A 125,128-nucleotide genomic window follows, 5' to 3' on the forward strand; every position below is an offset into this window, starting at 1 on the left:
ACACAGTCGCCAAATTGTCCATGAGAATCTGGATATTTTTTGTTGCGGATTGGGGGGAGAAAGTGTTGGCAGGTGTTTTGAACTGCTCCGAGCTCCAGTAAATTTATGTGGAGATTTGACTCCTCTAGGGACCATCGGCCCTGGATGGTGTTTGTGGGCCAAGTATGCCCCCCATCCTACCAGACAGGCATCTGTGGTGATAGTGACTGATGGGGTTTCTCTTTGTAAGGGAATGCCTGAGCAGACATTTGTTTGTTTTGTCCACCATGTGAGCAAGTCTTTCACTCTGCTGGGCATTATAAGCTGTCTGTTGATCGAGTGTCTGTGAGGAATGTATACAATGCGTAGCCAGGTTTGTAGACATCTTATATGCAGCCTGGCATGTTTCACAACAAACATGGTAGCTGACATGTCCCCTAGAAGTTGTAGGCATGTTCTGGCGGACGTTTGTGGGCTGTGTCTTACTGTTGTGACTAGGTTTGTAAAGGCAAGAAACCATTTTTGGGGTAGCTGTGCTGATGCTGTGACACAGTCGAGGTGTGCCCATATAAAGTCCAGTTGTTTGGTTGGGGTCAGGGTGGATTTCTGTAGGTTGGTTTGTAACCTTAGGTTTGTAAATAGGGTTAGAGTGGCGTGAACTGCCTCGACGTATGTCGGTGCTTTTAGCAGGCAGTCGTCTAGATAGGGGAATGTGGTCACACTCTGCTTGCGAAGATGTGCTGCTGCAACAGCCAGTACTTTGGAAAAAACCCTTGGAGCCACAGAGAGGCCAAAGGGAAGTACCTTGTATTGGTAGAGTAGGTTGCCCAGAGTAATCGTAGGAATCTCCTGTGCGCCAAGTGGATAGTGATGTGAAAGTAAGCATCCTGTAGGTCGAGGGCCGAGAGCCAGTCTCCTTTCTCCAATGCAGGAATTATGGTTACTTGAAGCGCTGTGTTCTCACGAACTTGTTCAGTTTGCATAAGTCCAGAATGGGCCTCCATCCACCTGTTTTCTTCGGAGTGAGAAAGTAATGCAAGTAGAACCCCCAACCCCTGTGCTAAACTAGTACTGGTTCCACAGCACCTAATTGTATTTCCTGCTGTAACAGGTACTCATAAGATGGGTCCTGGAAGAGAGATGGGGAATGGGGGTGAGTAGGTGGAAGGAAAAGAAAGGGTATGGAATAGCCCTTCTGTATAATTTCCAGAACCCCCTTGTCTGTGGTGATGGTTCTCAAGACTGGGTAAAAGGGTGTAAGGCCGTCCCCAAATGGGCTGGAAATTAGAGGTGACTCTGGAATTGGAGAATGTGGGGCTCTCGTGTCCTCGACCAACACTTCAAAACGTTGCTTTGAAGCGGATGGCTGAGACAGACTCCTGCTCCTGCGTCTGACGGCGTCTCATCTGGCGCTGCTTGAGGCGTTGATCATAATGTCATTGAGGCTGAGTGTAAGGGGAAGGACGAAATCATTGGTTGTAGAATCTGCCCTGTTTCTTTTTGTTCACAGGGATATAGATTCCAAGTGTCTTTACTGTCACCTGGGAGTCCTTCAAGGTGGTCCGTGCTCTCTGCAAACAATTGTTGCCCCTCAAAAGGTAAGTCCTGTACTGTCACCTGAACTTCCCTGGGGAAGCCAGAGAGATGGAGCCATGAAGCCCTGCGCGTGACAACGGACATGGTGATGGAGCAGCCCACCATGTCGGGGAATCCAGAGAAGCCTGCAGAGCAGTTCTGGCAATAAGGAAACCTTCCACTATATCAGCTTTATATTGTTCTTTTTTTGTCAGCTGGGATGTACTCAATAAAAGAGGACATCTGAGGAAAAAATGGTGTGTGTGTACTTGGCCAGTAACGCAGAATAGTTTGCTATGTGAAACTGAAGGGTTGCCGATGAATAGGCTTTCCTGCCGAAGAGGGTCTTGGTGTTTCCAATCTTTATCACAGGGGGGTGGTTTTGGTTTGATGTTGCTTCCCTCCTTTGATTATCTGCCTCCATCACCAAAGAGTTTGGAGTAGGGTGGGTAAACAAAAAACTCAGCTCCTTTAGCTGGCACATAGTACTTCTTGTCAGATCACTTACAAGAAGGTGGGGCCATGGCTGGAGTCTGGAGTCTGATTTTTGCTGGGTCCACGAAGGCAGCATTGAGTAGTGCTATCTTGGCTGACGGAGAAGTTTGCAATATATCTGTCAGCTTATGTTGAGTCTCTGGTAACTCAGCCAGTGAGTTGTCTAATGAATCAGCTACTCTTTTAAACAAATCCTGAAAGGATTTGAAGTCATCTCCCAATGGGAGGGAGGCGGCATTATTGTTTCATCCAGAGACGAAGTCGGGATGTGGGAAGGTGGGAGGGTGTCACCCTCCAGCCTGCCCGCAGATTCTTCAGCTTCCTCCTCCAGCAGTTCTGGGGAAGCTGGAGCAGATGGAGGAGGCGATCGCTGTGTCCTGGACCTAGGTGGACTGGATGGCTGGGTGTTTGGGATTCTGTATAATGCCTAAGGGTCCCAGTATGCCCACGATGGTGGTAAGGCCATGGGAGGGGGCACCCATTGTGGGGGTTGCCAACCCATGCCCTGTGGCCGAGAGGGTCCAGGTTTAGGAGAGGTGTGGTGAGGTGTGTCCACTCCTGTCTCCACTTCCTCCTCCTCATCACTGGAGAGAGGAGGGGCCAACCCAACGAGTGTAGTGATAAAGCTTGGCCCTGACCTGGCCAGGGTGCCATCGGTGCCGAAGAGCGGAGTTACCGGGGTGGAAGCAATGAGGAGGTCTGCATGGCTGACAAACTGTTGCGGTACTGGGAGACCCGGTGCCGGCAGCGCAGGTAAGCTCAGGCTGGGAACCAGAGGGAGCGTTGTGGGTGCTGCAGACTTGTCATATTGTATTAGTGCAGCAGGTGGAGCCATAGCGCTGCTCTGTGACTAAGGTTTCTGTTCCCTCAGTGCCAAGCTATGAGGCTTAGTTTTGCTGCTACGAGAGCAAGACCGCACAGACCTCCGGACATCTCAGTACCAGACAGTCCTGGTGCCTCGCAGTCCAGCACTCTGGGTGCTGTCAGTACCGGGGCAGTTTTGCAGTTGGGGATTGCTTTTTTTGGAGGCAACTCCTGGTGTGGCGAGGAGTGAGACCACTTTTTTGTGGCTTTGGTAGGACCAGGGTCCTTAGCAGCCATTTTTGCAGAGGACCTCATCTCTGCAGGTGAGGACAGGCAAGGTGGTGTCCTGGACTTGGGTTCGGAGGCATCTCTCCATCATTAAAAGTTTTAACTGGAGGTCCCTGGCCTTTCTTGGCTGTGCTGTGAGTTTCTTGCAGTGAGGACACTTTTGGGCAATGTGTGTCTCCCCCAGAGAATGGACACACTGCGAATGGCTGTCTGTCACTGGTATTGAGAGTCTGCAGATCAAACAGTGCTTGAAACCTGGAGAGCCAGCTATGTCCGAGAGGCTAGCTGAATAAAGAATGGGAACAGTCCCCGTCTAATGCCTCTTCAGTGACTGCCCACCTGACGTGGGAGTGGAAAAAGGGAAAAGGTTTTCTTTGCTTTTGTTTTTTTAAATGTGAAAACGAAAAAAATAAACGTAGAGATAAACAATGAGGAAAATTAACTGAGAAAAGGGCAGAGAGTAAAGGAATATGAGAGTAGATAAGTGCGCTGCTGTTGTAGGTAGATAAGGAACTGGGTGGTGGTTGACGAGGTCGCTGCTCGGCATGGCGTGAGATGGCTGCCGTGTGTGCGCGGCCAACTGGGACACTGCTACCACAAAACTCCGACTAGAAGTGCAGGGTGCCAAGACATCTAAAGTGTAGCACCCACAGGGACGCTCCTCAAAGAAGAAAGTTACTTGCAAAGAGAGAGTCTTAGGTCACATGTCCACATCACATGTCCTTACATGTTTTGCTGAATCATGGGGTAGCCATTGGCTCCACGCTGTCTGAGGCATCCTCAAGGAGGCTCCCTGGAGAATTGATTCCTCTTAATGGCCCATCCACACCTGAATGGTCCATCAACACTGGGCTGGCTAGACTGGATGTAAATATATCTTGTGGGTGTCAAAACAAGAACAAAACATACGTCTGAGATACAAATACATAGCAAATATTCATAACTTCAGATACAGTAATGATACATAGACCACAACTTTTCCATTTACAACTTTACATAATACACTTTGTACAAGATTTGTTGCTGTTGTATAACAGTGGTAATATCAAATGATATGGTCATCCTCAGTCATACTGCTCCACATTGGCTACATTCCATTGTCATCAAGACTGGACTACTGCAAGGTTCTCTACATCAGGTTAGATCTTGAGACCGCCTAAAAACTTACATTAGTACAGAATGCTAAGCTGCTTAAGAGTGTTTTGTGCTGCGAGCACATTAACACCAATGCGCTATTAATTTTCCTGGCTGCCAACTACTTTCTCTATAGAGTTTAGTTTTAACTTAATTAAGCCCTGAATGTTTTAGATTGTTACTGAAGAAACAGCTTCTCTCCCCATGCAAGATGTGAAGGAGTAGGGAGTGGGCAGTATTGACCTGGGAATGTTGCGCGAGAGTTTTACTGGTACTGTCTGCATTGGTGCTAGATGGTGGTGGGATATCAGGGTGTGACTTCACTTGAGGGATGATACGTGAGCATGTAACCTGAGCCCAGGAGGGGGTTGGGGCCAGGTGACACCTTCTCCCCAGGAAACTGGACAAAGGCTGGAGGAGGAGCTGGGGTGTGTGGCTGGGTGAGACTGCTGGAGGGGATTTCAGTTTGGAGCTGGCTGGTGAAACGGAGGGAGGCCCAGCACTGGGGTCTGGGCTCCCTACCCCCGAGGATGGACCTGACTGAGGAGTCCTGTTTCCTGTACCTACAAGCTCTGTTTTGGACTGTGTTCCTGTAGTCTAATAAACCTTCTGTTTTACTGGCTGGCTGAGAGTCACGGTGAATAGCAAGAAGTGGGGGGGGGGGTGCAGGGCCCTGACTCCCCCACACTCTGTGACACAATATCACTGCAGTTTCAATCAAATGAAGCACAGTAGCTGAAGTTCCCCTGCTTCAAATAAAAAACAGGGTTCTTGGTAGAGTTTTTTCCATGTTTGACTGAAACTTGCTCCCCATTTTGGTCTGACAGAACCCTGATCTGTTCACTTTCTAGGAATGCATAAAGCCCATCATTTCTCTCCAACATTTGGGAAGAGACTTGGTTGAGCACTATAAGGTGATCTAACACCAACAACTCACAGGGCTATTAGGGTTCTTTGTATTATAGCAGCCAAGTGTTATGTTACTCTAAGGGCAGTCCACTATATGTGATAGGCTGTGAGTTTTATTTTTGTATCTCAACTTTGTAAAAAAGTGCCTAAGAGCTAGGGATAGATACTTAAATATGAATAGGACACATTTTATAATTTTACTTTGATCCCAAAGATAACAAAAAGGTACCGTGTATTAACTTCATAAAGCAGGACCAATAAAGTTTTGATTAATTCAGGACTCAAATCCTTTAGACAGGTTCCTTGCATGCAGCAACTAGAGCTAGTTGAAATTTTTCAAATGAAAAGCTGCTCCCCTCATTCAATGCACAGAAAAGAATGAATGTTTTGGGGAAAAAAGAAAGAAAAACTTCACCAAAAAAAATGCTGATATGTTCACAAATGTAACATTTTCAGTAACCAAGGACTTATTACTGACCAGGGACTTTAAAAAAAAAAAAAAAACAACCCATGGGCCATTCAAAGTCTGTAAAATGGAAAAACACTTCGAATTTTGTTTTCGTTTTTTTGACCAGCTCTAGCTGCAACCCTGATCAGTCTGATTCTGTGATGGGTTCCGTCCTCACAAACTTCAGAAATACAAGTAAACAGAAAAATCATAGTTAAGCTGAATCTTTCTTAAATTTGTTGGGGGCACGATGTTATAGCAAGTGGTCTCTTTCATATGAGCTGTGAAACTAAGATCCTGACCATGTACCATCATTATATTCTAACACACTTTTCACAAGATTAGGAACATTTTTAAAATAATCCCCTCAAAAACTCCCCCCACAATCATCTCCATGCCTTGTTCCTTATGTATGGAATACCTTCTATGAATGAATTCATAAGGCCATTACCCTTTCCTCCTAATCTCCCTCAAAACCCTCCTTTACTGCAATGATTACAAGAAATCGAATCAATGATGCCCAGTTTATGTGACAGTCCAAGGATAGCTGGTTTTTGTTCATATTTTAAATTTACACTTGCAACCATTAGCAGCCTTGAAGTTGTGCAAGTGTTACCTATGTAACCATGCTATTTTATTGCCCTGTCCATGCTCCCTCCCTTTTTATCTGTCTCAGACATTTGTTATGACTTGTCTAAATTTAGATTGTCACTTATTAGGCATATGTTCAGGTCCGATCAAAGTGCACACCAATCCTTATTGAGGTTTCTAGTCTCCATAATAATAGACAAAATGGTAATAATGATAGACTACTAGGAAAAGCAGTGGACTCAACATTTGTACAGCTCCCATTAATGGAATCAGGGGAAGGTCTCTGCAACTGCAAGAAGCAGACCTTCACTTTTAGTTGTTTGTTTAAATGGAAACAGATTCTCATGTAATCACTTGAATCCAGGAGCCAGGGATTTAAGAAAAGCACCAAATCCCCTGAGACCGATAGAAATTGCAAGAGTTGGTAATGATGGGCTGGGGATGAGCTGGGTGGGAGGAGCTTGCACTTTTCCAGCCTGCAGCTGATGCTGAATATCCCTCCTTTATTTAAGCACAAACCCACTGTGTCCCATCCCCACCCCCACCATGCATCGATACCTGTAAGGAAAGGCAACACCTCTTGTTCATGTTCAGTGAACTGGGACCCATTCTGGAATTTCTTCTAGGTAGGTTGGCTTAGCGCACAAATGCACAGCCTGTGAGTCCCAGAAGACCATGCCCATATAATTTATACAATTAAATATCATCCAGCACCTTTTGGAGAAATTCAGAAAAGGAAAGAGTTACAGAAGACTTACTTTTATATTTTCATGTCCTTGTTTTGCTAACTTTTGTCACAATTTAAATACTACAGTAGTGTTTTGTAGGATTTTCTTCTTTGTATTTAAGCCCTCTTTAAAAAAAATTCATGAATAGCTACAAACTACATTAGCCTGAGTAAATATAGACTTAGCCAGTATTATACATAATTAGGATAAGCTAGATCTATAAATCAGTCATTTTAAGGAGTATCTTTAGTGATATTGTTGATTTTGCACATTAATTAAAAATTACAGAATAAACATTGTAGTCTGATATAAAAAAATTCAAATCAATACTTTAAAGGCAGTGTTTCCCAAACTTGGGACGCCGCTTGTTCAGGGAAAGCCCCGGCGGACCGGGCCGGTTTGTTTACCTGCCGCGTCCGCGGGTTCGGCTGATTGCGGCTCCCACTGGCCGCGGTTCGCCGCTGCAGGCCAATGGGGACTGTGGGAAGGGGCGCAGGCCGAGGGATGTACTGGCCGCTGCTTCCCGCAGCCCCCATTGGCCTGGAGCAGCGAACCACGGCCCATGGGAGCCACTCTCAGCCGAACCCGCGGATGCGGCAGGTAAACAAAGCAGCCCGGCCCGCCAGGGGCTTTCCCTGAACAAGCGGAGGAACAAGTTTGGGAAACACTGCTTTAGGGGCCAAAGAAAAAACATATAAGCTGTCTCTCTATCATAACTCAGATACTGTCAGGCACTGCCTCCTGGTAATCATGTCTAGTGGTTGGAGTGGAGGTTGACGCCACACATCAGGTTGGGACTGGGCCAAGGGTGGCTCTGGAATAGAGATCTGAGGACAGGCTGGGGTCAGAACCAAGAACAGAATCTGTAGTCAGGACAGAATTGGTACCATAGCTGGGGTCAAAGCAGGGCAGTCAGAGTCCAGAAAGAAGCCAGTCAGTAGCATAGCCTGGGTCCACATATAGGCCAGAGGTTGAAGCTGGGTCATCAGAGTCCAAGGGTCCAGGGAGAGTCGGGAAATGGAGGCAAGACTGGAGCAGGTCAGTAACAGGGCTGGAGCAAGGACAAGGTCATGACTGGAACAAAGCTTGGGCAAGGCTGGGGCAGGAACAGGAACAAGGTCAAGAGCAGTCTGATACACTGCAAGGCAGCAGGAGGGTTCCAGCCAGGTACTGCTGTTGCAGACTGATCTGCAGCTCTGGTGGTGTCAAGGTTCCTCCCCCACTCTGAACTCTAGGGTACAGATGTGGGGACCTGCATGAAAAACCTCCTAAGCTTATCTTTACCAGCTTAGGTCAAAACTTCCCCAAGGTACAAAATATTATACCCGTTATCCTTGGAATGGCCGCTACCACCACCAAACTAATACTGGTTACTGGGGAAGAGCTGTTTGGACGCGTCTTTCCCCCCAAAATACTTCCCAAAACCTTGCACCCCACTTCCTGGACAAGTTTTGGTAAAAGCCTCACCAATTTGCCTAGGTGACTACAGACCCAGACCCTTGGATCTGAAGAACAATGAACAATCCTCCCAACACTTGCACCCCCCCTTTCCTGGGAAATGTTGGATAAAAAGCCTCACCAATTTGCATAGGTGACCACAGACCCAAACCCTTGGATCTGAGAACAATGAAAAAGCATTCCGTTTTTTACAAGAAGACTTTTAATAAAAAATAGAAGTAAATAGAAATAAAGAAATCCCCCCTGTAAAATCAGGATGGTAGATATCTTACAGGGTAATTAGATTCCAAAACATAGAGAACCCCTCTAGGCAAAACCTTAAGTTACAAAAAAGATACACAGACAGAAATAGTTATTCTATTCAGCACAATTCTTTTCTCAGCCATTTAAAGAAATCATAATCTAACACATACCTAGCTAGATTACTTACTAAAAGTTCTAAGACTCCATTCCTGTTCTGTCTCTGGCAAGAGCAGCACACAGACCCTTTGTCCCTCTCCCTCCTCCCAGCTTTTGAAAGTATCTTGTCTCCTCATTGGTCATTTTGGTCAGGTGCCAGCGAGGTTACCTTTAGCTTCTTAACCCTTTACAGGTGAGAGGAGCTTTCCCCTGGCCAGGAGGGATTTCAAAGGGGTTTACCCTTCCCTTTATATTTATGACACGCCCCCCAAATCTCAGCTAGGGTGAAACACTGGCTGGGATTTCTTCCTGGAGCTCTAGGAAAACAGAGTTAATAAGACACATGCATCTCTAAATATACTACCAAGTACATAAAGACTAACAATATTTTCCACATCTCAAGGACGATTTTAACCAGTTGATTCTGGGAAACTTTCACGGGAGAGTGCATCAGCCACTTTGTTAGAAGCTCCTGAGATGTGTTGGATGTCGAAATCAAAATCTTGGAGAGCTAAACTCCACCGAAGAAGTTTTTTGTTAGTTTCTTTGACGGTGTGAAGCCACTTTAGTGCAGCATGGTCGGTTTGCAGGTGGAAACACCGTCCCCAAACATATGGGCGTAGCTTTTCCAGAGCGTAGACAATGGCATAACATTCTTTTTCAGTGACTGACCAGTTGCTTTCCCTCTCAGACAGTTTTTTGCTGAGAAACACTACAGGGTGGAATTCTTGATCAGGTCCTTTCTGCATTAAAACTGCTCCCACACCACGCTCGGATGCATCTGTGGTTACTAGGAACGGTTTGTCAAAGTCTGGGGCCCTTAGTACAGGGTCAGACATGAGTGTCGCTTTAAGCTTGTTAAAGGCCTTCTGACACTTTCCGGTCCACTGAACAGCATTTGGCTGTTTCTTTTTGGTTAGGTCTGTCAGTGGGGCAGCGATTTGGCTGTAGTGCGGTACAAATCGTCTGTAATAACCGGCCAAGCCTAAGAAGGATTGAACCTGTTTCTTTGACTTTGGGACAGGCCACTTTTGGATAGCATCCACTTTGGCCTGTAGGGGGCTGATAGTTCCTTGACCCACCTGGTGTCCAAGGTAAGTCACTCTGTTTAGGCCTATTTGACACTTCTTAGCCTTAACAGTTAGTCCTGCCTCCCTTATGCGCTCAAGGACTTTTTGTAGATGTTCCAGGTGGTCTGCCCAGGAATCGGAAAATATGGCCACATCGTCAAGGTAGGCGACTGCATATTCTCCTAATCCCGCTAGGAGACCATCTACAAGTCTTTGGAAAGTGGCGGGTGCATTTCGCAGCCCGAAAGGGAGTACATTAAATTCATACAGCCCGAGATGTGTGATGAAGGCTGACCTTTCCTTGGCAGATTCGTCTAGCGGTACCTGCCAGTACCCCTTGGTTAAGTCCAAGGTAGAGATGAACTGGGCCCGTCCCAGTTTCTCTAATAGTTCATCTGTGCGTGGCATGGGATAGTTGTCTGGGCGAGTTACAGCATTTAGCTTACGGTAGTCCACGCAAAAACGTATTTCCCCATCTGGTTTGGGAACTAGAACCACTGGAGATGCCCATGCACTTTCAGAGGGGCGGATTACCCCCATCTGTAACATATCCTGGATCTCCCGTTCTATAGCAGTTTTAGCTTGAGGAGACACCCGGTAAGGTTGGACCCTAATTGGGTGAGCATTACCTGTGTCAATGGAGTGGTATGCCCGTTCAGTCAGTCCTGGGGTGGCTGAGAACGTTGGCACGTAGCTAGTGCACAGCTCCTGGATCTGCTGTCGCTGCATACGCCCAAGGGTCATGGAGAGGTTCACCTCTTCCATACCACCAGCACATTTCCCTTCGTAGTAAACACCTTCAGGCCACTCAGCGTCGTCTCCTCCCTGGGCTGTAAACTGACAAACCTTTAATTCTCTGGAATAAAAGGGCTTTAGAGAATTAATATGGTACACCTTAGGCTTTCGGTTGGAGGTGGGGAATGCTATGAGATAATTAACAGCTCCCAGGCGCTCCTGGACCGTGAATGGCCCTTCCCACGATGCTTCCATTTTATGGGCCTGGAGCGCCCTTAAGACCATGACCTGGTCTCCTACTTTGAAGGAATGCTCTCTGGCATGTTTATCATACCAGGCTTTTTGTTCTTTTTGAGCATCCTGTAAGTTTTCTTTAGCAAGGGCTAAAGAGGTTCGGAGGGTGTTTTGTAGGTTGGTTACAAAGTCCAGAATGTTAGTTCCTGGAGAAGGTGTAAATCCCTCCCATTGCTGCTTCACCAACTGCAATGGCCCCTTAACCTCACGGCCATATACAAGTTCAAATGGGGAAAACCCTAAACTGGGATGTGGTACAGCTCTGTAGGCAAAGAGCAACTGCTGCAACACTAGGTCCCAATCATTGGAGTGCTCATTTACGAATTTACGTATCATGGCCCCCAAAGTTCCATTAAACTTCTCCACCATGCCATTTGTTTGATGATGGTAAGGAGTGGCAACCAAGTGATTTACCCCATGAGCTTCCCAAAGGTTTTTCATAGTTCCTGCCAGGAAATTAGTCCCTGCATCGGTGAGGATGTCGGAGGGCCAACCTACCCTGGCAAAAATGTCTGCTAGTGCCTGGCACACACTTTTAGCCCTGGTGTTGCTTAGAGCTACTGCTTCCGGCCATCGGGTGGCAAAATCCATGAAAGTCAGTATGTACTGCTTTCCTCTGGGTGTCTTTTTCGGAAAAGGACCCAGAATATCCACAGCTACTCGCTGAAATGGAACTTCAATGATGGGGAGTGGCTGGAGAGGGGCTTTGACCTGGTCTTGGGGTTTTCCCACTCTTTGGCACACCTCACAAGACTGGACATAGGTAGAAACATCCTTGCCCATTCCCTCCCAGTGGAATGACCCCCCCAAACGGTCTTTGGTCCTGTTCACCCCAGCATGGCCACTAGGGTGATCGTGGGCTAAGCTCAAGAGCTTGGCCCGGTATTTAGTTGGAACTACCAACTGTCTCTGAGGATGCCAGTCTTCCTGGTGTCCACCAGAAAGAGTTTCCTTGTATAAAAGTCCTCTTTCTACAACAAACCTGGATCGATTAGAAGAGCTGAGAGGCGGTGGGTTGCTCCGTGCCGCCGTCCAAGCTCTCTGGAGGCTTTCATCTGCTTCCTGTTCGGTCTGGAACTGTTCCCTTGATGCTGGAGACATCAGTTCCTCATGGGATTGTGGACCTAGGCTTGGTCCCTCTGGAAGCGATATAGGGGATGGAGCTGTTTCTGTTGACTGTGAACCGCTCTCCGCTGGTGCACTATGTTGGGATTCAGGCTCCGGCTGAGCCTCTTGGGTCGGGTTATCGGCTGCTGCCAGTTCAGGTTCGGTGGGGCCCTCTGTTGTTGAGGTTGCAAGTACTGGATTCAGTGCTGACACGGGGTCTGGTGTTGGTTGTTCGGCTGGTTCCGGTTCTGGGACTGGTTCCGTCTGGGTCTCTGGGACTGGATCCACTACTGCTGTTGCAGACATTGGCCTGGGGTCCAGGTCCATCACCTCTGACTGGGTCCTGATAGAAGTTTCCGGAACAGAGCTAGGCCTCACGGCTTGTTTAGCCTGGCTGCGGGTGACCATTCCCACCCTCTTGGCCTGCTTCACATGATTGGCCAAGTCTTCCCCCAACAGCATGGGGATGGGATAATCATCATAGACTGCAAAAGTCCACATTCCTGACCAGCCCTTGTACTGGACAGGCAACTTGGCTGTAGGCAAATTGAAAGAGTTGGACTTGAAGGGTTGAATCGTCACTTGGATCTCTGGGTTGATTAAATTGGGGTCCACTAAGGAAGCATGGATAGCTGACACTTGTGCTCCGGTGTCCCTCCACGCGGTGACCTTCTTCCCGCCCACACTCACAGTTTCCCTCCGCTCCAAGGGTATCTGGGAGGTATCTGGGCCTGTGGACCTCTGGTGTGATTCCGGTGCAATGAACTGTAATCTGTTGGGGTTCTTGGGGCAGTTGGCCTTTACATGCCCCAGCTCGTTACACTTAAAACATCGTCCAGCTGACGGGTCACTGGGGCGAGGAGGGTTGCTGGAGAACGGGGTGGTGGGACGATAAGGGGTCTGGAGGGTTCTTTGGGAGGTAGGTGGGGCTTTGGGCGGCCCCCGGTAATAAGGTGTGGTCTGGGGTGGTCCCTTCTGGTCTCCGCTCCAACTGCAACCAGTTTTCTTCTTCTCTGCCACCTCCACCCATCTGGCTCCAATCTCTCCTGCCTCAATTACAGTTTTGGGTTTCCCATCTAGGATGTATCTTTCTATTTCCTCAGGAACACCCTCTAAGAATTGTTCCATTTGCATTAGGAAGGGCAAATTTACTGGAGATTCAACACTTGCTCCTGATATCCAGGCATCCCAATGTTTCACAATGTGGTAGGCATGTCGGGTAAATGACATGTCTGGTTTCCACCTTAGGGCTCTGAACCTCCGACGAGACTGCTCGGGTGTTATCCCCATTCTGACTCTCGCCTTGGATTTAAACAGTTCATACTTGTTCATGTGTTCTTTAGGCATTTCAGCTGCCACCTCAGCTAAGGGTCCACTGAGCTGCGGCCTCAGCTCTACCATGTATTGGTCAGCAGAGATGTTGTACCCAAGGCAGGCCCTTTCGAAGTTTTCTAAGAAGGCCTCAGTATCATCACCTGCCTTGTAGGTGGGGAACTTTCTGGGATGGGAAGTGGTACCTGGAGAAGGATTGCTAGGGTTTGTTGGTATATTCTGCTGGGCCTTTATCCTCTCCATCTCCTCCACATGCTTCCTCTCTTTTTCCCTCTCCTCCTCCACATGCTTCCTTGCCTCCATTTCTTGTTCCTTCTTCAGCTGCATGAGTTCTATCTGTCTTTCATGTTCCCTTTGTCTTTCCTCAGCCTGAAATTTGGCTAATTAGAGCTGTAGTCGAGCCGCGGATTTTGCCATTCTAACCTCTCTGTTTTTACTAACTTTACACCCGAGGTTTAGAAATAAACAAACAAAACTTGGCTGTAAAATTTTGCTGTGCTGGAATAGAATACCTATTCTCTGATAGTGATTGTCAGCCTACAGAAAAAGACAATTCCCTTGTCTCTGCTCTGGGCCCAAATTAAAGCAAAAAACCTCCAACTGCTTGGAAACCTGCTTACCCAGCCCAAAGAAAAAGCAAATGGGTAGAACACACACCCCCTATTTACTTTTAGGAAGAAAAGAAAAAAAAAACCTCTGGGTTGGAAGACTTCCCTGCAGGAGTTAAGTACCCTGCCTCCAGGCAAAGAAAACCTGCAATTCACAAGATAATCCCCTTTTGTCTCTGCTTGGCCACAAAGCAGAGAGAAACCAAGCTGCTTTCAGTTTCAAAGCTGCTTTCTGGACTTTCTTTCCAAAGAAAAAAAAATTTCCTTTTTAAAATCTGTATTTCTAGTTCAAAAAATCTCAACTGGATCTCAAATGATTTCAGGTTAATCCCACCACTGTGCCACCATGTCAAGGTTCCTCCCCCACTCTGAACTCTAGGGTACAGATGTGGGGACCTGCATGAAAAACCTCCTAAGCTTATCTTTACCAGCTTAGGTCAAAACTTCCCCAAGGTACAAAATATTATACCCGTTATCCTTGGAATGGCCGCTACCACCACCAAACTAATACTGGTTACTGGGGAAGAGCTGTTTGGACGCGTCTTTCCCCCCAAAATACTTCCCAAAACCTTGCACCCCACTTCCTGGACAAGTTTTGGTAAAAGCCTCACCAATTTGCCTAGGTGACTACAGACCCAGACCCTTGGATCTGAAGAACAATGAACAATCCTCCCAACACTTGCACCCCCCCTTTCCTGGGAAATGTTGGATAAAAAGCCTCACCAATTTGCATAGGTGACCACAGACCCAAACCCTTGGATCTGAGAACAATGAAAAAGCATTCCGTTTTTTACAAGAAGACTTTTAATAAAAAATAGAAGTAAATAGAAATAAAGAAATCCCCCCTGTAAAATCAGGATGGTAGATATCTTACAGGGTAATTAGATTCCAAAACATAGAGAACCCCTCTAGGCAAAACCTTAAGTTACAAAAAAGATACACAGACAGAAATAGTTATTCTATTCAGCACAATTCTTTTCTCAGCCATTTAAAGAAATCATAATCTAACACATACCTAGCTAGATTACTTACTAAAAGTTCTAAGACTCCATTCCTGTTCTGTCTCTGGCAAGAGCAGCACACAGACCCTTTGTCCCTCTCCCTCCTCCCAGCTTTTGAAAGTATCTTGTCTCCTCATTGGTCATTTTGGTCAGGTGCCAGCGAGGTTACCTTTAGCTTCTTAACCCTTTACAGGTGAGAGGAGCTTTCCCCTGGCCAGGAGGGATTTCAAAGGGGTTTACCCTTCCCTTTATATTTATGACAGGTGGGGTTGGGAAATACCTGACCTAGGGTCTGTCAAGGATAGGCTGCTGTAGAAAAGGTAAGATAGTGCAGCTGAGTTGTTGCCACATGCTTGAGTGATGACTCACTGTTGGAAGAGCACCTGTTGAGTTCCTTGGGGCAGGAAGGTGCCAGCCTGCTCACATCTAAAGGCCCCTCCCCCAGCCTATGGCGAGGAGCTACCAAACCCAGAACTCAAGTAAATTTGGGGAACAACAAATAAGAAAAAACAGGGTGGGAGTGAGGGTCACAGGGTCAAAAGCAGGGAGCCAGAGGAGGACATCAAGCAAAGAACCCCAGACAGCGTCCACTGCTCCTTGAAGGTGTTCAGGGAAGCCGTGGACACAGCCCAGAGGAACTCTGCCTGGATACATGACCAAAGGGAGGAATGTAAATAAGCCCCCACAGTTGCACAGCAGCTCCCCATCTAATATCCTCCTCCTGGTATGGTGGATGGCCACCGTGGCCAGCACCAGGAGGAGGGCAACAAGGAGGTTTCATGACTCCAGAGGGGGTGGGCGAATATCAGGAGGTGCGGGGAGAAGTGCAGCCAAAATGTGAGAGGGTTCTGCAGGAGCCAGAAAAGGGGCTAGAACCTGGCACACTCAAGGCAGATGTATGCCAGGGTCTCCCTCACATCGCAGAAGGGGGATGTGTCAGGGAAGGGGGGGTCAACAATGCCAGGTACACGCGCATGCTCACAACTTCATGAAGGAGCCACCAACCAATATCCCTGGCAGACTGGGGGACCAGGGTGGAATAGACTGGTCCCCCCAGGGTTCCTCACCCTCTACTTTGTATCAGGGTGGGATGCAAGGGTGAGCAAATAAAGAATACAGAGCACAAGCTCATATGTTTCCTAGGCTGCAAGTCATGCAGCCATCTCAGGGTGTTGCAGATGGGACGGCCAGGAGGCTTGCAGGGCAGGGGCCCGATGGTGAGGTCTGGGAGGGCCAGGGGTGGGCAAGGAGCACCCTCCCTCAAGGAAGACCCAAGAGGCAGGTGGTAAGGATGCCCTCTCCTCCTGGAGTATATCCTGAGGAACAAGGGGCAGAGAGTCCCATGTGCTGGTTGAATGCCAGGGGATCCACCCAGTCCCTCCTGTCGTAGTCCAGGAGGTCTCCGATCCTGGTGATATCTGCCAGGACTAACCTCCGGCACACCGAGGGGGACTCCACCACCTGCGCACCAAGCTAGGAAATGTGTAGTACAGTGGCTCTCAACCTTTCCAGACTACTGTACCCCCTTCAGGAATCTTATTTGTCCTGCATACCACCTAGTTTCACCTCACTTAAAAACTGCTTGCTTACAAAAAAAAAATCAGACATAAAAATCCAAAATGGCACAGCATGCTATTACTGAAAAATTGCTTGCTTTTTCATTTTGTTTGTATGAAATTAGTTTGTACTGACTTTCCTAGTGCTTTTTATGTAGCCTGTTGTAAAACTAGGCAAATATCTAGATGAGTTGATGTACCCCTGCAAGACCTCTCTGTACCCCCAGGGGTACATGTACATTTGGATGAGAGCCATTGGTGTAGCAGGAGCTCCTTGAGGAGTTCATCCCCCTTGGCAGCCGGCAAGGGCCTGGTCACTGAGATCAGCTTCCAGGTTCTTAGGAGGTCCTGGTAAAAGACCGGCAGCTCAGAGAGGTCTCATAGAAGACCCCTTGGATGGAGATAAAAGAGCTGCCGGTTGTATTGGAGCCCTCGGAGGAAGATATGTGCCAGTGCGCTCCACACTGGACTACCTGCACCATAAAGGAATCTTTACAGGGCTTGGAGGTGGAAGACATGAACCTGATTGCAAAGGCAGAGCAGGCCTGTCCCCCCCCTATTCCAGGGGGAGACTCAGGATCCCCACAAACACCCAGTACAGCCCTGACCAAAAGAACTCCAGAATTTTCTTCTAGATGCAGACTCGGGTACCCGGGGGTGGGCTCAAGGTGTTGAGCCACTGCCAGACCATGAACAGGACCAACTGGTTAAGCACCAGAGACCTCCCCTCTGGCAGTCCCATCCACCTCAGCAGCTCCTTAGACACCCTGTCCTCTAAATCATGCCAATTCTCTGGAAAGGAGGGATGGGTGGAAAGGTAGACACTCGGATGGCCTGGAGCACAGGTGGGAGGGAGCTTGCCTGCCAACCACCCCGACCATCAGGCCAGAGCTCTTGACCCTGTTGGACCTGGGCAAAGGAGGCCACAGAGTAGATGGCTTGGCAGGCCACCACCCCCGCCAGGTCGCCCGGGTCCTGGACCATAGGGAGCATGTTCTCAGCATACGCGGACAGGACCACCCACAACCTCGGGTTGCCAGGTATCCAGTTATTGACTGGAATGTCCAGTCGAAAGGGGACCTTGGCTGCTCTGGTCATCACCACCGACCGGACCGTTAAAAGTCCAGTCAACAGTGCAGCAGGGGCCTGCGGCTAAAGCAGGCTCCCTGCCTGCCCTAGCTCTACACGGCTCCTGGAAGCAGCCACCAGATCCCTGCAGCCCCTAGGTACTGGGGTGGACAGGGACTGGGAGGCTCTGGGTACTCCCCCTGCCTCAAGTGCTGTTTCCACAGCTCCCAATGACCGGGAACCACAACCAATGGGAGCTGCGGGGAGGGGGGTTCCTGCGGGCACAAACGCAGCTTGCACCACGCAGAGCCGCCTCGCTGTCCATGCGCCTAGAGGCTGCAGGTACCTGCTGGGCAATTCCTTGGAGCTGGGTAAGCGCCGCCAGGACCCTGCACCCCAACCCCCTCCCTGGAGCTCCCTCCTGCACCCCAAACCCCTCATCTCTGGTCCCACATCCAGAGCCCACCCCCCTGCACTCTAAATCCCTTGGCCCCAGCCCAGAGCTCCCTCCTGCACCTCAAAACCCTCATCCCCGTCCCACCCCTGAGCCTGCATCCCCAGCCCAGAGCCCATACCACCTCCCACACCACAACCCCGACAGATGGGTGACATGGAGCAAGCGGGGGACAGGGCCTTGGAGAAGGGGCAGGGCAGGGGTGTTCAGTTTTGTGAGATTAGAAATTTGGCAACCCTACGGCGCAACCCTGGCTCGCAGAGCACTTATTGGAAGGGCAGCTAAGCTAGCAGCTCTGGTTTGGCTGTGGGTTTGCCTCACAGATACTCATCTCCATGTTATAAAACTGAAATTGCAAATGTGATACCAGCTCTCACATCATGCGTATAAATAGCTTAGATTCTGAATGTGTGTAACTATACCCAAAATGTGAAAAATTACATATATCATTCAGTTACAAACAAACAGCCAGCCGCAGTGCAAGATTCATAGATTCCAAGGTCAAAAAGGCACAAGTGTATAAAGTGGAGTTGCATCTGTAAATGTTGTTCTGCTTTTGGAATGGATGGATACCACATAAACCTTTTTGATTTAACAGGCAGAAAAATCCAAGAAATACCACTGAATTCTGGTATTCTTGAGCTCAGGATGTCCCTTGCTACAGCCTTTAGCTCCAAATGAAGTTACTTCGTCACAAGTAATAAATCAGGTTTGAAATGGAACAAAGACTTTGTCCCTAGAACTATGAAACAAACTAAATTTACCTTAAAGTCTCCCCAATGAACAAGCAAGAGGAAAGCAGTTATTTCTATCCCAATAGAAGTTTTATTAATCCAAAGAGAATAAGTTTTTATTAGACAATCAGTATGAGTGATCCCTCAAATTGCTGAGAGATGCAGGGACAACATTTAAATGTAAAAAAAAAAAAAAAAAAAAATTTCAAGATCTCTTCAACTTTACAACTATCATTACTGAATCTGTAAAGCAATTCCTTCAAAGAGAAATGACAAGGAAGCACATGATGCATCCAGCACATTCAGACAATTGAGTTACCATAGAGCTCATCCACAAGTGTAGAAACAATTGTTCCTGGAAAATGTGGCAGGCTGACCCAAGTATTATTTGTACGGTGATTGCACCCATAACCAAGGTTTGAAGGTCCATCCAGCTCAGCACTTTTTATCCATAATGAAAAGACTGTACCTGCCACAAAGAGCATACAATTTACATATATATTACACACACGCACTGTGTGAAAAGAACATTATTCAGGTTGCAAAGTCAAGCACTGAAAAATTAGAAAATGCCAGAATTAATGTTACCTGTGCAACCTTATTTCACCCACCTTGTTTGCCCGTATTATGATACAGTCTTTAATTACAAGATCACATTTTTCCCCCCCATAGGCTTGTTAGCACTGCAGAGCCAATACAGCCTAGGGAGAATGAGCTGGACTATATTTGAGTTTACAAATTAAGATTAAATTTAATGGACAAATTTTAGCCTCTGAACAGGCTTAGAAAACACCATGGTAGATACGTCTGCACCTAGTCTACACTAGTGCTTCTACCATTGCTAGCACAGGCAGAGCTTGACCAGCACAAGAGTAAATAGTGTAAAAGTCCTACCGAACACAAGGCTAAAACATCTGTGCAACTCCACTGAAGCAGTTGCATGGAGGACTGAATTTGGTCCTCTATTACCATTGATGAAGAACTGTGGAAACATTTTGTCCATATGCTATCAAGTTAGTCAGAGAGGCCTGTCCTTCTGGAATGAAATAGGGTTCCTGTAACCCTACTGGATAACTCTCTAATAGAGATTTCCCCCATAACAAAAAACCTGAAAGTTGGAGACCTAAAACCTAGCCTGAGAAGGAAGCCTGGTGACTGTAAGAATTCAGAACCAGGAAAAGACAAACATCAGCAAAAACTTGGTCTATCAGACCCATAATCGTGACGCTGTCAGTATTCTATTCAGTTTCAATTCTGAGGAGATTTGTACATTAAAAGCCCATGAGAAAAAAAAAAACACTGGGTGAAAGTCATAGAAGTCATCCAGTTAGAGTCATCTTCGCCTAGCGTCTACTGCAGAACAACAAAAGTTGTTCACATCAGTAAGGAATTTCAAGCCATCCCATTTCTCCATAAAAGCCCAAACGCTTCAGATTAGAGGGCCCCATTATGCCAGGTGAATTGACAGATGGCTTAATCTGTCTGCTAAGGAGATTCATTTTCCAAGGCAGATGATAGAGCTAGAGTTAGGCAATTCATCTCCTTCCTCCAACTCCTATTTTCCCCCTTTTGCTTGTTACTGTAGACAGTTTACTGCACTACTGTTAGTTCACCCTTGATCCACCTTCCTTATTACCTGGTTCCAAGGGGCTCACTCATTCTCCCTGAAATCCTAGGAGATTTGTATATACTGTTCTCTCTAATCTATCACTTTTTAGTCCAGTTCTGTGAAGAGCTTCTGTCAAGGTTCCTTCCCCACTCTGAACTCTAGGGTACAGATGTGGAGACCTGCATGAAAACCTCCTAAGCTTACTTTTACCAGCTTAGGTTAAAACTTCCCCAAGATACAAACTATTTTACCCTTTGCCCTTGGACTTCCACTGCCACCACCAAACGTTTACCTGGATTTATTTTATTAGGAAAACGTTGTTCGGAAATGTCTTTCCCCCCAAAATACTCCCAACCCTTGCACCCCACTTCCTAGGGAAGGTTTGGTAAAAATCCTCACCAGTTTGCATAGGTGACCACAGACCCAAACCCTTGGATCTTAAGAACAATGAAAAAAACATTCAGGTCTTACAAGAAGAATTTTAATAGAAGAACCAGTAAAAAAGAAGTAACAATAAAAAGAATCACCTCTGTAAAATCAGGATGGTAAATATCTTACAGGGTAATTAGACTCAAAACATAGAGAATCCCTCTAAGCAAAACCTTAACTTACAAAAAGACACACAGACAGGAATATCCATTCTATTCAGCACAGTTTAATTTCTCAGCCATTTAAAGAAATCATAATCTAACACATATCTAGCTAGATTACTTACTAAATTCTAAGACTCCATTCCTTTTCTGTCCCCGGCAAAAGCATCACACAGACCGACCCTTTGTTTTTCCCTCCCCACAGCTTTTGAAAGTATCTGGTCTCTTCATTGGTCATTTTGGTCAGGTGCCAGCGAGGTTATCCTAGCTTCTTAACCCTTTACAGGTGAGAGGAGTTTTCCTCTGGCCAGGAGGGATTTTAAAGGGGTTTACCCTTCCCTTTATATTTATGACAGCTTCCCTTTGTCTTGTGACCACATAAGAGACATCCTGGTACAAAGAAAAGTGGAAGACAAAGATCCAGCAACCCTAAATTGTAAGCACCTTTTTGGAAGAGGCCAACATAGCACTGAGCTGTACTCAAAGTGAGCTCTGCTCCTACTCTCCACTTAACTTTTCAATTCTCTACCCAGTCTCTAAGACAGACTGTGGTACTGCCAAATAAGCCATGGAAACCTCTCTCCAGTTTAAAAAAAAAGGGGGGGGGGTTGGGATAGCTATCTTCTTCACAAATACTGGTAGGCAAATCCTCACCCCACATATACTGATCAGAAATGAAAAGGAGCCGGCAAAGCCAACAACCCCACTGCTACAGACTCTAACGTGGACACTCTGGCTGTTTACTGACAGTTTTGACAGTTAGCTGTTCGCCTGGAGCGGACACAATCATCCCTTGGAAATTTGCACCCTGTGAACTGCTGGTGAAGATAATGTTTTTGGGAGTAGATACTATGGGGATAAAAGGATTTAACTCAGCTCTGAAGTTAACAAAAGCCTGTGATGGAAAATGGGTACAGTGAGGAAGCAAGCAAACAAGGATACACGGAGACAGTTTCAGATGTGTAGTGGGAAAAAAAATGATTCCGAACACCCCACATAAAAACAAATCAAAAATCCCTGAATGGCTTGAAGCTAGCAGAGAAGGCTTTAAAAAAAAATAAATAAAGAAGAAGGAATTTTACCCAAAGTGGGGGTGGTGTTAAAAAACATGTATTACGTTTTACCTTTATTTGCACTATTTATGTTTTTGCTGTATCCCCTGAGCTTGAAATAACCTATTTCTAACCACCCTAGTTTCTATGTATTGTTCTTCTCTTCTTACTGGTATCTAGTATTTACTACAGCTCCTAATTTAGTTATCATCTTCAAATTTAACAGGCTGTTTACCCTTTTTTCCTGATTACAATAAATATGTTCATTAACACACAGCATCCCTACATAATATCCTGGATACATTACAATTAGTTATTTTTAATAGTTATAAATTTGAACATTCAAACCAATCCGTGGATGCAATTACATCAACAAAATCTCAGTATTACCAACTGTTTATACTCCTTCATAGTTTTCAATCCATGTAACAATCTTCATATTCAAACCAATGTGAATTATTTACACAAGTAGTATTACATGAGATGGGTATCAAATGCTGTAATGAAATCCAGACATCTACATCTGAATAAAATTTAAGCAGGCTTTCAAAAGTGGATTTTCCTTTTACCTAGCCAACTTCACCAGTTGTGCAAATCCCTTTTATATTTTGCATCAGGAATCCAATGGACCGTAACAAGTTCCCTGTACAAAGTACAGCAAAAACCATAATTCTGCATGTTCATGAGACTGGCATTGAAGTTTATCAAAAAGCCTAGCTCTAGTTTAATAATTCAAGTTTTGTTATTTAAAAAAACCACTCTTACTTGTAACACATAAAAGTCACAAGCTTTAGTTTACAGTACTCTAAAACTTGTTCTCTGCACCATTTTCTGGTATCTAAGGCTTAGAAGTTACTTCAGTTATTGGTGAAGATAGTAATTATTTAAATGGAGACCTATGTATTAAGTGATCCAATCTTTTTTTAAATATGCTGGTCTACAGAAGAGGCAAGAAACAGGAATCAATAATGGTGAAGCACTGTAAGTCAACTTCATAATCTGAAAATCATTAAACAAAACCAGTTCAATAAAATTTCATTAAAACAGTCTTTATGCTAGGCGACCTTCATAAAAATTGCTGTTAGAGAAAAATCTCCTCCAACCTATTTCAAAGATTTCTACAAGTGAATGATTCTCAACTGCATATTATCATTACGCTAATCTTTATTTAAACTTGCCACAAACATGTGAACTGCAGATTTCTTGTAGCAGGCATACAACTATCCTAGATTAGATGGATTCTATCATCTGTCATGGAGCACAGAGTGTGCCATGCCTTGTACCCCATCTTGTAAGCACACCTTCCTAGTGTTAGGTTCTGGGCCTCCACTTCACTCAAGGAGGAGTCCCCTGACTCTACCACTCTTTAACTGGGTCTCCCTAGGCTTCAGCACCCATTTCTCACAGTCACTCTTCTAGCAGAGCCACCTCGTCTTTGCTCTATGCAGGAGTTCTCTCTACAGGCAACTTTGTAACCAGAAAATATTTGCAGTGACAAGGCCAACACACCTAAAACTTACCTAAACTTTATTTTCCATCCTCTTGCAAGATTTGGGTAAGTTCCACTCAGCCTGTACACCTTTACTCCTGGCCACAGAGAAAGACAGACTCTTGCAGCATTCTGTGTGCTGCCCTCTGCCAGAGAGTCACCTCCAGCCATGGCTGCCCAGAGTGCCTGCTCACCCCCGTCCTTCCTCTCTAAGGGTACGTCTATACTATGAAATTAGGACAATTTTATAGAAATCGATTTTAAGAAACCGATTGCATATGTCCACACTAAGCACATTAAGTCAGCGAAGTGCATCCTCACTACCATGGCTAGCATCAGCTTACGGAGCGGTGAACTGTGAGTAGCTATCCCACAGTTCCCGTAGTCTCTGCTGCCCATTGGAATTCTGCGTTAAGCTCCCAATGCCTCCTGGGGCAAAAACATTGTCGCGGGTGGTTTGGGGTACATGTTGTCAGTCGCCCCTCCCTCCGTGAAAGCAACGGCAGACAATCATTTCACACCTTTTTTCCGTGCAGACGCCATACCACGGCAAGCATGGAGCCCGCTCAGCTCAGCTCACAGTCACCACTGCTGTTGTGCCATGCGTGCTGCTGTCAGCAGACGGTGCAGTACAACTGCTAACCATCATCATCCACCACTTCCGCTGCAACTCTACTCTCCTGCTCTTGTAAATGAGCTCAGTCTCAATAGCAAATTGCTCCATGTTGTCGTCATCCACTGCTTCCGCTGCAACTCTGCTCTCCTGGTGCCATAAATCCACCTCGCAGGTCCTCTCGTCGTTCTGTATAAATATCTATTCTCGTGGCATCCATCGTCATCCACCGCTTCCACTACAACTCTGCTCTCCTGCAGACGCCATAGCGTGGAGCCCGCTCAGCTCACCGCTGCTGTTGTGAGCATTGTAAACACCTTGTGCATTATCCTGGAGTATCTGCAGAACCAGACTAAGATGCCAGCACGAGGACGATTTTGATGAGGACATGGACCCAGAGGTTCCTGAAAGCATGGGCTGTGGCAATTGGGACATCATGACGGCAGTGGGGCTGGTTGGTACAATGGAATGCCGATTCTGGGCCCAGCAAACAAGCACAGACTGGTGGGATAGCATAGCGTTGCAGGTATGGGATGATTCACAGTGGCTGCAAAACTTTCGCAAGCATAAGGCCACTTTCCTGGAACTTTGTGAGCTGCTTTCCCCTGCCCTGAAGTGCAGGAATACCAAGATGAGAGCTGCCCTGACAGATGAGAAGCGAGTGGCAATAGCCCTGTGGAAGCTTGCTACGCCTGACTGCTACCAGTCAATCAGGAATCAATTTGGAGTGGTCAAATCTACTGTGGGGGCTGCTGTCATCCAAGTAGCCAATGCAATCATTGACGTTCTGTTATCAAGGGTAGTGACTCTGGCAAATGTGCAGGTCATAGTGGATGGCTTTGCTGCAATGGGTTTCCCTAACTGCGGTGGGGCGATAGACGGAACGCATATCCCTATCTTGGCACCAGACCACCTTGTCAACTAGTACGTAAACCACAAGGGGTACTTCTCAATAGTGCTGCAAGCACTGGTGGATCACAAGGGACATTTCACCAACATCAGCATGGGATGGCCGGGAAAGGTGCATGACACTAAAAGGTTTAGGAACTCCGGGCTGTTCAAGCAGCTACAAGAAGAGACTTACTTCCCAGACCAGAAAATTATCGTTGGGGATGTTGAAATGCCAATAGTTATCCTTGGGAACCCAGCCTACCCCTTGCTCCCATGGCTCATGAAGCCATACACAGGCAGCCTGGACAGTAGTAAGGAGCAGTTCAACTATAGGCTGAGCAAGTGCAGAATGGTGGTAGAATGTGCCTTGGGACGTTTAAAAGCTCGTTGGCGCTGTTTGCTGACTAGGTCAGACCTCAGCACTGTTAGGGGCTTATCCCTTCACCCACTTACCTCCCTGGTCCTTCTCACATGAACAGAGAGCAACAATACCTAAAGGCCAAAGGTGCGAACAATTCGATGTTTTTTGGGGTGAACTTCCAACAAGAATGATTCCAGTTTCCTTCCTTAGCGTCCCCCTTCCCAGCTCTGACACCACAAAGCCTTACCTGTGTCCCTGTTCCCATTCCCCCCCTTAGCAAACCATGATTCCAATTTCCCCACCCCCATTCCCTGTTCCCATTTCCCCCACACACACCTCCTGATTGACTGCAGACTATACAGTAAAACTTGAGTTCTGCTTAGCTATACCTTAACCAATCATTTTACTGAAATTTAACTAACCAATCCTAACATATTGTAACATGATTATTTAACCAATTATATCCCACCACCTTAGTTTACACCCAGCAAAATTAATTATACAGCAGACAGAAACAATCACAAAACCAGACAGAGACCATGCAAATAAACAATAGCAAAGTGGGAACTATAATGACAAAACAATACAGAAGTGAGGATTTCACATCCCAGCTATTGGTAAGTGAGTTCTTGCCAGACAGGATGCTATCACACTAAATTTTCTTTTACATTTTCTAGGCACTTCCCTTTCTCTGGAGGTGATAGGAATACAATCCTGTCCTGATAATGCCTAACAGCCCAATAGCACCTTATTTCAATGTGACTAGTTTGGAATGTGAGGATGTGACCGTTCGTTTCCCAGCTTATGGCTGCCTCTGCTGCTTAGCCAAAGGCCTTATACAGTCAGACAGTGATTTTGATTCTCTCTTTTATACCTCTAGAACTAGCTAATTGATAAGAATACACCTAAATTAGAGTATAGGCCTTTACAGACAGGCCTGAATATCTATATCCTAACAAGCGGAACCAACGTTCCCATTGTTATTGCTGCTTGCTGTGTGCTCCATAATATCTGTGAGAGTAAGGGGGAGACATTTATGGAAGGGTGGGAGTTTGAGACAAATCGCCTGGCGTCCGATTTTGAGCAACCAGACACCACGGTGATTAGAAGAGCACAGCAAGGCACGCTGCACATCAGAGAGGCTTTGAAAACCAGTTTCATGACTGGCCAGGCTTCGGTGTGACAGTTGTGTGTATTTCTCCTTGATGCAAACCCGCCCCCCTTTGTTGATTTTAATTCCCCATAAGCCAACCACCCTCCCCCCTTCAAAATAAAGTAACTATTGTTTTGAAACCATGCATTCTTTCTTTATTAAAAAAAAAGGGGGGGAGATAACTGACAAGGTAGCCCGGGTGGGGTGGGGGAGGAGGAAAGTACAAGGCCACATTACTTATTGTAGTCAAGCTACAAATCAAACTGTTTGAATGACAGCCTTCTGTTGCTTGGGCCATCCTCTGGAGTGGAGTGCTGGGTGCCCAGAGCCTCCCTCCCCGCGTTCTTGGGCATCTGGGTGAGGAGGATATGGAACTTGGGGAGGAGGTCAGGCAGTTGTACAATGGATGCAGCAGCAGTCTGCTCTTGTTGGCTTTCCTGCAGCTGTACCAAATGCTTCATCATGTCTGTTTGCTCCCCCATTAGCCTGAGCATCACCTCCTGCCTCTGCTCTTCGCGCTCACTTAATGCTTTCCCAGCCTCTAACACTGAATGCCTCCATGCATTCAACTGTGCCCTATCAGTGCAGGAGGACTGCATGAGCTCAGAAAACATGTCATCGTGAGTGTGTTTTTTTCACCTTCTAATCTGCAATAACCTCAGTGATGGAGATGATAGGGGGAGCCTAGAAACATTTGCACTTGGGGGGAGACTAAAAGGGAGAGTAAAATTTAAGATGATACATTTCTGAGAACAAAAGGGAGACTCTTTCACTGTGAATCAAACAATTCACAGCAGACAACACATGTGCTTTAGGTACAAAGTTGCATTTTGCCTTTTATATGGAGTACCTGCCGGTATGGTGACACATCACACATGGCTGGGCAACAGAATTCGATTTCTATGCAGCCATGGTAAGGTAAAGGGTACGTGGGGTTGGCTTCTTATGCATAACATGTGGGAATGGTTTCAAACTGCAGCGCCATCCTTTCCCATAGCAAGCAATGGGTTGGGTTTCACATTTAGAAGGAGGGGCTGTGGTTTTCGGGTGGATGTGCAGCACACACCTCCCCCTACATGTCTATTCTCCGGGATGATCCCTTTTAGCCAAGCGCAAACAGCCTAGCATGAACAGCGTTCTTTTACTGTTCCCTTACAAAAATTCCCCTATTTCAACCAGGTGACCATGAATGATATTACTCTCCTGAGGCTAACAACACAAAGATATAGACCAAATGTTGCTTGAATGCGACCAAAACCCAGGACCATTCGCTGCCATGCTTTGTGTTGCAATGATTCCAGAATACTCTCAGAATACCTCCAAGAGACCTTCATGGAGATGTCTTTGGAGGATTCCTGCTCCATCCCCAGATATGTGAACAGACTTTTCCAGTAGCTGTACTGGCTGTGAATGTATCCCAATTCTTCAGGGCAAATCAAACATTAAACACTATTGCTTTTAAACCCTGTACTGTAGTTACAAATGTGCACTCACCAGAGGTGCCTTCTCCAGCTTCAGGGTCAGGGATCCCGCCTTTGGAAGGTATTGGCTCCCGGATGATGAAAAGGTCCTGGCTGTCGGTGAGAACGGATTCACCGCTTGCCTGCTGCGCATTCTCCTCCTCCTCATCCACAAAATCCTCCTCCCTGTTGCGTGAGACTCCCCCCTTGCAGGTGTCCACGGACAATGGTGGGGTAGTGGTAGGGTCCCCTCCTAGAATGGCATGCAGCTGATCATGGAAGTGGCATGTATGGGGCTCTGACCCGGAGCAACCCTTTGCCTCCTTTGTCTTTTGGTAGACTTGCCTCAGCTCCTTAACTTTCACGCAGCACTGCTGTGTGTCCCCGTTGTAACCTCTCTCCAAAGTGCCCTGTGAGATTTTGGCAAATATATTTCCATTTCTTCTTTGTGATCAGAGTTCTGCCTGCACAGATGCTTCTCCCCATACAGCAATCAGATCCAGTGTCTCCCTTTCGGTCCATGCTGGAGCTCATTTGAGATTCTGTGGGGACTGCATGGTCACCTGTGCTGCCAAGTGCGCCATGCTGTCCAAACAGGAAATGAAATTCAAAAGTTCCTGGGGCTTTTCCTGTGTGCCTGGTTAGTGAATCGGAGTTCAAAGTGCTGTCCAGAGCGGTCACAATGGAGCACTATGGGATAGCTCCCAGAGGCCAATACTGTCGATTTGCATCTGCACTATCTCAAATTCGACCCAGCAAGGTCGATTTTAGCACTTCTCCTCTCGCCGGGGAGAAGTCAATTTTAAAAGCCCTTTAAGTTGACGGAACAGGGTGGTTGTGTGGACGCGTTCATTTTAAAAATCGACCTAAAGCGGCTAAATTCGACTTAACCCCGTAGTGTAGACCAGGCCTAAGTCTTCAATGGTTTTGTGTCCCTTTGATCCCAATATCTTGGGCCTAGGGAAAATAAACCTGCTACCCTAGCTGGAACCAGGTGGGTGGGCATGTCACAATTAATGGCTCTCCCAAGTGTTCCCTTAAGGAACCCTGGTATTCTCTCTGAAGGCATCTTCTCTCTGCCATTATTTAATTTCCTGTTTGTTTCCCCCCACCCCATGAGCCTCCTTTGATTTAACTCCATGCAATCAAGCAAATTAACAGTAAGTGAAATGATGCACATAATATTAATAAACACAGAAGTCTCCCACATTCTCCATACCATTACAAATAATTCAAGTGTCTGAGAAGTACAGGCCTCCTGCAAGCTCCTGACGCTGTATGATTCACTCACACCTGTTCATCATTTGTAGTTATAACAACTGGTATAATCCAGTTAGATTACTTGATTAGCTGTCCATGCATTGATTCTAGCATGAGAAACGCCTAAAGTGCAAAAGTGGAGGTATTTGAAGGTGTAGCTAAAGTCCTGTAGAAAAGCACTAGTACACTTCTGTGATGGAAAGTGTAAAATAGTTTTGTGGCAAGTTTAGAGTGCACATACTGGGGCACAGTTCATCTGGTGGCCATGGAATTGCCCATGGAATTCACTCCTTCCTTACTGAACTGCTCCAGAATCTGAGTTTTCATTTAAAATCAATACATGCTTCTTGCCCTCATACTTTTAAAGATAATAAGCATGAACCAAGTACAAAGCAATGCCACATTTTCTTCCCAATTCTGGAGACAGTGGGAAAGGTATGAACTGCCCAGTTCATTTTAACAGGTTAGCTCAAACTAAATCATGACAATCTTATTGTCATTGTTTATTATGTCACAGATTTTTCACAAAAATAACCAGCTAAAATGTTTATCCTATAATCCAATACTGCCTCCAACACCCCCAGTTGCCAAAAGGTGCCAATTCATAGATGTGCAGATTCAAAGGCCAAAAGGGATAATTGTGATAATCTAATCTGACTTCCAGTACAACTCAGGCCAGAGAACTTCATCAAAATAATGCCCAGAGCCTATCTTGATTTAAAAATTGCTAGTGTTGGAGAATCCACCACAACCCTAGGCAAACTGTTCTCTTTTCAGCTGTGAGGCTCTCCAACTTCTCCCCACACCCCCATCAAAAATGTCAACAATGTAGTTATGCATTGTCAATATAAAAGTATGTGGCATATGAGAAACTGAAAACATGGGAAGAGTATACACTGAATTTGGTATAAACTAAATGGCAGTGGGGAGTGTACTGATTATATTATTCATTTTCATATGCAATTGATTATAAACCTCATTTTTAAATTTTTAAACAAGCTGCCAAAGAATTTCTAGTCTGCTGCACCAGAATGCCATAGATGCCAAAGGCTTTGCTGCAGAATTTAGGTCCAATTTGCAACAGAATACATGAAATGTAATATAACTTACCAGTTCAGTCTTAGCTTACTGCAAACCCTAATGGAAGGGCGCCGAAGAGTAGAAGTACTCAAACTTTACTGCACCAGCCAGTCAAAGAGTAGGCCCTGGTTGTCCAGCAAGTTTATATGCTGTATAAAGGCCTTCTTGTGAACTCAATTACTCAGAACATGCATATATAAAAATCACCCTACGAATACAGAAAGATTACTACAAATATGCAGAGGTTTTATTTCTGAACCCCTTAATAAATCTGATCAAGAACATGTCACAAGAGATGCAATATACACAGCAGTATTTTAGTAGTAATTGGTATATCATTTGAAAATGCATCCTCCAACATCAAATTATGCATTATACTATGGAAATAATGGTATTCCAATCTTTCTAATGAATACAAAAGAAATCTTAGGGCCAAAAATCTCTTTTGCTGTAACTCCGTTTACTTCCATGGAGCTCTGCCAGCAAAGAACATGACCTTTAATTTGTTTAAGGTTTCTAAATAATTTTGGTGAAATGCATGCATGCAAAGGTGTTTTGAAATAATTCTGTGAAACTTTATGTGGATCACCACAAACCTACCAAGTTTTAAAAATCATGCTAGTCTACAATATAAACAGGAATCATTGTCAAGCAGTTAGAGCAGAAGACCGGGTACCAGCATCATTGGGTTCTACTCCTAGATATGCTACCTGACCATAATCCAGTCCATTAGTTTTGAGTTTGTGGAGAGATATAAATTTTTTTCCCCTGTTTCAAAGGAATCTGTTCTTCACATGACACAGCCTTGAAGATCTCAGACAGCTAGCATCCAGCCACACTCTTCTATCCAATGCAGCTTCAGTTAACACCGCAGACAGTGAATAAAAGCATTTTCATTTTTAAAAGCTGGCGTTCCTTAATGGAGGATGGTGCTCTTTATCCTTTAACTCATTTTTAAATATGGTTTCGGGGCATCACTTATAAGTAATACCTAAAACAGTTACGTTTAAGGAAATTGTAGGTCTGAGACCCTGCCTCCGCCCTATTTTTAAGTTGCTTTTGTCTTTTGTGTCCTTTGCCCCCATAAATTTGTCTGTCTGTAATCTTTCAAAACTAATAATTGTCAACATTCACATCTACTTCACTATAGCATATACCTTTGTTTTCCTCTCCCTCCTCACATTACTCAATTCTCTTACTGTCCATGCCTACTAGCATATTTTACTTGCCACTTCCTCCTGGGTTTTGCCTACTTATGGCAGCCCTTGCGCTTCTCCAAACCTGGGGCTGTATAGCACCAAATATACAGTGTCTGTTTTCCCTAACACTGCAAATTGATGCTACAAGGATCAACAGTATGAGCATCAAAATGATGCATGTCTCAACTGCCAGTTACTTCTGACAATCTCAAAGATATTAAATTTTAGATTAAAAGATAGTCTCTCCAAGACTATTTTAAAATCAAGTTGGACATTTATGTCCTTGATCCCAGTCATCTGGCAATGAAAAAGACCAAAGTGAAAGGAGATGAGTAAGAGGGGACATGCTAGAGATATAAAAATAATAAATGGTACAGAGAACGTAAATCAGATGTTTTTATTTTCTCTGCCAAAATACAATGGCAGTAAATTTAAAAACAGGCCAAAAAGATTTTTGTTTACATACTACATAATTAACTTGTCACAAGACATTGTTCTGTTGTGGCTTACTGCTTAGCAAAATTCAAAAAATAAATAGTAATTTATAGGGTTAATTAAAACATTCACATTAGTTAAGTTTTCTTTTGTAAAAAATAAAAAGGTATATAAACCCTCTTGTTTTTGATAGCATAAGCCAACCTCCAGCTAACAGGATTTACCAAGGAAGTACTTTCTCAGCTGGTTATCATACAGTTATCCACTCTGAAAGTCCTTGCACCTTCCTGAGGCATCCGATTGTAGACACTGTCAGAGACAGCATACTGATCTAGATGGACTACAGCTCTGATCTCATGCAACTAATCCAATATTCCTGGAACTATTAGTAGGAAAAAGAAAAAAAAAGTACTCTTTCCCCCAGTTTGTCAGTCTCACTTCTATGAATCTGTTTGTGTCAGTTATTATTACTTTACTTTTATTCAACCTACTTGATGGAAATATTCTGCTTTTCTTCCAATAAACAGAATAGCAAAGCAGCACTCTGCTTAGATTTTTTTTAACAGAAATAGAAGTGATAGTTAAAAGCCAGCACTGTGCTAGATGAAGACCAAATGAAAGCCATATTCAAGTGAAAACCAGATAGAATGAACAAACAAAAATGGTTTTAAATTAAACTTCTACCTTCGCAAAACATGCATGTGCGCTGCTTTTAAACTACTACTTTTCCTATACTCAACTGGAATCATTACCTTCTGCCTTACTTTAATAAGAAGTGAAAATTAAGAAGTGGTAGGGCCAAGTTGATAAACAATTGAAAGCTGAAGCCAGCCTAACGAGAGGAGGAAAAAGTCTGGGAAAGGGAGAAAATGCTTTTAAACACACACAGAGTTAGGAACTATTCTTTGAAATCAGTGGAATATTTCTCCTTTATGGCTGCAGCTGCTTATTTTGACCTACTCTGAAAGACAAAGTAGTCTAACCAGAATTAGAGAAACCAGCATTGAGGCTTAAGACCAAACAAGTTACCACTCTTGCTTTTTCTAAGCAAGCTAATCCATAAGCGGGGGGAAGGGAGAAGAGAAAAAGAGTCTCCAGTGCCACTCAATTTCCAGTATCCTAGATCCCTCCCAGTCAGGCTCCAAGCCAGGTCACAGCAGAAAGTCCAGAGCAACAGCTTGTTTCTCTGATAAATTATATTCTCCTTTCACAGGCAAAGGAAATACATCCATGCACATCCTTCTGGACCCCTCTACAGCATTTGATACCACTGATCAACTAATATCCTCCTGACCCAAAAGATGCTGTAAACAGAAGTGTCCTGAACAGAAATATCCTGACATGGCTCTCGTCCTTCCTCTCACTGTGAGCCAAGAGCATTATTATGGGAGAGCAGTCCATCTGCTTAGCAGAACAGGTCACCAGGAATATGTCATCCTAGTTCTCTGCTCTGGATCATGACTGAGTAAGGAGTTAAAGTCTGTCTTGATATTTAAAATCCTTTATGTGATTTACCCTAGCTGTTGGAAAGATCACCCCTCTCTTCATGACCATGTTCTCGCTTGACAGGTACATTCCACTGGAAATAGGAAATGGCATAACATAGGGTACAACTTTTTCTGGAGCTATACCAAAACCAAGAAACTCATGTCTGCAAGAAATATGAATAACCACAGAACTCACCCCATTCAGAACCAGATGCAAAGCTCATCTCCATCTTACCTTTCCTGCAATAAGTCCATTATCTCACACACAAACACAATTCTGAAAAAGCTTAACCAAGATAGAACTATCTGCTGGAAAGGGAGAGAGATAATTTCTTTTTAATTCTTGAGAGATGCTCAGATTCAACTGACAGGCACTATAAGAACCTATATAAATAGAAAATCTTAGAAGGATTCAGAAACTAAATATAGCCATTCCACCGCTATTTGTTTCTCCTGGTGTTAGATCGATATATTGATTTTGTTAGTGTTTTGAAGTTACAATCAGGTGATTAGAAGTAGCTCTGAAGCATGTAGCTGTACTGATTTTTATGACTCATGACCAACTATGATTAGTCAGATAGCAATAATTTCTAACATAATATAATAAGGATTTAATACTATCCAAAGCAATTTTTGGGTACTGTATTCTGAAGATTTTTTTCTGATAGCAACTGATCTCACATTTTTCACAAGTAAAACCCATCAACAAATGCTGTATAGTAATGTACCTTTTTAAATAATGTTGGAAGGATTAAGTCATCTTGGTGGAATATGTACCATCAAAAGTTAGTATTATAGAGCTACAATCCCTGAACTCAAAAGTTTGTCTACCAAAGTAATCAGGAGCATTGTCCCTATATATCTGGAGCCTGACTAGGAAAGGTCTGAGATATCTGAATGGTGGGTTACTATTGCTGACTGTCCTTACACTTGAATATGACTACACTTTAGTGACTAGAAGGATGTTCTTGGTGGAGGGCCTGCAGCTCTGGAAATCACTTCCCCCGCTGAGCCATTTCAAAAGTGATTAGCGATTTCCGGTGCCCAATCTGAGACATTTTAAGGGCCCCTGATTTTCAGAATGTTTTGCGAATTGGCCCTCTGAAAATAAGGCTCCTTAAAAAGACTTGTCAAGTTGGGCACCCCCCAAAAATCCCACACAAAGCACCCAAATGTATTTATCATTTCTGAAAATTTAGGCCATGAGCTTTGGTCTGAAGAGGATGCTTATGGCTAACTGAATTCATTTTAGGATTGAGTTCATTTAGTTTGATGTGACCAGTAAGTGTTATTGATATTTTGTATTTATCCTCCTAGCATTTTGACTGGCTTTTGTATGTAAGCTAATAAATTATTCCAAATTTTATTATAATTTCATATTAGCTAGGAGAAAATTAAGTTGTAGACTTATCAGTAAATATAGTTTTAAAGAGACCCACATGCTAAAGTGGCTTAAACTACTTCCAATTTCCCCCTGCTCCTTTGTTCTTAATGGAAATCAAAACAGAGACAAATACTTAAGTAACAAGATCATATGATTTTTTCCCCCAGTAAATACTCTCCCCACTAAAAATCCAACCACAACTACCAATAGAGGAGGAAACTTACTAATAACGCTATCTGAAATGTATTCAACACCATAATAATGCTATGATGCAACACCAGTGTGAATTCTGTGTTTGGCATCTCCCGTTTAAGGAGGTCCATAAGAAAGTGTTTTTAGAACAATTTCTACAAATATCAATTTTCTATACTTGAAAACTAAAGCTGGAGAAACATTTTTGTACAATACCACTTACAAAATTTTAGAAAGCCATAGCTGTGAATCACCTGTTTATGAAAACCAAAGATATTGTTTTGGTTACAGCTCAAAAAAATTTTTTTTAAATACACACACACAAACACAAAGTTGCTCTGCCTAGTCTAAACAATCAGAAATACAGTCAAGTCTTTTTGGTTACATCTCAAAATTACAGATTATATATATAAATAAGATGCTACTAAACAGACTAGAATATCATCTTTGGGTGTTTAGACTAGGCAAAGTGGGGGGTTGTGTGTTTTATATATATATATATATGTTTGTGCACACAAAACTCACTCTGCCTAGTCTAAACAATTACAATACAATGTTCTCGTGTCAAAACTTTTGACATTGGTTTTAATATTTTCTCAAAATGACTTGCAAGAGACTTGGAGTTATGAACCAGCCAGCTTAACAACATTAAGGTATGAGAAAATAAGAATTTTAAGAACATATTTATTAAAAAGAAAGTTATTCTAGGAGTTCCACGCGTATACAGTTAGTTGAAAGCTAGTACAGTGCAATGTTGAATGAAGACAAAAGACATAGGATAGTTCTGCCCTCTGCAGGGGGTATAAAGGTATTAATTAAACCTTCTATATAAAAAAGCGATATAGTACTTATGGAAGCATTGTACGAACACTTTAGAAACAAAAAGGTTTAGAAAAGTCTTCATGATATATTCTTTATGTAAACTATTAAACCATTACTAATGCAAAGTTTCAGTGCACAGATGTTCAAAAGCATTCATAATATTTGATAATATTTGGCAGCAGCAACTAAAAGCTTCTACTGAGTAACTACTATGTAGGGATAACTGATGGATATTAATTTTTTTAAGTTAACTGCAGTTCAAAAATCAAATACTTTATAGTGTCTACCTTCAAGGTGAGCTGGCATGGAAAATATACCTTTTATGGCCCCAGTCCTGTAACTGCCTCCACTTGACTGACCTCTGAACCAAGACAAAGGGAAGTACAGGATTGGGGGCCTAAGATAGCCTCCCTTAAGACTGATATGAAAGTCTAGACGCAGTGTTTCTCGAATGCGGCCACCATGGCCACATGCCTTTTCTTGCGGCCACAACCTCCTGGGCTGCTATTGGGGAGGAGAAAGTAGCTGCCCCTTCCCATTCCTGTTGCTCCTGGATGCACAACCTTGGTGTTGATTGCTGGGGTGCCAGCAGGGACCTGTGGAGACACCTGGGGCACAATGCTGAAGGACCAAGCAGCTGGTGAGTTCCTCACCTTCCCAGGGGCGGTAGGGCTCAGGCTTCAGCCCTGGAGTGACGGGGCAGCAGTCTCTGGCCACAGGGCTTCGGGCTCCAGCCCCCCACTGCCTCCCCCCACCCCCATTGCCCCTAGTCCCCGCTGCCTTCCGCAACCCCCACATCCACATTACTTTGGGGGGGCTCTGCCCTCTCGCTGCACTAGATACCGATTTTTCAACCACAGGGCTCTCCCGGGAACTGCAGCAGGGAAAGGAGCAGAAGGTGGGGCTGCCGGGCAGCCCCACACTGGCAGCTCCTCCGACACCACCGCTATACCGCCCCCAGACCCGCCCTCAGCCCTGTCCTCCGTGGGGCTGCCGTACAGACCCCAGTCAGGAGGACTCAGCTGCGTGGAAGGGCTAGGGGTGGTACAGCAGCCCTGCCGGAGGAGGGTTCACGTTCTGCTCCTTTCACCGCTGCCATTCCCAGGATAGCCCTGTGGTTTAGGGCTCTCCCGGGAAATGGAGTGGCGAAAGGAGCAGAACGCTGGTAGCACCTCTGGCTTGGCTGTACTGCCCACGGCCCTGCCCCTCCAACCCTGTCCTCCGGCGTGGCTGCTGTACAGACCCCAGGCAGGAGGACTCAGGAAACGCAGCTGCGTGGAAGGACTCGGGGCAGGGCTGGGGTGGCCCCATGTTCTCTCCTTTCGCTGCTGCGGTTCCAGAGAGCCCCTCCAGCCCTTCCTTCAGCTGCATCTCCTGAGTCCTCCTGCCTGGGGTCTGCACCGCAGAAGTCTCCGGCGCAGCAGGAGGAGGACAAAGCCCACTGCCTGGTAACATGGGATGGATGTGGATCATGGGGAGGGGATGGGGAGAGCACGGGGACACCAGCCTGAGGGTAGGACGGGGGGGGGCGTCACATGGGGAGGTCACATACCCCTCCCCCTTTGTGTCCCTCCCACGAGCACACTAGCAAGAAATGATTTCTACTCGCACCACTGACTGCACTAGAGCAGTTTTCAACCTTTTCCCCTTTTGTGGGCCCCTACAAAGTTCTGACTCCAGATGCAGAGGCCCCTTTGGAAATCTTAGGCAGCCTGCAGACCCCGAAGGGTCCGTGGACCACAGCTCGAAAACCACCGCACTAGAGGGCACACCAGCTCCCCCGTGGGGGAAGCGCGACTGAAAACAACAGCCACCTAGATCGACAAGCCCTGTCACGCACCTGTCAAGTATTTGCGAAGTTTCCTCCAGCAGAATTCACGACAGACCTGGCCTGCAAAATGACTGGCGGGGCCACACGGAAACATCCCAGGATTTCACGCGCCTTGCCACGGCCTCGGGGCTCTGCGCGGTGCCAGGGTGAGACAGGCTCCCCCCGCCCGGCCCCACCTACCCGCGACCTGCCCGCGGGCCCTCCCGCCGTCCTCCCTTCCGCACGGCAATCCCCGCCAGCGGAGCCTCTCTCTGCCCCGCCCGCTCCAGGGCCCGGGCTGCCGCCGCCGCCCCCCGCCAAGGGGCACGGAGCTCCCTGCCCTGCCCTGCCCGGGGCGTGTCTCCCCCGCACTCACCCTGCTCCTCCCTGGGGCCGGGGCCGGGGCCGCCCCCGCTCTGACCCTGGGGCCGGGCGGGCCTGTCCCGCGCCGCCTGCTGCCCCCGCCGCTCTCCCGGGGGCCAGAGGCGCCTCCCGCCCAGCAAAGGCGCCGAGCAGCAGCTTTGGCCTCAGGCTTGTGCCTGGGGAGGGGAGCCGCCCCCGCGAGAGAGGCTGCGCAGGTGGCAGGACGGTTCCATGTGTAAAACCCAACCCCTGAAGTGTCTCTTCATTGGGGGCCAGTCAGTGCCATGAGGCGAGGGACCCGGGGCGATCCAGCCCAACGGGGAGTAGGAAAGGAGGGGCAGGTAGGGCAAAGAAGGGGATACACGGGGGCCCAGCGCATTTAAACTAGTTATCAGGGAACTAGGGCTGCTAATGGAGTCTAATTAGGCCCTAATAATCTTCCAGGGGAAGGGGTAGAAGCTCCCCCTCCAGATATTTAAACCTAGAGGAGACCTAAGAAGGGCCGTACTGGCTCAGCCCTTCCTACTTGTATTATGTGCTTCCTTTACTTCCAAGTATTTCTTCACACAACGCACAGTCAACCTGGGGAACTCTTTGTCAGAGGATGTTGTGAAGGCCAAGACTATAACAGGGTTCAAAAAAGAAGTAGATAAATGACTGTTAGCCAGGATGGTACCCATAGCCTCTGTTTGCCAGAAGCTGGGAATGGACAACAACTGTCACAATAAAATGTGCCTCCCCCCACGGGGTCCCCTGGGTCTGCACCAGCATGTATATTGCTAACACCTTTGTATGCATTGGAAAATATCTTCGGAAGGGTTGAAGGTGTGAGTATGGAGTGGAAGATTCCTTTGCAGGTTACAAGAGGCTGAAGGGGGAGGAAGGGAGAAAGGAACGGGTTAACTCTATGATCCAGCTAGGCCCAAAAAATAAGGAACAAAACTGCAGCCCAAGGCTAGCACACACAAACAAGCTCTCTGCTGCCAAACAGCCAGAAGCCTGTATCTCAACCCCAGCCAGCCATGAGAAAGGAGAACTAAGCCAGACAGAACTGAAGGGGTTGCAAAACTAGTAAAATTGTGAAGGACAGTGAGTTAAAAAACAGTCTTGCGACCCTGAAACTGATGTGTTTTGGGGAAACTAAGGGAGCCACAGAAGGCCGGTTCAAACTGGTACCGAGAGCACATGGGACAAGGGTCCCTGGATGAAAATGCCCCCGGAAGAACCCGGGGCTTAAAACCCTTCTGAGAGCTGAAGCAAGTCGGAGATTTACAGTGGATCCAAGATGAATTGTGCAAACGGCAGAACTCTCCTCTACCCTTCCCCCCCTTTTCCTTATTTTACACCCAGGCTTGGCCAGCCTTGGGTTGTGTGTGTGTAAATATGAAAGTGGGTTAAAGGGCTCAGGCACTAACGCTTTCTTCCTCCCTCTGAGTGACATGGGGTGCGCCCAGCACTCACTGCTGTTATTTGGTTCATAAAGCTTTAAACTTAGTCACTTCGTGTGCTCCTTCATCTCCTCCCCTAAAAATCCTGCAACCTCACCCTGATCTGAAGCCCCAGGCAGATTGGTAAAATAAGTCTGTCACACAATGAACGGGTCACTTGTTGATTACCTGTTCTGTTCATTCCCTCTTGGGCACCTAACATTGGCCACTGTCAGAGGACAGGATATTGGGCTAGATGGACCTTTGGTCTGACCCAGTATGACTGTTCTTATCCGCCCAATCTCCCTGCATCCAGACCCCCTCCCATGCCCAGACCCTTCTGCCAAACCTTACCCCCCTGCACTCAGAACCCCCACAATGAGCTCACTTCCCCTGCACCTCAAGCACCCCAATAAGCCAGCCACACCCAGATCCCCACTCCACTGAGCCCCAACCATTTGCACTTGGATCCCTACCCCACTGAGCCCCACTCTCCCAGCATCTGGACCCCCCACTGAGCTGTCCCACACCCAGACCCCCGCTGAGCTCTATCCCCCACACATCCAGACCCCCTGCTGAGCCCCAAACACCTTCACCTGGACCACCCCTGCAGATTCCAATTACCACTGCACCCAGAACCCCACCCCCCAACAAGTCCCTGTGCACCCAGGTCCCCTCTGCACCCAGATCCCCCACTGAGCCACCCACACCCAGATTGCCCCACACAGAACCCTCTCAACCGATACCTGGACCTTCCCCACACTAAGTCCCTCCACATTTGGATCCTGCCTTGCTGAGCCTGCCTCCCATGCCAGGTGCAGAGGGGCAATGCCCTGGGGTGTTTCTGGGGCAAACCTGGTCCTTGCACTGTGTCAGGGTTGGGTGCAGCCTCACTGCTGAGTCCATGTCATGGGGGTGGGAGAAGAAGAGCTGCTCAGTGATCTCCCAGCTTTGTGCAGCCAGTGGCCTCTGCTCCCCAATGCTGGAGCCATGCTGGAGCCTCCACATTTGACAAATAAAATGTGCAGAATTTTAAAATATTCTCTACCAAAAAAAGTTTAATTCTGTGCACAACACCCAAAGGAGAAAATTAAGAAACACATCACTTTTAATACTTCTAGATCCAGCAGCAGCCTTTAACAGAGTCAAGCATAAACTGCTGCTAAGCTACCTACAAGTTCTGGTTGACCTTGATGCAGACACAGGATAGTTTTGCTCATAACATGTCTACTACATCCCAAAAATAGCAATAAGAAGTTGCCCCTCTTGCCAGAGTTCTCAGTTGCAGAACCCCTCCCTTCTCTCTCCTCTGTTTGACACAAATGTTAGGTTGAACTGGTCGGGAAATGATTCCACAAAGAAAATGCTGAAGAAAGTGAAACAAGTACTGTTTTCATCAAAAATGTCTGGACACTTCCCACAAAACCTTTTGTTTTCTCTAACCTCCACTCCCCCCAGGAACACACACACACACAATTTTCTGTCGAAGTTTGGATGGGAAAGTATTAACCATGCCTTAATAGCATTTCAGTAAGGGATATTGTAAGATGCAGCTAACAGCCATCTTCTCTTCTCTTTCTTAGCAGAGAAAGGCAATGGCAATAGTCTGAAAAAAGCCATGTTTGAATGAAATAAGCTTATGCTTAAACCTGGAAAGAAGGGATGCTTACTGGAAGAAGCGCTTGGAGGAATTGGAAGAATCTATTACTGAACCCTCCGTTGACAGAATTTGCCCTATGGTTATCAAAGTGGGGCAAAGTCTGTGTCCTACTAGAGAGTTATCTCCTCAGACACATACACAGCAACAGTGGAAAGAAATATCTGCTTTCACATTTGGCTAGTCTGAAGACCGTGCCCCTTCCTCTTAGCGGTGTGTCATTCCACATCTACCCAAGCCTTTGTTACCTCTAGGCAAAGCTAACACAAAGCATTCTTCTTAGCAGTGGGAGCAAAGGCCCAAAGTAACTTTTGCTCTGAACAACATGAAGCAGACAGTCTTAAAAGGAAAGGAGAAATTATTGTGATAGGCATTATAAAAATAATCAGAATATTTAAGTATAACAAATTGACAAGAGCATATTACATTGGTACTCCAGACTCTCCCTCCATCTCCAGACCAGCTTCAAAGTCATCATCTTTAATGTGGGTTAGCATGTTAATAAGTTAGCTATCTATAGAATTCTCCTCCTGCTTCATTCTGAGAATGCTATGATCAACAGGGACCCAGTGATTGACACAGCCCATCCTTAGATGCATGGTTATGCCCTAATCTCCCATCACACAAGTTTCTTGGCACTGTAGCTCATGCAGAGTGCAAGTCTTCTCATGGTCAGAGTATGATACCAGACTCTCCTTTTTGTAAAAGCCTTCTGTCAATAAAGGAAGCTGCTAAACAAACTGACACCACCTTCCTTATCAACATCCAAACATAACCCTTCAGAAAGGCAAAAATAGGCAAATAGGTAAAGCAGAGGTCATGTTACACATCTACTAATGTTACCCATTAGTTACACATCTAATTCTGATATTTGGTGCCTACAGTGATGGAATAATTAGAAATTCATAGATAAGGCAAATTTATTGGTGCAGATTTAGGGTTAGAACTGAGATTTTTGACTCCCAGTCTTGTGCAGAGACCCTTAGACATGCCTCCCTTGTCATGTACAACATTACACAAATGGCTAGATGTATATGATGGGATTTTTTTCCCCCTCACAGTATAAGCACCAGTATTGATCACTGTTGGAGGAAAGGTGCTGACCATTTGGACCAATGCTCTGACTCAGTATAGGATAAGTCTTCCTCTGAAGTATGCCAACGCAATGCTATCACTGTTCTAAAACAGTGGCATGAGCCCTAATCAAGTGAAATATTTCAGGCTACAGTAAGTACATACACAACACATGCCTACTTGTAGCTAAAAGTGTAAGAATCAACATTAACTCCCAAATGGCAAGCTTTAGCTGAACTGGCCTTTAGGTAGTGAGAATTAAAATGGGTTTTAAGAGTGGTGAGTTTGCTTGTTTGTTTTTAAAAAAATTTCACTGACAAATAATCCATCGTTAAGGAAATTACTTTTCAACTGATTCCACTCTTATGTACACCTCAGCTTTATAGTGTAGGAAAGAGAGTCTAGTAGGACACGGATAGAACAGTGCTCAACTTTTTAACATTCATACATTTGTTCTGTGAAATCAGACTCCTGCATCCCCACATAAGTTTCCTCTAAGTGCAGAGGCTCACGGCTGCAGCAGGGAAAAGCACCCCTCCAACCGCCAGCCCCGAGGGGGGGCGGAGGGGGAAAAGAGAAGTGTAGAGGTGCCCCATCATCTGCGCTGGTCCCAGCACGGACCGCTGGAGCACCTCTTCCCCGGCCCCAAGTTGCTATGGCAAGAGAGGGGGAAGGGGAGACCACAACCAACCCTCTGCCCCAGCCCTGAGCTCCCTGCCACACCCCAAACCCTTCATCCCCCGCCCCACCTCAGAGCCTTCACCCCTAGCCAGAGCCCCCACCACATGAATTGTTATGTGAACCAATATGAAGGTGATGTGTCACACATCACCTCCACTTTGGTGCACATAACAAAATTCATTCTGCACATGGATGTAAAAAATTAAAGGGAACCCTGGTCCCTGCCTACAGTCATGGTATAGCTTTCCAACCATGAAATTAAACAACCTCACAGGAAGAGTTTAGGGATAGCCACATCAATTATTTCCATGGTAAGAAATTTACTTCAGAAAAGAAGTACAAGGACCTAAAATGAACTAGAGTAAGCAGCAAAAACAACTGACAGCATGGGATGCAGCTATAAAGATTATAATGTCTCTTGTTTTGGAACATTTCCCCATTTCACTTGGGATTCTAGCACTTACGGATAATGTGGTCAACCCAAATGTGTCTCATTGAGGCATTTACAGCACCACCTCTTGTTCACATAGCTTGTTTTGTTCAGGTTTTGCCTTTTTTTTAAAAGTCTGCTTTTCCCCTTTTGAATTGCGTTAGTTACTATGAGAAAGGAGGTCATTGGTGTGGATATTAATAAACTCAGCTCATAAATGCACTATTGTGATAGGATACACTCACCTGACACAAGCACCCCCTTTCTCAGTTCATGTGCCTGCACACACACACTGTGTGTGTGTGAGTTTGCAGTGGGTCTTCACTGACTCAAGCCCCTGGGCTAGTCATACACGGTCTGTGAGGTAAAAGCAAAGCAAACTCCTTCCAGGGTACAAGTCCAACAGGGGCCTCTCTCAGTGCCCTCTGTAATGTCTCTCTCAAGTTGTCCCAGCTCTGGTATAGAGCAATACCCCAGGGCTCCTTTGATGGAGATAGTGTCTTTGTTCTCTTAGGGCCTTTCTAGCCCCAGCTCTTCAGCTGGGCCACTACAAGAATTCAGTTCCCCTTCTGGCAATATATCAAAGTCCAGGCTGCTTTCCCAATGGCTGGTGAGTGGGACCTAAGCCAGCCCTCTACTCTGGGTCCTAGCCCAGGCACCCTATAGATAGCAGCCATGCCATGTCCCTTTATCTAAGGCACACTGCTGCTCTAATTCCCTAGGCCACTTCCCTATAGTTCCAGCACATCCTTCACCTTTACTCAAGGGCCTCATCCTGGTGGAGTCCCAGCAGCCAGCCTGGAATTCCTTCATGTTCCCCTCAGCCTCTACTAGCACTTCTCTGTCTAATGTCCTATAGCTCCCTTAGCCAGCCAGGCATACCATCTACTATCCTCCAGATCAAGTAAGGAACTAATCTTACCCTACCCCTGCAGCTCTTCTTATACTAGCCTATTGGGCCCTAATTGGCTGCTTTCCACACAGCCACTCTAGGGAGCTTGGAGGACCTCTCAACTGTCCTATTCTGGGGCAGCGTGTGGCACGGCCATGAGGCCACCAGCAGTGGGCTTCCGAATCTAGTCCATCCCATCACAACTATGAAAACAATTTAGAGGATAGTTTGAAATTTACATTATGGGGCCTTATAAATATGCCCCTGGCTGCAGTGGAACCTATATGGTAGGATGAAGGGAGCCCTTGCAGTAAGGGTATGCAGGATGGGCGTTTGTAGTGCTTCAGAAATGGGACTCGGGAGTAGAGCCAACTCCCTATGGGGAACAGGACCTGCAAGTGCCTGTTGAGTGATTCCAAGGTTGCTGAGACTAGGTCTGCAGCAGTGACTCTAGAATCTGAGGGGTTGAGTTCTGTTTCCACACCCATAGGGCTCCTTTGTTTAGTCAGATTTGTCACAAACTGGGAGTTTTCCCTCCTGATGTGGGGAAATACAGGATTTAGGATTTGCAGCATCACAGATGCAGTGTGTGTAAGCACTGAGATGTTATGCAATCATGGCAGCGATGCAAAGGTAAAGTTGGAAGATGACTTCCCTTCTAAACCTGATTTTGGAACCCTCACCAACATTTTTTGGGGCAAAAAAGCCTCCTTTCTGCCTAAAATTTGTTAGGAGTAGTCTTTGTCCATAAGCCAACTGTGTTTGTTTAAAGAAAGTGTGAGGTTAATTGGAGAAGCCAATTTAGAATTATGGGATTCTGGCGAAAGTCATGACTTTTCACTTTTAGACATTCTTTTGACACACTTTTAACTCAGAGAGCAATGTAAAATGAAAACTTGGTTTTATATATTAACCCTTATGAAAAATATTACACTGGAGTATTTTTGCCAAGCTGGAATATAAAGGTTTTTAGTTATTAGAGGATGATTTTTTAACACCAGGGAGGCATGGGAAGAATTTTGCATGTGTCATAACATCCTTGAGAGGTTAGGTAGCTGTTGCAAAGTCTATTCCCCCTAATCTAAGTTTGTGGAGTTTATTTTTAAAAATCTTTAGCATTTTTTGTTGTGAAGATAGCCTTATAGACAATTATTAGGGAGCCCATCCTGCACATATTTGTTTTGGTAAGTTTGAAACCCATTTTCCAAGTTATTTATTTTAAACATTCCCATTGACATGTTTAATAATTACAAAATTTGTGCATGGTAGTAAATGGCAGATGAAATACACTTGCATTTTATTACAACATTTGATATGTCTCTGTCCATCTTATTTATTCAACGAGACCTGGTTAACAAATTATCCAAGCATTTGGACTGGTAACAAGACGTAGAACTAGAGGTAAGAAATAGAACCATCTACAACACTTTCTTCCCAGCACAGAATGGAAGCTATGCAGGTTAAGTCAGTGGAACAAATCAGATAGTTCCTGTGATAGAGATAGGAATTTCCTGAACAAAGCTTATTGAATTAAGTTAAAGTATCTAAGGAGCATATTTTATTAAAAATGTAAATGTTTGTGTTATTGTATGTAACTTGTCCAGGAGACATGACTAATATAAACCTTGGGAACGGTTATGAGCTTCAAAGGACTCTTTTAAAACAATGAGCTAAGACAAAAATGTACTGTTAGTTGAGTAGGTTTCCTAGGAAATAAGTGGGAGGAGGGGATGGCAAATACTCATCTATGGACTTGATCTTTTGTGGCACAGGGACTTTTGTCTATGAATTATCTATTCACAGGATCAAGAGGCCCAAACAGCATAAAGGAGTAACTCACAGTTGAATACATTTTCTTGTTCTGAGCACAAGTGGGTATGAACTTGTAACCACAGGAAAAAGCTCTTAGTGGGGTTTAAAGGGTTGTTCACTGGACAGGGCCCATGTTGGAGTTGGGGTGATCTGTGGTAAGTTTATAAGCAAGCTTGGAAGTTCTTTTATTGTTTCAATATGTAACACTTTTACTCTCTAATGCTTTTACCTTAAGAATGCAGGTCCTTGTTTAGGAAGAGCTGTGTGGTAACTTAACTGTGGCAATGTGCTACTATGCGCTATCCCTGAGGAGAAAGCTAAAGCAGGCCTGCTTAGACAGTCTGATTTCCTGGGAATTTGACAGTGTATGGAGGGAGCTCTGCAGCCTGGAAATACTCCAGTCAGGACCGGGAGAGACCCATGTCTCCAGCAAAGAGAGGTGACAGGGGTGCCGGGTTCTGGAAGCCTGAGAGCTGGTGCTCTGACTGTGCCATGGAGATGGAATACTGGTACAATTGCCCTGAGCTGTAACAGTTCCCCCCCCCCCACCCCCATCACCACTTTTTTCCACCTGAAATTTACCCTAAAAAAATTTACCAATACATTTTTTGCTTCCAGCAATAGCAATGGGATAGGTACATTAGGAGTCCCAGAGTTCACAAGGGCCACTAAACCTTGGACAACAGCCATAAAAGTTGCTGTCAGAAATAGCAGTGCTAGGTTGATAAATTTAGACAAAGAATTTGAAGGCTCTTTAAATGAGTCGGTACCTTAATTTTTGGGTACCTAACTTGAGTCACCCTAAAGACATCTGACTTTCGGAAAGTATGGGGCATTCACCCTCTGATGATCAAACATCTTTAAAACATTCCAAAAGTTGGATGCTCAAAAACAATCCCCACCCCAAAAGTCAAAATCACTAGTCACATTTGAAAATGTTGGCCTTAATTAGTATAGTGGTTCTTTACAGGAGACATGGTAACAAGATGTTAATAACTAGGTAGAAGGCCATGAGAAGAGTTCTTCCAGAGCTGTAAAAATATTCCAGCAACCAATGATTAATATTAATACAAAAACTTGATGAGAGAAGCTGCTAACAGAAAAAACTATCAGGTAAGAAATCTCATTCTTCTACACAGCTTCTCTCCTCTTTCATCACTAATGGAAAGTAGCAAGAAGTGAACCTCAGAAACTGGAAGGGAAAAGCCAAGTTTTAACTATTATTATAGTAAAATAATAGCAGGAAAGGAAGTCCTCCTCCAAACTATCATGTAAAGCAAGAGCTTTGTTATTTAAGAAATTATTTGGGAACCAATCCAGTAGCATCTTCCTATCATAGGATGCCTCTGCAAAATGGAAACCTACCTTCCAAGTCTTCCTCTACACTTTTCTCCACAGTCAATAGGGAGTTTTGCAACAGGAGCCTTGACTCCCCCTGTTAATACTTTCCCAGATACCTACCATGCTAACTGGTACAGGATTTTAACAGATTTCCTGGGTCTCAGGTTGTAGGCACTCTGCATTTTGGATGAGGTGAATAGGATACAATTGGCATGTGTACTCCATATGCTTGAGATTTATCTTTAGAGCTCTAGGAATGCTCATTTATGTCCCCCTCATTTATGCCCTAGACTGAAACAAAAGGATAGGAGAATTATTTCCCGGAGAGTTGTAGAAAGGTTTCTGGAGCTATAAAAATAACCTTTTCTTGTGACTAGAGGAACTAATTCCAAACCCTATCTTTTGGGGGTGTTGTCATGTCTAATCTATCATTCCAGTTAGTCTTGACAGCTGATGAGATTCAGTCAGAGAGCCCATTCTGCCTGCCTAAGTAATGCTGGTAGGGCTAGTACCTGCTTTTCTATGGTGCGTGGTCAAAGGACTCCAATCAGTGATCCTGGAGAAATTCTAATATAGCTGAGATCACCAGAACTTTGTGATTATTACTACTGGTATAATGGTAGGTGTCTAGAGGCCAGGACCTCATTGTCCTGGGCACTGTACCAACAAAGACACAGTCCCTGCCCTGAAGAAATTAGTTTCCCTCACACTATAATTTGACCAGAACCAGAATAAATGAATGAGATTTCCTGTTTGATTTCTGTCTGGACACCAAGAAGTATTGAGAGACTAACAGAGAAACTCCTTAGAATTACACTTCTCTTCTGATGCCCACACTGTTAACTGTAGGTTACCCAGGTTCAGATGAAGGAGTCTCTGCTTTTGGAGGTCAGATATTTTCTGAAGGTGTTTTGGAGCTTCCTTGGTTACATCAAGTGTGAAGTGCTTTCTGGGGCAGTGGAAGATTGGGAAAACTTCCACTCTTCCTTTTCCTCTTTTCTGTATGCTTCATGTGAACCTTCCTGAAAAGCAACAGATTCTTCTCTGCCCTGGACATTATTTCAGTAGCCCTGGAAAAGCTTTGATCTCTGGTTACTCCCTGGTTTTGGAAGGGTATATAAACACTTATCCCTCAATCATATATATATTGAAAAACACTTATCCTTCAATCATAAGCCAACCTCTAATGGGAAGTAGGAGACCTCCCCTGTGAGTACCATAACTACCCACTAGGTGGGTTCTTGCACCTTCTTCTGAAATAACTGGTACTTACCATTATCATAGATATGATACTAGATTTGATGTCCACAATGGTTCAGATCTGTGATCCATGTCTTTGTTTTTGTTCAGACACACTACTGATAGGGTTGTCAAAGTGATCTAAAAGGATGTGTACTCAGTGCTTTTGGTATGCTCCCAACCCAGCAATGCTCATTTCCACAGTGAGTATGTGAGGGTTTAGGAGTGAAAGTTGGCTTGGCTGTCAGCATGCTGTTTCTACTGTGACAGAGTTCCTTCTCTGCCTTGGTGGATCCTGTGCTTACTGGCGGATTTGCTTGCCTCAGAGATTCATAGCAGCCCTCAGTTTAGCCACTTTTGCCAGTGTCTCAAACCTGCCATTCACTCAGCTAACCTCATCATTGGCCAGCATGGGGAAAAGAAGGAGAACAATCCCCACAGTCTCTGCTGGCCCACCTAGTGGGTTGCGGGATAGGCCAGAGACCTGCCTCTCCGGTAGGACCCACAGTCCAGGTCAACTCCTCTTAAATCAAATAGGGAGTTGGGGAGGATGGGGGAACCCAGGCCCATCCTCTACTCTGGGTTCCAGCCCAGGGCCCTGTGGATTGCAGTTGCCTACAATGTCTCCTATTACAGCTGTGTAACAACTACAACTCCCTGGGCTACTTCCCCAAGGCCTCCCCCCACTGTACCTTCTTTATCCTCACATCAGGATCTTCCTCCTGAAGCCTGATCACGCTTGTATCCTCAATTCCCCAAAAGCACACCTTCTCACTCCCTGCTCCCTGCATGCCACCACCCCCAGTAACTGATGGGAGGTCCTTTTTAAACCAGGTGTCCTGATTAGTCAGCCTGCCATAATTGATTCTAGTATGTTCTTAATTGGCTCCAGGTGTCTTAATTAGCTTGCCTGTCTTATCTGGTTCTAGCAGGTTCTTGATTACTCTAGGGCAGTCCCTGCTCTGGTCACTCAGGGAACAGCAATCTGCTTCTCCAGTGGCCAGAAGCTCTACCTCTGACTACTCTCCTATAGCCCTCTGGCCTGGAGGGAGGTGAGAGGCTGTTAGGCCCTGGGCTCTTGCTGCTGCTGCCTTGGCTGGGCCAGACACCACCCTCTCCTTCTTTACTACCTGGTTGCTGGCTGGCTGCTAGACTCCCCCAACCCTCAGTTGCTGCTGCTACAGCCTCTTGCGGGGGCCTGCTAGCCTGATCCCCAGAGGAGGGGAGTGAGGGACCCCAGCCGCAGCTGTTGCTGCTATGGACATCACCACCACCACTACCTGTGAGGGGCCCTTCCTGCCTGGCCATGGGTCTGCTGCCTAGAGCTGCCGGAGTTGCTGGAGCCCTGAGGAGGAGAAGACGAGGACAATCTGCCATTGGGGGAGTGCACAGAGACTCTGCAGATCACTGTGGAGGGGGCCTCTAAGACTGAGTAACTTTTGACCTTTGCTCTTGTGGTGGGGATTTTGACTGTGTTTGTGGGGACATGGGGTGTGGCATGGAGCCTGCCTCCTGGTCCATCTGTGTGTCCCCCTTTGCCCCCACCACTATCTCTGCCCCCTCTACCACCCCCAGTGAACACTTGCCATCTGCCTCAAGCTCCTGCCTCTGAGACTCAGCTGCTCACCTGGCTTGCCATGCCCTTTCACCACCTTTTGGGCCTGAAGCAGCAGCTAGCCCAAACTGACTTTTGCAAGTGCACGTTCCCCAATCCTTGGACTGCCCCCGCCCCAGCAAACCACAGCTTTGCCCCTTGCAGCCTTTTGCCCCTCCCCTTTGCTCCAGCTCCCCCCTCACTAGCTTCAATTTGTTTGTCTGCCCCACCCGTTTCCCTCTGCTGCTCTGTTTGCCCAGCCCCAGCCTCTGAAGCTAGCCCCTGGGTCTCCTTCCTGGTTGTTCCCTCCCCGTGCTGTCCCCCTGTCCTGAATAACCCCTCGCTCTATATGCCCATGCCCCCCCTTCCATGCACTTGTGCCCCTCATGTCACTGCACCCCCCAATGCTATTGTAACTCCCCCAGTGCAGTTAAAGGAGCCAGAATCCTATCCTGAGTTGGTGACAGACTCCCCCGCCCCAATGTCCTTGATAGCCCCCCCCTTCCCCTCCAATCCAGCCCTCCCCTTCCAGCGCCCTCCTCCCCTGCCTGCTGCCTAGGGGGAGGAGTGGTTGACCTGTTCCTTTCCCCCCCCCCCCCGGCTGTTTGTTCTCCCATCTCTTATTATGGCAGGGGATGAGGTGGGTGGGACCCCTCAGGCAGCCCCCACCGCCCCTCCTCCACCTGCCCCCTCGTCACCCACCTTAGCCTCTACCTCAGCCACCGCTGCCGAACCACCTGCTATCGTCCCCGCTGGGGCACCGGCAGTGGCGGGCAACGGGGTGACCTCCGCTGTTGCCACATCCCTTGCCCTCTCCGATTCTGGGTGAGCCCCCCCCAGCTGGCAGGAAGGGCCAGGGGAAGAAGAAGGGTAAGGGCCCCACCAAAAAGACCAGGCCCTCCACGGCAGGGGCTGCCCCGACTACCACGGCCCTGCCACCAGCTGCGGCGTGCCTCACCGCTGCCCCCTCCACCTGCTCTGCGGGTGCCCCTCCCCCGGCCCCCAGGGTGTATGCCCAGGTGGCGGCAGACCCCCCTGCCAGCCGCTAAGTCATCTCCTCCGACCACTGCCTCGGCTACCATCTATAGTGGCCGGGGCCCCTTCCCCACCTTGACCAGGAAGCACAGCGTCCGTTGTCTCTTGGTGCCCACCTCACCCCACGTAGAAACCTACGTGCAGGCATTGGCGAGGGTGGTGGGGCCCACGGCCAGCGTGGCAGCTTCCAGAATATACGGAAAGGTCGTCGTCGTCTTCCTAGCAGCGGAGGCTGCCGCCCAAGAGGCAGCGGAGAAGGGCCTGGCAGTGGGGGGGGGGGGGGGGGGTGTTCCTCCCTGGAGCTGCTAGAGGACCTGGGCGTCCGAATAGTCCTGACTTCTGTCCCTCCCTCCCTTCCTTCCCAAAGCCGCCCTGTTACCTGCCCTCTCCACCCTGGGGAAACCAATCTCTGTTGTTAGCCCTCTCCCACTGGACTGCAAAGACCTTGCTCTCCGTCACGTCCTTTCGTTCCGCGGGCAGGTGCAGCTTCAACTGCCGGTGGCAGTGCGTGACGGAGAGGTGCATGAGGGGTCCTTCATGATCCCCTACCAGGGGGCCCGCTACTGGGTGTAGTATTCAACGTGGGAGGCCCGGTGCTACCTCTGCCGGGCGATGGGGTACCTCCAGAGGGACTGTCCCTTGGCCCGGCACGGAGGAGTGTCCGGGACCCACAAACCCCGGCAGGGCACCGGCCCTGTCATTGCCGGCGCCCCTCGCTGCCCAGCACCTGGAGCCACCCATCCTCCTTCTCAGTCCAGCACTGCTCCCGCTTGGGCCCAAGGGACACCTCCCCCAGTACGCCCAGATGAGCAGGAGAGCTCTGCCTCTGCAGCATGCAATCTAGGGGGGCCTGTGGAGGGGGGTGCAGGGGGGGTACTGCTGGGCATGGGAGACGGCCCGCCCCAGGGGGAATCTTCCCTCCCTTGTGCTGCCCCACCACTACCTACCCCAGTCATCACCCCTGACCTGACCCGACCCCTGCTAGCCAGCCCCCGGATGATGCCAGAGAGGGCTGGGCCCTAGCACAGGGGAAGCGGGGCAAGCAGAAGGCTCGGGCTCCGCTCCTTCTATCTGATGCAGAGGCCTCCCAGAAGACCAGGAAATGGGGCACCAATGCCAAGCCTTCTGCCTTGCCCACGGGTGTGTTCCATCCACTGGTGCCAGCTAGGGAAAACGTGGCAGCACCAGAGAGAAGCGCTGCCCCCTCCACTGGAGTCTCTTCCCACGGAGGCCCCCGAGGGAGCTTTCCTACCCCCTTAAAATCTGGAGCCCCGAGGCGAGCATCACTTCGGGCACTGGTGGGGAGAACGCCGGGGTAGTGGAAGTCGATCTCCCTTCCGTCTAAGAGGAGATCAAGACCCTGGGTCTGACCCCGGTCACCCAGGGGGGTGACAACCTTCTGCCATCGGGCCTCAATCTGTGTGACCTCACCCTGGCCCTGCATTCCCCATGCTCCCTCCCCAAACCGCTGCTTCCGCTCCCGCCTGCGAGGGTCCCCTGGATTCCTCCATCTGCCCAGCCACAGGTGGCACCCCGCTGATGGCATCTGAGCCTACTGAGGCGACAGTCAGTGCCTCACGGCCGGGGCCCAAGTCACCAGGGGCATCCCTCAGTGGTGCGGGGCAACCGACCCAGGGACCCCACCAAAGATCATCCACCTCCTGATGCCATGGCTGTCACACTCACCAGAGAGCCTGAGCCCAGCAGTGGGCCCGCTTCCTACCCCCCAGACTCCTGAGCCTGACCGAGAAGGGCTACCTCCCAGCGGCCCGGCTACTGGGGCCCAGGATCCCATCCCTGCTCCTCTCCCCAACCCTGTTTCTATGCCTGCCCTGCCCCTATCCCTGACCCTTGCCCTGCCCCTGATGCCAACCTTGTCCCTACCCCCTCCACCTCCCACAATGCTATTGCTACCCCTGGAGCTGCCTCCTTCCCTTTCTCAGAGGATGACCCCCAGGGAGCGGCCTTCGTGTTCCCCTGTCCTGACCCACTAGGGGCTGCTATCTTCCCTCCACCACCCTCCATTAAGCCAGGGTCTCAGGCAAGGCATGTGGTCCAAAGGGCACCATGTCGGCGGTCCGCCCCTTGCCTGCCCGTCTCGGTGGGCCACGGGGCTGTGCCAGGAGCCCTGCCAGAGGACGGCCCCGGGCCAGTCACCACCCCACACACACACGCTGCGAGAGGAGTTGCAGGACTTTCTAGAAGACATCCATGGCTCCTGCAACAAGATGCAGCTTGCTCTCCAGTGATGGGGGGATTTTTGTCAAATCCTCCAGGCCGCAAGGACCCTCATGGGGGAGGGTAAAAGGACCGGGAAGCAGGCCACTGTAGCCTACCAGCAAGTCCGCAGCTTCCATGACTCCTTGCTCACCTACATGGCAGGTCATGGTTTGCTGCGCGGCCCAAAGGGGGCTGTGAGCATCCCTGCTGGTGAGGAAGCCCCCCCCAACCCTCTTCAAGGCACCAATCATCTTTGCAATGTTGAACACCCGGGGCTGTAGGATGGGTCTCCACAGGTGACAAGTGCTCCCCTTCCTTCGGGAGAGGGGGTACTCTATAGTTTTCCTGCAGGAGACCCATATGGATCCAGCCGCTGAAGATAGCTGGCGGCTGGAATGGGAGGACAGGGTCTACTTTAGCCATCTCACAGTTTGTACAGCTGGAGTGGCTACCCTGTTCTCCCCCAGCCTATGGCGCAAGGTGCTGGGGGTCGCTGGGGCTGGGCCGGGCCGCCTGCTGAACCTCCAGGTCCGCAGGGAGGGGATCATGGTCAACGTCTATGCGCCGACATTGGGCCCGGAGCGGCTGCGCTTCTATCAGCAGGCATCCACCTTCCTTGGATCCTTGCGAGTGCCTGGTCCTGGGTGGGGATTTTAACACCACCCTCAAGGAGCGGGACAGCTCGGGGACCGAGCAGTGCCCGGCCACAATGGACATCTTCTGGGAGATTGTCGACCATCACTCCCTGGTGGACGTCTGGCGCGACCACCACCCAGACGATGTCTTGATGTTCACCTTTTTCCGGGTGGAGGCCCATCGGTTGCATCACTCCCGGTTGGACCACATCTACTTGTCACGCTTCCACCTTTCACGGGCCCACTCCTTCAGCATCCGTCTGACCCCATTTTCTGATCACCATCTAGCCACCGTGATGGCCAGTCTCTGTGCGGAGAGGCCGGGGCTGGCCTATTGGCATTTTAACAACAGCTTGTTGGAGGATGTGGGCTTCGTGGCGTCCCTCCGGGAGTTCTGGCTGTCCTGGCAAGGGCAGAAGGGCGCCTTTCCCTCAGCGTGGCGGTGGTGGGACATGGGGAAGGTGCACACCCGGCTCTTCTGCCATGACTACACCCGGGGCCCCAGCTGATGGAGGGATGCAGCGATAGAGCAGTTGGAATGGGAGGTCTTAGAGCTGGAGAGGGGTCTGGCCGCCAGCCCCGAGGATCCATCCCTCTGCAGAGCATGGCTGGGAGACATGGGAGGAGCTCTTGGTCCCTCAAAGACCATCGGACCCAGGGTGCCTTTGTTCGATCCCGCATCCGCCTCCTTCGGGAGATGTATTGCGGTTCCCGCTTCTTCTATGCCCTGGAGAAAAGGGGGGGGGCCAAGAAGCACGTCACCTGCCTTCTGGAAGAGGACAGTACCCCCCTCACGGATCTGGTGGAGATGTGCGGGAGAGCCAGGACCTTCGATGCAGGCCTTTTCTCCCCAGATCCGACTGATCTTAATGCTTGCAGAGTGCTCTGGGATGGACTCCCAATGGTCAGCGCAGGCGACTGAGACCGGCTAGAGCTGCCTCTTGCTCTGGCCGAGTTTTCAGAAGCCCTCCGCCGCATGCCCACCAATAAATCTCCGGGCATGGACTGGCTGACCATGGAGTTCTACCGCATGTTCTGGGATGTCCTCAGCCCGGACCTAGTCACCCTCTGGGCTGAGTCTTTGGAGAGTGGGGTCCTCTCTCTCTCATGCAGGCGAGCTGTGCTCACCTTGTTGCCGAAGAAGGGGGACATCTGCGACTTATGGAATTGGCGTCCTGTCTCACTCCTCAGCACAGACTACAAAGTCGTAGCGAAGGCCATCTTGCTGCAGCTGGGGTCTGTGCTGGTGGACTTAGTCAACCCAGACTCAGGTGGAGGGCTGAGGAGAGTAAGTGGCAGGCTGAAGAGAGGGCTGAAGCTGAAAGGTGGTGGCAACGTGATGAGAGGAGGCAGGATTCAATGCTGAGGCTGCTGGGGGATCAAACTAATATGCTCCAGCGTATGGTTGAACTGCAGGAAATGCAGCAGGAGCACAGACCGCCGCTACAGCCCCTGTGTAACCAACCGCCCTCCTCCCAAGTTCCATAGCCTCCACACCCAGATGCCCAAGAACACGGTGCGGGGGCTTCCGGCCACCCAGCCACTCCACCCCAGAGGATTGCCCAAGCAACAGAAGGCTGGCATTCAATAAGTTTTAAACTTTTAAAGTGCTGTGTGGCCTTGTCCTTCTCTCCTCAACCACCCCTCCCAGGCCACCTTGGCAGTTATCCCCCTATTTGTGTGATGAATTAATAAAGAACGCATGAATGTGAAGCAACACAAACTGCATTCTGGGGCTGACCCAATGCACCAGTAAACCAAGCTCCTGGAGATGAGAGGCTATGCATGGCCACTGCTGGGAAATGATTGATGCAGTGAAGTTTTGGATTTTTGCAAGTCTGTACCATGGTGGTAAAATTCTGGCAGAACCTTGTCCATTTTGAGTCTGGATAAGCAATTATATGCATTAGGTTCAAAAGTTCTTGATTTTGAAAAACTGGTGGGTATAAATCTTTTCCAGAAGCTGGCCAATTAAGAATGGGTCTGTGGACAGGGAACTGATTTGTATGTTGTCCGTGAATTTGTACACCTGTATAACTCACAAGAGAAAGTTACTTACCTGTAACTGGAGGTTCTTTGAGATGTGTGGTCCTTATCTGTATGCCATTGAGGGTTATGCACATGCACCATGTGTCTGGAGTGGGAACTTTTCAAAGTAGTATTGCTTATCAGTCTGTGCATGTGCCCTTGTATTGCTTCTGGTGAAACCACAAGGCAGTAAAGAGTGAGATGGACCAACTATGTTGCCAGGTCCTTCTCCACTGCAGACCTACAGAGCCACACTAAAGGGGAAGGAGGGTGGGAAGTGGAATACAGATAGGGACCACACATCTTGAAGGACCTCCAGTTACAGGTAAGTAACCTTCTCTTCTTTTTCGAGTGATGGTCTCTATTGTATTCTACTGAAGGTGATTGACAGGCAGTACCTACCTAGATAGAAGGGTGCAAGGAAGATGGCAGAACTGTAGAACAGAGAACTGTTGCACCAATGAGATATTAGTTGCAGAATCATGTACCAGAGCATAGTGAGAGGAAAAGGTGTGTACCAAACTCTACCTAGCTGCCTTACATATGTCTGCAAGGAGCATATTATAGAGAGCAACTATGGCTGATGCTTGCACTCTTGTGGAATGGGCTTGTATCCCATCTGGTGGGGAGCAGCCTGGTAAGTGATAGCAATGTGTAAAGTACCCTGAGACCCACTTAAAGATTCTCTGGGTGGAAATGGCCTGGCCTTTAATTCTCTGCGCTATGGCAACAAAGAGCCTGGAAGACTTCTGCAATGGGTTATCATTTTTATAGGTGAAATGCCAGGGCTCTGTGCACATTGAGGGAATGAAACCACCATTCCTCGTTTGAGGTGTGTAGTTTTGCAAAGAAGGTAGGCAGATATGTGGGTTGGTTGAGGTGGAAATGGTGATTGATAAATCACCTTTGGCAGAAACTTGGGATGCAGTTGCAATGACACTTTGTCCTTATGGAATGTGGTGAAAGGGGGGCGGGTTGCCATATCTCCCAGCTCACCAACCCTCCTTGTTGAGGTAATGGCAACAAGTGACCTTCATGGAGAAGAGAGAGAGGGGGTAGGAGGCAAGCAGTTCAAAGGGAGAGTTCATTAAAGAGTTAAGGACTAGGTGGAGGTTCCACTGGGGAGCAATACGCTGAATGGGTAGATATTTATGTAAAAGGCTCTTGCAGAATTGGGCAAAGGTTGGATGAAAATCAAATGCCCTTCCACTGGAGGATGGAAAGTACTAATGGTGGCTGCATGCACTCTGAGCTGAGAGTGAGTCCTGAGGCTTTCAGGTGGAGGAAGTTGTCTAAGAGCATGGAGATGACCACAATTTGGGGGGCAAGACCTTGCCATTTGGCCTAATAGAATCGCCTCATGGAGTCCTTTCAGCTACTGGAGAGGACCTGCTAATGAGCATTCTCATGCTAATGGAGGTGTCTATCCGAAGACCATGCTGTCCATGGATCTGGATGCCATTGTGTTGTGTCAGCAGTTCCAGAAATGTCTGGAGCAGGAGTGGAGGCGGTTTTGATATGTAGAGAAGAGGGAACCAGAATCGGTGAGGCCAGTGTGGAGTGATCAGAATAGCCATAACTCTCTCCTGCTGGAGTTTGTGGAGGATGAAAGGTAGGAGTGTAGGGGAGAGGGGGAAGGGATAGTTCATCCAGTCTGACCAATTGATGACCAAAGCATTGCCCTGTGAGTGGGCACCAAGTCACCCCTGGAGAATATTGGATGCATTCAGCATTGGTGTGTGATGCAAAGAGGTATCTGATTGGTGTACCCCAAGATGTCAGTGATTATCATGTTGTGCAACTCCCATTTGTGATCAATTGCAAAGTTCCAGCTCAGAGAAGCTATGATCACATTCTGTGCCAGGCAGATAGGCTGCTGAGAAAAGGATATGATGTGCGATGCATCATTCACAGAGGCAAACTGCTTCCATACACAACCCTGGGGATCTCCTGCCCCCTTATTTGTTTAGGTAGTGTACTGTGGCAATAGCGGATAGCTGGTTGGAACATGAGCCCTGGTGCCTCAGGATTCAGCTTCAGCCCCAGGTCCCATGGAGTCCAACGCTGGCCCTGGCAACCCCCTTAAAATAGAGCTGCAACCCACTTTGGGGTCCCAACCCACAGTTTGAGAACTGCTGTTTTAACACACTGAACATAAATCATATTTGGGGACCTAGATTAATAATCCTTATTGAGATCCCAATCATCTGTCCCAGGGCCCAGTTCTGATTTCACTTACTCCATTGAAGTCAATGCAGCTAGAACTGGTCAGTTTGAGGACCCAACTCTTTTTTTAAACTCTAGTGCAACAGTGATTATTTCAACTTCGATTTCAGACTGTTCACAATGTTTGGCTTACTAGCAGTGTAACTTTTTTTAGCTATAAAAACAGGTGTCATGTGAATGGTCCAGTCATTAGAGGGGCAGTCTTGCATTGTGCTAAAGGTATCTTCTCTGCAACTGTACAGCTTGCTAGTCCTACTGATCCAATGTGTATTTTTTCTAGTAAGAGAGAATTTGTGGCTCTATGTTCTGGTCAGAGTAGTCCTCTTTCATATAGTTAATACCTGGGACCAAATGCAGTCAAATACTGTAAAACTGTTCTCTTGTTTTCTAACCTGCCTTCTCAAATAGCTTAATTCCAAGTCTTGGAACCATTATCTATTTCATCATTAGTGGCTGTGATGGTCACCAAATCATGGTGATTCTACCTTTATAAGTAAAAGAAACATGCATTTTTACATAAATCCACCACTACCATTGTTTGTGGGTTCATAAGGCTGAATGTGTATTTTTACCCTACTGTTGAAATAACTTCCTACATTTGAGATTGCCCACAGCACAAGGGGCATAACACCTTTACTGAGAGATTATTATATTTGACATTATATATAGAATACATCTCAGAGAACATAAAGTCTAATTTTACATTGACAATTGTTTTAACATCTTAACGGGTTTCCTTTTTCCTAGTGTAAATTTAGGTTATCCGTAGCTGCTTAGTACTGATGTCTTTATTACAAAATATCATCTAACAGTTTTTATTCCCGAGAAGATGAAATTCTACTTCATGCTATTATTGAAACAAAAATATTTTAGAATAATGTGGTATAAACATATGACTTTTGGCCCCAAACTGAACGTTACCCCTCTTTTCCCCAAACATCCAACAAATGATCACGAACCACATGCGACAGTTCAAATATTCTGAGAAATATTAACCTTCAAATATAGGTGACAGCCTCTTGGAAAAGTAGTACTGGTTTGCATCTTAGCAGGTGTCTAAATATATTTAGTCAATGACCCTGCCTTTAAGTAAAATCTTTTAAAAAGACTCATTTCTTTGCACTGTCAAAAAATCAGCCTGACACTAATTTTAAAGATGCATATATATTCTATCCACTGCTGATTATATTATATATGTCAAATTCCAGAATCCAGGTTCCCAGATGGGAAATACTCACCCTAAAATCTGTCTTGCTATCAACCCAGAGAAAGGGAAAAAAATTAAACTGTTTATTTTTTGAAGAGGAAGTATGTATGAGTCCAGGGAATGACTGCACAGGAGGGAGGAGAGTCTAGGATCCCAGACTCACCAGTACCTGAGAAAGGTGGTAGAGAGCATGCACTCTGCCTTTCCCACAAACATTTATTTGAAAATGCTCTTCAGCAATGGCCATCAATCCTGTCATAATTGTTCCCATTTCCAAGTCCGATATATCTATTACTCCAGAATCCCATGGTACAAACAGAGCATTTCCATAACACCAATTCCTTTAGATACCTGCCAGATTCAAAAGTAGAGGGAGATATGGCAAAGCTAGACTCAAAAAGGGATTCCAAGGTGGGATTCAATGAGACTTCTGGAGCTGACATGGCCCATCCCTAGTTTGCAGTCTTCTTCCTGACTCATACACACATCTACATCATTATTCCCACACACACACAAAAATGGGGGGGTTTAACCACAAGTGCTTTGTTCTAAAAGTTAAAACAAACAATTTTATTTTAAAATACAATTCAGATCTGTGTACAAGTAAAATATGCTTTTTGCCCCCATAGGGGCTATCAGGATTGCTGGGGTGTCTCTGCTAGTCAGCAGTGACACGTTAATCCTGAAATAAGGAAACAAGCCCTAGGACAAAGGTCAAAAACCTTTTCTTCCTTTAATCACTGTTGTTGCAATGTCCTTTGTTCAGAAGCACAGAAAAGTTTATGAAGGGTTCTGATTCAAAAAGTAGAAGTCTTGGTGACATCTGCAGACAAATACTCAGGATGCTCTTCCAATTCCCTGCTATTTTATGGCCATCCTGGTGTGAACACTTTGGGAACAGTCTGGACATGTTTGGGTGCTACATCAGCTTAACAATGCAGGCTGTAGAACTGTGAAAGATTTACCACACTTTTAACCACCATCTTTTTCACAAGTTTCTGACTAGTAATTTGAATGTCAGAAATTGCTTACTCATCCTACAATCTTACAAAAGCTTTACAAAATACTATGTGATCTGTACATTATTTCCAATAAGTTTAATTTATTCTGCTTCCTTGAATTCAACTCAATATAGAAATACTTTTAAAAAACTTTTGAACATAGTAGCAATAAACTACAAACTGATATTCAAGTCCTGATCATAATGTTGAGGGTTACACCAATATTATTCTATTTTTCTTAGAAGAACAAAATAATTTAATTAGCTTGTAAAAAAAATACAGGAGCCGCTCCCTTATGCTTCTCTCTTTTAAAAAAAAAAATGTTCAAGATGGTGACAAGATTCAAATAACATTCTTGCATGTTTCAAACTTTGCACTGTATTTTAAGTAAGTGACAGACTTGTTTTGTTATGGCTTTTTTATTTATTGGAAGAATGTCATGCTGGAGATAAACGTTACATGTTGTAGCTAATGAACTCTTGTGTGCTCAGTATTTTCTTTTTTGAAATCTTCTTTGCAATTGGATCATCATGTAATGGTTGTGGGTATCTTAAGATCTTCAGATCATCATCTGCAAAAGGCACTTGTAGCAGAACCTAATCAGCCCTTGCCGAGGCAACACTTTCACTGGTGTGATTCTGGGCAAAACCCTGGCCTCAATGAAGTCAGTGGCAAAACTCCCATTGACTTCAACAGGGCCAGCATTTCACTTCAGATATTTTGCCTCACTAGGAACTGCAAGAATAGGCCTGGCAGTGTTATACTGCTGGACTAAACAGTCAGTACTGACATGACACATGCAGTCATGTTGGCTTATAGCTAAAACAAATGAATTAAATTTGGTATTCAGCATGGCCAAAAGAAAGTTACAGTAGTGGTAAATAGTACCACTGGTTAAGTGTGTTCACTCAGAACACTTCAAAGGATACAAGTTATAGTCAATGAAACTGGGTAAGTTATTCGATATGCCATTAATTATGTAAATATTCAGACTTATGTAAGTGAAAGGATTCTAGTTTACACAACTGAATTTTAACAAACTCATCCTAAAAATCTAACATTTATAAGCGGGGGTGAGAGAGGGGAAAGCGAAGGGAGAGGAAGAATCAGTGGCAGAAGAGCACACACTTCTCATAAAAACCATTAAAAAAACACAAGCAAGAGGATGATATCACATTCATTAATATTTCCAAGACTGAACCCAAGTTTTGCTCCATATAGGAAAAGTTTTGAGTTATTTATAACTGCATGTTAAATAATTACTAGTAGATCCCCTGTTTTTTCCAGCTATGCAGAAACAAAACTCTAAATGTCATACTGAAAAGAATGCGGTTTTCCACAAAAATAGTTGAAATACTGAAGCTAAAAAGACTGCTGCTGACAAAAGCGTAAAATAATGTGTCAGTCTACAGAGCTCTGACAGCAGGTATATCTCAAAAATTCTTATGGAAAATACATTTGTCCTGTTTCCTTTTAATTTATAAAAGGCACTTTGTGGACAGCTAAAGCGTCGATAAAATACGTATCCTGTTAGCTTTCCTGTTAGACAACACATGTATTTCAAGTCAGTTTGCCATAAAGATATGAACACATTCTTTACAGCAGTTATTAGTGCAGATTTGTTAAAAATTTTACAGTTCAGTATTGTCTTATAACATTTATTTTTAAAAGAAGAGGTTTTCTGAGTTCAAGAAAACAATACTGGTCTTCATACAGGATTTCAATGTTTGGTAGATGACATCTTGAAGGTTAAAGTACAAAATTCATTAAGTTCATGCCAACAAAATAAGCTCTGTGTGGACCTTTCAGAAGTGGGTCCTCAGTCTTTTGTTTTCCTCTCGTAGTCTCTCAATTTCAGCTACTAAACTTTCATTTACAGAGTATCTTTCAAGCAAGGCATGCATTTCATTCTAGAGAAAAAAAGAGAAAAACCCTCATTATCAACAGCTAAAGTTACTTTTCAAATTTTGTTCTCTGCAGTTTCCTCTTTTGAACAGATGAAAATTAATGTAAATGACAACAACCTGATAATATACTGTATCTTTTTCACAAAGAAATAAAAAAAAACAACCTTTTGATAAGTTACTAACATGACTCTTTCTTGTTGGGGTACAGTACTTCTGTCATTAATTCCTTATTCTTTAATGGATATTTTATCAAAGTACACTTTTGTCCCAGTTAAGATGGGGAATATATTTTTCAATTTCCACTAAAAGAAGAATGACCAATGCTGGATACTAAAGATTTTTTTATGTAGGCCCAATAGCAGAAAAATCTTAAAATTTATAAATAGATTAGCTTAATTTGAAAAACAGATTAGACTTTCAATTTCTTAATGTATTTCCTTACTCCATTTCAGCATGTAAGCAACCCCTTCAATTACTAGTTGATTCTTCTGCTTAAACTACCAAAAAAACCCAACGATGTTAAGTGAATTTTCTTATTTTTTTATAAAACCTAAGATTTGTAATGTTGGATGATTTCAAATTATATTTTGCATCATAGCTTTGTTTTAAAGAGTATGTTCTACAAGTTCCAGGATCTTCATCAGCACTCAGATGCTATAATTATCACAGCAACAACTAATGCAGTGATAATGCATTACAGTGTCCTATTGTAATGGTTGTTGAAAGGAAATTCTGTTGCCAAGGTAACTAACAATATTTATTTCGTGTTACCATAGTCCTTCCTCTCTTCTTCTCACCCAGTCAAGTATCTTTATTTTCATTTATTGGAGCCATGTCTGTGTTAAGGCCCCAATCTTGCAATTTATTGTGCCTGTGCCGAGACCCATGGCGCAATCACTGGAGCTTCATGCATGCCCAGATATCTGCTCACATGAATCCGTTAGCTGGATCTAGCCTAACAGAGTAAAAGCGTCAGGGCTATACTGGCATCTCAAACAACCAACTACTCCCTCGAGCATCAAAAATAAAAAAATAATCATGTGCGCCATATTCCAAGTTGCTCATTCTGTCTTCCCACCCTGTTCCACTATAAAGATGTCCCCACCTACACACTGTTTTCCTGTGTGACATCCACTCTAACATGATCACATGTGGGGAAGTGGTGAAGGCAGGGAGACATTCCCTCTCAGATTTACCTTCCTCCCTCATTAATGGAAAGATTTGTTTCCCCCTCTGCTCACAGCAAAACCAAGACATTCAGACTAGAGGTCTCAGAGTCTCATTTCAAGTTGAGCCCCTGTAAGCTCAATAAAAATATAGTTCATGTGAATTCTTTAGTGTTTGCACTACAGTAGTTCAGTCAATGGCAATCTCATGAGTCCCAGTGCAGTGCTTTCTCTCCAGATGAATATGGACAAGGTAAGAAATAAATAGTTTTAACAACATAATATGCAAGTAATTAGATCTGTTTTAGGATATTAAGTAGGAAGACCATCACCGTATGGAGCAGTGTTCTGTGTTATACTGTATAGTTAGCATTAGTTCAGAGCATAAAAATAGGTCTGCTTCTGCTAGCATTCAGCAGAGCCTAAAAAAGGGAGGGAGAGAGAAAAAAGAGAAACCAATGCTAGTCAATTTCCCTGGTTGGTATCCCATGTATCAAAACATTATTGGTTAGTTTCATTTGCCTTTTGGCAGTCTACTAGACTTCAATACTTCATTTGTTTAGCTTGAAACAGTTTAATACATCTATTAATATGTAGGTGTTTCCCCCTCCCTTCTCTGTATGTTTTCTATTTAGGTTGTAAGGCATGCATCTAGCTTTCAGTTTTATCTGTAAAGCAGCAGGCACACTTCAGCATTACTTATATACATTTTCATATTGTTCTTTGTACATACCAACTGCGTATGGAATTGTTTAATCATCTCCACTTGCAAATTCACAATGTCTCGGTGGCATGCTTCTCTGGGGGAACAAAGTATAAAAAGTCCCAAATGACACCTTTCCCATCAATTCCACAAAGACAGTAGTTCTCCTCTAGTCCCCAAACACACACACAAAACCAAAAAACCAATGGTCTTATAACGCTATAGGATATCCTGGACACAGGAATAAGGACAATGCCTATCCCTACTACTACCTGGTGCAGAAAGACAAGTAGAATTGTAATAAGTCATTCAGGATGGCCCATGTCTTTTGCTACTCCCAAGTTTCTGCAAGAACAGTTCATCCAGTGATTATATGAATCCTTGCTCATAATCCTTGAAAAAGGATTTCAAGAGCAGAGCAATACAGAACATTTGAGAGCTTGTCCTCTGTTTGCTAACAGGACCAGGAATGCCAACAAAAATACATTTTTATTTTTAATCAGTGATCCCAAGATTGGCGTTTCATCTGATGCATCATAGGTTTATCTTAGATTTGGACTGTATTTTTAGTGTTCAATTTGAATGTTAACCTTGTTGGAGGAGAAAAGCCTCCTTCAGTCACAGAGTACGATGCACAAAGATGATGCTCAATAAATGAAAGTCATTTACCTCTACTTGGAATTAAAGAAGATTATGAATACAGGTCCACTCTTGTGGAAGGTACTCTTGTGGAAGATTGCATTATGGTCTGGAACAGTGATTACGATGGGCCATGCAGACTTTTCCAAGACCACAGCACATTCTAGGTCAAATGATGTACGAAGGCATGACCTCCTTGTCCTCATTTCCTAAGACTCTACAGTAAACTCCAAGAGAGTGGAGAATATGAAACCATACTGATGAGCTATTTGAAGACCTCCTTTTACTGGCAAGTAACCTTCCCCTAACCCTTCTGAGTAGTATCAGTACAGATCTTTAACTGGATTCTTAATCTTTGGCATTGAGTTCTATCTCCCAGCACAGAGAAGTCCCTCAAATAAGAATTTTGCACTTAGCAACCTGAGAATCTCAGTATTGGGACCTTAATGAATCCACTATTCTTAGTTTACTTGGAGATAAAATGGATTCTGGGGAGCAGAGGTGTAATTCCATCTTTCCTCTCTGAATTTCTAGTCCTTGAAGAATACTCAGAAGAGAGTCAGAGGCCTTTCACACCATCCAACCCACCTCAACAGTCAGGATCTCTTGGCACCAAACTTCGAGACATCCAGAGTCTGAGATTTTGAGTAAGGGCTCACAACTTATTCTGACTTAGAATTTCTCCTAAAAAATCTTAGCTGACTCCATAAAGTATGGATCAGAGCAGAGTCTCCCAGTCGAGGCCCCAGTTGATTAACTGTAGGTTTGATGCTAGAAAATGTACTTTACAAAATGGGCACTCCTTAAACCTAGGCTCTTTAAAGGGATCTGCCATCCATAGTAAACTGATGAGCTTCATCTTAACATAAATTTCCAGAGAAACTTTTCTTTAATTAAAAAATTCATAGATAAAAACACAAAACAAGCAACTCAGAGGATGTTACATGTAATATTGCTAATGATTTGAAAATATGCAGTATCTTTTAGAGCCAGATTCAAAGCAGCGAGAACACACCGACAAATTAAACATGCTTTGCATTGTCAGAGCAGCACAAACAGCCAGCATGTACACCCCAGTTTCCCCAAACCCTCATCCTCCATAGTCCCCTGCACACATGCCACCGCCCTTCAATTTCATCTTTTGATACCCCAAAATTCCCCTGCATGCACACAAGTATTCCCCCTGATGAAGAGACACGTATCAATGGGTAGCTTTCTGAAAGGTAGTCAGGATTATTGTAATTTTTGACACTATTTTCATGAATGCACATTACAGGAGCAGAGGAAGAATGATCCTCTTGTTCGGAGAAATCATTCAAAGAACTGCCCTCTTTCAAAATGGATGCCACCTCCTATTATTCTCAAGGAGACAGAGAATGCCCTCCATTAAAATGCCCTCTTTCAAAATGGCCACCTCCTCTTGTTCACAATAGAAGTGATGCCAAGCTGCTCTCTGGCAGCACAGAACCCTCTACGCTGTAAGAAAGCAAAGATTTGCACTGTGTGAAGCAAGTAAATGGAGGCAGTGGCCATCATTATTTATGGCAGCCTGTGCCCTTAGTTCAACTGAAAACATTGGAGATGGCAGCCATTTCCAAAGAGAGCAGTTATTTGTGAGATTCTCTGTAGTAAAGTAATTCTCAACCTTTGCTGAAAGAAACCTTCAGTCAAAAAAACAAACAAACAAACCAAAACCAAACCCAGCAAAAATGGCCACCGATCCTATTAAAAAGTTGTCTAATGCTGCATATTCAAGTGATTTTAAGGAGTTTCAACTATATAGGAAGCTTGATTCTGCATTAGTTATTAAAATCATCAAAGACAAACGAGAGTGACATCAAATGCTAAATTTCTTAAAAGATCCATTTAAGTTAAAATTAACTTAAACTAATAGATTTATCTATATATTCTCAGAAAATGTGTACCCAGTAAGTGCTGTAATTTTGGAGAGGATATTATGTATTTTTCATAAATAACAAAGACATTACGTGCAAAAATTCTACAGTCTTAAGTATGCAACAAGTTTTTCCACACAAAAAAAGCTGTGTAAACTCAACAAGAGTTGAGCATCATCAAGGAAGATACATAGGGATTCTGACTAATCTCTACCTGTTTGAGGAGTGGTATCCCTAAACTCATTTCCAAAACCTAAGCCTGGAAAGTAACATCACAACGTGCTTCTGCTATTCCAACTGATGCTACTGTGGGTTTTATGTGGGGTTTTTTGTTACACAAACAACTAATTACATTTCAAAGTCTGAAAGTGCAAAGAAAGATGGCCCTTATATTCTATTCAACTACAATTATAAATACATTAGGAGGATATAGTGCTGTAGGCTGGAAGAACGATAAGAGAAATTTGTTTTAATTACTGTTCTAATGGTCAGACTCTTCTAATGATCCAAAGATTTGGATCACAAGTGAACACATGCCAATCTCAGGAACTGACCAAAGGGTTCTGTACCCTCTCTAAGAGGCCAATCAATACATCTACAATAAAAGGGTCAAAACTTCTGGGTCATAGCCCAAGACTGCTTTTCTCCCACTACAAATATCAATGATCTAAAACTAAAGTTAGTGGGAGCTGGGTCGATATACATGCAAATATTTTAGACTTGCATCACAGACAATTATAGATACTCCATTTCTCTTTGATTTCCCCATTTTTTCAATTTTTTTCCCTTGGCACTGAAATGTTCAAACCAAATTGTATTAAAAGTTAGCTGTGGGAGATTCAAGCCCTTGGCTTCCACAAACTAAGTGCCTCCCACAGATTCCTACTTTCAGAACCTTTTAAAAGATGCAGAAATAAAAATTTATCAGACCCAAGAGGTAATATATACCATTACATTGTGCGGTTGCTAAAATTCAGTGGCTGAAACAAGAGTGGCAGGTACTCCCCACCCTTCCTCTCCTCACTCAAACATATTCCTCCTGGCACACAATGAGCTTCCACCATTAGCCACCTTGCCTCAATTTCCTTCCATGCTCCCTGGTTTATTTGATAAGGAACTGAAGGTTTTGCTTTGGTTTTCTTCATTCGAGGGATGACTTCCCTAGAGTTACAGAAGAGGAAGCTGAACCTTTTTCTTAAGAATTGGGGGTGGGGAAAGAAAGGGGAAAGACAAGAAGAAGACTGCGAACAGGAGGAAAATATATACATTTTTATTGTATTTCTTGATTAAATCCTGGAGGTTATAAACATAAGCAGCTATGGTATTTTCTCTTGAAATACATAAAAAAAGGAGAGAGAGGCACTTCTGGAGTAGGTGGAATGACACTAATCAGTGTCATAGGAGAAGTAGTTTTTGATAATAGCATAGCAATAGTTCTGTCAAATCACAGCAAAGCCACTGTGAGACCCCAGAAAATGTTTTGAATAATAAAAAAAGAGAAGATTATACAATGTTGTATACATATGAGAAAGACTATCACAAGAACCAAAACAATTTAGAACATTTCTATTTAGAGTAAATTTGTGTGAAAATTATTAATTTCCATCTATATAATTGGCCTGCAATTTTTTCAACAGAAAATCCGTGTAGAAATCAGTGCCACATCTCTGTTTGTATAAACAGCCTATAGAAATAATATAAAATGACCTTTGAAAGAGACACAAAATAACCTAAGACTTTAGGGAGTGCTATGTAAAAAAAACAAACAAAGGATCTGTTTCAAAAAAATAAAAATTAACACAAGCCCAGGCTCATGTTCGGAGATGTGTGGCTTGAAAGAATCCAAAGTGACATTCTCAGTCCAAGGAGGGGGACCATGGAGGAGAGAGAACCAAAGCCAACACAAACGTAAGAGTGCTGGTGCAGGCTGAAAAGAATAAGGAAGACCTGAGGTGATACTGCACAACAAGTTAGACCCAAGTTTGTAAAAGAAAATGGGAGTAAAAGTGGGGGATACAGACACTCCCCACAACACTCCAAAAATTTTGGAATGCAAAGAGAAAAAACAAACCCATCACATCCTAGTTCGGTCCCTCAATAGTCCTCCTTTGCACACGTCTGGTTCGATTGTACCATTGATCACTCATTGCTGAGAGTTCTCAGAAGAACAAAAAACCCATTGGGGTTTTGGAGGGATTAAATTAGGTCTTGTCTACACCTGAGAATTTATGAAAAATAGCTATTTCAGAATAATTATCGAAGAGTTATTTTGGGATAAGTCCCTATGTGGATACTCTTATTCTGGAATAAGAGTGCCTTCGTCCAATTTACAAAAGGCACTTTCAGTCTGGAGTAAGTCGTCCCATGGGAGCTTATACCAAAATAACTATCTCTGAATAATTATTCCAAAATAGCTATTTTGGTAAATTCTGAGGTGTAGACAAGCTCTAAATTAATCCCTCCAGAACCCTGATGGGTTTTTTGTTGTTCTGAGAACTCCCGGCAATGAGTGATCAAACACTTCAGGTTCAAACCTGTGCAAAGAAGGACTACTGAGGGACCAATCTATAATAATTATTCAGGAATAGATATTTTGGGATATTTCCAGGGGTGGATAAATCCTTAGTTAAACTATCTATCTGTCACAGCTAGCCTGAGCCCCTCTAGGAGTCTAAAACCACCTCCTCTCCATTTCAACCCAACCAGGTGTTGTTAAAACCCTACACAACTGTGGAACTTCATAAAGTTACTGGGGCAAGTCTACACTACAAAGTTTTGCCAGCACAGGTAAGTGTGTTAGAGGTTTGAAAAACCCCACCTCTTCCTGACATAGCTATGCTGGAAAAAAACCCTGTCCCTACACAGCTTATACTGCCAAGAGCCCTTTGGCACCCAATACAGCTTCTGTCATTTGAGGAGGTGATTTCAGTATACTGACAAAAGAACTCCTTTTGCTGGAATATGTTGAGTCTACATTACGAGGCCTTGCTGGTATAGTTGCATTGGCACAGCTGTACCAGCAAAGCCTTTGTAGCGTAGACTAGCATTTCCTCTCCTTTCTTACATGCTTTGATGAGCAGTGAAATACCTAACAATGCTCACATTTGAAATATCACAACTGTTATCTGCCTTACCAACCACTAAAATGAATGGGGCAGTTTACACCTCGGAGCTGTATCAGGCTCTTTGCAAACATTGCTGCCTTAGTCACAGTCGGCCTTGTCTAGGCTAGGACTAGACTTGTCTAGGCTGGACGCATTTTGGTCTTGTCTAGGCTAGGACTTGAAGGTGCGTCGTTAGCTAACAAATTCCAACTAACTGGTTTTAAAAACTTAATAATCACAAGGCACACTGCCTTTAACATGGGCTAAACTGGTTGAGTTAAAGCCAAAAGCAAGAAAGAGTGAAGGTCAGGCTGAATGTCACACCAGAAAAATTTTCCTCAGTTTCCCAATAGAAGACCGACTCTTCGGACACAAACAATGCAGGGAAGCAACACTAAAAAATAAATTGTAGGGAACAATTTTCTACCAGCAGGGAAATCCACTAGGTCATCTAGTGTTTCTTTTCCTCTTCATTTCCAAAATCTTGAATTCCAACAAATGCAATGCACTGGACTCACGATACAATGAGTTAGGAGGTTTATGGTGAATGTTCCTATATTTTGAGCTAAGCTGTTTAAAAAGCCATTCCTTCGGCTTTTAGGGAGGCATTCTGTTTTCATAAAGTGAGAGAACTTTTAGTAACAGCTCCACACGCACAACTAAATGGATGCCAATCAACGTTCTTCATTTACAATACAGGCTTCATTTTGTGTAGAGTTGCACCCAATACTGCAGTACATAACTGATTTAATAGCTTTGCAGTTATCTAGATCCTGAGAAAAGCTCAAAGCATTGCTTTGAATAATTTATTTTCTTGTTTAAAAAAAAATTATATATATACTGTGATTGGCTCAATAAATTTCCACCAAAAAATAAAAAAGCAGAAGTGAAGGCAAAGTATAAGATACAAAAAACCCTTCAATAGGTCTCAGCAACACCTGACATATTAAAATGAATGCTCTAGTGATCTCTATTTAAGTGCATCATTTCAAAAATGTTAAGATGGTAAAAATCTTTCCCACTCTAACTTGAGCCATATCAAACCTGATTTAACTGCAACTGAAGTCCGTATCAGCCTTTCCATTGATTTCATTGTGAGTTGGATTGGGCCCCGGGGGGGGGGGGGGTGGTGGTGGGGGGGGAGAAAAATATCCCAAAATTGTTAGTACCCAAAGCAGAAACTCCTATTTCTAGAGAAGGGAGAAGCAACAGAAGATTCCATAAAATCTACTAAGGAACTCATCATGTAGACTTTAGCTTACCCAAGAAGCATGTAGCTTACCAATCCTGCAAACGTATGTAAAATTTATTCATATGAGTAGTCCCCATTGTGGCATCAACCTATTGAAATCAATAGGACTACTCACATGAATAAAGTTATGCACAGGCTTACAAGTTTGCAATATTGGGACCATTGATACTTCAGTGATAGGAGATACAGAAACTAGGACTGTCGATTAATCGCAGTTAACTCACGTGATTAACTCAAAAAATTATATCGCGATTAATTGCAGTTTTAATCACTGTTAAATGATAGAATATCAATTTAAATTTATAAAATATTTTGAATGTTTTTCTACAATTTTCATATATATTGTACTCTGGGTTGTAACTGAAATCACACTGTATATTATTCTTGATTACAAATATTTGCACTGCAAAAATGATAAACAAAAGAAATAGTATTTATACAAGTGCTGTTGTGCAATCTGTCACGAAAGTGCAACTTACAAACGTAGATTTTTTTTTACATAACTGCACTCAAAAACAAAATAGGAAAACAATGTAAAACTTCAGAGCCTAAAGTCTACATTGTCTTAGCAATTGGCTGAACAAGAATTAGGACTAAGAAGTTTGTTTATATGTACAAGAGATAATGCTGCCCTCTTCTTATTTACAATGTCCCCAGAAAATGAGAACAGGCATTTGCACGGCACTTTTGTAGCCAGCATTGCAAGGCATTTACATGCCAGATATGCTAAACATTCATATGCCCCTTCATGTTTTGGCCACCATTCCAGAGGACCTGCCTTCCATGCTGATGATGCTTGTTTTAAAAAAAAGCATTAATTAAATTTGTGATTGAACTCCTTGGGGGTAGAATTGTATGTCCCCTGCTCTGTGATACCCGCATTCTGCCACATATTTCATGTTATAGCAGTCTCAGATGAGGACCCAGCTGATGTTCATTTTAAAAACACTTTCACTGCAGATTTCACAAAACGCAAAGAAGGCACCAATGTCAGATTTCTAAACATAGCTACAGCACTGAACTCAAGGGTTAAGAATCTGTAGTGCCTTCCAAAATCTGAGAGGAACTGGGTGTGGCGCATGCTTTCAGAAGAGCAAGACTCCGATGCAGAAAACTACAGAACCCAAACCACCAAAAAAGAAAATCAGCCTTCTGTTGGTGGCATCTGACACAGATGAAAAAAACAAGTGTCAGGCCGCACTGCTTTGGATTGTTGTCGAGCAGAACCCATAATCAGCATGGATGCACGCAGGATTGCCAGGCATCTTGCCAGGTTTTGACTGGAACGCTTGGTCAAAAAGGGACCCCGGCGGCTCTGGCCCTGCCCCGAGCACTGACTCTGCGCTTCCATTGGCTAGAAACTGCAGCCAATGGGAGCTACAAGAGTGGTGCTTGCGGACGAGAGCAGCGCGCAGAGCCTCCTGGCCCCCTGACCCAGAAGTTGGACCTGCTGGCTACTTTCAGAGTGCAGTGCAGAGCCAGGACAGGCAGGGAGCCTGCCTTAGCCTCGCTGCGTCACTGACCAAGAGCCGAGATAAGCCCACTCCCCAACCCCGAGCCCCAACCCTCTGCCCCAGCCCTGAGGCCCCCCCAAACCCAGAGCGCCCTCCTGCACCCCAAACTCCTGATTCCCAGCCCCACCCCAGAGCCTGCACCCACAGCTAAGGCCCCCCTGCACCACAACCCCCTGCCCCAGCCCAGAGCCCCCTGCCACACCCTGAACCCCTCATCCATGGCCCCACCCAAAAGGCCACACCCCCAGCCAGAGCCCTCACCCCCTCTTATACCCCAACCCCCTGCCTCAACCCGCAGCCCCCTCCCGCACTCTCAATCCCTTGCCCCACCTCCCACCATGGAGCCACCTCCCACACCCCAACCCCCTGCCCCAGCCCAGTGAAAGTGAGTGAAGGTGGGGGAGACCAAGCCACCGAAAGAAGGGGAACGTAGAAAGCGTGGAACGGAGCCTCGGAGAAGGGGTAGAGCTAGGATGTTTGGTTTTGTGCCATTAGAAAGTTGGCAACCCTAGACGCACGTCCCCTGGAATGGTGGTTGAAGCATGAAGGAACATATAAATCTTTAGCGCATCTGGTATGTAAATATCTTGTGATGCTGGCTACAACAGTGCCATGAGAACACCTGTTCTCACTTTCAGGTGACACTGTAAACAAGAAGCCGGCAGAATTATCTTCCGCAAACGTAAACAAACTTGTCTGTCTGGGCGACTGGCTGAACAACAAGTAGGACTGAGTGGACTTGCAGGCTCTAAAATATTAGATACATGGTTTTATTTTTGAATGCAGTTTTTTTGTACGAAATTCTACATTTGTAAGTTCAACTTCCATGATAGAGATTGCAGTACAGTACTTGCATTAGGTGAATTGAAAAATACTATTTCTTTTTTTTTTTTTTTACAGTGCAAATACTTGTAATCAAAATATAAAGTACACTTTATATTCTCTGTTGTAATTGAAATCAATAGATTTGAAAATGTAGAAAACATCCAAAAATATTTAAATGGTATTCTATTATTGTTTAACAGTGCGATTAATCTTTTTAATTGCTTGACAGTCCTAACAGAAACCCTAATATTAGTAAGACAGCTTGATGACCAATGGAAATATCTACAGCATATTTACCATACTTTAGTTGAAAAGTTGAATTCTGATTATCCAAAATTGAATGATTTGTTTTGCCATCCAGAGTTTGTATTAAATACTTCTTATAAAATTATAAAATTCAGTTTAAAAAAATCAAGTCAATGAAATATTCCAAACACTGCATGAACAGACTTTACCTGAAATCATCCAGCGTTTCCTGTATCATATTTTGAATGAAATGAATTTGAACTGATGTCAAAGGTGCATTTGGTCTATTACTTCCAATGGTGTCAACTATTTTTTCAGATAATGAACTGGCAACTCCCGCAGTGACAGAGGAAGTTATCTTTGGACCTAAAGAAGAAAAATGAAGAGTCTTAGAGTGAATCTGGAGGAGAGTAAGAGAAAACTTCAGTTACTCCACAAAGCATCTGTCTTAAGAGATGGATCACAAACTTAATGAGTCAACAATGTAATACTGTTTCAACAAAAAGCTAACATCATTCTGGGATGTATTAGCAGGAGTGTTGTAAGCAAGACACGAGAAGTAGTTCTACTCTACTCAACACTGATAAGGCCTCAACTAGAGTACTGTGTCCAGTTCTGGGCATCACACTTCGGGAAAGATGTGGATAAACAGGAGGAAGTCCAGAGGAGGGCAACAGAAATGAGTAAAGGTCTAGAAAACATGACCTTCGAGGAAAATCCGGAAAAAAAAAACGCCCTGTGTTTGTTTAGTCTGGAGAAGACTCGGGGGGGACATGATAACAGTCTTCAAGTACATATAAGGTTGTTATAAAGAGGAGGGTGCTGAATTGTTCTCCTTATCCACTGAGGACAGGACAAGAAGCAATGCTCTTAAACTACAAGAAGAGAGATTTAAGTTAGACATTAGGAAAACTTCTTAACTGTCAAGGTAGTTAAGTACTAGAACAAATTACTTAGGGAGGTTGTGAAATCTCCATCACTGAAGGTTATTAAGAACAGCTTAGACAAAACAACCAACTGGAGTGGTCCAGATAATACTTAGTCCTGTCTCTGAGCAGGGTACTGGATTAGATAACATACGTACGGGGGTCCTTCTAGCTCTACATTTCTATGATTCTATGTTGTTGAATATTTTACTCATAAGATTAAGTGACTTGAGAGCCTAAGGGCCAGATCTACAAAGGTACTAATGATATGGCTAGGTGCTTAGTGGGATTTACAAAAGCACTTGAAATATAGGTCTTATTCAGGTGCTTTAGAAAAATCCCACTAACCACCTACCTGCATCTTTAACCACCTCAACACCTTTGTAGATCTGGCCTTTAGGCTCCCAAGTCATTTGGGAGTGTTTACACAGACAGTTTGCTGCAAGCTGAGGTGTAAGTCTGCCGCAGACTAAAAGCTCCCTAGTGCACTTTCAGCTACACGACTTTGAAATGGGAGTAGATCAGAATGCATGAGGGATTTCTTTAAGTGCATGGCAGCAAGGTCCACACAGACAGGTTGTTCGGCAGGTTATAGTTACACCCAAGCTTGCTGCAAACTAAGTGTTCATGTAGACAAGCCCTTAGATGCTTTTGATTATTTTATCACACATCTAAGCAGCTCAAGTTATACTTAGTATACTATAAACAAAAAAATTCCTCACAGTTACTTGCCCTTTTATTCAGTTTTAATGCTAAAGTAACTTCTGTGACAGTTTTCACATCAGGTATCATAACACACAATAACCACTTGTAAAACCAGACAACTTCCACACACTTACTTGCTGAGGTAGTACCATTTACTGGTGAATCAGACATCAAGAGTGCCTGAATATTCTTCCCTAGCCTCTCATTTGCTTCTGGAGTCTTGATTACAGTGGGCAAAAGTGGAGTATTTGAATTTCCAGACTCAGCATTCGATGAGCTCAATTTTGAAAGCTTGTAAGTCAAATTAAAAACAGCAATAATTGTAACACTTCAGTTGTACTTAATGACAGTTTACATTTTAAGATCTACATTGCCTCATGTATTTTTGTGCTTGGAAAGCTGGAACAAATAGTTCTGGCTAGAAAACAAGGATTCCATTTCCCCCCAAATTTTGAGATTTTGGAATTTGCTTTTGTTCTGTTTCAAAATAAAACAGACCTTTTGACATTTTTCACAGAAATGAGAGCACCAATCCCAGAATACCCATTAGCCTAGCAGCTAGGGAAACCCCTGGGATGTAGGAGACCTGCTCCAAATCAGAAGTGCCCTAAACATCAGGTTACACAGATAGGAACATTTCAGAGAGGACTAAAAGTTTCTGGGGAGAAAAATTGGTTTGCTGAGTTGGCATTTTTTAATGAAAGTGTTTAGCCAAAAAATTTCCAACAAACTCTAGTGACTAATGAAAACTAAAATTTAAATACAAATATTTACAGCATATCCTTGAAGCTGACCTCAAAAAAAAAAAAACCCCAACAACTTAGCTTTGCATTAATATTAGAATGGTAAAACCCAGTATCTACTTACTATTGCTGAAGGAAACAGACACACTATTCATGACTAATACAGTATTTTCCTCTCAGCAGAAAAAATATGGCAGATGAATTATTCTCTTAGAAAGAGAAGAGCACTATCTCCTCTAGCCAGTAGCGAAGCCATATGTTCTGGTAATGGTGCTACAGGTCCCACGTGAGCCACAATTGCAGAAAAACAGGGAGTTGGCAATACAAGAAAAGCCAAGAGAGGCTTCAGACTCAACAGTGCCCTGGCCACACAGTTCTTGGGCTTACATGTTTATTCCCTTTCTGGGATAGTGCCAAGACTTCTGGACCTGAAGACCTCTCAGGTTTTTTTACCTTTGCTCACGAGGGCATGCCTGAAACATCCTCAGATAGAGAACCTGCGTGAAACTCAGGAGACTGTGCCCAAAAGTCTTGTGCTGCAACAGACTTTTTCAAAGCTAAAGAAAACCCTGACATCAAGGGAAAACTTGCTGTGGCTTGTTCCAGTGGAAGATGATGATGTTTGGCAGGTGCTGGCTTAGTACCACATCTCTCTTATCTGGGTAGATCCAGACACTAACAGAGGACCCAGAACAACAGATTCTTGAGACACAAAAATCAGCCTCATAACCAACTGATACTCAAAGCTAGCTACAGAAAGAAAAGAACTGGAGTGACGTGGGCCTTTTGTAAATTCAGCTGTAAAGGTTCAGTGCTGCAAGCATGGCTTTCTAGAGAGTTCCTGAATCTCAACAGCAACAGAGGTGGAAGCAGATTTCATAAAGAGGAGTAAGCAGAGACCACCTCAAAAGAAATGACACTTTCCCCTTTCTAATTCCTAAGAGTTTTGTGGAAAATGCTTTCTAAGTCAAGAAGAAATAGCTCCCAACTATTCAGAAATTAGAAATATTCTGCATGGTTGTATAATTTGTCTTCATTGGTTTCAATGTATTATAATGCCAAGGACTTTTTAAAAAAGGATGTAAACTCAAATATCATGTTGCTCAAGACCACAATAGACTTCTCAAAAGTGATTCATTGTAAGTCAGACATTTAAAGAGATCAAGAATCAGAATGGTCTAAACTGGAGTAAAACAGAGATACCGTAAAGTTATTGTGACATATAAGGGTTATTTTGCAGTCCTTTTAGTACACATTAGCTGGAACAATTTTTGGCAAATTCCCCATCAGCAAAAAAAGTATTTATTGCAGGTAAAAGGTAAGAGGCATACACTTAAAAACAAAACAAAAAACTATCATTTATGAGAAGAATTAGCGTAGAGTACCTGTTTCAAGGGTTCTCTAGATTCTTGTTTTCCAATACTTATTTTTGTAGCTTCAGCATCTTGATTTGGATGCTCATCTTCTTCTTTAATAGGAGAGCCCACAAATGCATGTAATGGGCTAGAACGTGTCCCTTGCATGCAAACACCTACTGTGTTTCTTTTTATGGGAAACACAGTGTTGAATTGGGGGAGGAAATCCAAACCAGGAAAGTAGGGCTGCAAAGCCAAACCTGAAAGGGAGAGAGAAAACAAAAGGCTTTTCTGGCTTACACTGAAGTATTCATAAACACATAATCAAACAAGCAAACATGGAGAGAAAACCCACATCCTGCACTACTGATTACCTACAGGAATGCTTTTCTTAAAACAGTTATGATTTGCTGTTACACAGCACACCAAACGTTATACACATTGGGCTCTGACATTATTACATCCATTTTATACCAGTGCACTTCCACCGATGTTTGACTGCATGGATGGTTTGGTTTCAATGGAACCATATCAGCATAAAGCTGGCATAATGCCCTGGCTAACCAGGATTCTTCTGTTTTTAACTTTGACGGTAAACAGAAATGCACTGCAAAAGCGCTTACCATCTCCTTTTCCTGGAAGATCTTCATTTGTTTTGTAAATGGCAACATCTACAAAATATTGACAAAAATAAAAAGGTCAATTTAAAACTTGTATAGATTGAATCTGTGTCAGTTTTCTATGTCAACACCGTAGTTTAAAAATAAGCAATTAACTGAACTATGAAACAGGAACAGCTTCTGTATTCTGAACTCCTGCTTCTGCACTGAGACGTGCTAGTACAGACTCTTGCATAGAGCGCTGTACGGATATAAAGTTTGTATCTGCATCCGATCTACAAAAACGGTCCACAGATAAAAAACAGATTTGTGGGGCTCAAGATACAAAATTTGTTTCCGCAGATTTATAGGGCTCTACTTGTACAGATGCACGACTTCCAATAGGGTTGCCCACAGGTGCAGAGGTCCACATTAGTGCGTGTGCTTACAGGATCATAGCCCAAAGGCGAAAGCAGAGGCACTACTCTGACTTCCCCATCAACATAAGCTCCTAGAAATCAATACAAATAACGCCTCTGATCGTTTGCTTATTAATTTGTCTTCTGGGTACTTGAGCGCACATTAGTCTATTTCCTACTTTTGTTTCTAATAAGTTTTAAAAATATGTATCATAGGGAAAGAGTCTGAGGTGCGACCAGGATCCCGGGACTTTGGGAAAACTTGGATCTAGACTGTGCACCACAGGCCCATCTCGGACAATAAGTATTCAAAAGACCACAGTGGCAGCGTTTTTATTATCAGAGGGGTAGCCGTGTTAGTCTGGATCTATACAGGCGGCAAAGAGTCCTGTGGCACCTTATAGACTAACACACGTACTGGAGCATAAGCTTTTGTGGGTGAATACCCACTTTGTCGGATGCATGTAGTCACCCACGAAAGCTCATGCTCCAATACGTCTGTTAGTCTAGAAGGTGCCACAGGACTCTTTGCAGCATTTTTATTGACACTCAACACTGATATTTTCTTATAACCAATTTTTACAAATATGCTCTGATGAAAGTTTGTTATCTGCCTACTTAAAACAAAATCCTAGTTTTCCAAAGTCTGCAAAAAGATAAGATCCTGTGCAATATGTACAAGACTAAACGCATGAGCCTTGTTATAAGGAGAAGTTCTGCACAAAATGATGCCAGACAGAGCACACAGCGAGAATTCATCTGCACTGTATCTAATCTTACAAGTTTCAATATTAACAACTTACCATCTCTGACTGGAGAGAACATGTCACCCAAACTATCTCGTCCCAGATCATCAAAGTTAGTCATATCGGCACTCTTCCCATGATCTGTTTCTTTAGATATAATTACATCCATGCTGCCGCTACGAGGAAAACCTTAAGATAACAACAACATTCAATTACGGATTTACTGATTCATTTAATCAAAAAAAAATAAAAGATTCTGCTTGCTTTACAAAATCTCAAACTGAACATCAATCCAAGCAGTTTCCTGAACAAAAGGCAAAACAAAGTTTTCTATACTTTTATTGTACTATCTTATAACAATTCTAATTAGAAAACCAACTCTGATAGCTTTGCCTGTACCTCATTGATGCCTCCAGTCACACGCGTGAGAGAAAAAATATCAGCTGACTTATTCCTTTTATACAAGGAGTCTTGTTAATGGGGACAAATGCTCAAACTAAGATTTACAGGTAACGCTACAAAATGTATTGTTTATTTGATGGATGCAGTCAGGATAAATGGAAATTAGTAAAAAAAAAAAAATAAATAAAAAAATCCAACACCCCACTCCCCAAGAAGTACAGTACTTTTATAAGCTTGCAGGAGAAAAGTGACCTATCAATATTATCCAGCAATAAAAGCAGTCTCTGCTTAAATATCCAGCTGTTAAATTTTCAATTTAAAATTATATATAATATATGCATGTGTATCTTCAAGCTGCTTTCCCCTCCACCTGCTAAGCTCTAAAACTAGTGTTTAGAAAATGAGCAATTAGCGAGGTACCCCTAGGCTTTGTTTGCCAGAAGCTGGGAATGGATGACAGGGGATGGATCACTTGATTACCTGTTCTGTTCATTCCCTCTGGGGCACTTGGGATAGGCCACTGTCGGAAGACAGGATACTGAGCTAGAAAGACCTTTGGTCTGACCGAGTATGGCCAGTCTTATGTCATCTTAAAGCTGCCACATACTGCCCGCGCCCCAAGCACAGCCCCCACATTTCCCATTGGCTGGGAACCGTGGCCAATGGGAGCTGTGGATGGGGCAGCACGCAGTGTCGTCTGACCACGCCTCTGCGTAGTAGCCGGAGGGGGGAACATGGTGCTGCTTACAGGACCTGCTTGAGGTAAACACTGCCCAGAGCTTGCACCCTTCCGCCCTCCAAACCCCTTGGTCCCAACCCAGAGCACCCTCCTGCACCTCATCGCCAGCCCCACCCCAGAGCCCCCACCCCCAGCCAGAGCCTGCACCCCTTCCCGCAACCCCAACACCACAATTTTGTGAGTATTCGTGGCCTGCTATACAATTTCCATACCCAGATGTGGCCCTTGGACCAAAAAGTTTGCCCACCCCTGCCCGAGGTGCACTCCCCATCCCATAAGGGATACATCTGATGTTATACTGACAGTGGGAGGAAGCTGGATGAATGGGACTCCTGCACAGACTTTAGAGGGGTCCCTCCATCCACTGAGTGAGTCCAATTCATGGTGAGGGACTCATAGGAGCTTGTCTAGACTGTATGTTCAGAATATAGACTGTTTGAGCCATCCTTGAAAGCAGCAAAGGCATAATCTGGTGTAGTGTATTACAAAAAAACATGCTGCCATAAGAACTAACATAGGAAGACAATTTCTTGCTGAAGTCTGGGGACCTACTTGCAGCTTGGAAATGAGGTTTGTTAGAGTTACAAATCTGTCCCTCAGAAGATAAGCTATAGCTGTTATGGAATTCAAAGAAGCCCCTATGAAATCTATTTGCTAAACCAGAGTCAAGGTGGACTTCTCAATACTGAGTTGAAATCTTAATCTATGGAAGACAGACATCATTAGATGGATGGCAGACACACTGAGTTTTGTTGTACGACTGTCCCTTCAGCAACCAACCAAAGTAAGCGAAAACTATTATTCCCAGATAACGCAAATGAGCAGCTACCACTGCTAATATGTTTGAGGACACTCTTGAGGCAGAGGAAAAAAATCAAAAGGGAGTACTTCATACTGCAAGAGACTGGCTGACTAGAAAGCGAAGAAGCCTCCTATCAAAGGGGTGAACTGTGATATGGAAGTACACATCCTGATGACTGAGGGCCAAGAATCAATTCCCAGAATCTGACAATGGAATTATAGCTGAAAGAGTCACCATCCTGAATTTTTGTGATTTCATAAAGGTGTTTAGGAGTGCCAGAGCTAATATTGGTTTCCATCCTCTGTTCTTTTATGGGACCAGAAAAAAAAACAAACTTGGAATTCAAATCCTTCCCTCTGTGCTTGGCTGAAACTGCTTCTATGGCCCCTATACATAGGGGAGAGTTGACTTCCTGACTCAGCAGGTGCTTGTGAGAAGGGTCCCTGAAAAGGGATGGGGAAGGTGGGGACGGAGGTGAATTGACTGTTGTAACGCAGTGTTGTGGCTTCCAAAACCCACTTGCTGGATATGATTAGTTCCCAGGCTGGTTGGAAATGGAAGCGTCAGTTTTCAAAGAGAGGGAGGCAGATAGGATGGTGCAGCTGAAGATTCCTATTGTAGGGATATTCCGTGCCCTTGACCAAATCATCATCAACATTGATGTTTGGAGAAAGAGGACTGCTAGGTGGTGATGGTTGCAGCAATAGTCACAGTGCGTAGTCTCTTCCTTTGATAGCTGGGTTTCTTTTAGGTGGTTCAGTGGATCTATGGGAGAAATAGTATTGAATCAGATGAGCTCTCTATGCCGTGTACAATCGCCTACATTTTCTCTTACTTACTGAGCAAGGCCTTGGAATCTTTTCAAGTGCGAAGAGGTTCATCTGAGGACTTAGAAAAGAGGTTAAGCTCCTAGAAAGGAAGATTCGCTACAGTATTTTGGACCTCCCTAGAAAAGTGAAACAGTTGTAGCCAGATATTCTATGCATAGCAACTACAGTAGAGATGGAATGAGCCACTGTGCTGGCTGCATCTCGGGAAGCTTGCAGCGAGGTTCTTGCCAAGAGCTGGCCCTTGGTGATGACAGCTTTGAACGGATTACAATGTTCTGCTGGGTGGTGATCAATACAATTGTTGAATTTATCCTAATTGATGTAGTTGTATTTTACCACCAGGGCTTGGTAATTAACAGGCTGGAATTATAGAGTCACTGTTAAGTAGCTCGAGTCCAAATAGGTCAAGACGCTTTTGTTCCTTGACACAACGTATCAACTTCATCTGATGATGTGTGTTATGCTCATTGACAGCTTCCACAACCAAAGAATTCAGTGGAGGGTGGGTCAATGAATAGAAATTCTGATTTTTTTCACCAGTATGCAATTTTTTTGTCCTCCCATTTGCAAGCAGGCATGCAGTGGCTGGACTTTGCCAGATGGTTTTGCTAGGATCCAGTTTTGCTTCATTCACTGGTAGAGCCTTTCAGCCAAAAGTTGAAGTCAAAAAAACCTTACGTTGGGACTCCTGGACCTCTTCTGGCAGAATCTATAACGATTCAGAAATACATTTAACCAATTCCTAAAACTGCTTAAAATACTCAGCAAGAGAAGGTGGAAGTGGCATTATGGGCTTGTTTGAGGAGGCTGATGAAATATTAGTTTGTGATGTCACCTCCTTGTCCGCTCTGAGGCTGTTAAGGAGGGAGTGATGAGAGGGCAGAGTGTCTCCCTCAACAATCCCCATGGGAGGAACTGGGAGGCTTCAAGAACTGCTGATAGCAGATAGCCCAGAGGTTCCAGTATGGCCACTGAAGTTGACCATAAGGCAAAGGAGGGAGGATACAACGCTGGTCATGCAGGTAAAGAGGGGCATAAGGTTATCTGCCCTCAGATTTCCTGGCAGGATAGAAAGATGGAAGAAAGTCTCTTCTAGAACAGTCAGGGGATCCCCATACAGAGATTTGGGAGTCTGAGGAACCATCCTTGATTTAGTCCAAAGGTGGAGTGGACAACCGAAGCAAATGCAACTGCCTGTCTGCTGCGATCTGTACTGGAGATCTATGAGATACCGGTGAAAGATATGGTCTTGGAGACCAAGTGGATTTTGGTGTGGACAAGCACCTGGAACCCATTAACAAGAGGGATTATGGCTTGTCTGATATGACCAAGTCTCTAGAATACCTAAATTCTTGCAGTACCAAGTGTAAATGAGCCAAAAATAAATAAAGACTCTGCAGAAATCAGTGTCAGTACCAAGAGAACTACCTGCTTCTGTGATCCCAGCTTGGAAGATGGGGCAGGTACCAATGGCACTGACAGTTGACACACATTCCTGTTAGATGACTCTGGTACCAAGGATGAAGATAGCCTCTCTTCTATGGATACCAACATCTTGGATACTCATAACCAGCACCGACTTCTGTGAAGTAGAGTGTTTGGAGCCTCTGCTAGGTCTATCATGCTTTAATAGTACCTGGATTGGTTTCAGTACCAAGGTATGACTGGTACCATGGTGTTCTGAAGAACTGGAAGTCTTCAAAGAGCTTCAAGTACCAGAGTAGTTTGGAGCCTTTATGAAACTCCTTTTGTGTCCTGAGGTCTCTGGAGCACAGTCTCCGAGATGACCAGACTTTTTTCGATGAGTCTCTCTACTAGGAGAACTAGAACTTCTTTTCTTAGGAGCCTGGGAGTACCTTCTGTAGTCTTTTCTGTCAAGGATTGACCAAGAAATGAAGGTCAACAGGGCAGCAGTAAAGAATACTCAGATGTCAATGTACAGAGGGATTTCCTGGGCCTGAGGCTGGTCACAAAGCCTATTCCCATCGTTAGGAGCTGAAACTTGATTTAATCTGTTATTTCTCAATCTGTTGTTAAAAGATGTGCAGATCTTGCACTCTGCAGATTATGCGAGTATCTCCTAAACAGTGGATTCACCAACAGTGTCTGTCACTAATCAGGATGGATTCCCAGCAGAAGATGGTTTTAATCATGGGGATCCCAGAACACCCCAGCAAAAAAACCCAAAACAAAACCAAACCTCACCCTGCCCCCGAAGCTCTCCGGGTGGGGGGAGGAAATATTATACCAAAACCCCCTGTAAAATAACTAACATATGAAATAAACTGAAATATACTAAAACTAACTGGTTAAAACAAAAACAGTAATGCTAAGCTAGAGACTAAGCAAGATGCAGGCACACTAGATGCTCCATCTCAGGCCAAGGGGAATTAAGAAGGAACAGAGGGCAGCTTGCCCGGGTAAACCTCTCTATATCCTTGGACCACAGCACAAGGAGGACGAGAGCACAGTGCAGGCTGAATAGACACTCCTAACAAAAATTTCCAATCAAAGGCACATGGGTGCATGTGCATCTGAAGGAAATGCCCATAGGGACACCACATGAAGGAGGAGACATTTACAATTTTGATCCTATCTCTGTTCTGTCCTGGCTGAAGTTGCCATTGCAAATCATCTCTGGTTTTGATTTTTTTGGAAAGGGGTGGGCTGCTAACTTTAAGACTTGGATCAAAAGAAAACACATCCTCAGTGGAATGGGAAACCCATTTTTGGGAAATGGGTTTACAGGCTGAATTAGGAATGTTCTGAGTTTCTGAATTCCATACCCCTGTTCCATTAATTATGAGTGCCTAGAGCTGGTCCACCCTGTACACTGAATGAGGCAGGGTCCTGTGGAAAAAATAGTATGTGATCATGTAAATAAAGACTGCATCCTAATACATACACACAAGGGGGCAAATTAAGGTTGCATTGAAACTTTAATTCTGGCATTTCCGAACTTCTGAGTACTTGACTCTGCACTTTTTTTTTCCTGTGTGTAACTGCAGTCAGGGTGGATAAAAATCAATGATTTAAAAAATTTTTTTTTTTAAATCTGATTTTTTTATTTAAATCTGATTTTTTTTTAATTAAGATACATTATAGTTCAAAGATATCTCATCATGGAATAGGGACTATAAATTCTAATTCTATAGTATGAGACAATATATTCATGTAATGTTTTAAGAAAAGTGTTGTAAATGAGTTCCAATAGTTCATGGATTAGGGACCCAATTTTATGGGGCTCCAGGGGCTTCTGTATAGATTATTTAGGTTAATCTTTCTATCTACCCAATGGGACTCAGTGCTCAGTCTAGAAGATACCATCAGAGAGGCTTAGTTTCGCAGTTCTCAAACTATGGATTCGTGTCTCCAGAGATAACATGCTTGTTAACAGCAAAAATATTTTTAAATAAATCAATAAATAATATATAGAGGTGAGAAATAACAGACCTCAACCCTATTGTCCCTCTGCAAATTTGTGTACACAGAGTCAATCCCTTACCTCTCTCTAAAAGTGCAAAGTTTCAAAAAGTTCAAGGAACAGAAGATTGTTGGGGGGCGGAATAGATCTGGACAAGGAGAAGAAGTCTGGAGATAAATGTGAGAAGGGAGGGACAGGCAGTAGAAACAAAAGGGAAACTGTCTGAGCAGCATATTACAGAAGTCTTGAGGTCTTTCTGACTGTAGCCTTCATTGATTTGAGATCTACCATACCATTCTCTCACTAGAAGGGAAAACCTATAATGGCAACCGGCTGTAAGAGACCCAGTTTGGGAATATTTGAATGAAATTCCTCTATCTGTGGGTAAGACAGCATATGTGCAAAATGCCAACAGTGCAACAAAGAAATCCAAGGCCTGGTGCACGAATGAAACAACATCATGAGAAGTGTTCCTTCTCAGGAGGCAGCTATGTTGAAAATGATGAAAGGAACATGTCTGAACATACAGGATCTTCAGGTTGGTAACCTTTCTTATTTCATACTTCTTTCTTAAGGACTGCCTGTCTTCCTTCTGGACTATTCTTGAATTTTCATGTTTGAGCAAAAAAATATAGTTGTTACTCCATGGTACCATCATTTTAGATGCAGTTGTAATAAAAAAAAAAATCTGAAATGGACATATCTTCCTTTTACAATTTCACCTTTAAAATAGTACTGAGTGTTACTGAACGCAATGGAGTAATACTAAATGAGCAGAATGGTAATAATAATTAAATAACTGCATTGACTTGTTTTATTTAGGAGAATGCATCCTCAACATACAGGATTCTGAAGACTATCCATGTTCAAGATCACCATCGTTTTCTATAGTTTGAGAGTTATCTGCCAGTGATAGTGTTTCAGTCACATCACATACGTCACATAGCCACAGTATATCACCTGTAGCGAAAAGGGAAAAAAAAAAAAAAAAAAAATCTCCATCATCCAGAAACCAATCCCTCTCTAAAAATAAAAATTTGTGATAAGAACCAGCAGATTACAAAAAGAGGTAACTGATGAAAAAATTGCCCATTTTTTTAATGCAACAAACTGTCCTTGCTGTATGACTGAGAACCCACACTTCATTAACATGGTTCAGTCATTAAGACCAGGATACAGTCCACCCAACAGAGCAGATGTCGCAGGTAAATTGCTGGATAAAGTGTATGAAAGAGAAATTGAGCAGTGTGCAAAAGGCCTAGAGGGTGAAATTGTTAACCTGAGTCTTGATGGGTGGAGCAATGTCCACAATGATCCTGTTGTAAGTGCTTGTGTGACAAAAGAAGAAGGGAATGTTTTCCTTACAGAAGACATTCTGTTCGCTAAAACAAACTGTGAAAAAAAATTCATATGTCTAGTATGCAGCTTGGTCACAGACAATGCTGCAAATGTATCCAAGATGAGAAGAAATTTAGAAGAGAGTCCCAAGCTAATAACATACGGTTTCAGTGCTCATTTGATGCACCTCCCAGCCAAAGACTTCAGTGTTCCAGAAATAAAGGCTAATGTTGTTGAAATTAAAAAATACTTCTGTAACAACCACTTTGCAGCAGCTGCTTTGAAAAGAGTGGAAGGAACCAAGCTAACTCTCCCACAAGATGTGTGATGGAACTCAGTAGTGAACTGTTTTGAGCACTATATCAAGAACTGCCCTAATCTGTTTGCGAACGAAATGGTGAAAAAATAGATGGCTCTGTCACAGCCAAAGTTCTCAACACTGGGTTTAAGAGAAATGCTGGACACATGCTTAGTATCCTGAAGCCTATTTCTGTAGCCTTGAACAAAATACAGGGAAATAGCTGTTTTATTGCTGATACTGTTGAAATCTGGAAGGAACTGAGTGAGATTTTAAAGAGAAATATGCAATGACAGAGTTAAATTGCAAGCATTAAAAAAAAAAAAAAAAAAAGCCCAAATGTGACAAGCACTATCTCCAGCTCATTTTCTTGCAAATATTCTCAATACTCGGTACCAGGGTCAAACTTTAACTGCTGAAGAAGAGGAGATGGCTATGACATGGACATCCAGCAATCATCCCTCCACAATGCCAACTATAATAAGCTTCAGAACTAAGGGTGAACCTTCAAGAAATATATGTTTGCTGATGTTTTAAAGAAAGTCACACCAGTGAACTTTGGAAGTCACCTAAACACTTGGATTCAGAGACTGTTGAAGTGATAATCTCACTTTTAACAACAATAGCTTCTTCTCCCGGTGTAGAAAGAATATTTTCTTCCTTCAGACTAATTCATTCCAAATTGAGAAATCATTTGGGACCTGAAAAAGCAGGAAAGCTTGTTTTTCTTTTCCAGATTATGAACAAACAGGAAAATGAAGATGAAGAGACGACTGAGTTAGCTGCAGAAGCCAATATTTTAAGTTTCTCATGTTGACCTGACTGACACAGTCAATTAATTTTTTTTTAAATATTTAATTTAACTATTTTAGTTAAAAACAATTTTAACAAAAACAAACCTGATTTTAAAAAACTTGAATGTTTAACTAAATTCAAACATTCATATGCTTGTTTTGTTAAAATATTATATGTTTGCTGTTGAAGAAAAAAAAATCCAGAATACATAACGTTGTAGTTTTAGTTAAATGAAACAATTTAAATGTCTGTCTGGTGATGTCCTCCTCCTAATACAGCATGGCAAGAAAATCCTCCATATATTAATGATTAAACTGTTGAATTGGAGATAATTCACCTCCCAGGGACTTCATAAACATCTGCTTCAATTACCTTTGGTAAATGAAATAACCAATCATTCATGTTCTGATATAGCTGTAAAATTAATCTGAAAAGTTTTCAAAATAAATCACTTAAAAAATGTAAAGGGTGTACCGTCTAAAAATGAAACCTACCTCTATCTCTGAGTTGTGAAGAATATGTATTAAGGTTATAACAACCAACAAGAATGCACTTTTATGTAGAAATCTGTGATTAAATTGAGTCTTCCTGACTAGTAATTTAAATAAAATCCACCCCGTAGGTCGTCATACCTCATGACTGGAGAATTGCTAAATATATTACATCTATTTTTAAGAAAAGAAAAAAAAAGGCCTGTTAGTTTGACATCAACTGTATGTAAAGTCTTAGAACAAATTCTGAAAGAGAGTAACTAAAGACAGAGGTAAACGATAATTGGGATAAAATACAACATGGTTTTATAAAAAGTAGATCGTGCCAGGCCAACCTGATCTCTCTCTCTCTGAGAGGATAAGATTTTCTAGACAAAGGAAATACAGTAAATCTAATCTACCTGAATTTCAGTAAAGCACTTGATGCAGTTCCACATGGGAAATTATTAATTAAATTAGAAAAGATGGAGATTAATATGACAACTGAAAGGTGAACATAAGAATGGCCATACTGGGTCAGCCCAGTATCCTGTCTACCGACAGTGGCCAATGGCAGGTGCCACAGAGGGAGTGAGCCTAACAGGTAATGATCAGTGATCTCTCTCCTGCCATCCAACTCCACCCTCTGACAAACAGAGGCTAGGGACACCATTCCTTACCCATCCTGGCTAATGGTCATTAATGCACTTAACCTCCATGAATTTATCCAGTTCTCTTTTAAACCCTGTTATAGTCCTAGCCTTCACAACCTCCTCAGGCAAGGAGTTCCACAGGTTGACTGTGTGAAGAAGAACTTCCTTTTGTTTTAAACCTGCTGCCCATTAATTTCATTTGGTGGCCCCTGGTTCTTATATTATGGGAACAAGTAAATAACTTTTCCTTATTCACTTTCTCCACACCACTCATGATTTTATAAACCTCTATCATAGCCCCCCCTTAGTCTCCTCTTTTCCAAGCTGAAAAGTCCTAGCCTCTTTAAGCTCTCCTCATATGGGACCCATTCCAAACCCCTAACTATTTTAGTTGTCCTTTTCTGAACCTTTTCTAATGCCAGTATATCTTTTTTGAGATGAGGGGACCACATCTGTACGTAGTATTCAAGATGTGGGCAACCATGGATTTATATAAGGGCAATAAGATATTCTCCGTCTTATTCTCTAACCCTTTTTTAATGATTCCTAACATCCAGTTTGCTTTTTTGACTGCCACTGCACACTGCGTGGATGTCTTCAGAGAACTATCCACAATGACTCCAAGATCTTTCTCCTGATTAGTTGTAGCTAAATTAGCCCCCATCATATTGTCTGTATAGTTGGGATTATTTTTTCCAATGTGCATTACTTTACATTAATCCACATTAAATTTCATTTGCCATTTTGTTGCCCAATCACTTAGTTTTGTGAGATCTTTTTGAACTTCTTCACAGTCTGCTTTGGTCTTAACTATCTTGAGCAGTTTAGTATCCTCTGCAAACTTTGCCACCTCACCATTTACCCCATTCTCCAGATCATTTATGAATAAGTTGAATAGGATTGATCCTAGGACTGACCCTTGAGGAACACTACTAGTTACCCCTCTCCATTCGTAAAATTTACCATTTATTCCCACCCTTTGTTCGCTGTTTTTTAACCAGTTCTCAGTCCATGAAAGGATCTTCCCTCTTATCCCATGACAATTTAATTTACGTAAGAGCCTTTGGTGAGGGACCTTGTCAAAGGCTTTCTGGAAATCTAAGTACACTGTGTCCACTGGATCCCCCTTGTCTACATGTTTGTTGACCGCTTCAAAGAACTCTAATAGATTAGGAAGACATGATTTCCCTTTACAGAAACCATGTTGACTTTTGCGCAACAATTTTATTTTATTCTTTACTATGGTTTCAATTAATTTGCCCGGTACTGACATTAGACTTACCGGTCTGTAATTGCCAGGATTACCTCTAGAGCCCTTTTTAAATATTGGCATTACATTAGCTATCTTCCAGTCACTGGGTACAGAAGCTGATTTAAAAAGGACAGGTTACAAACCATAGCTAATAGTTCCGCAATTTCACATTTGAGTTCTTTCAGAACTTTTGGGTGAATGTCATCTGGTCCCAGTGACTTGTTACTGTTAAATTTCTCAATTAATTCCAAAACCTCCTCTAGTGACACTTCAATCTGTGACAATTCCTCAGATTTGTCACTTACAAAAGACAGCTCAGATTTGGGAATATCCCTAACATCCTCAGCCATGAAGACCGAAGCAAAGAATTAATTTAGTTTCTCTGCAATGACTTTATCGTCTTTAAGTGCTCCTTTTGTATGTCGATCATCCAGTGGCCCCACTGGTTGTTTAGCAGGCTTCCTGCTTCTGATGTACTTAAAAACATTTTGTTATTACCTTTTGAGTTTTTGGCTAGCTGTTCTTCAAACTCCTTTTTGGCTTTTCTTATTACATTTTTACATTTAAATTTGGCAGTGTTTATTTACCTTTACCTTTCTATTTACCTCACTAGGCTTTGACTTCCACTTTTTAAAAGATGCCTTTAAAAGGTGGATAAGGAACTGGTTAAAGAGGAGACTATAGCCGGTCATACTGAAAGATGAACTGTCAGGCTGCAGGGCAGTTACTAGTGGAGTACAAAGATCAATTTTGGGACCAGTCTTATTTAACATTTTCATTAGTGACCTCGGCACAAAACGTGGAAATGTGCTAATAAAATTTGTGGATGACACAAAGTTGGGAGGTATTGCCAATATGGAGGAGGACCGGAATATCATACAAGAAGATTTGGAGGACCTTGAAAACTGGAGTAACAGAAATGGGATGATATTTAATAGTCATGACCTTGCACTTAGAGACTAACAACAAGAATTTCTGCTATAAGCTGGGGATGTATCAGTTAGAAGCGACAGAGGAAGAGAAAGATACAGGTGTATTGACCACAGGGTGACTATGAGTCGTCAATGTGATGCAGCTATGATAAAGGCCAACGTAACCATAGGATGCATCAGGTGAGATATTTTCAGTAGACTCTGGGAAGTGTTATTACTATTATACAAAGCACTGATGAGACCTCATCTGGAATACTGAGTGCAATTCTGGTCTCCTGTGTTTAAGAAAGATGAATTCAAACTAAAACAAATGCAGAGAAGGACTACTAGGATGATCAGAGGAATGGAGAACCTACCTTATGAGAGGAGACTCAAGGAGCTTGGGTTGTTTAGCCTAACCAAATGAAGGCTGAGGAGAAATAGGATTGCTCTCTATAAATAGATCAGAGGAACAAATATGAAGGTGGCAGAGGAGTTATTTAAATTAAGCACAAGAGCAAACCGATTAGCACAAGAACAAACCGATATAAATTGGCCATCAACAAGTTTAGGCTTGAAATTAGATGACTGTTTCTAACCATCAGGGGAATGAGGTTCTGGAACAGTGTTTCAAGTGGCGCAGTGTGGGCAAAAAAAAAATCTAACTGGTTTCAAGATTGACCTTGATAAGCTTATGGAGGGGATGGTATGATGAGACTGTCTACAATGGCATGTGACCCATCTGCGACTGCTAGTAGCAAATATTTCCAATGGCCAGAGACTGGTTACTAGATGGGAAGGGCTCTAAGTTACTACAGAGAATTCTTTTCCAGGTGTCTGGCTGGTGGATCTCACCAAGATGCTCAGGGTCTAACTGATCGCCAGGATTTAGGATCACTAACTGTTTAGGATTGGGAAGGAATTTCCCCTCAGGTCAGATTGGCAGAGATGCTGTGGGGTTTTTGCGCCCCTCTGCAATATAGGGTACAGGTTACTTACTGGTTTGAACTGGACTAAATGTTGGACGCTCTGTAACTTAAGGTCTTTAAATCACGATTTGAAGACTTAGTAACTCAGCCAGAGGTTAAGTGGGTGTGTGAGGCTCTGTGACCTGCCATGTGCAGGAGCTCAGACTACATGATCATGATGGTCCCTTCTGGCCTTAAAGTCTATGAATCTATGAGACAAGGTGAATTATGTAGTATCTTTTATAAGACCAACTTCTCTTGGTTAGAGATAAGCTTTTGAACTTACATAGAGCTCTTCTTCAGGTCTGAATGTCACAGTTGAAATAGAGACACAATGTGGGTTAGCTACCTTAAATATCCTGGGACCAACATGGCTACAACAATGCATATGCCTATGAATCTATGAGTAAATTAACAACAAATCAGGGTGAAATCCATTCATAGGGCCCCGTCCTGCAAACATTTACACACAAGTAACTTCAATCATGCAAGCAGTCCAACTAAATTCAGTGTAACTATGCATGTGTATGAAAGGTAAGTTACTCATACCCATGTGTGTTTGCATAATAAGATCCATAAACTTGTAATTTGGATCACATTCTGAATTTCAGTTTGATATATTTTGGCATATAGTGTTCTCTCTGAGCTTAGATTCCTTTCCACTCTATCCTACATGTAATATTGCGATAAATGTGTACTATTTCACCTAATAGGTTTTGCTCTCACTAACACCCAAAGGAGTCTCCATAAAACTTAAGCACCTGGTTTTGGCTCATATACAAGAAAGTATGCTATTTTATAGCATTACCCAGGTGCCAATTTCAAGCATGCACTCTTTAAAACTTTTTTTTTTTTAATTGGTCTTGTTTGTGTGCTAGGACTCAGTAAAATATTTAAATAGGAATGATGAATGCTTTTAATAAGTGCATGTTGGAACTGGAAAAAAAACAAAAACAAAACCCACTCTCCAGACAGTGCAGTAATGTTGATTAGTGATACTTCTTGGGTACACAGGAAGCATTCTACTTCACCTCATACTGCACTGCATACCCAAGGGGGTTAATTAATCAGTGTCCCTAAAGACTACAGTGGCTTATTGTTTAATAAATGTTGTTAAACATACTTCTCTTTATTTAAAAAGAGGGAAAGTTTAGCTGCATAAAAAAACCATTCAACATTTTTTTCTGAGTCTTGAAACCTTTCGAAGACTTGCTCAATAGACTTGAGAATATTTTTTCAGAACTGAATTTGCTCAAGTTAAATTCCAGTAAGTTATACCTTACAGAGCAATGACATTTACTTCCTTGAAGAGTAAGGGTCAGAAATCCTGCAAAACAGCTGCTAATTAGCATCATCTTCTCCGCCAAAGCAATATACAATGTTAAAAAATAACGCAACAAGGGCACATGCATTAACTGCTTTTGTGGTGAGCTTTATTTTAAAAGAAAAAAAATGTAAAGAACTTCCTGCATCTTTAAGGGCTAACTGTAAGTACTTCTCTCACCCAAAGTACAGGTGTGATGCATAAACTCCAGAGGAATGAGAAAACCAATTTAGCCTTCCTCTTCACTACAAATACTGTGGCATGAAAAGCAAGACAGGCAGTTCCAAGTCTAACACTAGTCATGCAAAAGTAAAGTCAAATAAAAAAAATGGAGCATGCCTTTAAAACAAATATCACAAAATATGCTGCACCATAATTTTCTTCTTTTGTTTTGTTAGCATCGGGCATATATAATTTGATTCTTGAGTAAAAGGCAAAGATCTCCACAAGTCCCTGGGAGATTTAACTAACCTAACTCTCATCCTATATTCCCCAGCTATCTTTCTAGTGAGAGCTGGAAAGCAGAGTCAGGGGGATACAAAAAACTAGCTCGCAAAGCATTCCACGTTTTAAGCCTCTTGGGCAAAAACTGCACCTAGAACAAGACCCTGCTAACAATAAAAAGCTCAGAGGAATGCCTTTCTAGGGAGCCCTCTAAGTGAGACTTAGAAAAGAGATGGCTAACGGGGACGGATGGACGGACACGGGACAGATAGATATGATAAAGGTCTATAAAATCATGAATGGTGTGGAGAAAGTGAATAAGGAAATGTTATTTTACTCCTTCACATAACACAAGAACTAGGAGTCACCCAATGAAATTAATAGGCAGTGAGTTTAAAAAACATACATAAGGAAGTACTTCTTCACAAAAAACCACACAGTCAACCCATGGAACTCGTTGCCAGGGGATGTTGTGAAGGCCAAAAGCATAACTGTGTTCAAAAAAGAATTAGATAAGCTAATGGAGGATAAGTCCATCAATAGCTATTTGCCAAGATGGTCAGGGACAACTCTATGCTCTGGGTGTCCCTAAACTGCTCACTGCCAGAAGCTGGGACTGGACAACAGGGATTGGATCGTTTGATAATTTCCCTGTTCTGTTCATTCCCTCTAAAGCATCTGGCACAACCCACTGTTGGAAAACAGGACACTAGGTGAGATGGACCATTAGTCTGACCCAGTATGGCCGTTCTTACATTTTATAATTTCATGCAGAACCTAAACAGTCTACAGGTAATCTTTTTATCACTCTACCACAGTTAAACTCAACAAGATTAATTATATAAAGTGGACTGTGACAGTCTACTATTATGGTCACCACTTTTACAAGACTATGATAAATTTTGCACAAAGTATGCCTTGTGAGGCATCATTTGAAAAGTCATAATCTGCTGAATATCATTATCATGTTAAAATGTGTGTAGCGACATTATATGCAAAGTTATAAGATTCTACTGTATGCTAGTTACTGAAATAAACTGTAATTTGGGGTAACACCCACAAATCAGTTTCAGAGACTAAAGACACACTATCACCCCAGACAGGTGCTAAAGGGCAATCACCTACTTAAGCAGCCATCCTCCAGCAGGGGGAAGGTGTAAACAAGAAATTTACATTTCACCCCAGGGACAATTTCAACCTCACATCCACAGAGGATTGCATGTCACCATGACTCAGCAAGGATGTTTCTAGCTGAAGAAACTGAATTCTAAAGAGGAAGGAAAACACTTGATTCACCTCTCCTCCTCCCATCTTTCTGTCTTGACATCAACAACTCTCAAAGAACTCAGATAAGGGGGAATGGTCTCAGGCTGAAAGGAGACCCAGCCTGTGCAATGTATAGCAGCACATGGTGAAACAAATTTTTTTTTTGTATTTTAAGTTCACTTAGCTTGTGTATTACTCTTATTTTGTAACCACTCCTGACTTTCATGCATCATCACTTGCAATCACTTATACATTTTTGAAGTTAATAAAGATAGATTTTATTATGTTTTTATCTTAACCAGTGTGTTGGATTAAAGTCTGTGGGAAACTCCATTTGGGATAAAACTAGTGCATACAGCATTTTCCTTTGATGAAATGACAGACTTTTTATGAGCTTGCATTGTTTAGTAGTGTCCTGGACAATACAAGACGCATAATTCTGGGGTGACAAAGCTAGAACTAAGAATTTGTGGGTGTTGCACTGTATGTAATTCATGAGTGACTGGTCAGAGTGGTCATGTATTTAGCTGGGAGTGAATTTGCATGCTAAAAGCTGTGTGAACAGGGCAGGAGTGGATGTTCTGACAGCAAAACAGTGTAAAAGACACCTCTGGCTAGAGAATTAAAGGGACACAGCTGTTCAACTGTCCAGATTGTATCCTGGGTAATGTCACATGGACCCAGTGACCTTCTCAGTTCCTTCAGCTCATATATAGCTATTCTATGATAAGAACGTGCAGTTTTAGGGTTGACATAATGGTGATTAAATTGTGGCTGCTCCCAATTTTATGGAAAAACATAGCACCATACCTATTATACTGCAGGTTTGTCTAGACTAGCTGTTGGTGCGCAACAAGCTGTGGTGTAAATCTACCTCTCACTAATTGTCCACAGGGATCCTGCTGCTGTGCACTAAAAATTCCCTAGCTTGCTTTGATCTATTCTTGTTTCAAAGTGATGTACATCAAAGCACACTAGGGAACTTCTAGTGAGCAGCAGCAGGGTCTACATAGACAGTGAGAGGTAGATTTACAACCCAGCTTGCCATGGACTAACTGTTAGTCTAGACAAGCCCTAAGTAGGCTAGAAAACTTTTACATTCTTTTGTTTTGGGGTTTGACACTGCCTGTATCACTAACAATGTAAATGGGCAAAACGGGCACTTCCAGTACTAAGCTAAATATTATAATAAAAAACCCTACAATAAAAAGAAAATTAAGGTTGTGAAGTTAAAAAACTTATAAAATGTTAGAATTAATGTTGCCTGTGGCCTTAATTTGACTTCCTTGTGTGTATGCTATAGGATACAGCCTTCAATTACATGATCTCATACTGGTTTTTTTTTTCCCCCCCAAAGGATGCCTGCCTCATTCAGTGCACAGGACGGACCCAGTTTGGGATTGAATTAAGGTTATCTAGCAATGGGGCTGTTGTTGGTCAATACCTTCCTGATTTGTTGCAGCGGTTTGAAGGCATGTGGTGAATGAGGTAGGGAACTGCGGGAAGAGAAAGGATAGTCTCATGGTCAAGGCAGTTGAATCCAATTATAAACACAAACATATAAAAATAATATTTCACAGTGACATAATGACTTGTGAACTTTCATACTGCAAGGCGGCCAAAGCATGAGAAATATTGCTCCAAGATCTTTTTTCCACAAACTTAGATAATTTCCTATTCTAAAAAACAGATTCCTTACCTGTTTTGTCCTGAACAACATCTGCTCCTTTACTCTCAATTGTTGACATGGGCTGGGGTGACACTGTAATTGGTGGGTTAGAGGTAAGACTTTTGATGATGCCAGTATTCTGAATTCCTCCAACATTGCTATTCACTTTAACATCTGTTCTTCTGGATGGTGGTTTATTTGAAGAACATTTATTAAAGCTGGACTGAAGAGAAACAGCAAATTTGAGACGTTATTAGTGCTCCAACTTAAAGGAAAAAAAAATACACAAATTCTTTTTTCCTGTTCAAAATATGGACAAGTTTCACAAAATGTTTAAATTGCAAGAAATTGGTCTAAACAAATATAACCTCTCAGTTTCTGATTACAAGTAGGGAGTCAGAGGTCTTAAAGCAAATGTGGAGAATGTGGGAGATTTCTGTACTATTTCTATTAATATTGTGTATGCCTCATTTTACCTGCTTGCTATTACTGTGCTTGACTGCATGGAGTTAAATCAAAGGAGGCTGTTAGTGGGAAACAAACAGGAAATGGACAATAGCAGAGATAAAATACCTCCAGAAAGAATACTGACGGTCCTTAATGGACCCACGAAGAAGCCATTTAATAGGGAAATGCCCACAGCCTAGCTCCAGACAGAGTAGCGGGTTTATTTTCCCAAGGTCTAAGACTAGGCTCAACAGGGACACAAAACCATTAAAGACCCCAGCAGAGAGAGAGGGCAGGGATAAGTGGCAGGAGCAGTTCAAGATAAGTCTCGGACCGAGGTAAAAAGAGAAAAATGTTGCAGAGGCTGACTGTCTCTGCCAGGCCAGGAACAGATATATCTGGCCTGTGTGGAACTTATCCAAAACGTGCAAGGAGAGAATAAAGTTTAGATTAGATTCAAGTTTAGATTAGGCTCAACGGGTAGTGATCAATGGCTCCATGTCTAGTTGGCAGCCGGTGTCAAGTGGAGTGCCCCAGGGGTTGGTCCTGGGGCTGGTTTTGTTCACTATCTTCATAAATGATCTGGAGGATGGTGTGGATTGCACTCTCAGCAAATTTGCGGATGATACTAAACTAGGAGGAGTGGTTGATACGCTGGAGGGCAGGGATAGGATACAGAGGGACCTAGACAAATTGGAGGATTGGGCCAAAAGAAATCTGATGAGGTTCAATAAGGATAAGTGCAGGGTCCTGCACTTAGGACGGAAGAACCCAATGCACAGCTACAGACTAGGGACCGAATGGCTAGGCAGCAGTTCTGCGGAGAAGGACCTAGGGATGACAGTGGACGAGAAGCTGGATATGAGTCAGCAGTGTGCCCTTGTTGCCAAGAAGGCCAATGGCATTTTGGGATGTATAAGTAGGGGCATAGCGAGCAGATCGAGGGACGTGATCGTCCCCCTCTATTAGACATTGGTGAGGCCTCATCTGGAGTATGGTGTCCAGTTTTGGGCCCCACACTACAAGAAGGATGTGGAAAAATTGGAGAAAGTCCAGCGAAGGGCAACAAAAATGATTAGGGGTCTGGAACACATGACTTATTAGGAGAGACTGAGGGAACTGGGATTGTTTAGTCTGCAGAAGAGAAGAATGAGGGGGGATTCGATAGCTGCTTTCAACTACCTGAGAGGTGGTTCCAGAGAGGATGGTTCTAGACTATTCTCAGTGATAGGAGAGGACAGGACAAGGAGTAATGGTCTCAAGTTGCAGTGGGGGAGGTTTAGGTTGGATATTAGGAAAAACTTTTTCACTAGGAGGGTGGTGAAACACTGGAATGCGTTGCCTAGGGAGGTGGCGGAATCCCCTTCCTTAGAAGTTTTTAAGGTCAGGCTTGACAAAGCCCTGGCTGGGATGATTTAATTGGGGATTGGTCCTGCTTTGAGCAGGGGGTTGGACTAGATGACCTCCTGAGGTCCCTTCCAACCCTGATATTCTATGATTCTATGATTCATGAGTCTAGGCCTTCTCTGTTAATTTACCTTATTTCCCTAATACACTGTTCCTGTTGACTAATAAACAATACTTGGTTTGGTAAAGGTTTGCAGCAACACAAGTCAACATTTTCTGATTATAAAGCTCCCTGGAGAGAAAACGTCTGTAGGGAGCAAACTAAAAGGGCAGAGTCACAGTGAGAAACTGGAATGCTGAAGCCTGGGGACTCTGTCTAAGGGTATGTTTACGCTGGGGGAGCGATTCCCAGGTCACACAGACATACTTGCACTAGCTCTCATCATGCTAGTGCACTAAAAGCAGTCGTGTAGCCATGGTAGCATGGGCAGCAGTGATTGGTGGCGTGGGCTAGGCATGCCGTGTACTGTCACACCCCCATGACCCCCCTCAGGGGGTTCCCTGGGAAGGCCGATCAGCACTGCATGTTGCTAACGCTGCTGCAAGCATCGCAAAGCATTTTGGGGAGGGTCAAAGGTGTGAGTGTGGACTGAAAAGTTCCTTTGCAGGTTGCAAAAGGCTGGGAAGAGGGAGGAAAGAAGGAAAAATAACAACCCAAAACACCTAACTTGATGTTCCAGCTAAACCCAAAGATAAGACGCTGACTCCAGCCCCAGGCCAGCTACTACCTGCCAAGACAGAAGGGGGGGGAAGTCCAACCCCCCCAACCAGCCGTGAGAAAGGAGAGTTGTTGAACGAACTGCAGAGGCCGCGAAAAGAAGCAAGATGGCAAAGGCCAGCCAGGGACAAACAAAACAGTCTCACAGCCCTGAAACCGGTGTGTTTTGGGAAAGATGAAGAAGCCACGGAAGGCTGGTTTGGACTGGAACACAGAGTATGGGGAGCAAAGGTCTCTGAAGGAGACGCCCCCAAGAAACCCCAGGACTTAAAACCCTCCTGGAAGCTAAGGAAAATCGGAGATCACAGCAGATCCTGGATGACCCGTGCACAGGACAAGAACTCACGCCCACCCCTCCCCCTCTTCTTCTTATGTTACACCCAGGCTTGGCCAGCCTCAGGTAGTGCGGGTGTGAGTACGAAAGTGGTTTAGGGCACTAATGCTTTCTTCCTTCCTCTGAGTATTGTGGGGACCCTCCCCTCCCCCGCACTCTCAGCTGTTATTTTATTATTTTATCAATAAAGCTTTAAAACTTAGACACTTGGTGTGTTTTGTCATCCCCCCACAAACGATCCTGTGGCCTCAGCCTGATCACCTGATGCCTCAGGCAGATTGGTAACAGAAATCTGTCACAGTACGTACCCATGGGATTCAGGGGGGTTTGAACTCAAGATGGGTAGCCCGTGCAACCACTCACCATGCTACCCCAGCTACACTTCTATTTTTAGCATGCTAGCTCAGTGACAGCTAACATGAGTATGTCTATGCAAGATGGAAATCACACATCCCACTCCAAGTGTAGACATACCCTAAGAATGACATTGACGTCTCACAGGACTCCCCCTTGGGTGAAGCGGAGGCCCAGAACAGCACTATAGCCACACCCAAAAAGAGTTTAAGGGTATGTCTATACTATCTGCTGGATCAGTTGGCAGCGATCGATCGCGGGGGGGGGAATTATCGTGTCGTGTCTAGACGTGATAAAATCGACCTCCCCCGAGCGCTCTCCCGTCGACTCCTGTAATCCACCGCCGCAAGAGGCGCAGGCAGAGTCGACGGGGGAGTGGCAGCAATCGACTCACCACAGCGAAGGCACTGCAGTCAGTAGATCTAAGTACGTTGACTTCAGCTACATTATTCACGTAGCTGAAACTGCATAACTTAGATTAACCCCCCGCACCCCAGTGTAGACCAGGCCTAAGACTAAACTTCACTCATGTTACACAAGACAACTAGCAATGCTGAAACTGTACTTAAGAATGAGAAGAAAATTAAATGGACAATGTATACAATTAATGTTTGTTTTCTATACAATTTCCTTGCTCAGTTGACGTATCTGATTCTCCTTTATGTTGATACCTGTAATACATTGACAGTTCAGTATACATATTTCTTTAGAAGACTTCAAGTTAATGGTTTCCTTTTATTAACCTAAGTCTGAGTGATAAAGAAGGAAATGTTTTACCTTTGAACAAGTGCTACTGTACTGAAGGCGTATACACTTCACAGAGGTTTTGTGAGCACTGACTGTTTTTACCGGTGATGTCAGCTTTCTTAGATCATAATGGTAAATTTTTCCACGGGAAGAGCCAATAGCCAGGGTAGTGCCATCAGGCATAAAATCTACTGCTGTCAGAGGAGATTCAGCTACCAGAGTTCTCAGTAGTCTTCAGACAGGAGAAATATAGGAAGATGTTATAATTAATTATTTAAAATACTTTTCAAGTCAAGTCACTCTTTTTATTAGACTTTCAAAACAGCACTGAAGAATTACAGCAAACTATATAACACAGACTTTTGTAATTCAACTACAGATTTACAATATATCTATTCTTCTAGGAACTGATCAAATACCTACTTAAGGCAGTGGAAAGGCTCCTATTGACTTCAGTGGGCACTGGATCAAGCCTTTAGTGAAGCTTGTACACTTACATATTAGCAAGATATTATATATACCCTAAAAAGGAATTTAACAGGAGCACAACCACTATTTTCTAAAGAATTCAATCGAGAAGCTATCATTCTTAATACGGTCTGACTTTAAAACAAACATTAACAACCTCTAATCACAGATAAATGTACTTCTTGACGTTACAAGAATTGAGTCAAATTCCCATACAATCCACTGATAGATAATGTTTACCATAAGTTATATAATCCTTACTTTTTACTTGAAGTGTCATAGAGAATGATCCTTTTATCCAAACCTATGGTTACAAGTAGCAACTCATTGACAGGAGAAAAGCAGATTTCTGAGGCTGGAGCTTTGTGAGCATTTTCAAAATTATGGTATGGATTTTGACTATTTACATCCCACAACGTCACAGTTCCACTGTCAGACACACTGCCCAATAAAGACTTCTTAAAGGAAGAATATTTCAAGTGTCGAATAGGCTGTAAAATAAACCAAACATGCATAATGCACTATTAACTTAAAATTATTAAGAAGTTACATGCATACAATACATCCACATATAAAGTAGAGGTTAAACAAGTCTAAATCATTCAGACCAAAAAAAAAAAAAAAGTCATCTGAATTAGGATGGCAAAAGCTGACTTAATTTAACAAGCCATAAGTCAATAGACTGACATCATGTTTCTTAGACATGATGCTTCAAAGGAAGGTGGCTTTAAAAAACAAAAAACAAACAAACAAAAAAACTACACACCGATAATGCATTTGGTCAGTATTGCAATGCAGTATGTGTGAAGTGAAAATTCCTTCCTGACCACTGTGCTGCTCAGCTTACACCACAGTCAAAAAGTGAGGGTTAAGGAAGCAGCAGCAACAACTCTTGAGAAAAGTTTCCTGATTTTATGCCAATTACCCTTATAATTAAAGGAAACTTTTAAAAATGCTTGTATCATACAGTTAACTATAAGGCATCAGTTAGTCTATGGAGACTGTGTCTAGACAAGTGAAAAGCAATATTATAATTTTACTACTTGCTACCTTACCAAGAGTGTTGGACTTTTTAAATATACCACAGTGATGTGGACGTAATTTGGTAAAACATGATGAAGAAGAGGAAGTTACAGCTAGCATGTGACACAGCATTTGTAATCTAGGGGGAGAAGACTTGGCTGAATATTTTTACTATTGATGTCCAAGGACACAATGTGGGCACTATACATTAGTGTAAATATGATAACTGAGGAAATTAAGTTGACCAAGGCATATCCTGTTTGTCTTCTAATTTTGCATGCAAAGTTCCCCCACCACCACCCAGTGACCTCATAAGTGGATGAGTTAGTGCATGATTTTAAGTCTTTGCTCTGGAGTGGTGAATGTGATGTCCATCAGCTTTCTGAGTACTGTCTCTTTAAAATGGAGAGAACTCACTTTGCTGCTGTAAAGACAGTTGCCATTTTGTGTTCAGATGTAGAAGTCACACAGAGAGTGTCTCTTTCTTATGGAAACAAAGCTTGGGATCTGAGTGTGTAATTCACACCTACTCATGTGGTGCTCTATGCCCCTCTAGTGGTAGCAGGGTCACATAAAGAGGTAGATAGGTTTGATACAGGCTTGGGTTATCTTCTGTGTTGTCCTGCCACTAGACAGGGATGGGGTGTGAGGCAGGTTCTGTAGGGAAGGGTGTTCTAGTGGTTAGACCCTTCTGCCCCATCCCTCCTGCCCTTCTGCTCCTATCCCTCCCTCTCCAGCTCCTGCCCCCACACGCCTATGCTCCTGCCCATGTTCATCCTTCCCCCACTCCTATCCTCTACCTTTGCACAACTCATCTCCCCTCATCTTCTGTTTCATTCTGCTCCTGTCCCTCTCCTCTCCTGCTCCTATCCTTCTACCCTCCCTCTATCCCTCCCTCCCCAGTACAACTCTTCCCCCTCCTTCTCTTCCTTACCCATCTGCTATTGAGTTAGGCAGCTTCCTGCTTAGGCACTAGCAGGGAAAGCATAAACAGCCCTGTCTCCTGGCCTCACAGCAGCCAAGAGGAGCAATTACAGGGAAGTCCTGCTTAGCTCCTACAGCCCTGGGCTCAAGCATATTCAATGCAGACATAGTTAGGCAGTTAAACTGGCCAAAGATACCAACAAGTCTCTAAGCATGAACTCATTTTCAGAAGCTCTAATCTGGACAAGTTTTCCTTCAAACAGCAAGAGACACATCCCTGACACTAGTGTGACCTCCCCACCAAGTCAAAGTTCAGGTCCCTGCTCCAAAGCACAGAGGTACAAGAGCTTTTCAATGAGACAGTAGTAAGTACAGGAGCAAGGGTGTGTGCAAGAGTGGGCAAGCAGGGGCACACCCCCCCTCTACTCCCTCAATCAGCAGGAACACAGAACTCCCCCAGGTCAGGGACATCCAGCTCCTCCAGCTGCCAGAAGAGAGCGAGCTCCACCAGCCCTGGGACCACAGGGAAAGGGGGCAGAGCCAGCTCCTCTGGCCCTGGGGTGGGGGACAGAGCTAGCCCCTCCGGCCCGGGGGGCACAGAAAGTACCCCTCCAAAAGCAGGCAAATTTTTATTCCGGTGCACGCCCCTGCATGGGAGATTTTTAGTTTCAAGCATGGGCAAAGCAGTGTATTTTCCCCTAATCATTCTCTGAAACAGCTGAACAATTATATCTGAAACTTTCGAAAAGTATTCAGCCTGTGGCAGACACCCAACATGGAAAATTTCACCCTAACAATTACAGTCTGGCTAAGTTATAAGCCACTGAAGACAGGGTCTTAATCATGACGCAATCTGAATTAAGGTGTTATAGCCTGCACCACATATGATGCATCCTAGCTATCAACACTTTACTTATAATTCCTAACACGACAAAGATTAAATTCAACATCATATCTTAGAATGAGAAAGGGCCAACAAAAGTAACACTAGAAACCCCTTACATTTAAAGTTTTGGCATTCCATTATAGCTTTATTACAAGAAAAGTCTTTCAGATATTGAACAGTCTGCAGAGCTGTTGTGAGGACTCTCTGGAGCGATGACATACAATTAGAATTTAAGAATCTTATCAAAACAGGCATGGCTTCAGAAAGACTGGAGCTTGTTTTTCATTTTAAATAAATTGGAAACTATACAGGCAATTGGATTTAGTGTAACGGAAAACAGGAATTGACATACTGGATCAGAGCTGCAGATCATCTAGTCCGGTGTCCTGTCTCCAACAGTGATCAGCACCCAATTCTTCTGAGGAAGGTTCAAGACACCCCACAGCAGACAGATGTGGAATAACCTGACCCGCTTTTTAAACTCACCTCCTAATCTCCAATAACTGAAATTAGCCTAAACCAGAGGTTCTCAATCTGTTTACCATTGTGGGCCATATATGCAGTGCTCTCTGTATTACATGGGCCGCATTCACACAATATATGTACAACCTGTATGGCTCTGAGGATGGCACATGGGCTGCATCTGCGTGCTGATTGGGCTGCAAATGGCCTGTGGGTTGAGAACCACTAGCCTAAACCCTCTGAAGGATTAGATCTTCTCTCCCTAATACTCTTCATTTATCATTAATTATTATAACTTTTGATATTTTTGCTATCCATATAAAACACTCAATCCTTTTTAGAATTGTGCTAAGTTTTTATCTGCAACATTTCTGTGGCAATGAGTTTCACGTTAATTTTAGTTATATATTGTGTGAAAAAAAAATGGTTCTCTCTTTTAATGGTTTTAAATTTGTTTCATTGAACATCCCTTGTTCTTGTGTTATGAGACAAGGAAGAATCGATACTCCCAACCTACCTCTCTCTATACCAGTTGTTATTTTATATGCCTTTATCATATCCCCTCTTATTCATTTCCTTTCTAAGATACAGAATTTCAATTTTTTCAGTCTCTCTTCAAAAGAGAGTTTTTCCATACCTGTGATCATTTGTAACCCCTTGACAGAACCCTTACTAATTCTACAATCTCATTTTTAAAATAGGGTGCCCAAAACTGCACATAGTATTCCAGGTGAGGCTGCACCACTGATTTATATAACATTCTCCATCCCATCCCTTATACATTCTAGCATCTTGCTTTTTTTTTTTTTTTTTGGAGGGTGCAGAGGTACATTCAGCTGAGGTCCTTCAGTGAGCTGTCTACAGTGATATCCAGGTCCCCTTCCGCAGTTGATACAGTTAATACAGAGTCAGGTAAGTTATGTGAATAGTTTCATTTTTCTCTCCAGTGTGCATTACTTTGTATTTATCAACAATGAACTTCACTTGCCATCATCTACCTTAGGGCTTGGCAAGTTCTACTGCCAAGACTTTAAAAAACTATTGCCCCATTCAGCCCTGATAGTAAAGCTTCTTTAATATAGCAGACAAAAACATAAGATCCAATGGCTGGAGGTTGAAGATAGACAAATTCAATCTAGAAATAAGGCACAAATTTGTTAATAGTGAGGGTAATTAGAGTTCAGCTAAGGATGTAATGGATTCTCCATCACTTGAAGACTTTAAACAGCTTTCTAAATGACATACTTGAGCTCAACAAAAAGTTATGTGCTTCCATGCAGAAATAATCTGGTGAAATTCTGTGGACTTTTTTTTAATACAAGAGGTGACACTAGTCCTAATGGTTCCATCTAGCCTTGAAATCTATGAAGACACTTAATGTTAGGCACATGGTTATTATTAATAAGTCAAGTTAGGCAAATGTTGAAATAACTCGCTGAACTGGGGCCAGAGTGCCCAGTTATGCTTCTGAATAAGAGGCTAAATGATTTCTAGAGTGCTGAGCACCCAGCAGTTCCCCTTTGGAAAAAACATTTCTGCAGTTAGGATGCACAGAAGAGGGCCAAGCCCCAAGACTGAACCCCTAAAAAAAAAAAAAGTGAAGTATGAAGTAAATTGTGGTATCCAGGTGGATGCAACTCCCACTGACTTTAGGGAGCTCTGTACATGGAGGGCTTGCAGAAACGTATTACTAGTGCAAGGCACTAGATTGATAGAAATAGAAAATAAAGTCCTCTATGGAGCCACAAAAAAACCCAGTGCACTACAGGCTGTCACCGCGCAGGCTTCCCTACACCATTATGCCCCAGCTCTGATTGAAACAGAGGGTCTTTGTCGAAGAAAGGGTCATTCAAGCCCAAGCACATTTTATCTCTGGACTCTTTGGCCAAGGCAGCCAACAGGAAACGTGTGTGTTAGAAAAATGTTGGCTCATAACCCACTGCCAAAACCACAACAAAAAACACCCTAACCATAACTCAAGAGTTTAGCATACAAATTAAAAACCAAAACCTCACCTCTTAGTAATTAGCCAACCTTGGAAGAAAACTTACCAAAGGGGGGAAAAAAATACAAATAATATAGTTACAGAATTAAATAGGGGAGAAAAAATACCCCAAAGCCAAAACTATTCTAGCCTTATTTATTAGCCTTATGCAGTTACACAATATCAGTGAATAAACTAATTTCTTCCATATCCCAATGGACAGCCTCAGAAAGGGGACAAATAAGGTAGATAAAGTTAGTGGCTGTGGAGCTCATGATTATCGTTTCAGTATATGAAAAGAATAGAAGCCATCACATACCTTCAGAGATCACCAGCTGCTCAAACAGCTAAACTAACCCAGTTGCTAGGCATTCAAGATTTGAACAAATGTTTTCTTTTGAAACAGACTTCAATACATTCTCACACAGCAAACAGATAAAATCTAGTAGTGTTAATAAAATCTAAAACAGCAGTTGAAGACTCTAGGAGTAGATGGTCTACATACAGCTTAGTGCAAGAACATACAACCCAGTACAAGAACTTAATTCTATTAATGCACGTAGATGTGAATTTACAGTCACAATTAACAGGACAATTCTTAGGTGAAATGCACATTTTTCATATCACTGAAAGCATTATGACCATGGGCTACGCTACTAAATATAGAGCCTATATAATTTCAGAAATTAACTGGTCAAGAGATTACATTCCATTTTGCTGAATCAGGCAAAGACAAGTCACTTTTATAAAGTTAGTCCGGCCTCAGCTTCACAACAAAGATGCTTAACTCTCTGCAGTTCTTTCCCCTTAATAAGGGTCACCCCTCCTTAGCTAAGCCAAAGGACCTGTGCCAGAATCAAGAGGCACAATACACTGTTTACCCTGGAAAGTTCACCCTTCAAGAATTTGTAGTCCAAGTGTCTAATTATGTGAGTAGGCACTGTCTTTTTAAGCTCGGTAAGAGCACTATATGTATGTTTAAATAATAATATAACTGTATAATTCTGCAATTCTCTACAAGTTCCAATGAAAATCCAAACCAAAAATAAAACTAGTAGGTATATAGGAGCAAAAAGATTTTAAAAGATGCACTATATGCAGATAAACTGAAAATCTAAATAGCTACCATGTTACATAATTCCCAAACAATTCCATTTTGACACAAAAACACAGCAATCAAGTACCCATCACAGTACCTCATTAGAAAATATTATAGGCCCCTTACTGAGAAAGAGTACTAGCTATATGTATGCAAGTACCTTCATGTAGCACCAACAATATCTTTAGCCATCTTCCAGTCTAGTTGTCAGAGCTCTTGATTTCATCTCTATCAAGAAAATGGCTATTCACTGTATTATTGCTAATCATCCTCAAGCATTGGAAAAACAATCTGATCTCTCTTCAGTGAAAAGTTAAAATATACCTGAATAAATAGCAGCTACAATAAAGGCTTATCAATTTGGCACCTACTGAAAACACCACTTTAAACAGTGTAACCCAGCTGAAAGTTTTCCAGCTGCTTGTCACTGGTTCTCAAATCCACATTTCCTGTTGTTTTCACTGTTATGGTCTTAATGACTACACACTGTCCATAAATAACTTCCAAAAATAATCCCCAAGATGAGCTATCTATACAGCCCAAGTATGACAAATTTACTAGCTCTATAGCTGAATTGCTTTTTTAAAAAGCAAACTGAGTATTAAGGACAATTCTGCATGAATATAAATGGTAGATGATAACGATGCATTGAAGACTCCACAACACTAGAAACTGAACTTTTTTTAAAAAAATGATTTTATGTAGTTTCCTTCACCCCAATGTTTATAAAACACTACCTTTTTCCCCCGTGAAAAATCGTATTAGATCTTCATTAAGTGATGCATGTTCAGTGTTAGACATGAGGACTGCTTCCAGCTCTATGCCAGCACAAAAGGGAGGTGAAAGACCAGCTGCAACAGCTGAAAGCAGCCGAGCCACCACTTCACTGGTGCTACGGAGACACTGGGAATCAGCAAATGCCATGAGTAGGGCAGCGTGGCAGAAGTGCCAATTTTGTCCATCCCCCAGGCCAGTGGTTTTCAAACTTTTTTTCTCGCAACCCAATTGAAGAAAATTGTTAATGCTCATGATCCAACAGAGTTAGGGATGAGGGGTTTGGGAGGGACTCAGGGCCGGGGTAGAGGGTTAGGGTGCGGGGGTGAGGGCTACGGGGTGGGGCTGGGAATGAGTGCTCTAGGGTGTGAGCAGGGGCTCTGGCCTGAGGCCGGGGATTAGGGGTTTGGGGTGCAGGAAGGGTCTCCAGGTTTGGAAGGGGGCTCACGGCTGGGGCAGGAGATTGGGGCACGGGGTTACCTCAGGTGACTCCCAGTCAGCGGGTCAGCAGGGGTGCTAAGCCGGGCTTCCTGCCTGTCCTGGCACTGCAGACCACGCTGTGCCCCAGAAGTGGCCAGGAGCAGGTCCGGCTTCTAGGTGGAAGCGTGCAAGCAGCTCTGCGTGGCTCTCACCCGCAGGTACAGACACCTCCCCCCCAGCTCCCAGCCAATGGGAGTGTGGAGCTGGTGCTCGGGGCAGGGGCAGGGCGCAGAGTCCCATGGCCCCCTGCCTAGGAGCCAGACTTGCTGCTGGCCACTTCCGGGACACAGCAGAGTGTCAGAAAAGGTGGGAACTAACCTGCCTTAGATGGGCAGCACCGCCAACGGGACTTTTAACGGCCTGGTCGGTGGTGCTGACCAGAGCCAACACAACCCAGTGCCTTCCATTCCGCGACCCAGTACTGGGTCGCGACCCACAGTTTGAAAACCACTGCCGTAGTTAGTCTCTACCTTTATTCAGTGTAATCTCGCTACACCAAAGGCTACATTGCGGGTGGCGAAGAGTCATTCTGCTGATAATTTTTCACAGGAGAAACTTACATGAGGGGGATTTCCCGAAAGAAATCTCCCAGTTTTCCAATTTCTGTAAGCCTGCAGAAATGAGAGTCTACAGCTGGGTCCTTTAAGTGGTGCATAGGCCTTGCATTGGCTCTTTCCACAGGGATGAACTTCACCCTACGTGTATTCAGTCCTATCTACACACAAATAGAAACACATTTTATTTTTACTCCTTTTGAAGAGCTGTGCAGAACGAACAAAATTCTACTCGGACTGGAGTATCAGAATGTTCGCTAAATTCAAAATACAGAGTTATATTCTGCCCCATCTGGCTGATGTTTTTTCTACATTTCTTACAAATTGAGCAAATTTAATCTGGAGGTACTGAAGCCAATATGAATACCCATAACAACTTTTTACAAACAAACAAAACAAACCAAAGAAACAATCATTGAGTAGAAGTGTACTTCAAACTTGTCCAGTTTTGACTCTTCACATTCTACTGCCTTTCATTCCAAACTGGAATAGAACTGAAAGCCTCCATTCTTATCCCCATCAATATATTTATAAAATTTCCAGAAAGGAAATGGTAGGTTAGTAGTTTCATAATCTTAAAATATTACTCCTACTAAAGACTATGCTGATTAATACTAATAAGCAACAAGAGTTCTCAACACATTTTTAAATTCACATTTATGACTTAGAAACCTAAAATTTTACAGAACAAAACTTCACCATTTTACTGTAGTGTAAAATATTCAATAATCTAAGATTAAACTCCATACCCAAGGAAGTTACTACTTCACCATACATATACTGTACCTGACTGCTACCATGACCAAAGGGAGTGCTGGATAAATTGGTAGTAACATTATGCAGAATAATTTCACCACTCATAGATCCAGAAGCAATGTAGCCATCATTCCAATTAAATGTTACACAAGTTACTTCATCTTTATGATCCTGAAAGAGAAAGAAACAAACTAAAACTGAGTGCTGAAGAATATTCTAGTGGAAGACGAAACGTTTTTTCTGTGCTATTATAGAAATACTTCATCTTTGTTACAGAAGAGGCAAAACAAAAGCCTGAAGCTGACTTTTTACAGAATTATTTCAGGTTTAACTTGGGCATTCAAAAAGCATCACCCAAACAACTTGGATTTTCATGCTAGTGTAACAAAAACTGGGAACTTTGATTTACTCGACACCTGATTAGAATTTTCAGAAGGTTCTTTTATAAAACCCAACACGTTCTTCATTAAGGTATCAACAGTATGTTAATTATATAATGTAAAGACCTCTAGCACGCATAAATATCAAAGTAAAATCTTTCAGGGACAACTGCCAGTTTAACAAAGTTATATTAAGAGCAGTCTACTTTTATCAAATTTCCCCCTTCAGTAGCTTTAGTGTTATTGAACATATTTCCTCAACAGTTCTCTCTTTGGCAGTGAAGGCATCATCCTGTCTTTGTACATTAAACTAAAACATCCAGGTATCATATTCCCAGCCCAAAAAGTATAAGTTTGAAACCTGTATCCATTACCCGGAAAGAAAAACTTCTTACAATACTGCAGTTATAAAAGTCTGAAAGTCAGGAAAAATCATTTTTAGGTTTCACCTATAGCAGTACATTTTTAAAGGGCTTGGTGGATGGATGACTGGCACTGATATGGAATTAGAGTTAAGGATGCAGCAGAACCTTAACTATGATTTGAAAATCTGGCAAAACTTCCCTGATTGTCGTGGCTTTTCTTAATTAAAATCTTAATACCATGTGTCTTTAATTTTATAATTTAATTTATAATTTAATTTTATAGCTGATAATAAAAAGTTATTAATATTCCTACTCTGGGGAACTTCACCCCCACATCCAGAATTAAGATTACACCATAGATTGTAAAAAGAAAACTCACAAAAGCTTATGCTCAAATAAATTTGTTAATCTCTAAGGTGCCACAAGTATTCCTTTTCTTTTTGCAAATACAGACCAACACGGCTGCTACTCTGAAACCTATCATAGGTTGTGTCTTTTATTTCATCTTGGCTTCTCATTTGCAAGACCCAAGCCAAAGTTACTTCAAAAATTATGTTCACAGATTTAAGACATGCCTGCCCGGACAGACTTTATGATGCAAGCAGACTAGCTTGAAAGACTCAAAAGGTTTTCAAGAAAAGTGCGGACATTAGACTCTACAGATATTATAAAGCCCTTAGCAAGTGACTTCAGCAGTCAGCCATGCAGCCTTTTTCCTTGCCAACCTCTACTGCCTAGAAGCTCTAGCTGCAAACAAAAGTACAGATAAATAAAACAAATTTGGAGTTGGTAGAATGAGTTGTTTTTTGAGCAGTGGCTTATTTAATTGCACAAAATAAAAACTCATTTTCAAACAAATATTCATAATGACAAAACATCTTAGTTAATTAACCTGACTTTTTTTTTTTTTTTTTGGACAGTGGAGGGGGTAGGAAAAGGGAAACAAGTGTGGTAAAAAAACAAACAAACAAGTTACATCCTTAATTATGGAGTTCATATTACTGCAGATCCATAATAAATAAATGAGACTATCACAGGTTTTTTTGTATAATGGTTTCACTGTAGGATTGAGAATCCAAAATGGACTGGTAACGGGGGGGGAAGGAAAGCGGGGCACGAAATGACCTCTCTAACACGTACCTTTGCTCAATAAAGGTACCAATCCTGACAACACTTCTATACATGCATAAAGTTAAGCACATATCTGAAGTTATGTATGTCCTTTTGTATTTGCAGGATCAAGGCTGTAGTAGGGCAGGAATAATAATAGAAAGTGCAGTTTCTGAAATGATTTGTTTTTAGAACTTGGCTATTTGCCAGTTTCTTCCAATATGAAAATCGCACTTAAAACATTTTGAAATCACAAAGTTTGTTATTCTGACTTTGATCCTGCAGAGACTTACACGTGTGCTTAACTTTAGGCCCTATGAGTAACGTCCCTGATTTCAACAGAGCTGCTTATAGAGCATGAAATTAAGCATATGAGAGTCTACACAGGATCAGGGTGGTAAATAGTATCTTGTTTGCTAGCTCAAAACTAGAAAGTATACATTCAAGATGGTCAACAAAAGCTAGAAAATATGGGATCTACTTTTTTTTTTCCCTGTCAACTATCAGAGCCAAAAGAAAAAATAGTTACCTTAAGGCATCGATGTAGTCTTCTAGACTTTAAATCCCAGATATTAACAGTGTTATCAAGGCCTCCACTGACAATATGCATAGAACTGGAATTTAAGCTCACACATGTCTGTTTTGCCTGGTAAAGAAAATAGGCATAAGAAATGTTTATTATTGCAGTCAGTCAGTCCGTCCGTCCGCTTGCTCTCTCGCTCTACACCCCCCCACATATTATTTATAAATAAAATATCATGTAAATGCTCAAGAGCTTAATCTTCACTAACACAATCAGTCCCACTGACTTCAATGAAACTATTGGTGCACGCAACGATTACTTATATATGTGAGAATTAGTCAGACAGGACTCTAAGTATGTTACTTAAATATTAAACCCATCATATGGGCTCAAACCTCTCACTCCACTTTTTCCTCTTTCCTGTTTATGTTGCCACAACCTCAGTTTTCTTTATTTCAATAAGCATTTTCCCTATACAATATAGCTCCAGAAGTGAGGCCATACATTTCTAGTCTCACACAATAGCTACTGTGCACAAATGGGATAAGACTTTCAAAAACAAATTCCTTAAAAAGACACTGCAAAGCTGTCTAGGTCTCCAAGTTCATATTCTTTAAACATTACAGAGAATATTATAGTAGCAAGTCTTCCAATTCCACAAAGTGCTTCTTTTTTAAAATAATCACTGCAGCACTGAATTTGAAAAAAAACAAAACAAAACAAAAAAGCCACTCTCAATGACAGACCTACACTGAAGACAGAACTTTTTTTATTAATTATTTATTATTATTATTAAAGATTCACTTTGAAGTTCTTGGGTCTGGGAAAGTCCACAGGAGAGCAACAAAAAATGATTAAAGATAGAAAAATTGGATTTGTTTAGTCTGGAGAAGAGAAAACTGAGGGGGAATATGATAACAGTTTTCAAGTACGTAAAAGGCTGTTACAAGGACAAGGGGAAAAAATTGTTCTCTTTAACCTTTGAGGATAGCTTAATTTCAGCAAGGCCGGTTTCAGTTGGACATTTGGAAAAACTTCCCATCCAGGTAGTTAAACACTGGAATAAATTTCTTCGGGTCACTGTGGAATCTTCATCAGTGGTTTTTAAGAGCACCTGTCAGGGATTGTCTAGAGAGATAATACTTAGTCCTGCCTCGAGTACAGGGGACTGGACTAGAAGTCCTCGAGAGGTCCCTTCCAGTCCTATGATTATAAAAGCTACAGTAGTTCGGAACCCGATTATAACAAGTTAGCACTCCAACACAGTTTATTCAAGCAGCCATGTCAGAGTATTACTCTATAAGTGGGTCCCTCTCCCTGGCATAGTAAGTTTTATAATGTATATGGGATGGGATCGAACACTTGTTACAAAAATCGAGTGATTACACACACACTTAAAAGAGGCTATAGTTATGACAACCCAGCAAAAATTTAAGAACAAAGTTTAAGTCTCATTTTCTGCTCCTGCAGCTAGGTAGCATTTACTGACCTAATGTAACCCAACGATACATTGTGTTGTCCCATTGAACTCAAGTTAATAAAGTGGCAACAAGCTCAACACTATATATCGGGGTGGCCAACATGAGCCCGAGAAGGAGCCAGAATTTACCAATGTACATTGCCAAAGAGCCTCAGTAATATGTCAGCAGCCCCCCAGAAGCTTCCCCCACTTGCTCCCAGCTTCTCCCACCCACCGGCAGCCCCGCTGATCATCGTCCCCCCACACCTCCTTATCAGCTGTTTCATGGCTTGCGGGAGGCTCTGGGAGGGGAAGGGGGAGGAGTGAGGGCACACAGACTCAGAGGGGGGGGAAGGGGTGGAGTGGGGTCAGGGCCTGTAGCAGAGGGGAGGGGCTCAGCAGAGAGCATCCCCTGGCACACTGGAAAGTTGGCACCTGTAGCTCCAGCCCTGGAGTTGGTGCCTATACAAGGAGCTGCATATTGACTTCTGAAGAGCCACAGGTTGACCACCCCTGCTATATATATATTGCTCAATTTTCTGACACTTGGCATTGTGTGTCATAACCTTAACAGTACTTGATTATAAGTGGTATCTAATAAAGTTGTAAAAAAAGTGAGCAGAGCAGACATAATGCAAATACAAGACAGAAAAAACAAAGCCACAAGTTATACTTACCCCTTCAGCTAGTTCAAAAAGTGGAACAGCTTTACCCTTACAGCTTGAAACAACTATTTTATCACCAATGGTAGATGCAGTGACCAGAAAATTATCTGAATTGGGAGTTAAGGACCATAGAATATAGATCATAAAACTCTGTACAGCTGCTGGCAAGCAAGTGTAGGTACTACCCATCATTGTACCTGTTCAATAGATTGGCTTAAAAAGTACTATACCTTGAAATGACATAGTTGCTTTGAAACTCTGCTCTTTGAGGGGGGGAATAAAAAGATATGGAGTGAGGTTCCTTGCTCCTGATTCTCTTTTATGGAATTTCATTAAGCAGCTGTTATGTAAATAGTTTGCCTTTTCCTGAAGTAGATTCTCCTATATGATGCCACTGCCCCCCAACCCTAACAAAAAACCAAGGCAAATTTGGCGGGGTGCGTGTGTGGGGGGGAGTGGAGGGGGGGTATTTGGATTATTTTTGTTGGTTAAATCTCCACCCCGCTAGCCTGTCTACCCTGTCAATATTTCTCTCCCATCTATCCCCACAACATTTTCTCCCTCACTTCTTTTAGCCTCCATCTACCATTAAGCAAAATTCCAATCAATGTTTGTTACCGTTAGTAAGCTTATAAATCTAGAGAAAACAACACTTCATGCCAAAAAATCCAATTCAGTGTGCTGTTCCTAGAATATAGCACAGGTTACTATGGTTTAGTTTCCAGTGGTCTTCTAGATAAGGAAAACCATACAATACTTCTAATAAAAAGTTATTTTGTGTTTAGAATTATGAAAATGACTATTTTAGATATATGTTGCATACACGATAATAAGCAGAATCAGATTACAGTACAAGTATTGTGAAAGGGAGATTTATCATTATCCCACAGTTAATTTTAATATGAAATAAGCTTTACCTAAACCTTTTGAATGAAGAAAAAACTCAAAATAGAGCCCTTTTTGGAGCTTAACTAACACCAGAGCACATTAGCAACAGTTGCAGTTGTTATGACCACAATGCCAATAAGTCTTTTGTCACCCATAGTAGCTTATTAAGGACAAAATATAGTCTGGAGCAAATAAAGATGCAACTGGAGTTAAAGTTTATCTTCACTAGCTATAGCATAACAAAACTCTTTAACAGCTCGGGCATACAAAATAGTAAGAACAGCCTTTGACATAAAACAGATATATAAGATGGCATTCACCACTATGCTCTTCTCTCAGAGCATTTGCAGGGAAGATGATCGATGAGTAGAGGGATAAAATACACAGGATCAAGGTGGGTGGAAATGGGAGAAGTATAGCACTTTTCCCCCTCCACCCCACCCCAAGGAGTGCAGAGTGCCCCACTCCTCAAACTTGAAATAACCAGAGTAACTATCCCCTCTGAGACACGTGTCCCTCTTATAGTCATCTCCAGGGAAGTGAATATGAGGATTAGTATCTGAAGTAAACAAATACAAATCTAGTTAGCTGGATTTGTAACCCAAGAAAATTAAACCTCTCCTCTTAATTAAAGAAAATTAAACCTCTTCCATCTGAAAAAGTGCACACATATGGCATTAGGGATGTGGGAAGAAGGGGGACAAGTCATTCCCTAGTTCTGACACTGAGTTAACTCAACTTAAACTTGCACGCAGAAGTATGATTTTTATCATGTATTATTGTTACAAACACCATCTTAGATTAAGGGACTTAAATATTTTTTCCGGTTTGCTTTGTGTATTTGACAGCACTTGCACACAGGCACTTTCATGATTTCCCCCACAATTTTTCCTTTTTGCTTATATCTACCTTTCATACAGAAACAAAGGACAAAAATATTTTAAAAAAATTAGGAAAACCTTGTTGTAAAAATCCCATGAAGACTGGCAGAGGGATTCAGAGACAGGTGTAATAACTAAAATACTTTAATTTTGTTTTAAACCGTCTAGAATTCAAGTTGACTATATCCCTTCAGAGCTCTGGTTTAGTATTTGCACTATTTTAGTCAGTCTTTCCTCAATCTCCACTATTAAAATCCTCATCCACACCTTTGCCTCATCTCTCTCTCACACACACACACACACTTCAAACCTCAGGGGTTCAGGACCCAAAAGAGCCACAGTAGCGTGAATTCATTGTTTCATTTACTATAGTACTATATATTCATATTTAAACAGTATGACAGGGGAAATATTTTGTTTTTATTAAATATGTACTTTTATTCTCACAGCAAAATGATTGACCAAGTATTTTATCAACTACAATTGGTTAACATAATAAAAGCATCCTGATTGGTTAATAATTAAAATCACACTGTGTTTTAAAATCATGTGCTGCAAAGAGCCACAAGACACACATTAAAGACCCACTTGTGGCTCGCAGGCCTCAGTCTGAGTATCACTGATCTAAACAACTTATTTCCCTGTGTAATCTCATTTTATTCCTCAACTCTAAATAGTTTCTGCATCAGAGGACAAACTCTGCTTAAAACTAAAAAAGCAGTTCTTCAAATCAAGACTAAATGAAAACTGATATTTACATATACTTTAATCCAGAAGTTCAATAGAGTTTTGCAGAAATGCACAGATACAGTACCAAACTGACACAGTAAAGGATATTATTATTGCCCCAACATAGTGAGTTGACTGAATGCGAAGTATGTGGGTTGAACTGCTCCACCACTGTTATAGATGAGGAGTCCCAAATTTTAATATCATCTCCTGATGAAGCAAAACGGATGCTTTCCTGCATGGCTGCACCTATAGGCCTTTAAAAAAAAAAAAAGCATGGGGGAAAAAAAGTCAGCTCCAGTTCACCTTGTAAATTAAAGGGAAGGATTCCATCCACAGTTACTTACAAGATTTCCTTAATTAAAAAAATGACAAATTAAAGCATCAAGCTGACGTTATACAAACAGTCAAAAAGATGGAATTTGTAGCCTGTGATATTAAATCTGACTGGCTGATAACTCATAACTGTTCAGATTGAAGCACTACAGATGGTAAATTCCCCCACCCACCCTCTTTTAAATGCTTAATTCTTTGAGTTCATAACAGCTTCATTCTGAACCATGAGTATTTTCAGAGACCTGTTTTGAGAAACAGCAGATGGAGCTATTCAGGCTAAAATAAATGAATTGTTCCAGCAAGGATTGGAAGTTTAAACTGTAAGCACTCCAGTGCCTCCCCCATCCCAGATCATATAAAGAGATGGGGGAAAATCTGAAACTGTGGTTTTAGTAACACAGATCATTCAAAAGAGTTTGAAGTTTCTAATTTATTGTCACTACCAATGCTGTTTGGTTTTGTACTACATTCAACTTCCACAATAAAAACAGACTACTCAGTTTCACTTTTGTTTATAATCAGTTTTCTTTTCACCAATTTATGCACTAGCATTTTCTTTTTTGATTTTTATAGAAACATTTCCATATGATCTTTGGTTGTTGTGCCTAAACAAACTGATACTTTAACTTGATTCAAATTATTTTTAAAAAAATCCACACATGCAAAATATGGAAGGAAAAAAAAAAAGACAGACAGACATAAGACCAAGCCCCATGACACTTGTACTCATTTAAGGTTCCCTGGCACAGCAAACTGGCAATTGTTGTACTCTGCCTACTTAAACTTTTCCCTGTAGTTTTAACTGAATTTCATATCCTTTTCCCCTGATTAGCCTAAACTTGTGTGTGTGTGTGTGCGCGCGCATAATGAAGTGTTGCTGTGTATTGTTTAACTGCTGCTGGATTTCACCCAATATGGGTCTGCGCTTCATCATAAGAGAGGGAGAGTGGTGGTCTTTTTAATACTGGAAATTGTGTATATCTGTTAAGCGTGCAAACTGCTATTTGGTCTTTCTAAATGGAAGATGCTATGAAAGCAAGTTATTATTAGCCAATGGAGATCTCAAAGCTTTTTCCTGTAAATTAAACAATACTTCCACAATTTGATAACTAGCATGTGCTTTCCTTCAGTTATCCCTGCCATAGCAATAATCCCTCCTGAGTTTTACTGATTATATCAAATTCCTCTTCTAATTTCTACTAGAGATAGGCCCACCTGGAATACCAGAACCAAACTCTCACAATTGGAGGGTACGTCAGTGCTAAAGGGGCACAGCTAGGCTGCTGCGGCTGTAGCCCCATAGTGCTGTAGACTCTTCCTACATCACTGGGAGGGATTTCTCCCTCAGAGCAGTAGGGGCTAGATCGATGGGAGAATTCTTCCCTTGATCTAGCTGAGTCTGTCTACATCAGGGGTTAGGTCTGACATTTTTCACAGCCTCCGCGCCTTAAGTAGGTGGATATAATTTTTAGATCTAGATCAGGCCTAAATCTCAACCCAGTTGGCTCCAGCCTTTCACAAAGTTAGGCGGGTGAAGGCTGAACGGTGCCAGTTTTCCAAGTCTGCAAACTCCACCCGCCGTGACATTTAAGCGACGCCCTCGGCGTGCAGGTCTCGGCCCCCCACCCCACCGGGCCTGGGGCGGGTTTCCAGCACGCCGCGCGCCACCCTGGGACAGGGGGAGGCCGGATTTTCAGGGTTAAAAGAGGCTGCAGCCCCCGGCTGCCCCAGGAACTTCGCTCGTGCTCCCCCGCCCCCCGGGGCTTTCACCTGCCGGCGAACCGATGGCCACTGCGGACGGCAGAGGGGACTGACCGGGGGAGGCGGCCCGCCCGGCTCAGCGGGAGGGGGCCGCTGCCCAGGTAACAGGCACCTGGCCCGACAGCACTCAGACCCCGCCCCGCGGCCCTTTCCGATTGGCTGGGGCACCCCGGCTCAGAGTCCTCTACAGGGTCCGACTCACGGTTCCAGCCAATGAGCGTGGCTAACGGCAGCGGGCCCCGCGAGACACTTACCTGCAAGCGCCCGCCCACCGCTTCTCCCCAGGCGCCGGGCAGCGACAGCGGAATTTCCGCGCCTCTTGCAACTTAACAGCCCATCCCAACAGCCACCGCGAGCCCGCTCCCCCCGCCGACTCCGTCTACGGCGGCCCAGAGAGGGCAAAAGGGTTAGAGCGCGTTCGCGTTCCCTTACAGGTCCAGCAGCGGGGCGGCGCCTGGCGGGACGCAGTTGTGTCTGGGCTGCACGTGGCGGCCGGCTCCAGAGCAAGGGCAGGGAAGCGGGGGAGTGGCGTCCGCTGTGGGGGCTGCAGGCCGTGCCGCTCCTGGGGACAGAGAGGGAAGCGGCCCCTAACTCCCGCCTCTGCAGGGTTCCACGTGTGCAGACCCGGGCGGGCAGGGACAGGCACGTGTCACAGGTGTGCACCGACAGGCAGACGCGCACGGACAGGTGGACAGACGCGGGTGCAGGCAGACCCACAGACAGACGTAGGGGTGCAGACAGGCGTGCAGGGACAGGCACGTGTCACACGTGCAGACGTGCCCAGGCAGATGGATAGACCCGCGCACACAGACACGTGTGCAGGCAGACACGCACCTACACACACGCAGCTCGTCTGGTGTGCCTGCCGCTGCCCCCCTTCGGCCTGCAGATGCACGGTCCGGGCGGGGGCCGGGTAGCAGGGGCGCTAACGCTGGCCCTGCCCTGCCCTTGGCTGGATCCTGGCGGAGATGGCGCTGGAAGGGCCCAGGGTGGCGCAGGGAAGTGCTTATTGATCCTTTCAGCCATTAGCGCATACGTGTGTAATGGGGATGAGCTTAGCCCATGTTGCCAAAACATTGAGGAAATCTGGATCTAGATCCAAAAGGACTGGCCTGTATCATCATAATGGTCAAAGCCTAATCCTGTCTCCTGCATGTGCCAGTGCCCATTCATTATATGTGTGCACCACCTAGCACAGTGGTTCTCAAAGTTTTGTACTGGTGACCCCTTTCACATAGCAAGCCTCTGAGTGCGAGCCCCACCTTATAAATTAAAAACACTGTTTTATATATTTTACACCATTATAAATGCTGAAGGGAAAGTGGGGTTTGGGGTGGAGACTGATAACTTGCGACCCCCCATGTAATAACCTTGCAACCCCCCAACCCCCAGTTTGAGAACCCCTGACCCAGCACAATGGGGCTACTAATCATGACTGGCTTCTAGGTGCTACTGTAAATAAAACCAACCCCAACTTGGAGAAGGTTCAGTTCTTGTACTGAACTTTCCAGCTTGGAGCACCATTTAATTTATTTACAGGACTACAACATTCTACCCCGTCCCCCATTTCTTGGCATGTGTACCCTTACTGTGAATATGAATTGCTTACTCCAGCTTCTTTTCTGCTTCAAAAAACAAGATAAACATTGTATGGTCTGTTAAAGTGACAACTGTCAGTTCCTCACAGCCAGTGTTGGTGTTTCACATTGTCTTTGTTCTCTCGCTCTAAATGGTATATTCTTTAATAAAGACTATTACTAGAGGGCTATTAAACACAAAAGCAGCAAAACAAAATGATACAGTGCAGATTCCTTCAGCCCCTAGCTTCCTTGGTATTGGCCTTGCCTCCTAATGAGTCTTTCCCTTATAAATGATCTCAATGTTGCTAAGTATAAAATGCCCATGCCAACTCCATTGCTGATGAAATGTTAATTTGTCTGGTTCACTTTATTTGTCCTGGTCTATGTAAGTGAGCTAAGGTCAGGAAAAAACAAAATCATACAAAATGCCATTACTTTTCATTTTCCTGACAGCCTTTAGCATTGTGTCTTTATTCCTTACATTCATCATCATCACACAAGCATTGTTCATGTTTTATCTTCTGCACCAATAGCTCTTCCCAAGGGACTCCTGTAGCATTAGTCAGCATTAGTCAGTACTCTTTTTCTTCTTGTAGGCTTAAAGAGTCTGATTCTCCTCTCACATGTGTGTAAATTAGTACCTCCCTTAAAGTCAGCGGAGTTACACAGATGTAAAAGCAATGTGAAAGGAGAGTCAGGCTCATGATCTATGACAGAAATTTCTCCAAGTCTCCCTCCCACCAAAGAGTCAGTTTCTGCCTCATTTACAGGGATTCCAAAAAGCCCCAGGCAGTCCAATAATAAATCTCTCTACCTTTTTGTCTTAATGTGCTTCTCAACTGTCTTGTTTATCTTTGCTGTGCTCTTATCATTGTCTACTACACAGAATGCAAAGCCTTTATTTTCCTTAGCTATTGCCTCAGGCTTTTTTTATTTTAGCTTCTCACTCAGGGATTTAACCAGTTTTATACGGTTGTCCATCCCTACAAGACAGGTTTTCCACTTTGCTTCCAAGAGATGCTGTGATAAATGAAGGGGGGGTAGCTCCCTTTTAGGGATACCCAGCCAGCCAGTTAGCTACAACATCCCACTTGGTAGCTGTTCTCTACTTGCTTTACCTGTAAAGGGTTAAAAAATCTGACAGCATGCACAGGTAAAAGGAAGTGAGTGGGTTCCTGGCCAAAAGAGCCAGTGGGAAGGCTAGAACTTTTTAAAATTGAAACAAGACTCCCCTTTTGTCTGTCTGTGGTGGTTCTCCTGGAGAGAATGGACAGAGCAGCTATGCTGTAAGAAGCTTGCGCCAGGTATGAAAAATAATCAAATCATACCTAGAAGCTACTCAATTTGAAATCCCAGATATCTAACTAGATCAGGAAATGTCTAGGAAGACACAATTAGGTTTACTTCTTTTATTTCTTATTGGCTTGTGGCTCCTCTGTGCTAACCCCCAAATGCTTTTGTTTTGCTTGTGTAACCCTTCTGCCCGTCAGAGTTGGCAGCAACAAGGGACGGGTTCAATATCTAGGGGATCCATTCCAATAACACAATGCAAACCGGCTCGAGCCCCCACCCAGTGACCTGGGACAAATATATACCACCCCCGCTGGGCGCCTCCAAGAGGCAATACTTCCCCTCTCACAAGCACATAGTCTGAGTGTAGCAAAAGCCTTTTAATAACAGAGAGAAACAATGTGGCATTATGTTGGGGAAACACCACCAACAGGATTCATAACACAACCCATGAGCAAAAAAACCCACCCCAAGCAAATTGGAGCATGCCCTTTTCCCTTTGGTTCTTGAGTCCAGCAACCCCAAATCACCCAAAGTCCCAAAAGTCCAATGCCCCAAAAGTCTCTGTCCCTGGTCAGGGCAGCCCCAGAGTTCAAAAGTTTATCTGCGGAGCTTTACCTCCCAACCTGTGTGGAAATGGGACGGGGGTAAGAGGCACCTTACATGATCTGAAGCTGACCGCCCCATAGCTCCATAGCGGCGCTCCGCTCCGCCAGCCACCCCACGAACTCCTTCGCTCAGCTGCACTCCGCTCCGCCAGCTGCCCCACGAACTCCTTCGCTCAGCTGCGCTCCGCCCCACTCCGCCAACCGCCCCACGAACTCCTTTGCTCAGCTCCACAGCCCACAAGCAGCTCCTACCATCCACAAACTGCTCCGCGTCGAACTGCTTCACTAGCCGGTCCGCAAGGCACTCCAGCCGTCCCGCAAACTGCTCCACAATATATCTTCAGGCTCCCCCACTACTTAACACAACACTCAGTGATTTCAGCTCTTAGGTGAATTCAGCTTGTAGTAGGGGAACCCCAGTGCTGGTGCACAGTCAGCCCAAAGTGAGCTCAGCAGCCTATAACTAGACTTCTAATGAAATCAAAATTAGCTCTGATATTCTACAGTGGAGAGAGGAGGAAGTGCAATTAGCATGTAAGGCCCTCACCAAGGGGCCCATGCCACCAAGTATTAATACTTGTCCCCAACCTCTCTCCGTTCACACAGTTTTGGAACCCATGACCCTTGCCTAGCGAGTGCTACTTAGTTGATGGTGAATCCCTCCATCATAACAAAAGGCCACGTACAGTTCCAAGCACAGTTCCCATAATCAGGGTAATAACAATTTATTCTTCCTGCCCCAATAACAGAGACACTGGGAATCCCACAGCAGCCAAAGTGACCATTTGGGCAGCTATGGACTCATTCTAGGCATGGTGGGTGTGCCTATGCAAATGAGATCGGCCCCTGAAGTTCTTTTCCACAACTTGCCACACCTCACCACCAGATGTCAGGGTGGAGCTCATCCTGACACTGCTTACACTTGTAACCATGAAGCTGGACTTCAAGACAACCATTCTTGATGCTTATTATTATATTTGCTCTTTTAAAATCTAGCAGTAGCCCAAGTTCCAAATGTATTTTCTTTCTTTTTGTTTTTAATAAAATTTACGTTTTTTAAGAACAGGATTGGGTTTTTGTGTCCTAAGAAGTTTATGCATATAACAAACACTCATTTGAAATTCTCCATTTACACACACACACACACACACACACACACACACACAATGGGAGGTTTGCATCATTAGTACACCCATTCTGGGGAGTAGGGGAAGGGACATACAGTTGGAGTGAAAGGGAGGACTCCCCCTTCATTTACATGGATGCCCAGATTGGGGGGAGAGACTCCCCTTATTTGCTCTAGTACCTGAGAAAGAAGGTGGTCACACCCACAGTGGGAGTGTGGAAGGAAGAGAAACAGGTGCTCCTCCATTTGCTGCACACTCACATGAGAGAGGAGAGGAGTGGAGCCCCCCCATTTGTTGCACACCCGCCTAGTTCCCACGCCCTGCCAAATTCTAGGTTGAGAAACTTTCCAAACTTTCCCCAGTTGGGTGGTCAGGAGTGAGCGTGGCAGGGAGGGCTGTGAGCTGGGATTGGTTGGGCAGGCAAGGTGCCAGGCTGTGATTGGCTAGGCTCTGTCCCCCTCTTCATAAGGGTGGCAAGCGTTCGCTGGGTAAGCGTCTCTCAGCGGGTTAAAATAAAATCGGCAGTGAGTGGTTTCCACAGATTAAAAAAAAAGGACATCAGGGCTTGTCAAATGGCATCTGGGGACACAAGCTGAAACCCAGACTTTCCAGGTGAAAACCAGATAGGTGGGAACCCTAACTCATGCATTCCTGGAATATCGGACATTCCAGGACTTCTGGGAACAGTGTGAGCCTGCCCTGCCAATGTGACCCCACTGATGCTAGCATGACTTCGGATGCACAATGAACGTGAGGTCACGCTGCATGGGGGCAGAATGATGCCCCCATGCGGCATGATGTTGCACATGCTGTGCGTGCCAGGCCACACTGCTTGTGGGGGGAGACACCAGGTCTAAGAGCGTGCTGTTCTGTCCCCGCCAGTATGACCTTGCGTGGGAGGTGATGCTTGCAGGGGCAAAGCAGCACAGTCTTCAAAATGGCATCCCCCATCCATTACCCGATGAAACCAATCCAGTTTTGTCTGTCCAGATGGGGGACAAACCCTAGAAAACCAGGTCTGTCTGGTTTAATACCAGACAAGTGGCCTGCCTAGCCTTATCCAGAGTCAGAACAGGAGCTGAGGGTCAGACCCAGGTTACTTGGATCAAAGCAAGGCAGGAGCACGCCTGGGTTTGAGACAGGATCAGGGCAGGAACAAGGTAG

General features: G+C 43.8%; 1 protein-coding gene and 1 long non-coding RNA gene across 6 annotated transcripts in view; both read right to left on the minus strand.

The window, feature by feature from the left end:
- Positions 1-38,179, minus strand: part of LOC142070559 (uncharacterized) — a 265,748-nt gene extending 227,569 nt beyond the window's left edge. Inside the window, exon 1 of one of the 3 annotated variants that reach the window (XR_012666418.1) lies at positions 37,685-37,874. This is a non-coding gene — a long non-coding RNA (uncharacterized LOC142070559). Of the gene's footprint in view, positions 1-37,684; positions 37,875-38,030 lie in introns of those variants that run through there. The other 2 variants (XR_012666419.1, XR_012666417.1) reach the window with 2 other exon arrangements.
- A 21,878-nt stretch (positions 38,180-60,057) lies between these two features.
- NEDD1 (NEDD1 gamma-tubulin ring complex targeting factor) lies at positions 60,058-119,697 on the minus strand. Of its 3 annotated transcripts, none has more exons than XM_048835509.2 (15): positions 119,614-119,697; positions 117,368-117,519; positions 114,777-114,868; positions 112,647-112,763; positions 110,293-110,433; positions 101,582-101,811; positions 100,883-101,084; positions 96,876-97,068; positions 79,318-79,449; positions 78,120-78,167; positions 77,527-77,756; positions 75,533-75,689; positions 73,977-74,133; positions 64,323-64,389; positions 60,058-62,426 (listed from the first exon to the last, which is right to left on the minus strand). In XM_048835509.2, the coding sequence occupies exons 2-15, from the start codon at positions 117,501-117,503 to the stop codon at positions 62,322-62,324; spliced, it is 2,007 nt and encodes a 668-aa protein (XP_048691466.1). In that variant the 5' UTR covers positions 117,504-117,519; positions 119,614-119,697; the 3' UTR covers positions 60,058-62,321. The 3 variants fall into 3 exon arrangements, with proteins under 3 accessions (XP_048691466.1, XP_074980372.1, XP_074980371.1); XM_075124271.1 differs by lacking the exon at positions 119,614-119,697 and adding an exon at positions 119,414-119,494; XM_075124270.1 differs by lacking the exon at positions 119,614-119,697 and adding an exon at positions 119,369-119,470.
- Between the last annotated feature and the right edge of the window lie 5,431 nt (positions 119,698-125,128).

Source organism: Caretta caretta, chromosome 1, assembly GCF_965140235.1.
Source record: "Caretta caretta isolate rCarCar2 chromosome 1, rCarCar1.hap1, whole genome shotgun sequence".
Taxonomy (NCBI): Eukaryota; Metazoa; Chordata; order Testudines; family Cheloniidae; genus Caretta; species Caretta caretta.

What these genes read in the sequence shown, in the direction of transcription:
- NEDD1 (XM_048835509.2), bottom strand. Translation starts at nt 117,503, where the DNA reads ATGCAGGAAAGCATCCGTTTTGCTTCATCAGGAGATGATATTAAAATT. An exon ending in ACAGTAGCACTTGTTCAAAG is followed by an intron (nt 97,069 to 100,882) that starts GTAAAACATTTC and finishes GTTTCTCTTCAG; the next exon opens with TCCAGCTTTAATAAATGTTC. An exon ending in TGTTGTTCAGGACAAAACAG is followed by an intron (nt 79,450 to 96,875) that starts GTAAGGAATCTG and finishes TGTTATCTTAAG; the next exon opens with GTTTTCCTCGTAGCGGCAGC.